The 144179-nt window shown below is 35.8% G+C and overlaps 3 protein-coding genes and 1 long non-coding RNA gene across 5 annotated transcripts; 2 read left to right on the forward strand and 2 right to left on the reverse strand.

Moving 5' to 3' along the window:
• The first annotated feature begins 56071 nt into the window (after window positions 1–56071).
• On the forward strand, window positions 56072–62368 carry LOC126702489 (uncharacterized). Its single transcript, XM_050401191.1, has 2 exons — window positions 56072–61533; window positions 62019–62368. Exon 1 carries the CDS (start codon window positions 56087–56089, stop codon window positions 61316–61318), a length of 5232 nt encoding a protein of 1743 aa, XP_050257148.1. The 5' UTR covers window positions 56072–56086; the 3' UTR covers window positions 61319–61533; window positions 62019–62368.
• Window positions 62369–62599: 231 nt separating this feature from the next.
• On the reverse strand, window positions 62600–63935 carry LOC126702490 (uncharacterized). Its single transcript, XM_050401192.1, has 3 exons — window positions 63729–63935; window positions 63252–63652; window positions 62600–63169 (listed from the first exon to the last, which is right to left on the reverse strand). The coding sequence occupies exons 2-3, from the start codon at window positions 63648–63650 to the stop codon at window positions 62600–62602; spliced, it is 969 nt and encodes a 322-aa protein (XP_050257149.1). The 5' UTR covers window positions 63651–63652; window positions 63729–63935.
• A 1982-nt stretch (window positions 63936–65917) lies between these two features.
• On the reverse strand, window positions 65918–108084 carry LOC126702491 (uncharacterized). Of its 2 annotated transcripts, none has more exons than XR_007647763.1 (2): window positions 108071–108084; window positions 65918–66221 (listed from the first exon to the last, which is right to left on the reverse strand). It is a non-coding gene; the product is annotated as an uncharacterized LOC126702491 (long non-coding RNA). The 2 variants fall into 2 exon arrangements; XR_007647762.1 differs by lacking the exon at window positions 108071–108084 and adding an exon at window positions 72212–72300.
• An 11916-nt stretch (window positions 108085–120000) lies between these two features.
• On the forward strand, window positions 120001–120462 carry LOC126703790 (uncharacterized). Its single transcript, XM_050402860.1, has one exon. The coding sequence runs from the start codon at window positions 120001–120003 to the stop codon at window positions 120460–120462; it is 462 nt and encodes a 153-aa protein (XP_050258817.1).
• Window positions 120463–144179: the final 23717 nt, after the last annotated feature.

Consider the following 144179-nt stretch of genomic DNA (forward strand, 5'->3'; position numbering starts at 1 on the left):
CAAGCTTTTATACTTTATAATAAGCTCAAGCTTGAACATTATTTGTAGGCTCGTATCAAGCTCAAGCCAAGATTGAACATTCTGCTTTTGCTATCGAGCCGAGCTTGAACATTCACTACTCAACAAAGCTCGGCTCGTTTACAGCCCTAGCTTTCGTATTGACTAGGGCGATCTAAACGTGTCATGCAGACTGAAAGAATCAAGGCCACGTTTTATTGCCTAAGTGGAGATACATGGATTTTCAGGTTTGAATGCGTCTACACGACCATATATTAAGTGCTTATCTTCAAGACAAATATGAAGTTCTCATGTCAAAGTTACGTCTTTGCTTGGAAAATGCTAAAGCAAATGGTAGTGCAACAGCAGCACCTACAGCAAAGGCCACTGAGGCTTGAAGATGTTTGTGGATAAGGCCTCCGGTGCATGAGATTCTTGTTTATGTACATTAATGACGATAATTTTCGAGAGTGAATTTTTACAAAATGATTATTTAGTAGTAATGTAATAGTGGAATGTAAGAATAGCTCCAAAACACACATATTGAATTTTAATTTGTACCTTTTGAGTAAATTAGATATTAAAAAGTGTGTGCCTTCCCATCCACCCACCCCCTTCATTTCCTTGGGGGATGTGAAGGAGGTTTGATTTTGTTACATTGGGTGACCACATATGGATGCCTACTAACGCATATCTAATGTTTTTGATCTATTTTATAGTATGAGATTAATACCCTAAAACTCCTGTGTGTTGGAATTTATTTTTTTAGAATGATCAGTTTTCTTTTTTCCTCCCAGAGCTTTAAACTTTAAAATGTGGGATGGCGTGGTTATATCGTTACAGTTAGCTCAACCATTGACATTTAATGTCATGAACTAAAAAATCTAAAATTTGAATCTAGTCTATATTAAAATCCTAAGATGGTACTCGAGTTTATAGAACTCCAGTATAGTGTAGTAAAATAATATGATACCCGATCCAAACTTGAGTATGGTGGAGTAAAATAACATGGTACCAAACTTGAGTTTACTAACCTCAGGTACTATGTATGTAAAATAATACAGTACTCAAGTCTTCGAAACACGAGTTTGGTCAATAAAGAACTCAAGCTTAGTGACATTGAGTTCTAGGTGTCATTTTTAATGTGCAAAATTCCAACTCAGCCACTGCCACGTTGGTAAACTCAGGAGGAACTCGAGTTTGTAGAACTCGAGTACTGTTAAAAACTCGATTTCAGTAAGTTCGAGTACTGAAAAAGTGGGAAATTGCTAAATATTATCGAAACAGTGGTAGATTGTAATATAATTTGCAAAAAGGTGCCATTTGGCCACTTTCACCCCTATCCATTGCTTCAAATTTATTTTCAAATTTCTCATTAGATTTACAGGAAAAATGACATAAAGTACCCATGATTTAATTGTACACCATGAAGACCATTTTTCCATCGTTGCTCACTATCAAATGTGATATACTTGGCACAAAGGAAAAAATGATGCTTAGTTACAAGCGACGACTATGTAAATATATATTGCCAATGTTCACCGTACATATCGCTATAATAGACATTCACATATACCATATATGTTGAATTTGTTATTACTAATTTTAAGGCATTCAAGTTTTGTGTATAAAACCAGAAAACATCATATATTTGTATAATTGTTGTCCTAAAATGCGGTGACAAATACTTGTTTCTGTTTTTTTTTTTTTTTTTTTTTTTTTTTTTTTTTTTTTTTGAGAAAGTTGTTTCTGTTAATTTTGTTATCATACTTATAAAGCATGATTCATATCAACAAAAAAATAAAAAATAAAAAATCACATCCTAAGTAACACGAACAAAATAAACTAAATAAAATAATATTGGTAAAAAAAGAAAAAAAAAACACTTTGGGACTTATTATAAAAAATAAAATGGTACAAAATGGTTAATTCCATCACAATATTTTTCAAATTCTTTTTCGATATATATAATATTCTTATTCGCTGAAACAAAGGACATACAATTGAAATAAAAACTAATAGTTTTCCTTCTTCCCTTTGTGACCACAAGTATTGATATCGCCTTCCATTTTATCTGCATTTTGCGATATAAAAAATAATGATAAAAACCTTTAATGCATGTGTGAAAACCTTGAACTGTCCATATTTCATGAATAATTTGCATAAAATAAAAACTATTAACAATATTTGATTATACCAAGCCAAAGGATTAAGTATGCCTGAAATGGACCTAGTTCATATGTAAGGGGTAGTGTAGAACGCCTACAAAAATAATGTTCATCTGTTAGATTAATCGAAGAAGAGATGTAAAGAAATATTATTTTGCGATTCACGTTTTAGATTTTATGATTTTATTCTTTTGATAAAAGTGTTTTATTTTTATTTTTTCAAAAATGTATTTGTTTTGATATTTGGACATTATGTGTTGTAGTCCATAAAATGCATTGTTCGTGATTTAGGAATGAGAATGAAATTTACATATAGAAGATCTAAATTACAAAGCCATCATATAAACTCATAAATTTTAGTTTGTAGTTTGTGATGAGATTGAGCATCCCACCTTATTGGAACATAACATAGAAATTATGATGATCTGTCTCTTAACCATGAAAATAAAATTTTCTAATTGATATTTTGGTGTATTTGCAATAAACTAAACCGAACTGTCGTGAGATATTGTTCTACTAACTACTGTCATTTGAACAAATACTCTCACAATTGCTATGTACATCAACTCTTAATCTTGAGAGGATTATGAATTCAAACATGAGTTATTTATTGTTTTGGTGTATGCTAGAGTAAAATCTTGTATTGTCAATATTTCAATATATTAGGTAATTGCATGTCGTGTTGTAGGAATTAATACTATTTTTCAAAATGAAATTCATAATTTTTTTTTCTTTAAATATGGAACATCCCCTTGACATAAGTTTGATGGAATTGATTATTCAAGGTGTCAGACCACTTTAGGAAAGAATAAATTACTTAAGTTTATATTTCATGAAATTAGATTTTATAAATATAAGAATAATCAAGAGATTAAATAAAGGATTCAAGGACTTAAAATGTAGTGATTCATAAAGTGACAGTAACTTATGATTTTTTTTTGTTCTTTATTGGGATTGAAATCAAGGAGAAGTTAAATGCTACTCCTATTTAATAGAGCATTGTGAAAACTCAATTAAATAAACAAAAATCTAGAGCATAGTAATATTTTTATAATGGCCCAAGGCCTATTAGAGCTAGTTTCTATTTTCCCTTTAATCCTACCTCAAGCCACATACACATATACTAAATCCCATAATGGGCTAACCAAGTACCCATATACTCTAATTTACTTTATGTTACACGGACAAGTGATCACTACAAGAACAAAGCCTTATTGCGACGAAATTTTTTGTTGCAATAAACTTGAAATTGTTGCAATAAACATCTATTGCTACGAAAAATTTTTGTTTCCCACCATTGCAATAAAGTAATAATTGTTGCAATAAACCTCTATTGCAACGAAAAATTTTGTTGAATAGAGTTTGTGGCATTAGATTATTACAACAAAAATTTTGTTGCAATAGAGTTTTGTTGCAAAACATTTGTTGCAATAAAACATTTTTATTATTATTATTAAAAAATACTTTATTGCAACAAAAAAAATATTGCAACAAATAAAAAGCAGGAGGATTAATCTTTTACGACAAAGTTTTTGCAAGATATTGCAAGAAATAAAATATTGATGTAATATAATCGTATTTTTAAGTCCCTATTGCAACAAAAAGTAATATACTTCAATAGTACACTTAATTTAGGCAATCAATCAAACCTGAATTAGTTGTTTTTCAATGAAATTGAAATTTAATACTCATGCTTCTCATAAAAGAGAAGGACAACATTTTCAAACTAAATTCGTTGAATAGGAACATCTGAAAGTACAAAGATAAGTAGTGAGATGTTATATCATTGATATTTTAAACATTCAAAAATGATATGTAATTATGGATGAAGTCACTAGTACCGTCATATAGCTTGTACAAATAAAAATTTCCTCCATTTGCCCATCTGATTCTTCACACCTTACTAACTAATGCTTTAAAAAAATTGTAAGGTGTATTTTGTCCTTCAAGTTCCTATTCATCGACCTCCACGACCTGCTTTTCTCTTTCCAAGAGCACTTGGGGAAAAATTATAGAAAATTCACACACTTATTAATAATAATCCACATAAGCAAACTAGTTTAGAATAACTTCAGGGGGAAAAAAAAGATATTAAAGCTTCAAACCAAAAGGAAGAAATTACGCGGAAATAATTCAAAAAATTCTGAAACATCATATGGATCAACTGAAATCTTGCTCATAATTTTTTATAAAAAAAAAAAAAAAAAAATCCTCCACAAGCTTCTTTACCCGTACTTGTAAGCAAGTATATAACTCTTTATAGTGGTAATACCCTATAATAAAAAAGTATCTAAAATTATCCATTAACAACTTACAATGATGATTGCAAATTACGGGTTGTACAACATCTGTCTCAGCCAATATATGTTATTAGAGATTGGTTTTGCAAGTTTTGAATGGCTCGAACCTAGAAAGAGGGAAAAAAAAATTAACAATGACAACAAGAAATTATAATAAAAACTAGTCACTAACAGATGCAATGCATGGGAAAGTTAAGGAAAAAAAAAAGTATGTATGATATATGTTTAATTAATAGGTATCAATAAATAGAAGTGAAATTAGAGAATTCGTAAGAGCATGTATCACTACAAGAAAAAAAAACCTTATTGCAACGAAATTATTTGTTGTAATAAACTTGAAATTGTTGCAATAAACATCTATTGAAACAAAAAATTTTTGTTGCCCACCATTGCAATAAAGAAATAATTTTGCAATAAACCTCTATTGCAACGAAAAAATTCCGTTGCCCACCGTTGTAATAAAATTTTTGGCAATAGAATATTACCACAAAAATTTTGTTGCAATAGAATTTTATTGCAAAACATTTGTTGCAATAAAATATTTTTATTATTGTTAAAAATACTTTATTTGAATAAAAAAATATTGCAACAAATTAAAAGCAGGAGGGATTAATCTTTTGCGACAAAGGTTTTGCAAGATATTGTAACAAATAAAATATTGTTGTAATATAATAGTATTTTTAAGTACCTATTGCAACAAAAAAGTAATATAGACATATATATATATATATATATAAATTTCTTGCAACAATATAATGTCTTTTTGTTGCAATAATTTTGTTGCAAAATAGGTTTTTTTTTTTTTTTTTTTTTTTTTGGTAGTAGTGTGAAGAGAAACCATAAACTCTAGAGGCGCATAGCTAGGAGAATAGAGTTGTCTCCCTCCCTCCTTGTGAGACATTGCTGTAATAGAGAAAAAGAAAAGCACCTTTCTCCTCCTTATGTGGCGTACAACTAGGGTTTTGTCCTCTACAAGAAGATCCCACACTCTCGGCCAAGTTCATGGTCATTGAGGTGAAGATCAAGATGATTTCAAGAACAAGACTTGCTAGAATTGTCTATTTAACCACTTTCTTACAAAATTGCTACAATAAACCAAGTGTCTGAAGCTCATGAGTCAAAGAAGTCCAATGTGTGCCCATTCTATATAAGTACCAACGAGGTTTATGTTCAAGAACCAACTTATCTCTTGTGTGCCAAGGTGTCACTCATCTTTTCTAGACCGGGTCAAAAGAAAGAGTACAAAGATGGAATGGTATATTTGGCATCCATCCATGTTTAATCCAAAGATAAAGCTCATTGGTGTTCATAGGCCATGCCCAATACAGAAATAAACTAATATCCAAAACTTACCCAATTCAGACCAAAACGACATCAATCACAAGTAATCCTAACGTTGTATAGAGTAATCCTAGTAAAAGGAAAAGCGTACCTTACAAAATAACTAATTTTTTCAATTCAGGCCTAAGTATTTTTTCCAGAATAATATCTCCAGGTCTTTTCAACAATTCTTCCGCTATGCATGAATCATAACCTATCTTAAAATCATTGAATGTAGATTTTGGATCACTTGCTTTAACTTTCCTGTTGCACTTCCTCCTACATGACTTTTTTATTGCTTGTGCCAATGCTACTACAGGGTCTCTATTATTATCCCAAGGTCAATTCTTCCGAAACCTTGCATCATTTTGTGCAAACAGGGATGGAAGTACTGGAGGAGGAATTGCAAAGGTGGTATGAGGTGGGGAATGAAGAGAAGAAAGACTAGAAAATGAAGGATTGTTGATGGCTAGAACCACAACTTGAACAATGATTATTGACACAATCATCGTCACATTAAGTACTTTCATAACCATTTTATTGATAACCCAACTCATTCTTTTGTTAATAATTGGAACCATAGTATGAACCCATAATATATAGCATCTAAACTTGAATTATCCAAGAGTTGTAAGAAATTTCTAAGTTATAGAAATTTCAATTTAATTTTAAAAATACCCTTTGGCTAATCCTTAAAGAGGTTAGGTTGAGAGATACTGAAATTTTAGTATATTTTAATAATTTCTGGGTTAGGAAAAGCTCATGCGTATTTGGAAGTGAATTATGTCCACTTCAATGGATTAATTAGGAATTAAAGGATTTTTCGTTTAGTTATAAGTGGGTCTTCTGGAAAAATTAATGAATAGGTGAAATTAAATAAATTATTACCTCCACTTGGTTTATATACGTACACACCCCAGTGAAAGGTTAGGCAAAAAGTTCTACACTCATTCAAGAAAAAGTGATAAAAAAAAAAAAATAAATAAAAACATTGAATTAATTGAATTGCAAGATACAATTATTGGTAAAATCAAGTAAGATTAAAACGAAATAATTGAAACACTTGCATTATAGGATTTCAAACTATAGGTAACTAACTTAAATTTCGATTAAGTCGACATAGGTAAATAATTAAGTTATAATTTTTCCTAAAATTATACATGTGAATGGAGCCACTTTGTTACACGCCATTTCAAAGAGCCAAATAAGAGTTATAATTATTTTTCGTAAAGTGTGGTAGTACTTGTAAATATGTAATTATATATTGCAAACCACGGTAGAACGTACTATTATACAAAAGTTATACCATTAACTATATATATAAACCAAATGGAGAAGAATAGTTGTGGTTTTTTATTTATTTATTTACATGGCTAATTTCAAAGTATAGGACACTGTGCTTAACTACTTAATTTTTTCCAAAAGATTTAGGTTTCAATTTTAAAAATGTTTATAAATTGATGATGAAGTTATAGTAAAATCTGTAACATATATGTGCTTTTCACCCTCTAATGATTCCACAACAAAGATAATGGTGAACTCATGTTATTCATTGGATGAATATGATATAAACTAGCTAATTTGGTTACTATTAAATGGGAAGGTCATCGCTTATTAGTATGATGATAACAAGAGTCAAATTGAATCCTGATCGTGATTATTCAATTATCTTGATAGTAAATTTTATGGTGGAGATACTACTATGGATTTATCTCCTGTGTTGATGAAAAAAAAAAGCATATAATTTTTTAATTATAGGATAAAATATAGAAAAAATTCTGACCTTATGATATAGCTACAAATTAATGTGATAAAACTGCCAAAAAATTTTTTCCAAAAAAACTATTAAAAAAATATCATAAAAAATTACAAAGAAAAACCACGTACACTACGTCTCCATTTTAGGTTCAAAGGGTAAGAAATATGGTGGAATTAATAGTATTTTGCATCCACCCTAATTTATACGAACAAATTGGGTAATTTAACGAGATCCATTTTAGGTTCAATGACTAGCTAGATATTGTTTGAGGTTTAACGAGATAAATTTAAGTAGAATATTTTATATTTATCAGTTTAATAATTTATTTAATATCAAACAAGGCAAGGTAAATTTGATGAGTTAAACATATAACTTGATGATTTAATACAAAGCCAGCTAGTGAACTTTGGCCCATTATAACCATACTTCTAGTAAGCTTTCAATTGACTGTACGAGCCTGTTCCAACTTCAATGAACTAGTGCCCAGAGCCTCCAGAACTAGGTCCGGATGATAGTCGTTGCAGCCAAGATGCCATAGTATACTTTGCCTTCTCATAAACCGATGAGTATGGCTCAAGATGATTAGCACTGGAAAAATCCTCACACAGCACCCTGGTTGCCTCGACACGGGTTTGGCTCAAGATAGCCATTGAAATGACAAAAAATAGCAAAAAGGTGAGGAATTTCATCTCTAAAAAGTGCCCCAAGTTGCACAAGAGAATTGGAGCTTATTGAGTTTCTAAAAGGAGCTTTTTGGTGTTTGGTGGATGTGTATGAGAAAGTATAGAGTGAAGCTTTAAATAGTGATAGAGTTGTGTCAGTTTTCTTGGAGTCATGATGTTTTGTGGGCTTTTAGGGTTTACGTATTGACTAGGGTGTTCAAAAATAGTCATGCAGGATGAAAGCAAGAAAAAAAAGAGGAGTATGATTTTGGGTTAAAGGGACTAGATAGACTTCCAATTTTGTATATTTCTACAGCCATAGAGTTTGAAAAATAAAATGCGTATCTTCAGGAGATATGCATGGACTTGCTTAGGTGAAATCTTTGGATACTCTTGTCAAGAGTCAATAGAGTAACTCAATTTGGAATTTGAGTTTCATGTTATGTATGTCCAAGTGATTGAAAATTTTGCATTGACTGACTTGCCTTGTTACAAGTTCGCGGACATGACTGAGAGTTCTTTTTTTTTTTCTTTTTTCTTTTTTTTTTGGTGGTGTTGGTTTAAAAATTAAAATGGATAATCCCCATCCCTCCAAAAAAAAAAAAAAAAAAAAAAAAAAAAAAACACAAATATATGCATTATTCAAATAAAACAAAAAGAAAAGAATAATAATGAAACGTATAACTATATCAACCATGTGAGGGCTCATGTTTAAATAATTCTGGCAATAATAACAGGACGTGGATTTGATTAATTAGTAGTACTTAGCAATATGAACACACTGTTTAATAAAAAGTTGCATTCAAATCCACATTAGAGAGTTTTTCGATCAAATGTATATCCACTTTAACAGAAAAGTTTAATTAAGACATTTGCTTTTTAGTGAAATTATCATGAACATGAATCTCTTACTATTTCTTTTACTACTTTTTTGTGAAAGTTTACCCTCAAATGTAAACGCCAACAAATTAAACGTGACAAGAATTATGATTGCCAAAATAAACATTAAAACAATAACTTAATATTAATATATGATCACATACTTCTCTATTCATTACGAAAAAAAGGAAAAAAGAAAAAACTTAATACAATATTCACTTTCAAAGAGAACTAGAAATGTAATTTTTATTTTTTTGGTGGGTGAGAAAGTGTAATTAATAAGTTTGTGTGCGTATTTAACCGTTAGTTTGTTTTTCCAATATATATATATATATATATATATATAATTGAGTTTTGAGACTGACTTAATTATCAATTTGGTTAAATTTAGGGTAAAGATTATATATATATATATATATATAAATGATTTTTAACTTTTAAATTTATTGCAAAGTGGTCAAGCTGCACGCAAAGACCATGTCATTGTCTCTCCAACGTTAATTTATATACTAATATATATATATATATATATATATATATTTGTGGCTGAAACCTAGTACAAGATCCCAAATTTGATGAACTAATGGCCAGGTCATTAGGACTTGGTTTTCATGGCAACCGTTGGGAGTCAAAAATGGCTGAGTAATAAAAATTCTCTGTTCGACTTTTTATGTTTTGCTTTATACTCTAACAATCGCTCTTTGAGCATATTCAAAAGAGATTATCACTATCAAAATCATTTTTTAATGTTCTTGGTTGCCTACACCCCAGTATAGCAAAAAATGGTCATTAAGATGACAGATAATCAAAATGCGTGGCTAGACTTTGGTAACCCATCTTTGAAAATAGCCCCTAAGTAGCTGTAATTTTTTGAACTTTAATTTTTCTTCCAAGAAAAAAGTAATGAAGGTTGTGTGTTCTTTGAAAAGAGCTAGGTTTCTTGGGTAAGTGTACGAGAAAATGTGAACCAGTGAGGTATATATCAGTGATGGAGTTTACATCAGTCTTCTTTGACACGTTGGTTTTGGTGGGCCTTTAGGGAACATATACTTATTGACCCAAGGACTTTTAAATTAGTCAATGGTAAATTTAATTAGATCTTATATTCTTATGTATGAAATAAAAGAACATAAAGTGTTAGATACGGTATACCAACTAGCACAACCTCTTTTTTTTTTTTTTTTTTTTTTTTTTTTTTTGCATAGGGAACTAGAACAACTTATTTGAATTGAACAAAAATTCTATGAACCCATAAAAAATGTTACAACTTATGCTACAATTGTTCACAAGACAGACTGTGAATGATGGATAAAAAGTGTGAATCCGTATAAAAGTAATAAATATCAAATCACAGTTTGCTATATAGAATATTTATAACAAAAGTTATGACTTTTTTTTTTTTTTTTTTGGTGTGTGTGTGATCCTATAATTTGTCTCTCTTAATGCAAGAGAGAATAAATTTTTAGAAATGAAAAATATTTACTCATCTCTAATGTCATTGGACCCCCCACAATGGAACAAGTGAACAACAAAGACTACCTCAATTTGCTTGTAACGCACACCATTGGGAAAATATAAGTCAACGAAAACATCGGGAAAATTTACCTTTCTTATTTGAAGAGAAATTAAACATTGCACAATGGACGTAGGTTTTTGTTTTATTATTGGCGATTCCCTCGTTTCTTGGCATAAGAAGAAACATATTGTAGTTGTTCGCGTCCGTGGTAGAATATTGCACCCTCGTAGACACCACAGCCGAACTTCTTGGGCTATACATTGGCTTTTACGGGGTCTCATAGTTGATTTTTCTATTGTAGTTCAATTCATTGAGAGCACAAGTATCATGCTAAATGCTAAATTTTAATATTTAACATAACAAATATAAAAAATTATTTTCATGAGATGTGTCAAATACCAAATAAATTTAGTATTTGCAACAGTATACCGGTCTAATAATAAGATGGTATGGATATATGTGCTAAACATTTTTGGGAATTTTTTTATTCAATTTTCTCTCTCCCACATCACATCCTCAGGCTCTCTCTCTCTCTCTCTTATTTTTTTTTAATTCAATTTTCTCTCCTGCATCACATTCCCCCACACACACTTTCTCTCTCTCTACCTCTCTCTTTGTCAGATCCCCACACATGATAAACATTTTCTTTTTTGTTAATTTTTATAATATAGATGAGGTTTGTTTTAAATTATTTTAAAATGTTGTAATTTTAAAAAAGGAAATGTGATGTAGGATGTATTGTAAAATTGTTTATTAAAATAAATAAAGTAACTTTTAAATTATATAAATATCTTTATTTTTTTTTTTTTTTTAGAACTGTCTTATGCTAATTCTCTAACAAGCAACGTGACATTCAAGTCATACATTAAAGTTTTGGGAATATGACTCATGCAAGTGTGAAACTAAAGAGTTTCTAGTATGTTTGGGTGGTTTTTTTTTTTTTTTTTAAATGGTTTATTATACATTTATTCTTTGTAATTGAACACATTCTGAACTAGATTGATGGAAAATTATTAGATACTTTCGGAATACTATAAATGTATACTTTTCACTCTCATATAAATGATGAGTTTCATCATAAATTCAATTAATAGAATCTACTATTCATATAAAAGGAAAAATACACATTTATAATACTTCGAAAATACATAATAATTTTCGTTGATTTAAACCGCCGTATATAAGCACTAAATTTAGACGCATTCAAACCTATAGATCCATGTATCCCCACTTGGGCAAATAAACGTGGCCTTGATTCTTTCAGTCTGCATGACTCGTTTAGAACGCCCTAGTCAATACGAAAGCCCAAAAAGCCCACAAAACATCATGAGTCCAAGAAGACTGCTACCACAGTTTATCACTATAAAAAGCCTTCCCTCCATACTTTCTCATGCACATTCACAGAGAACCAAAAACTCCCCTTTTAGGCATTCATAAACTTGGGCCACTTTTGGTACTTTTAGAGATGAAGTTCAACACCCTTTTGATAATCTTTGTCATCTCTATTGCTATATTGAGCCACACTACTGCTGTGGAGGCAAGAAGGCTGTACATGTTGTGTGAGGGTTTTGGAAATGTTAATAACCTGGAGAGATCCTCGTCGGTCTACGAGATGGCGAAGAACTCCATAGCATCCTTGCTGGAACGATTGCCATCAGGACCTAGCCCAGGCGGCATCGGCCATTAGGGTCTTATATATACAGCCAAATACAAGCTTAATCTAGTAAAAGAACATGGATTATGCATGTACTCTCTTTTAAATAAAGAAAATTATAGGCTCACACAGGTGTGTATTCTTATACTGATATACAGAATCACAAATAGAGGGTTATACAAATTTGTTGTAACCAAATTCAATAAATTTATTTGATTACTTCCAAAGTGACAAGTCATTAATGTTTCTAATATTTCGCTTGCGCACTTGGCTTGTTTATTTACTTATTTTACGTTATTCTTTGCGACATTCTTGCATGGACTTGTGTGTTTATTGCCTTGAATCCTGTGCACTGTAGCAAATGTTTGAATCATATTGATCTCAATTGATCATATCTGAGTTCAATTTTACTCATATGCGTGTAGATATAATCAATCAAAGGAAATTATTGTGTACTCCTAGAGTACCATAAATGTATATTTTTTTCTCTAATATGAATGGTGAGTCCTATTAATTAAATTCATAGTGGGACCTATCATTTATGTGAGAGGAGGAGTACATATTTATAATATTTCGAGAGTACCTAATAATTTTCCATATATAAGTACTTATCTTCATGATAAATGAAGTTCTCATGTCAAAGGTAAATTTTGACTTGGAAAATTCTAAAGCATTCTACAAATTTTATAATATAAATTTTGCAGACCAATCTAATAATAAATATGATTGGTAGATTTCAAAAACAAAATTAGTTAATGTTGAATTTTCTAATTTATTTTTTGTCATTAGTTTATTTATTTATTTTTAGTGACATATCATTTTGTAAAGGTTATATTGTAAAATTTGCATAATTCTTAACATCGCTTATCTTAATTTTTGGTTTCACCTGTGTCTAGAGAGTAAATAGTGTAAAACTCAACATTGATTTTGTATTACCTTTCGTGGTCACTATCTATGGGTTGAAACTTTTCGCATTGACTGAACTGATTATGTTATAAATTCTTGTGTTTTTTTTTTTTTTTTTTTAAATTTTTTTATTATTATTATTATTTTAGAAAAATGATATATTGCATCCCTGCCAGTGAATTTCACTCAACCCTGTAACTGTTTTCGGATTTGGTGCAGTAGCACAACAATATGGACATTGGAGATCTTCCCACGTCAAACTTTGGTATACATATGTCGAATACCCACCTGAATAAATAAGTTCAAGACACTAGAGATTCTTGGCCAATAAACAATGCATGTACCCAGTGGCGGAGCTAGAATTTGAGTTGAGGGGGGGCAAAACTTGTATAAGATATATGCATTTCATGCACATATATCTTATGTATTTAAAAAGAAAGAAAATAGAAACAACAAATATGTTAAGTAGCTAAGGTGATTTTGTTCCATTAATGATTAGGAAAACAAGTATAAAATATATATACATATATTTCATTTTTCACAACTTCATCAGCAACCAAAACGAGTCAATTAAAAAAAAAAAAAAAAAAAAAAAAACCAACAACTGTTCTCACCTTCAAAACTGAAAATAAAAATGATAGTATCAAAAAAAAAAAAAAAAAAAAAAAAAATTTTGGGTGGGCTAGGGGGGGCAGTGGCCCCCCCTCGACCCCCCCTGGCTCCGCCTCTGCATGTACCTCTTAATTACTATTTCTTTCTCAACTTGAGTTGTGAGTTTACACTCAAACGTGAGAACGCCAACAAGAATAAATAAGTAAACCGACAGCAAACAATTTTTTTTTTTTAATGAATTAGAACTTTTATACCAATGCAAATTCAAAAAATTCAACCGTCAATACAAGCAGCTCAAGCTGCTGATGGTAAAAACAAAGAATCAAAGAATAAATTTAACGTTTCCTTTACATTTGTGTCCTATAAGTTACTGTATATAGTATACTACGTACTATATGCTTGTAGTTGTATAAGCATTTCATAAATTCAATGAATTAATGACCAGGGCCACTAGGACTCTAGGTCCTGATGGCAATTTTTGAAGCCAATACTCCATGGTGTACTTTGCCTTCTCGTAAATTTTTGAGTATGTGTGATGATGATTATCACTAGCAAAATCCTCATTTAAAGTGCCAGTTGCCTCAACCCCAGAATGGCACGAAATTACCACGAAGATTACAAAGATCATCATCAAAATAGCGCAAGTTTTTCTAAAATCATAAGTAATAAATTTATTGCATCTTGTTGCCTTGGAATAAATGTGAGTGTGACATCGAATCATATTTCTTTCCCTCGAAAACAAAAACAAATATATGATATATCCATTCAAATAAAACAAAAAGAAAAGAACAATAATTATGTAACGTATAACTATGTCAACCATATGTGAGGGCTCATGTTTCATCAATTCTAGAAATATTAACAGGACATAGATGGTTAGTAGCACTTGGCAGTTGGCAATTTGAACCCATTGTTTGATAAAAAGTTGCATCCAAATGCACATTAGTGTATTTTCCGATCAAATGGATACCCGCTTTAAAAGAAAAGTTTAATTAGGACATTAGATTCTTAGTGATATTATCGTGAACGTGAATTTCTTATTATCTCTTTTACTACTTTGTTGTGAAAGTTTACCCTCAAATGTAAACTCCAACTCCAAAATAAGTAAGAAAACATTAATGAAATAACTTTTTATATATATATATGATCACATTATAAAAATAAAAAATAAAAAAACTTAATACAGTAGTCACTTTTTCAAAGTGAATTAGAAATGTAATGAGACTGAATTAATTATTCACTTTCAAAGAGAATTAAAAATGTAATCGAGACTGAGTTAATTATCAATTTGGTTAAATTTAAGGTCAAGGATTAAATTTATTGCAAAGTGGTCATGCTGCACAAGCTGTAGACAAAGACCATGTCATTGTCTCTCCTACGTTAATTTATATACCCTTTTTTTTTTTTTTGGTGTGTGTGTGTATGGCTGTAACCTAGTACAAGAACTTCCCAAATTCGATGAACTAATGACCAGGTCATTAGCTAGGACTAGGTTTCGATGGCAACCGTTGGGGACAATGCCATGGTGACCTTTGCACTGAATATATAATAAAAATTCTTTATTCGATTTTCTATGTTTCATTTTACTTTTTGAGTATATCTTGAGGTGGTTACCACTAACAAAATTATTTTTAATATTCTGGTTGCCTTGACCCCCAGTATAGCACAAAATGGTCACTAAGATAACGATAATCAAAATGGTGCTAAACTTTGCTAACCCATCTTTGAAAATTACCCCTGACTAGCTGTGATTTTTGAACTTTAATTTTTCTTCCAAGAAAAAAGTAATGAAGGTTGTGTGTTCATTGAAAAGAGCTAGGTTTTTTAGGTAAGTGTATGAGAAAATATGAACCAGTGAGGTATATATAAGTGATGGAGTTAACATCAGTCTTCTTTGACACGTTGGTTTTAGCGGGCTTTTAGGGAACATATATATACTTGTTGACCAAGGATTTTTGAATTAGTCAATGGTAATTTTAATTAGATCTTATATTCTTTTGTATGAAATAAAAGAACATAAAGTGTTAGATACGGTATGCCAACTAGCACAACTTATTTGAACGAAATTCTACCGTACAAAAATTCTAGTAACAAAAAAAAAAAGAAAAAAGGGCTAAAATGTAAACCAACCTTCTAAGCTTCTTCAAAATTCATTTCAGTCCTCTAAGGGTCTATTTGGAATCCGCTTATCTTGCTGAAACTGAAATTTTTTTACTGAAAGTACTATAAATAAAGGTAAAAGTTAGCTAAAATAGTATAATGAGACTCATAAATAGTAACAAAAAGTGCAATGGGGCCATGAATAATAGCAAAAATAAACTAAATAATAAAATAAACTGGTTTTTTAATTTGGAGCCAAACACACACTAATTTTGTTTTTATTCATTTCAGTCTTCTAAGTTTTAGATTTATTTAATTAAGGTGTTTCTGTCAATTTTTGTTAAAATTTTTTGAAAAAAAAAAACTGAAAAACATTTTTCAATCATTAATTGAATTTTTTGTGTCAATTAAGGTGGATTTTGCATTTTTGTGTAAAAAATATTATAACTCTTGCTACAACTGTTTACGTGGTAGAATGTGAATAATGAAAAAAAAATTGTAAGTTTATGTGAAAGTGACAAATAATCAGTTATAATTTTCCAAGTGTGATAATTGTCGCAAATGTGTTTTATTTATTTATTTGCATTAGTAGAGTTACTTTTTTCCTTACTCCAAGAGAAAAGTGTTATGGCTCGTTTGGTACATCATTTTAAACACATATTTTCAGTTTTTAAATAACATTACACGTATTTCTACATATTTTTTCACTCATATATATTTTTAAAAAAACTAAAAACTGTTATTTAAATACACGTACGAAACCGCGTTAGAAATGAAAAACATGTACTCTTCCGTGTTGAAGTCATTGGGCCCCACAATGGAACAACAAACAAATCCGACTCTACCTCAATTTGCTTGCACCGCACACCATTGGGAAAATAAAAGTCAACCAAAAACATTGCGAAAATTTACCTACCTTATTTGAAGATAAATTAAACATTGGATGAGAGCACCGACAATGATGGCACAATTACTAAAAAGCAGGCTATAGTGACGGTGGTATATCTAAATTTTTTTTGCAAATGGTGAACATTGAACTCCAGTGAATATCTTTACAAATTTACTGTAACGAAAGAAAAAAAAAAAAACTATTGTTTATTTGGTGGTTGTGGATGGTAAAAAGACAAAAATGAAGAAAAATAAAAAGACAAATAATAAAGTAAGAATAAGAAAAGGAATAAAGAAAATATTTAAATGAAATGGTAAAAAAAAAAAAAACTAATGTTGAGTATATTGTAAAGTGTAATGTTAAAATATATAAACTAACTTTTTTAAGTTACTGAAAGCTAAATTTTTTAGAACTACCAATGTAGATATTCTAATAGACGTAAGTTTTTGTTTCATTTTTGGCGATTCCCTCATTTCTTGGCATAGGAAGAAACAGATTGGCGTGGTAAAATATTGCACCCTAATAGAGACTCCATAGCCAAACTTCCTCGGCTATACATAATTGGCTTCTATAGGATACCTGAGTTGATTGCTCTATTGTTATTCATGTTCTAATCCATTAAGAGTAATAGTATCAAGCGTGCTAAACGCTAATTTTGTAGCATTTAGCCCACCAAAACACACACAGGAAAAAAAAAAAAAAAAATCACATTTATGAGATATTTCAAATGCTAAATAAATTTGACATTTATTATTCTAAGAGCATTAACATTTTTTTTTTTTTTTGAGAAAACTAAGAGCATTAACATTGAAGAATATTAATGTCATATCTAAGGTCTTTTTGGCATTTCATAGCTAAAAAACATTTGCATCAAAAAATGGTATACCTCACTATTGCAAAATTTTTTGCAATAGTGCTACAATACAAAAATTGTGATGATGATGTGAAAGAAATAATAAAGAAAGATTAAAAAAAATAATATTTTAATAAAAAAGTAAAATAATAGAGTTTTTAAATGTAGGGTATATTATAAAATGGTATGATATAATTAATAAAGTAGTTTTTTGGGATGGTAAAATAGGATAGAATAACTTCCTTCTGATGCTCTAATGTACTAATAATAAACCGGTACTGTTATAAGTTCTAAACATATTTTGGTATTTTTTTATTCAATTTTCTCTCTCATATCACATTCTCATGCCATGTCATGTTATGTCTTCTCTCTCTCACCCTTTTGCTTTGTCTCTCTCTTTGTCAGATCCCTACAAATGATAAATATATTTGTTTTGTTAAATTTTAAATATAGATGAGGTTTGTTTTAAATTAATTTAATGTGTTTTAATTTTAAAATAAAATATTTGATGTAGAATATATTATAAAATTGTGTATTAAAATAAATAAAATAACTGTTTGATATATCAAAATAATTTTTTTTTAAGAATATCTGATGTTACTGTTCTAATAATTAACGTGACATTCAAGTCACACACGTAAAAGGCTTGGGAATCTGACACATGTTAGTGTAAAACAAAAGAGTTTGTGCTATGTTGGGAATTAATATATATATATATATATATATATAAACTTAAAAGTAAGAACATTTCATGGTTTATTTATACATTTATTCTTGATAACTGAACAGATTCTGTGCTAGATTGAATCTGTGACCCTCTCCTACATTCCTTTTACATTCCTTTCATGTTTTAACGTATAAATATTTTATGTATATCAGCAAAAAAAAAAAAAAAAAAAAACGTATAAATATTTATGTCAACATGCATATGAGTAAAATTGGACTCAGATATGATCAGTTGAGATCAATGTGATTCAAACATCTGCGCAGTGCACAGGATTCAGGGCATCACAATTTCCTCTCTAAGCCAATAAACACACAAGTCTATGCAAGAATGCCAACAAAGAATAACGTAAAATAAGTAAATAAATAAGCCAAGTGCACAAGCGATATATTAGAAACAGTAATGACTTGTCACTTTGAATGTAATCAAATAAATTTATTTAATTTGGTTACAATAAATTTGTATAACCCTCTATTTGTGATTCTGTGTATCAGTATATGAATATACTCCTGTGTGAGCCTATAATTTTCTTTATTTAAAAGAAAGTACATGCATAATCCATGTTCTTCTTTTACTAGTTTAAGCTTGTATTTGGCTGCATATATTAGACCCTAATGGCCGATTCCACCTGGGCTAGGTCCTGATGGCAATCGTTCCAGCAAGCATGCCATGGAGTTCTTCGCCTTCTCGTAGACCGACGAGGATCTCTCCAGGTTATTAACATTGCCAAAACCCTCACACAACATGTACAGCCTACTTGCCTCCACAGCAGTAGTGTGGCTCAATATAGCAACAGAGATGACAAAGATTATCAAAAGGGTGTTGATCTTCATCTCTAAAAGTACCAAAAGTGGCCCAAGAGAGTTGGAGTTTATGAATGCTTAAAAAAAAGGGTGTTTTTGGTTCTCTGTGAATGTGCATGAGAATGTATGGAATGGAAGCTTTTTATAGTGATAAATTGGTGCTAGCAGTCTTCTCGGACTCATGATGTTTTGTGGGCTTTTTTGGCATTCGCATTGACGAGTCATGCAGACTGAAAGAATCAAGGCCGCGTTTTATTGCCTAAGTGGGGATGCATGGATTTTCAGGTTTGAATGCGTCTACACGACCATTTATTAAGTGCTTATCTTCAAGACAAATGAAGTTCTCATGTCAAAGTTACGTCTTTGCTTGGAAAATGCTAAAGCAATCTGCCAACGAATGTAAGAATACGGTGGATTTGAAAAACAAAATTAGTTAATCTGTAAAGTTATGTTGTAAAATTTGCAATATTCTTAACATTACTTATCTTAGTTTTTGGTTTCAACTGTGTCAAGGGTCAATAGAGAGTAAATAGTGTACAACTCTACATAGATTTTGGGATACATTTCGTGGTAAACTATCTGCTGGGTTGAAATTTTTTGCATTGACTGACTGATCATGTTCTTATTTCTTTTTTCTTTTTTTTTTAAATCACATATATTTTTTTCATAGAAAAAAGAAATATTGCATTCCTGCCAGTGAATTTTACTCAACCTGTAACTCTTTTCGGATTTGGTTCGGTAGCACAAATATATGGACATGAGATATCTTCCCAAGTCAAGCTCGGTATACATATGTCGAATACAAGACACTAGAGATTCTTGTCCAATTAACCATGCAAGTACATCAACCTCATACTATTTCTTTCTCAGCTTGAGTTGTGAGTTTACACTCAAACGTGAACACGCCAAGAAGAATTAATAAGTAAACAGACAGCAAACATTTGTGTTTTTTGAATGAATTAGAACTTTTATACCAATGCAAATTCAAAAAATTCAACCGTCAATACCAGCAGCTCAAGCTGCTGATGGTAAAAACAAATAATCAAAGAATAAATTTAACGTTTCATTTATATTTGTGACCTATAAGTTACTGTATATAGTATACTACGTACTATATGCTTGTAGTTGTATAAGCATTTCATAAATTCAATGAATTAATGACCAGGGCCACTAGGGCTAGGTCCTGATGGCAATTTTTGAAGCCACTACTTCATGGTGTACTTTGTCTTCTCGTAAATTTTTGAGTATGTGTGATGATGATTATCACTAGCAAAATCCTCCTTTAAAGTCCCGGTTGCCTCAACCCCAGAATGGCACGAAATGACCACGAAGATTACAAAGATCATCATCAAAATAGTGCAAGTCTTTCTAAAACCATAAGTAATAAATTTATTGCATCTTGTTGCCTTGGAACAAATGTGACATCGAATCATACTTCTTTCCCTCGAAAACAAAAACAAATATAAGATATATCCATTCAAATAAAACAAAAATAAAAGAACAATAATGTAACGTATATCTATATCAACCATATGTGAGGGCTCATGTTTCATCAATTCTAGAAATATTAACAGGACGTAGATGGTTAGTAGCACTTGGCAGCTGTTGGCAAATTGAACACACTGTTTAGTAAAAAGTTGCATCCAAATGCACATTAGAGTGTTTTCCGATCAAATGGATACCCGCTTTAACAGAAAAGTTTAATTAGGACATTAAATTCTTAGTGAAATTATCATGAACGTGAATCTCTTACTATCTCTTTTACTACTTTGTTGTGAAAGTTTACCCTCAAATGTAAACTCCAACAAATTAAACATGACAAGAATTATGGTTTCCAAAATAAGTAAGAAAACATTAAAAAAATAACTTTATATATATATATATATATATATATAATTATGATCACATTAGAAAAAAAAAAAAAAAAAAAAAAAAAAAAAAAAAAAAAAAAAAAAAAAACCTTAATACAGTAGTCACTTTCAAAGAGAATTAGAAATGTAATGAGACTGAGTTAATTATTCACTTTAAAGGAAAATTAAAAATGTAATCGAGACTGAGTTAATTATCAAATTGGTTAAATTTAAGGTCAAGGATTAAATTTATTGCAAAGTGGTCATGCTGCACAAGCTAGCTGCAGACAAAGACCATGTCATTGTCTCTCCTACGTTAATTTATATACTTTTTTTTTTTGGTGTGTGTGTGTGGGGCTGTAACCTAGTACAAGAACTTCCCAAATTTGATGAATTAACGACCAGGTCATTAGCTAGGACTAGTTTTCGATGGCAACCGTTGGGGACAATGCCATGGTGACCTTTGCATTGAATATATAATAAAAAAATTTTATTCGACTTTCTATGTTTCATTTTATGCTCTAATAATTACTTTTTGAGTATATCTTGAGGTGGTTATCACTAGCTAACAAAATTAATTTTTAATGTTCTGGTTGCATTGACCCCCAGTATAGCACAAAATGGTCACTAAGATAACGATAATCAAAATGGTGCTAAACTTTGCTAACCCATCTTTGAAAATTACCCCTGACTAGCTGTGATTTTTGAACTTTAATTTTTCTTCCAAGAAAAAAGTAATGAAGGTTGTGTGTTCATTGAAAAGAGCTAGGTTTTTTGGGTAAGAGTATGAGAAAATATGAACCAGTGAGGTATATATAAGTGATGGAGTTAACATCAGTCTTCTTTGACACGTTGGTTTTAGTGGGCTTTTATGGAACATATACTTGTTGGCCAAGGACTTTTGAAGTAGTCAATGGTAATTTTAATTAATTAGATCTTATATTCTTTTGCATGAAATAAAAGAACATAAAGTGTTAGATACGGTATGCCAACTGGCACAGCTCATTTGAACGAAATTCTACTGTACAAAAATTCTAGTAACACACACACACAAAAAAAGAAAAAAAAAAAAAGAAAAAAGGGAAGCCTAAAATGTAAACCCACCTTCTAAGCTTTTACAAGATTCATTTTGGTCCTCTAAGGGTCTATTTGGAATTTTCTTATTTTGTTGAAACTGAAAACTTTTTTGTTGTAAGTACTGTAGATAAAGGTAAAAATTAGCTAAAATAGTACAATGAGACTCATGAATAATAACAAAAAATGTAGTGGGGCCTATGAATAGTAGAAAAAATAAACTAAATAGTAAAATAAGCTGGCTTTTTAATTTGGAGCTAAACACACATTAGTTTTTCTTTTATTCATTTTAGTTCTCTAAGTTTTAGATTTATTTATTTAAGGTCTTTCAGTCAAAATAAATAAATAAATAAAAACTGAAAAGTATTTTTCAATCATTAATTGAATTTTTTTAAGTTAAAAAATTTGTAGAAAAATTTTAAAAATTGGAAAATTAATCAAAACATGTAACAAACATTAATGGAAAAATCTTAATTAAGTAAATTTGAAAGTTAGAGGACTGAAATAAATTTTGGTGAAACAAAAAAGGTGGATTTTGCATTTTTGCTTAAAAAAATATTATGACTCTTGCTATAACTATCAATGTGGTAGACTGTTTATATGAAAGTGACAAATAATCAATTATAATTTTCTAAGTATGATAATTGTCGCAAATGTGTTTTATTTAGTTGAGTTAAGGGTTATCAAACAGCCCATGACCCATAGGTTGGCCCAGTAGCCCGCTAGCCCACCAGGCTAATGGGCAGCCCAGTCTGGTAATATTGAAGCCTGTGGGCAGCCCAGTAGCCCAATGGGACAGGTTATGAGTCGGTTTCTTTACCCATGGGCGCCCTGTGGGCCGGCCCGTTAGCCCAGCCCAGTAGCCCAACCCGTTAACCTGACTCATTACCCAAAATTTATAACAAAATAATTTAGGGGTTGGGTGTGTGAGGGATTGAACTTTAGACATTATAAAAACTTTAAGACCACACACCTAACCACTAAATACTTGGAATGATTGTGATACAATATGCATAATAAATATATATTTGGTATTAGTCTAGTAGCTTTGATTTTTAAAAACAAAGTTACTAAGATGACTGTTGCCCTACCTCTATGCCTCTGGAAATAAAGTCATTCTTTCCTTTGATAAATTCCAATTCTTTCCTTACAAGTTACAATTATAGAAGAAATTCCTTTAAAAAAAGAAAAAAAACTTACCGTTGGTTGGAAGAAATTCTTTCCTTAATGAGTTGATATTTGATTCTTCATATATTTCCTTTAAGAATTGATATTTTATTCTTCAAATATTTCCTTTAAGAGTTGATATTTAATTCAATGTACTTATTTATTTTTATCAATAAAAATTAATTAATATTATTTTAGTACCTTTTTGAGAGGTATGTCTTAGTATTTTTTTTAATAGAATCTTTTTAGTAGATTTAATTGTTCAATTTGATAGTTTGTAATAATATATAATTATAATTTTTTTGGTTAAATTTTTATAACCTCATTGAAGACCTATTAAAAATGCCCATGGGTACCCCATTAAACCCACCTCACTAGCCTAGCCCGCTAAAGCCCAAATGGGCATTGCCCATGGGTAGGGCCATGGGCTAGAGTTTTTCCATCCAGCCCGGCCCAATCCAACCCATTGACTAGTCAACAGCCCGTTAAGCCCAGTCCATTAGACCCATGGGCCAAGTAAAAACGGGTCGGACCGGCCCGGCCCGGCCCATTGACGAGGCCTAAGTTGAGTTACTCTTTTCCTTACTACAAGAGAGAAGGGTTAGAAATGAAAAACATGTACTCTTCCGTTTTGAAGTCATTGGTCCCCACAATGGAACAACAAACAAATCCGTATATACCTCGATTTGCTTGCACCGCACACCGTTGGGAAAATTTACCTACCTTATTTGAAGATAAATTAAACATTGGATCGGATGAGAGCACCGACAATGATGGCACAATTACTAAAAAGCAGGCTATAGTGACGGTGGTATATCTTCTTTTTCTTTTCTTTTTTTTCTTTTTCTTTTTTCAAATGGTGAACAGTGAACTCCAGTGAACTGCTATCTTTACAAATTTACTGTAACCGCAAAGGGGAAAAAATAAAAATAAAAATAAAAAACTATTGTTTATTTGGTAGTTGTGGACGGTAAAGAGACTAAAACGAAGAGAGATAAGAAGACAAATAATAAAGTAAGAATAAAAAAAAGAATAAAGAAAATATTTAAATGAAGTTGTAAAAAAATAGAATTATTGATGTTGAATATATTGTAAAGTATAATGTTAAAATAGTTAAAGTAATTTTTTTGAGTTGTTAAAAATTAAATATTTTAAGACTATTTATGTAAATGCCCTAATGGACGCAAGTTTTTGTTTTATTTTTGGCGATTCCCTCATTTCTTGGCATAGGAAGAAACAGATTGGCGTGGTAAAATATTGCACCCTTGTAGAGACTCCAGAGCGGAACTTCCTCAGCTATACATTGGCTTCTATAGGATACCTGAGTTTATTTCTTTATTGTAATTCATGTTCTAATCCATTAAGAGTAATAGAATCAGGTGTGCTAAATGCTAATTTTTTAGCATTTAGCACAACAAAACACACCTAAAAAAAAGAAAATTCACATTTATGAGATATTTCAAATGCTAAATAAATTTGACATTTGTTATAGTAATGTACTAATAATAAACCAGTACTTTTATATATGTGTTAAACATATTTTGGTATTTTTTTTTGGTATTTTGGTATTTTTTTATTCAATTTTCTCTCATATCACATTCTCACGCCATGTCATGTTATGTCATCTCTCTCTCTCTCTCTCTCTCTCTCTCTCATTTTTTATTCTATTTCTATCCCACATCACATCCCCACATCCTCTCTCTCTCCCTTTCTCTTTGTCTCTCTCTTCGTCAGATCCCTACAAATGATAAATATATATATTTGTTTTGTTAATTTTTAAATATAGATGAGTTTTGTTTTAAATTAATTTAATGTGTTGTAATCTTAAAATAAAAGATTTGATGTAAAATATATTGTAAAATGATGTGTTAAAATAAATAAAATAACTTTTTGATATGTCAAAATAATTTTTTTTTAAAGAATATCTAACGTTAATGCTCTAATAATCAACGTGACATTCAAGTCACACACGTAAAAGGTTTGGGAATCTGACTCATGTAAGTGTAAAACAAAAGAGTTTGTGGTATGTTGTGAATTTATATATATATATATATATATATATATTAACTTAAAAGTAAGAACATTTCATGGTTTATTTATACATTTATTCTTGATAACTGAACAGATTCTGTGCTAGATTGAATCCGTGACCCTCTCCTACATTCCTTTCATGTTTTAACGTACAAATATTTTATGTATCTCAGCAAAATATATATATATATATATATATAAATATATTTATGTCAACATGCATATGAGTAAAATTGGACTCAGATATGATCAATTGAGATCAATATGATCATGATTCAAACATCTGCGCAATGCACAGGATTCAGGGCATCACAATTTCCTCTCTAAGCCAATAAACACACAAGTCTATGCAAGAATGCCGACAAAGAATAATGTAAAATAAGTAAATAAATAAGCCAAGTGCGCAAGCGATATATTAGAAACAGTAATGACTTGTCACTTTGAATGTAATCAAATAAATTTATTTAATTTGGTTACAATAAATTTGTATAGCCCTCTATTTGTGATTCTGTGTATGAGTATATGAATACACACCTGTGTGAGCCTATAATTTTTTTTTTTATTTAAAAGAAAGTACATACATCATCCATGTTCTTCTTTTACTAGATTAAGCTTGTATTTGGCTGTATATATAAGACCCTAATGGCCGATGCCGCCTGGGCTAGGTCCTGATGGCAATCGTTCCAGCAAGCATGCCATGGAGTTCTTCGCCTTCTCGTAGACCGACGAGGATCTCTCCAGGTTATTAACATTGCCAAAACCCTCACACAACATATGCAGCCTACTTGCCTTCACAGCAGTAGTGTGGCTCAATATAGCAACAGAGATGACAAAGATTATCAAAAGGGTGTTGATCTTCATCTCTAAAAGTACCAAAAGTGGCCCAAGAGAGTTGGAGTTTATGAATGCTTAAAAAAAAGGGTGTTTTTGGTTCTCTGTGAATGTGCATGAGAATGTATGGAGTGGAAGCTATTTATAGTGATAAATTGGTGCTAGCAGTCTTCTCGGACTCATGATGTTTTGTGGGCTTTTTGGGCATTCGTATTGACTAGGGCGATCTAAACGAGTCATGCAGACTGAAAGAATCAAGGCCACGTTTTATTGCCTAAGTGGGGATACATGGATTTTCGGGTTTGAATGCGTCTACATGGCCATATATTAAGTGCTTATCTTCAGGACAAATGAAATTCTCATGTCAAAGTTACGTCTTTGCTTGGAAAATGCTAAAACAATCTGCAAACGAATGTAATAATAAATACGGTGGATTTCAAAAACAAAATTACTTGATCTGTAAAGTTATGTGGTAAAATTTGCAATATTCTTAAAATTGCTTATCTTAGTTTTTGGTTTCAACTGTGTCAAGAGTCAATAGAGACTAAATAGTGTACAACTTAACATAGATTTTGGGATACATTTCGCGGTAAACTATCTACTGGGTTGAAATTTTTTACATTGACTGACAGATCATGTTCTTAATTCTTTTTTCTTTTTCTTTTTTTGTATTATACATATATATATATATATATATATATTCATAGAAAAAAGAAATATTGCATTCCTGCCAGTGAATTTTACTCAACCTGTAACTCTTTTCGGATTTGGTTCAGTAGCACAAATATATGGACCTTAGAGATCTTCCCAAGTCAAACTTTTGTTATACATATGTCGAATACCCACCTGAATAAATAAATTCAAGACACTTGAGATTCTTGTCCAATTAACCATGCAAGTACATCAACCTCATACTATTTTTCTTTCTCAGCCTGAGTTGAGTTTACACTCAAACGTGAAAACGCCAACATAGGTAAACAGACAGCAAACAATTTTTTATTTTATTTTATTTTTTTTTTGGGAATGAATTAGAACTTTTATACCAATGCAAATTCAAAAAATTCAACCGTCAATACAAGCAGCTCAAGCTGCTGTTGATAAAAATAAAGAATCAAAGAATATAAATTTAACGTTTTCATTTACATTTGTATCCTATAAGTCACTGTATATACTATACTATATGCTTGTAGTTGTATAAGCATTTCATAAATTCAATGAATTAATGACCAGGGCCACTAGGACTAGGTCCTGATGGCAATTTTTGAAGCCAATAATACTTCATGGTGTACGTTGCCTTCTCGTAAATTGTTGAGTATGTGTGATGTTGATAATTACCGCTAGCAAAATCCTCCTTTAAAGTCCTGGTTGCCTCAACCCCGGAATGGCACGAAATGACCACGAAGATTACAAAGACCATCATCAAAATTGTACTGCAAGTCTTTCCCAAACCCATCTTTGAAAATAAGTTGCTGTGACTTTTAAACTATTTGTCTTCAAAGAAATAAGCAGAGAAAATTGTGCGTTTTATTTGAAAGAAAAGTAGTTTGATTTTGTTTTGATTATGAGAAAAATATGAACGTGTGAGGTATGCTATATATAAGTGGAGTTTGCGTGTCTTCTTGGACTTGATGTTCTTGGTGGAGGCTTAATTAAGGGGTATACATGTTGACCAAGAATTAGTCGTGGAGTTTGAAATACTAGCAAAAAGTCCAACACCGGATTTGTCAAAGTCGATGAAGTTCAATCGTTCAAATTTAAATTTACTTTTTTTTTTTTTTAAAGAAAGAATCGTTCAAATTTTTACATAGTTGCCCTTACTCACGTGAATAAAGAAAGTGTACAAGTATATCTTATAAATAAAACTACTTTATAACATGATTTATCATAAAATTGTTTCTCATTCATATATATATATATATATATATATATGTAATAAAAACAATTACACCAAGTTACTTTTTAAATACCTCCTGTGGGGCCGGGGAATTCGTGATCCCGGTCCACTTTACATTAGGGCCCAAGACTCAAGCCGAGGAAACCTATTGCCGAGGACGCATAATGAGAGCCCCAAAAGGGCCCAAGGATGTGGCCGAGGACGATCTCACGCCCAGCATCCCATAAGACACCTAAAGAAAAAGGACGAGCTTAATGCAGGGACAGGACAAGTGAAAAAGCTGCCAATACTGTAATAATGAACTCTGCATCTGACAGGCTCATACTCTTCACCATGCTATTCAACTTTTACATCTACTCCCAACCACTTTAGGTATGGGCTGATAGGACAAGTCTCCATCCCAGAAAGTGAAACCTACACGTGGACATTGAAAGGAAAGTAACTACTAGTATAAAAGGGAAGAAGAACCAAGGGGGAAGGGGAGCCCTCAGAGGGAGAAGTCCTAAAAAAGGGAGAATGAGAAGAACATTAAGCTCCTCGGACGGGGTCCGAGGACAAAAACCCCATAGGTCGCACTGAAGAAAGGTTTTGTCACTCACGCCAGGTCCACCCTCATATGAGCTTCCATAAAAAGCACGACTAGATCGCTGTCTAGTGACCAAGGTCCAGCCTTTCAAGCCCACACTCTACAAATTATATTGTTTGGGCCCTTTACATACGAGCCCAATGTCATTCTTGGGTCGTGAATAATCGTGTCCCTACAATTGGCGCCGTCTGTGGGAAAGGCTTGCGCGTTGGCACAGGTGGTGGCGGAGTCAAGCCTCTGTCAAACAAGGGTTTGCGAAAACTCCTCCATTTCCAGCAACACCTTGTTGTTGTCCCAACATAAATTTCCGCTAGGGGCTACGCCTCGCAGTGTCAATGGCACGGGCAGCTCTAAGGGCTTTCAACATCAAGCCAATGCCTCCCACCTTGGTCGAGGGGCTAATCTTCGAAAATAAAAAATAAAAACGATATAAAAGAAAAATTACAAGTTTTGGACAAAACCAAGGCCTTGTATGGTCCTCGGACTCAAGCCTATGGGGAAACCAACTATTTAGAAGAAAAACTACAAGTTTTGGACAAAACTAAGGCCTTGTATGGTCCTCGGACTCAAGCCTATGGGGAAACCAACTATTTAAAAGAAAAACTACAAGTTTTGGACAGAACCAAGGCCTTGTATGGTCCTCGGACTCAAGCCTATAGGGAAACCAACTACTTAAAAGAAAACTACAAGGTTTGGACAGAACCAAGGCCTTGTATGGTCCTCAGACTCAAGCCTATGGGGAAACCAACTACTTAAAAGAAAACTACAAGTTTTGGACAGAACCAAGGCCTTGTATGGTCCTCGGACTCAAGCCTATGAAGAAACCAATTACTTAAAAGAAAAAATATAAGTTTTGGACAGAACCAAGACCTTGTATGGTCCTCGGACTCAAGCCTATGAGGAAACCAACTACTTAAAAAAAAAAAAATACAAGTTTTGGACGAAACCAAGGCCTTGTATGATCCTCGGATCAAGCCTATGGGGAAACCAACTACTTAAAAGAAAAATTACAAGTTTTGGACAGAACCAAGGCCTTGTATGGTCCTCGAATCAGAGACCAGGTGTTATAAAAAATATGGCCAAAGTTCCCCACTACTCGGCAACCCTCTCGGATGGTTTATTTTGGGTTTCTCATTCTCGGACGACTACCTCACGCACATTGCGGAGTACTCAACTGTTACCTCGGTTAGTTTAATAAGCTTAATCTACTGTGGGTTGGTATTATTATATTTAATAGTCTCAATAGGTTCAAATTAATAGCTTTTTGTTACAAGGTTTCCTGCCCCAAATGTCGTTAAATAAAAATACACATGAAATTCATCCATTCACAAAGTAATTACTGTAGAAAAGAAAAATATTTAGAAGGAAACATAATTATCTTTTATTAAGACAAAGAAATGGTACAACGTACAACGTACAATGAAGGAGCTCAAGTAAGCCTATACTAAAGGCTAACCACATAAACAAAAAGAAAAGATACAAAGGAGAAAGGAAGAAGTAGAAGAAGAGGTGCAGAGAAGAGAGATGCAGCAGTTCCAAAATGTTGTCTAAGGAAACCATTTCTCAATACTTTTACATACCCATAACTCAGGCAGCAAAAGAACTTGACGTGGGATTAACACCTTTGAAGAAAAGGTGCAGGGAGCGGGGTATTCGTAGATGGCCACACCGGAAGTTGATGAGCCTCCATATTAGCAGCGCTCGCGATGGAGCGGATAGTGCTGATGACGGGAAATCCCACTGCTGTCGCACCAAAAATCTAACACGACCAGTACCTGCTTCGGATTTTGATTGAAAGAGGCGGAGGAATCGCTCCCACCTTGTGAAAACGGGGAACTGTCTTGAGTCTTTGTCTTCCTTGCCTTGACCGTGCCATCCTAAGACTAGGAGAGACCCAGTGCCTCTGGAGCAGGTGTGGTTCCTTCATCCCCACTCGTGCCTCAAACATATTACTCTAAGGGTTGATTGCACTGGAGATGAAGACTGAGAGTACAGCTGAAGGATTGAGAATTTGCAGGGGCCAAAGGATTTGGTACGTGAAGGGAGTAACCTCCTATCCTGCTTCTTATATAGAAGGCAAGTTTGAGACATTTAATCTATGCAGGTTCCCAAGAAATGCTACAGACGAGACGGTTTTTGCTCAACTCCCAACGCCGTCTGCAACGATAAAGTTTGGATAGCCGCGTGAAGAGGACATATTAATGGCGCACCTCGAGCATTGAAACATCGAGGACGCCGCGTGAGTAAATCTAGGGGGATGTCTCATAATCTGGCGCGCCTCCTATGCAAATGGAGAAATCCCGACATTAATGAAGTGCAGAGCTGGGCAAGCCATGGTTTGGGCCTAACATCACCAAAACCCTCCTCCCCAACCACGAGGTCGGGCAGTAAGATTTTGAGGGGCTATTGTGGGGCCGGGGAATTTGTGGTCCCGGCCCACTTTACATTAGGGCCCAAGACCCAAGCCGAGGAGACCTATTGCCGAGGACGCATAATGAGAGCCCCAAAAGGGCCCAAGGATGTGGCCGAGGATGATCTCACGCCCAACATCCCATAAGACACCTAAAGAAAAAGGACGAGCTTAATGCAGGGACTAAACAAGTGAAAAAGCTGCCAATACTGTAATAAAGAACTCTGCGTCTGACAGGCCCATGCTCTTCACCATGCTATTCAACTTTTACGTCTACTCCTAACCACTTTAGGTATGGGCTGATAGGACAAGTCTCCATCCCAAAAAGTGAAACCTACACGTGGACAGTGAAAGGAAAGTAACTACTAGTATAAAAGGGAAGAAGAACCAAGGGGGAAGGGGAGCCCCCAGAGGGAGAAGTCCTAAAAAAGGGAGAATGAGAAGAACATTAAGCTCCTCGGACAGGGTCCGAGGACAAAAACCCCATAGGTCGCACTGAAGAAAGGTTTTGTCACTCACGCCAGGTCCACCCTCATATGAGCTTCCATAAAAACCACGACTAGATCGCTGTCCAGTGATCAAGGTCCAGCCTTTCAAGCCCACACTCTACAAATTATATTGTTCGGGCCCTTTACATACGAGCCCAATGTCATTCTTAGGTCGTGAATAATCATGTCCCTACACCTCCATTTAAGTTTTTTTTTTTTTTTTTTTTTTTTTTTTTTTTTTTGTAAAATGTGAACTATCTTTTAAATCTTATTATTCATAATTAATATTCTTTAAATATTTTAGATTAAGATATTTTTGTTAGATAATTTAAAGATTGTAAAACTAGAGTATACTAATAATCTTAGAAATTACGAACTGTTTAAAAAAATGAAAATGAATTTTAATAATTTAAATAACAAGTGTCTTTTTTTTTTTTTTTTTTTTTTTTTCTAACTAATAAAAATTGTATATTTACATGCTTAAATATATAGAAGTCAATATAAGAATAAAAATATACAATTATATAGAATAAATATAGCCTTGTTTTTAAAAGAGGAAAAATTCAATGGGGGATCTAACTTTTAGCGATACAATCTGTAATTTTCCATTCTTTTAAAAATTAAAAAAAAAAAAAGAAAAAAGAAAAAAAATAGTATTCATATCTCTAATTCTACAATGAGAAATACAAAATCAAGAAGAATTTTATTAAAATTTCTTAATCTCTATTTTAGGAACATATAACTTGAATATGCTTTGAGTTAATTAATTGCATATGGTAAAAGTGTAATAAGAGGAAAAAATGATAATTAATTATTTATATGAACTGATATATTTTTAGTAAAATATACCTTGAATGGACTTGATTTAATGAATTACATATGGTATGACAATGATCCGCGAATCATTTATATCAATATAGTTTAATATTTGAAAAAACAAATCTAAGAGAGGCCATTAGTTAAAGTTTACATATAGATTTTTAATTTTTATACCATTTATGTTTTTCAAGATCTTTGTAGCTTTGATTCTTTTAAAAAAAAAAATTCTTTGTAGCTTTAGTTATTGAATTAAATTTACAAGAAGCTTGTAACATTTGTTTTAGATTTAGGCCAAAATACATGGTCGACCACTAAAATTTACCTATTCAATAGTTTTAGTCCATAAAGTTTTTATTCTATAAAAAATGTTCCTAAAGTTTCAAAAATAAGAGCTAGTAGTTCCTTTATTAATTTTCTTTTTTTTTTTCTTTACCTATATTTCTAATGAAGAAATAAGGTGGTATTTTTTAAATGATATGACACCTTATTTTTTGTAATAATAAAAATTTACACATAGGTGTATTTTAAACCGTTTTAATTGGTTTTTTCACAAGATAGGCAAGGAAATTAACAAAAGTTTATAGAAAGACTAATGATGTGTAAACTTTAAATAGGTGAATATTAACAAAAGTTTAAGTTTAGATAGGCAAGGAAATTAACAAAAGTTTAGGAACTAAAATTGCTAAATAGGTGAATATTATAGACCAATAGTGTATTTTAACCTAATATTTAAATGTAAAAGAGTCTTGTAACTTTAAAGTACAAAAAAATAGTCTTGAAATATTTTAGATAAAGTCTTTTATATCAAAAAGTTTTTTTTTTTTTTTTTGTGTCTTCTAAAAAAATTTATTTTTTAAGTGTGCTTTTAAATGAAAATTAGAGGTATTAATATAAGGCAGAATGTTTAATTTATAAGCTTGAAATATATAAAAACATGTGCTTTTTGTGGATAATTACTTACAGTGTTAATCCTAACTAAAAATATTACAAATATCTTAATTTAAATAATCTACCGACATAGAAAATAAGGGAAAAAACTAAGTCAAAAGCATTAAGTTATTGATTTCAAGTCTCACTAAGAGATTTTTTTTTTTTTTTTTTTTCTTTTGGTAAAGCGGGAGGTTTTATTTAAAAGCAAACTGAGTTTATATAACACCAACAACTGTGCTGGGGGTACATAGCCGAGTTTCCCCCAGGCCAGACAAGTCCCTCACATATGATACATAAACAAAAGTGGGACATTAGTTATACGTAGTCGTTAGATTCCGGTGGTGGGTCCCCCGCTTTGCTAGATTATCGATGCAACCATTTACCTCACGGTACACATGTTGCACGTGAACTTCCCATTCCTGATCCAAGAGGTTCCTACAATCACAAATCAAAGGCAGAATATTAGTGGGATAATTCATATTTGTATTTGTTAGCCAGTTTAGGACCACTTTAGAATCTAGCTCCAGCTGAAGGAGCTTCACGCCCATATTCCACGCCATTGCCAGACCCTGTCTGACCGCCGCCAACTTAGCCAAGTTATTTGTTGCTAGGCCCACATGCGCTGAGAATCCTGAAATCCAATGGCCCTGGTGATCTCGAAGAACACCCCCTGCTCCGGCCAATCCAGGGTTATCAAGGGCACTCCCATCAGTGTTGAGTTTCAAAAAGGGGTAGGGGGGCTTGCCATCTGATAATTTGAGGAATCCGGTCCGAGAGTCGATTGGTGGTGCCGACAAGGAAATGAAATTCTATCGCCGCTTGTACAGAGGAGTAGATAAGGCTATGTTGGGAGCGGGATTGGTTTTTGAAAATTCTTTCATTCCAAGCTAGCCAAAGTTTCCAACAGGTGAAAGGGAAATAAACCTGCCATGGGGGGTGGTGGGGTAAGGAGGCCCTTGCCACTGAAGCATTATTTCTCAACCAGTCTTGAAGTGGCAATTGGAAGAAGGACATAGGCAGGATACCTGGGGATTGGTGCCAGATCTCTTTAGCCTAAGGACAGTCACAAAGAATGTGAATAGTCGTTTCCGGTGACTGGCATCTTGGACATTGGGTATCCACAGATGGACGCCCAAAGGCTAGGTATGTTTTGGTGGGGAGACGGTCCCACATAGCCTTCCACAGAAAAATTTGGATCTTTTTGGGGCAAGGAGAAACCCAGATCCAGTTCCAAAGGGCTTTGTTCCAAGGGGCCTGTTGGCGTTGATATAGGAATTTTGACACAGATTTGATGGAACACGTGCCCTTATTGTGGGGCCATAGAAAAGAGTCAATAAGGCTAGTTAAGCGGGCCACAGGAATTCCTTGAAGAAGATCTTGGAGCTGGGTGAAGAGGGGGAGGTTAAGAGAGTCGAAAGACCAAGCTTGGTTTGCCCAAAGTGGTTTGACCCGACGGTCATCCTCCTGGGGGAGGAGAGGACCCTCAATATAATTCCGCAGGGAGTCGTTAGGTAGCCAATGATCTTTCCAAACTCTAATAGTCCTTCCATCTCCTACAATCCACCGCATGCCTTCAAGAAGTAACTCGGCCCCTAACGAGATAGCGGTCCAAATATGTGATCCTTTTGATGTTCGAGGGCTAGTGAAGACAGTAGTTTGTGGAAAGTATTTTACTTTTAGGACCCTGGCCCAGAGCGAAGTGGGATTGGAATAGAGTTGCCATGCCTGGTTCATGAGGATAGCTTTGTTTTTGTGCCGGGTAGAGGATATGCCCAAACCTCCAGCCTCTTTGGGGAGCGTGACAGTCTCCCAGTTGATTGTATGGCAACTCCTGTGATGATCGGTGTCCCCACAGAGGAATTGACAGCTCAATTTATCTATGTGGTGGCAAATCTTCCATGGGAGAAGCGTGCTTTGCATGGCATAAATCGGGACAGAGGTGACCGAGGCTTTTATGAGGGTGGCTCGGCCAGCCATCGACAGGTACCTAGCTTGCCATCCTTTTATACGTTTACGGATATTATCCACCAGATATTGATAGGAGCTAGCTATTCGACGGGTGGTAAAAATGGGCGTTCCAAGATAGGTCCCAATACGATCCGTGGTGGGCAGGCCAATGATACCTGCCACTTGATCTTTTATACGCCTAGGGGTGTTGGGGGAGAACCAAGTTTTAGATTTGGTGGCATTCATAAGCTGGTCGGATGACTCACAGAAATCAATTAAGAGTCTGCTAAGATTTTTACAATCCCTGGTAGTGGCTCTCGTAAACAAGAAGATGTCATCAGCAAAAAATAGGTGTGAGAGGTGGACCCCGGTTCTGAAATTTATTCGGTGGATAAGTTTATCTCGGACAGCCTCATTCAACTTGATGGACAATCTCTCCAAGCAAAGGATAAACAGGTATAGGGAGAGGGGGTCACCCTGATAGATGCCCCGGCTGGGCACCACTTCTGGGAGAGGGGATCCATTCCAAAGAATATGGAAACGAGTAGAGGAGATCATATTCATGATGAGGGTAATGAGATTAGTAGGCACTTGAAAGAATTCAAGGGTTTCCTGGATAAAGGACCACTCAAGACGATCATACGCTTTTTCGAGATCCAACTTAAGAGCCATGTATCCCATCCGACCCCGTCGTGATATAAGAGTCCTAATGACCTCCTGAACTATGATGATATTATCGCTTGTACAACGGCCCGGCACAAATCCCGCTTGACAAGGATTGATGGCTTCCGCCATGAAGGGTTTGAGTCGATGCACAATAATTTGAGAAAGTAATTTGTAAAGGGTATTGCAAATACTGATAGGACGAAATTGCGTGATCAACTAGGGGTGGGCAACTTTTGGAATAAGGACCAAGTTTGTGATTCCCCAGTTAGGAGGGATAGTGAGATGCTCAAAAATTTCTTGAATAACTTGAATAATGCTCGGCCCCAAACTAGACCAGTGTGTTTGGAAAAAGAGAGCATGATATCCATTCGATTCGGGGGCCTTTAAAGGGGGGAGGGCCTAGAGGATCTGAAGAATTTCATCCGGCTGCGGAATTCTAGTTAGAAGCTGAGCTTGGGTACGGAAGGGACTATTGGGACAGTAGAGCCTCTCATTGCTAGAGGTGATGTGGCGGTATGAAGATGAGGCCTGGAACAAAGTTTTGAAGGTTGTATGAATGTGATGGCTTAAAGGCTCTCCAGTGAGCCATAGTCCCGTGCCATCCTTTAAAGTTATCACTCGTAAGTGGCTATGACGTTGGATGGTTTTGATGTGAAAATATTTAGTATTGGCATTCCCAAAGTTTAACCACATGATTCGAGATTTGAGACGCCAATATAAATATTCTTGGTGGAGAACCCTATTATACTCCTGAGTGAGCTGGTTCTCAAGCGAGTACAAATAGGCCTAGGGTTTCCTGGCTAAGGCCACTTGGATACCTCTAAGTCTGGCTATCAGGTGGTTGTTACGATGAAAAATATTTCCAAAATGAGTTTTATTCCAGGAGTGGATGTTTTCCGTCAACGCATCTAGGCGCCGAGGGAATCTTGATAAGGACGAGGAGGTAGATGGGATAAGTTCCGAGGCTTGCCAGTTGTCCTCCACAAGAGACGGGAAAGTGGGGTCGGTCAACCACATTTGCTCAAAACGAAAGGGTTTAGGGGGTTTCAGCATCGATGGGTCAGTGTTCAGCATAATAGGACAATGATCATACTTGACTCTAGGGAGATGGTGGATTTCAGCTGTAGGAAAGAGCAAAGTCCAGTCGGCATTGCCCAGTCCTCTATCTAACCTCTCCTTTATGGTGGATTGCCAAACCGGGCTGTTATTGGTCCACGTGAATCGGGGAACCATGAAAACCAAGATCAATTAGCCCACATTTATCCAAGCAGTTTCTAAATGCTGCAGTGAGGGTTCTATTAACTGGAAGACCTCCTAGTTTTTCATCCTCAGCCAACATATCATTAAAATCTCCTAGTAGGATCCACAGAAGAGAGATATGCATAGCTAGATTTTCTAAATAATCCCAAACGGTTTCCACTTATTAAAATGGGGAGGGGTGTACACAGCGGTAAGTAAAAAGGAAACGGAAGGAGAAGGTACCTTTACAAGAGCGTGAATACTGTGGTCGCTGTAGGTGATAATTTCGACACTAAAGGAGGGGCTTTCATTCCAAAGCAACCAGATTCCTCCAGAGAAGCCAGCTGGGTCCACACGTTGTGAATGAGTGTACGAGAGTGTGTCTATCACCCCTTGAGCCCTAACGTCAGTAATACGAGGCTCGATAATAATCAGGATATCGGGGCGGTGCCTACGGTGGAGCTCATAGGCATGCACACGAAACATCTCATTTCTGGCGCCTTGACAGTTCCAGGCGATCATCTTCATGGATGTGGAAAAGGGGGAGAGGGACTCATTCGGGGCTTCCCATGTCGAGGGATTCCCCGCTGTCGGCAGAGGAAGGCACTGATGCCTCGCTGTGGTGGTCATGATGTGATACAGTGCTTCCACATCGCCGAGCTTGGCCCAGTGCATGCCGGACACGACAAATGGTAGGCTGCGGTTTGAGAACATGACAATGTAAAGGTTGGGTTCATCTTCCCGCATGGCAATGTTTAGTTCACTGCGATCCAAGAAGCGGAAAATGGCTGCGGGCAGTATATCCGGGGTGTCTGCACTGGAGGAGCTCACCGAAATGCTCCGCTGCCTGACCGGTGAAGCTTGTGTTCGCCTTGCTTGGGTGTGATAGGGGTGGCTGGACCTGTGGACTCGGACATGGGATCGGTGGCTGCGGTAGGGGTTGGAATGGGGAGGTGGGTCGAGCCTCAAAGGTAGGCTCGGAGTTTGAGTCACTTGGTTCCAGTTCATGGCTGTCCGCGGATGAACCAAAATGCGGACATAACTCACTGTCCCATCGAGAGTTTGTTCCAGAGATAGTCCGCTCCAAAGTTTTTTTAGGTTCTCCATCTCCTGTTCGTAGGCTTGGTGAGGGGGGGGGGGGGGTTGGTTGTTCAAGTGTGGTATGGTTGAGCAGTGCGGGTTGCCTTGAAGAGTTGGTGTGAGACACAGGTCGGGATCCGTTGGAGTGGGTGAGGAGGATGCTTGATCTGAGGAGGGAGCCATTTGTTTGTTATGTATCATAAGGTATAGGATTGGCTAAATTAGCAAGAGTTTTATCTTGCACTTGTTGCATGGTTTGAACGTGAGGATATTGAAGTTCCTCATGCCATCTGGCCATGCATGGATTGTGTTTGTTATGTCCAGCCACGTCATTCAATTGATGAGAACTTCTTGAACAACTGGCAACTCCAGCGTCTTGCATGTTTTGCTCTTCTTCCTTACGTGGCTTCAATAAATTAAACTTATTACCTCCGGATGCCACCTCGCCACAGTAAATCCCAGTTGGCTGTTTCGCACTCTCGCGATTATGTCCCATCACCGATTCAGTATTTTGAGTGCGTTGCCTCTATGTAGGCGAAGCTGGAGCTTGACCACGTGGGTGATTCAACGTGTATGGGTCGGTTAAGATGTATTTACCGCTTGGAGTTGTCTCATGTTGGCGTCCACGTGTCCTGGTGTGGTGTGTTTGGACTGTTTTCTAGGGGGTTGACATGTGATTGGGGTCTATCGGTGATACGGTTGGGGTGGCAGGTTCGTTCTCATGAGGTACTGTAGTAGCTGGGGATGACAATCCTTTTGTGCACTGCGGTTCCCGGTGGCCAAGTCTACCACATCTGTAGCAAAGCATAGGGAGGTTTTTATAAACAATATCTTGCCAAAAGGAGCCTATTTTCACACGTTTGGGCAGCGGGTTGGTCATGTTTATTTGTACGCACACTCTAGCGTATCTCCCACGAATGGCAGCGCTAGTTATGGCATCAACCTTCAAAAGTTTCCCTAGTTTTTTGCCCATGTGTTTGAGGAATTCTGGGTGATAATATTCAATGGGCAATTGTTCTAGGCGGATCCACACTGCCGTGGTTGATATTTTGGCGGTTTGCGAATGAAAATCCGCTTCCTAGGCCTGCACATGCAAGTAATTTTCTCCCACAAACCATGGTCCGTCCATTAGAGCATGGTGATAATCTTTAAGTTCATCAAAACGCATAATGAAAAATCCGTAACCAAGGTTGATTAAGTGAGTCTTACCTGTGGGGCGCCAAATACCGGCTAACCTGGTTTGGAGTGTCCGATATCCTAGTGGCCGTCCCATAAGCTAGAGGATAACGCTCGTTTTGCATGGTCCTGCTAGTTGGTTCTTCAATTCCGGGGTGAGTCGGATTTCCCAAGCTTCTTCTGGTCATTCTTCCTTAGTTTCAGGTTGGGTTTCAGCACTTAGTGTTTGCTGTGCAACGTTCTCTTCCTGGTTGGTTATTGCTTCATAGTCTTCCGCTTCCTGGATCGCGGCGAAATAAACATCGCCATGGGGGAAGATGAACCCAACCTTTACATTGTCATGTTCTCAAACTGCAGCCTACCATTCGTCGCGTCCGGCACGCACTGGGCCAGGCTCGGCGATGTGGAAGCACTGTATCGCATCATGACCACCACAGTGAGGCATCAGTGCCTTCGTCTGCCGACAGCGGGGAATCCCTTGACATGGGAAGCCCTGAATGAGTCCCTCTCCCCCTTTTCCACATCCATGAAGATGATCGCTTGGAACTGTCAAGGCGCCGAAAATGAGATGTTTCATGCGCATGCCTATGAGCTCCACCGTAGGTACCGCCCTGATATCCTGATTATTATCGAGCCCCGTATTGCTGACGTTAGGGCTCAAGGGGTGATAGACACACTCCCGGACACTCATTCATAACGTGTGGACCCAGCTGGCTTCTCTGGAGGAATCTGGTTGCTTTGGAATGAAGGCCCCTCCTTCAGTGTCGAACTTATCACCTGCACGACCACAGTATTCACACTCTTGTAAAGGTACCTTCACCTTCCATTTCCTTTTTACTTACCGCTATGTACGCCCCTTCCCATTTTAATAAGCGGAAACCGTTTTGGGATTATTTAGAAAATCTAGCTATGCATATCTCTCTTCCGTGAATCCTACTAGGAGATTTTAATGATGTTGGCTGAGGATGAAAAACTAGGAGGTCTTCCAGTCAATAGAACCCGCATTGCGGCATTTAGAAACTGCTTAGATAAAAGTGGGCTAATTGATCTTGGTTTTCATGGTCCCCGATTCACGTGGACCAACAAAAGCCCGGTTTGGCAGTCCACCATAAAGGAGAGGTTAGATAGAGGACTGGGCAATGCCGACTGGACTTTGCTCTTTCCTATAGCTGAAATCCCATCTCCCTAGGGTCAAGTCTGATCATTGTCCTATTATGCTGAACACTGACCCATCGATGCTGAAACACCCTAAACCCTTTCGTTTTAAGCAAATGTGGTTGACCGACCCCACTTTCCCGTCCCTTGTGGAGGACAGCTGGCAAGCCTCGGAACTTATCCCATCTACCTCCTCGTCCTTATCAAGATTCCCTCGGCGCCTGGATGTGTTGACGGAAAACATCCGCTCCTAGAATAAAACTCATTTTGGAAATATTTTTCATCGTAAAAACCGCCTGATAGCCAGACTTAGAGGTATCCAAGTGGCCTTAGCCAGGAAGCCCTCGGCCTATTTGTACTCGCTTGAGAACCAGCTCACTCAGGAGTATAATAGGGTTCTCAACCAAGAATATTTATATTGGCGTCTCAAATCTCGAATCATGTGGTTAAACTTTGGGGATGCCAATACTAAATATTTTCACATCAAAACCATCCAACATCGCAGCCACTTACGAGTGATAACTTTAAAGGATGGCACGGGATTATGGCTCACTAGAGAGCCTCTAAGCCATCACATTCATACAGCCTTCAAAAATTTGTTCCAGGCCTCATCTTCATACCGCCACATCACCCTTAGCAATGAGAGGCTCTACTGTCCCAATAGTCCCTTCCGTACCCAAGCTCAGCTTCTAACTAGAATTCCACAGCCAGATGAAATTCTTCAGACCCTCCAGGCCCTCCCCCCTTTAAATGCCCCCGGACTAGATGGATATCATGCTCTCTTTTTTCAAACACACTGGTCTAGTTTGGGGCCGAGCATTATTCAAGTTATTCAAGAAATTTTTGAGCGTCTCACTATCCCTCCTAACTGGGGAATCACAAACTTGGTCCTTATTCCGAAAGTTGCCCACCCCGAGTTGATCACGCAATTTCGTCCTATTAGTATTTGCAATACCCTTTACAAATTACTTTCTCGAATTATTGTGCATCGACTCAAACCCTTCATGGCGGAAGCCATCAATCCTTGTCAAGCAGGATTTGTGCCAGGCCGTCGTACGAGCGATAATATCATCATAGTTCAGGAGGTCATTAGGACTCTTATATCACGACGGGGTCGGACGGGATACATGGCTCTTAAGCTGGATCTTGAAAAAGCATATGATCGTCTTGAGTGGTCCTTTATCCAGGAAACCCTTGAAGTCTTTCAGGTGCCTACTAATCTCATTACCCTCATCATGAATATGATCTCCTCTACTCGTTTTCATATTCTTTGGAATGGATCCCCTCTCCCGGAAGTGGTGCCCAGCCGGGGCATCCGTCAGGGTGACCCCCTCTCCCTATACCTGTTTATCCTTTGCTTGGAGAGATTGTCCATCAAGTTGAATGAGGCTGTCCGAGATAAACTTATCCACCCAATAAATTTCAGAACTGGGGTCCGCCTCTCACACCTATTTTTTGCTGATGACATCTTCTTGTTTATGAGAGCCATTGCCAGGGATTGTAAAAATTTAGCAGACTCTTAATTGATTTCTATGAGTCATCCGGCCAGCTTATGAGTGCCACCAAATCTAAAACTTGGTTCTCCCCCAGCACCCCTAGGCGTATAAAAGATCAAGTGGCAGGTATCATTGTCCTTCCCACCACGGATCGCATTGGGACCAATCTTGGAACGCCCATTTTTACTATCCGTCGAACAGCTAGCTCCTATCAATATCTGGTGGATAATATCCGTAAACGTATAGAAGGATAGCAAGCTAGGTACCTATCGATGGCTGGCCGAGCCACCCTCATAAAAGCCTCGGTCACCTCTGTCCCGATTAATCCTATAATATAAAGAAAGAAGGCATCGTTAAATTAAACTTTAGCTGGGCCTATAAACTAAAAACCAAATCCCAACTCCAATTGAATGAGTCTATAAGAATATGCTTAGCCTAGCTAGAAGCTAGATCTATGGGCTAAAGCTCTCTCAAAACTGTTGAATTTAGGTTCAGTTGACAAGTGAGGTAGGCTGCTGGGCCCATTAGAAACCATACTCGATCATTGCCTAGTCTTGTTTATTAAGCATTTCTTTTTCTGTTTTTTATTTTATTATTTTTTTTTATAGTTTTTTAAGGCTTTGGCTAAAAAAGAGTAATTCAGCAGTTGAAAGATAAGAGAAGTTGATAGTTAAAAGATTGGGAAAAGTGACTCATGTAAGCGTGAAGCAGAAGAAATAACTTTGCATCAGCATGATTTATTTATAAATTCATACTTGATAAGTAAACACATAAAGTAGGAGGTTGAATCCATAACTCTATAATGTTCCATTGTTTCATGTTTTGACGGACAAAATGATTATGTAGTCCAAATGCATTCGAATTCACGGACTTGTATATATCGAGATTCTAAAACTTAATTGGCAATTTCAGGTATTAATAACTGAAATGTTTAAGGTTTAATTTTTCAATTTAATTATTAATTTTTTGAAAAAAAATAAAGAAAAGGAAAAGGTACTTGTATATGATCAACTTTATGACATGGTTAATCAAATAATATTAAGATAATTGCATGCCAAAAAAATAAAGTGCAGTATCAGGTTTGTTTTCTTTCTTTTTTTGCCTCTCTACATTCTTTTCAATCTCTTCTTCTTGTTCATATATGACAGCAGCCTTCAAGGGTGCACAGGATTCAATGCCAATTTCTCCCCTGAGATAATAAACGCACATGTCCAAGCAATCATATATACATACATACATATATATATATATATATATAAAGAATAACATATAAGCGGAATAAATCAGCAAAAATGCACAAGAGAGTTGCAATTTACAAACTGTGATCACTTATCACTTTGAAGTAATCTAAGGTACTTATTCTCAGTTACAGTATATTTGTATAATTCTTTGTCTGTATATTGAAAATTTACATACCATTGCAAGAGAGTATAACTCTTTTATTTAACAGCATATATATGCTTGTGGTTGCATGTATAACCCATTTTACAACTTCAATGAACTAGTGGCCACTGCCACCTTGGCTTGGTCCAGATGGTAATCGTTCCAGCCAAGATGCCATAGAGTTCTTTGCCTTCTCGTAGACCGACGAGTATCTCTCGAGGTGATTAGCACTAACAAAATCCTCACACAACAACCTTCTTGCATTGACACCAGTGTGGCTCAAGATAGCCATTGAAATGACAAAAATGATCAATAGGGGGCAGAAATTCATCTTTAAAATTGCCCCAAAAGTTGGAGGAATATTATGAATTCTTAAAGAGTAGGTTTTTGGTGCTTTGTGTATATGTTTATGAGAAAGTATGGAGTGAAGCTTTTATTGTGATAAAATTGTGCCAAGTCTTCTTGCTCTCATCATGCTATGTGGGCTTTTTGGGATTTCGTATTGACTACGGCGTTCTAATGGAGTCATGCAGACTGAAGGATTATTTTCATGGCCACGTTTTGCTGCCTAGCTAAGGGAAAATGGGGTATAAATATGGATTTCTAAACTTTTGAATGTGTCAACAGGTAAATCTTGGTATTAATAAATTAAGTTCTCTTCTTCATGGCACACGAATCTGCTTATGTCAATAGCTAAATCTTGGTTTTCATGCCGACTTTGTCGTGAGTCATCAACTGAGTAAATAGTGTAAACATCAAAATATATTTTGGGTTTCCGTGCTGACATATCTATGGGTTGAAAATGTTGCATTTGACTGACAGTGTCCGATAGTTTTTTGCTTTATTTATTTATTTATAAGGATATATATATATATATATATATGCATCCAATAAGACTTTAACCCATGATCTCACACTTGTAAGATAAGAGAAAGCAACAATAATTTAGTTATATCTCATTAGCAGTTTTTGTATTATATTATGTACACAATGTTCTTTTAGTGTTTTTGTTGGGAAAAAAAAATATCACATCCCAAGTTTGGTGAATTGTGATTTTAAATGGCAGAAGAGTGGACAACATATAGGTAAACCTGTTAAAAGTTTTGGTTCACTAGCACATTAAAACAAGGAATAAACATTACAACCTTGTATGTCAGGGCTTATTTATCATCAACTATGGGATATTAATTAACAGGAAATGGATTTGTTCAATAGCACATATATATATGGACACTGGTAGAGTTCTCCACTCTCCAGTCAAACTTTTCGTTCACATTTTTTACATACCAACCCGAATTACCCATGCATGTACATCAATCTCCTACCATTTCTTTTAAAACTTGATTTTTGTGTTTTCATTCAAACGAGAACACCAATAAAGATGCAACAGTTATGGTCGGCAGAATAAGAAAAAAAGACAAAGCAAACATAAATAAATGAAAGTCTATAAAAGAAAGAACTTTTCTTTGATGCATGAATTATAACATTTATTCAATGAAAACTGCAAGAAATACAGCCGTCAATAAAAGCAGCTTAAGCTGCTGACAGAAATAATAAGAATATATCAAAGAATTTTTCTTTTCATTTACATTTGTCTCTCCTATAAGTCAGTGTATGTACTATATGCTTGTAGTTGTATAAGCATTTCATAAATTCAATGAACTAATGACCAGGGCCACTAGGACTAGGTCCCGAGGACAATTTTTGAAGCCAAAACTCCATGGTGTACTTTGCCTTCTCGTAAATTGCTGAGTATGTCTGATGTTGATTACCACTAGCAAAATCCTCCTTTAAAATCCTGGTTGCCTCAACCCCAGAATGGCACGAAATGGCCACCAAGATTACAACAATCATCATCAAAATAGCGCTAGTCTTTCCAAAACCCATCTTTGAAAGTAGCTTCTAATTAAGTTGCTGTGATTTTGAACTGTTTTTCTTCAAAGAAAATAGCAGAGAAAATTATTTGTTCTTTGAAAGATTGTGTTTCTGAATGAGGAAATATGGAGGTGTGAGGTATGCTATATATATATAAAATAAGTGATGAAGTTTACATGTGTTTTCTTGGACTCGTTTTATTGTTGGTGGGCGTTTAGGGGACTTACGTGTTGACCAAGAAGTATGAATTAGTCGTGGAGTTTGAAATTTATTACCAAATATCCTAGACCGAATGTGTCAAATCTATAAACTACAAAGTATATTGTATAGAGTTCAACATTCAAATTTACTAAGTTGCCCTTACTCAAAACATTAAGTGAGTCGATATAGTTTGAGGGTAATATTGGTAACTTGTGTGAATAAAGAAAATGTATAATAAGCCGTGGCATAGACAAATTTTTCTTAGGGGCCCAGCAAAATATATAGAGAATGACGTATTTTGTGTGTGTATATGTATATATTGAAAATGTTTATAACAGAATTTAGCATACGATGTTTTCTCATGTATAATAAAAAAAAAAAATTACGCTAAAATTATTCTTTAAATAATCAAAACAATTTTTTTATTTATTTGGTTTGTAAAGTGTTTGAACTATCTTTGAAATTTTTTTGATAAAAAATGATGTTCTTTTAAATATTTTAAAATAAGATTTTTTTGTTAAATAATTTAGAGAATACACAATTATAGTATTCTAATATATATATATATATATATATTTTTTTTTTTTTGAGGAAAAGTATTCTAATAATTTTAATCATTATGAAACTAGTAAAAACTTAATTAATTTCAAATATTATTTTACATACTAAACATATAGAAGTCAATATAAGTAAAAAAAAAAATACAATAATAAAAACTATAGAAAACCTTAATTTTTACAGGTACAAATGTAATAATTAAGGCTCTCTAATTCCTAATGATGAAATTTATAAATTTCCTTTTCTTCTAAAAAAAATGAAAGCATTGCGACACCTATATTTCTAATATTCTTCAAATGAATATAAATATATATATATATATATATATCTCTCTTTTAAAAATAAAAAGAATTTTATTGGGCCAAGCAGCCTTCCTAAAGTTCAGTTTGACCAGTGAAGCATACTGCTTAGCTAAAAGATGGGAGAAGTTGACAGTTAAAGGATTGAGACTTTCCATGGTTTTTATATACTCCTTCCGTCCCACTTTGTTTGTCCTGTTTGAAAAATCAAATTTTTTAAGGAAATATCATTTATTATCTTATCTACCTTTTAAAAATATACAAGTTTCCAAAAATACCCTTAAATAAATTTATCAAAAAATTGAATTAGTAAATTAATAGGGGTATAATAGAAACATTAGTAAATTCATTTTTAGAAAAAAGACAATATTTTGAGACATTTCAAAATGGAATAGAGGACAAATAAAGTGGGACGAAGGGAGTAAATTAATAAAAAAGGACATAACGTACGAGGTTGAATCCATCACTTTATCCCATTCCACCATTTCATGTTTTTACGTTTAAAAGATGAGTAATGTTTATATAAACTATTTTACAAATACATCTAAAATTCAAGGTTTTCAAACCCGGACCGTTTATTGAACCGTAAAAGGGAGAGGTTCAAGGTTTTTGAGGTCGAACCGGGGTCGAACCACGATGATGTCATAATTAATTAAAGCCTAAATATAGATATTAAATTTATAAAACTAGCAAAATTGACAATAAATCTATATATGTGAGGGAAATTTAATGATTTTCAAGCATATATTTAATAATTAAATAAGAAAGTTAATAAAATAAAATAATAACCATGAAAACATTAAAATTTATGATTGATTTTTGAAGTTGAATATTTTTGAAGGATTTTAATTATACTTTTTTTTATTCCTTATAAGAGATGGATAATTTAATTAAGTAGAATAAAATTATGTTAAGTTTTTTTTTTTTTTTTTTTTTTTTTTTTTTTTTTTTTTTAAATTGCTAAGTTGGACCGCACGGTTCTCACCAGTTCATGCGGTCCAACCTCAATTTTAGGGGTTAACAGAATTAACAAAAAATCCGGTTTTTTAGGCTTAAAAAACTGGTTTTCATCCCGGTTCCTGGTTTTCACGATCCGACCTCCCAGTTCGGTCTGATTCTGAAAACTATGCTAAAATTAACAGGAATCGTGATTTTGAACTTTTTTTTTTTTTTTTTTTTTAAGAAGAAAAGGAAATTTTGAACTTTGAAGCTACGATTTTCAAGGCTTTTGGGGTGCATGTAAAATAATGCGTGTGCAAAAAATTTAACTCTAAATAATTATGCAAAATGCATTCGAGTTTAATTCGACTTTTACGTCATGAACTTTATGACACGGTTATTTAATTATAGGGATAAAACCCTTTTTTGTCCCTATATTTTCACACGATTCTCAGTTTAGTCCCTAACTTTTTTTTCACTGCTTTTAGTCTCTATCCTGAAAAACGTGTCTCGTTTTAGTCCCTGACGTTACATCAGAGACGAAAATTGCACAGCTGGCAAATGGAAAAAATTAAAAATATTAAAATAATACACCCTGTGTCCACGTGGCTTTCCACGTCAGCCTCTAAATTAAAAAATTAATTTATTAATTCTAACTAAATAAAAAAATTAAAAACTCTCATAAAAAAAAATCAAAAACAAATTTAAAATTAAACCCAGCAAGAACAACAAGAACAACAAAACCCAGCAAGAACTAAACCAAGAAATAAAAACTAAACCTAGCAAAAAGCAATCTAGCATGGACAGAAAATTAGAAGCAAATGAAGGAGGGTAGAAATTCTCCCAGTTCCAAACCGACGAAGCTTGAGACTGCGAAGGCGTACTCAAATATGTCGAGCTCACTTGGTACGCCGTCGGTCCATAATTACCAAAATGCCCAAAGCTCTCACTCCTCGGCGTCGAGGAAGCCAAGCTCGATTTCGATAATATGTGAGGCAGCTTTAGCTGCCGTCGTTTCACGACTTTCGGCACCGTTTTGACGCGGCGCTGAGTTGATGAGACGGAGAGTATGTGAGGGAGCTTGGAGGTTTGGATGGTAGGAGACGGCGAAGGAGAGAAACGAGGTTGACGTTGCTGCTGCGGCTGCGGTTGCGGTGGAGGAGGATGGCGGGGGTTTGGTGAGAGACAGAGAGGTGTTCGCCCTGGGCAAAGGTGAAGAGAGAGGAGCCGATGAGGCGAAGGGACCTGATGTAATCTAGATTTGATTTTTGTGTTTGATGTTTTCGTGGTGTGGGGGTTTGAATTTAATTTTTTGGGTTTTAAATTTGCTGGGTTTGTGTTTTGTTGATCTTGTTTTTGCTGGGTTTAGTTTTTATTTCTGGGTTTAGTTATTGCTGGGTTTTGTTGTTCTTGTTTTCTTGCTGGGTTTAGTTTTAAATTTGTTTTCGATTTTTTTTTTTATGAGAGTTTTTAATTTTTTTTTTATTTAGTTAGAATTAATAAATTAATTTTTTAATTTAGAGGCTGAAGTGGAAAGCCACGTGGACACAGGGTGTATTATTTTAATATTTTTAATTTTTTCCGTTTGCCAGCTGTGCAATTTCTGTCTTTGATGTAACGTCAGGGACTAAACGAGACGCGTTTTTCAGGATAGGGACTAAAAGCGGTGAAAAAAAAAGTTAGAGACTAAAGTGAGAATCATGTGAAAATGTAGGGACGAAAAAGGTTTTTATCCCATAAATATAAAGATCATTGCATGCCAAAAAAAAGTGCACATAATATAAGGTTGGTTTGTTTCTTTATTTATTTTTTTCAATCTCTTCTTCGTATTCATATATGACAGCAGTGAGGGTGCACAAAGCTAAAAGCATGCCGATTTCCACCTAGAGATAATAACGTACAAAATTCTTTTAACACCTCAACTTTTATTACAATTCTAACATGGCAAATGTTAAGTAGTTATCTACCACTTTCATATGGATTTACCACTCTTTTTGAGTCCAAATCTTCTATATCATTTTCTTTGTGCGACTTTTTGCTCCACAAATAGAAATCTATCATGTGTCCCCCAATTTAATTAACTCTTTATTTTATGTTTTTTTATTATTTCACTTACCTAAAATAGTAAAAATAAAAATCCTCACACATCTCAGCACCACCACCAAACTTTGCTACCACTACAAACATCATCACCACCCCCACAAAAAAAAAAAAAAAATAGATATATATATATATATATATATATGTAAGGTTGAATTTTATCAACCATCTTGTTGGCTTTATTCTGTGCCAAATTTGCTTGTAGTTTAGCAATTAGTAACTCTGTATTTAGGTGAGAATCATGTAAGGGTAATGTGTGAGAAATTGTAAAGAAATGCTCAAGATTGTGCAAAGAAGCAGGGACTTGCGACTGGATCTCGCGGGTGACTCGCAGTTTGCAAGCTGCCAGAAGTTGCACACGTGACAAGCATGCCAAAAGCTGTAGAGTCACGCCAGTTGTTGCACTACAGGACAAAAGTCCCAGGCTGGCCAGGCCATTAGCTTGCGGCTTGAACTCGCGACTCAACCTAGTCGCGAGGCCAAGTCACCAGAACACCCTATTTGGAAAAATATGATTTTTCACATTCCTTCTCACCCTACTAAATATATATATATATATATATATATCCTTATACCCACGATATTCAGAGAGCCTCTAGAGAAAATTTTTGAGAGAGAAACCCTAGAGAAAAACAAGATTAATTCATCCACAATCTTCACATAGAGACTCTTCAAATTCCTCTACTCTCTTCCTCTCCATTGTCAAATCCTTGAGAGATACATTACCAAAACCTTTTCTCACCATATCCATGTCTCTGAGAAGGCCATTTGGTGTTTGGGAAGCAGTTAAGAAGAGACCAATTTCATATTGGTTGATGCTATGGTCAAGTAGTAGAATCCAGTAAGCTAAAGAAGAAATAGGTTCGGCGTAACCTCGTTGGAGTAGAAGTTTGGAGGGCTTAGGTACATTGGATAAATTAGGCTTGGAGGGTCTTTTGCTGTTCATGTATTCCAACTACATTCTTTAGTGGATTGTTTACCGCTTGGAGGGCAGCAGAGAGGTTTTACGCCGAGGGCTTCGATTTCCTCTTCGATAATACATCGAGTGTTGTCCTTGTATTTGCATCTCTCTTCCCTTAATCTTTTCCATTTAATTTCTACTGTGGATGTGATTTTATTTGGTTTTGATTGTTTATCAATTTTGTATTTAGCTTATGTTCATTTTCCGCACATTAATTGTTTGATATTAAGCTTGAATTGGTAATTTATAAATTGGGGGTCTAAACGTTTAAGGTGTTTCATACACTTATTGAACTTTAAATATATATATATATATATATATATCTTTTTTTTTTAGCTCTAACCAAACAACATTTAGATTTGTTCTCACCCTCGGTTTCTCTCATTAACTCCTCTCAGATATATTTTGGTTGGATTTTTGCTGACTATAGTTGTTGTTATTGTTGCTTGGTGGTTGAGAGAGAGAGAGCACTAGTAATGTCTTGTGGTTGGTTGGATTTATGGGTTTTTTTTTATGGAGTTATGGTGGTTGGTGGGATTGAGAGGGGCAGTGAGAGTGGCTTGGGTTTTATGCGGTGTGTAGATCAGGAGAAAGTGGTGGCTATGACTGCTGAAGTGGTGGCCGGTGGTAGCTAGTGGGTGAAGCTGGTGGTTGACTGTTGATGACATCAACGAAGGTGGGTGGCAGCAATGGCAGTAGTGGTGGTGGCTAATGGGTATGGTTTAATTTTTTATTTATTTTATGAAACTGAAATAATAATAAAAATGCTGAAAATTAGATTTGAATTAAATGGTTGTAGTATAAAGTGAAGCAAGAAAAATGAGACAAAAAGTTTGAATTTTTTTTTTCTTCATAATTTACAGTCAGGCACGTCAGAGCTGTGGCACAAAAATTGTGTCTACAAATATTATCTTACACAAGCAAATATATATAGAAGCGTAAAAAGTATAAAATGTAAGAGAAATGAATCAGAAAAATGCACAACAGTGTTACAATTTGCAAATTGTTATCACTTATCACCTTTGAAGTATATAATCAAAGACGTTTATTTTCAGTTACATTAGATTTTTATAATTCTTATTCTGTATATTGAAAATTACACACCATTGTAAATTTCTTTTATTTAACAGTATATGCTTGTTCTTTGTTTTATCGGTGAAAGTGTATAACCCTGTTTACAACTTCCATGAACTAGTGCCCGGGCCTCTAGGGCTAGGTCCAGATGGCAATCGTTCCAGCAAACACGCCATGGAGTTCTTTGCCTTCTCATAGAACGATGAGTATGTCTCAAGGTGATTAGCAACAGCCTGGTTGCCTTGACACCGCTGTGGCTCAAGAGAGCCATTGAAATGACAAAAATGATGACAATGGTGCTGAAGTTCATAGCTATAATTTGCAGAAAAGTTGGAAGAATATGAATTCCGAAAAAAGTAAGTTTTTGGTGTTTTGTGTATGTGTATGAGAAAGTATGGAGTGAAGCTTTATAGTGATAAAATCAGGGACCATCCTGACCTGAATTTTTTTTTTAATACATAATAATTTAAAAAAATTTATTTGTCTATCCTTCAAAAAAATTTGAGAACACCTTCAGTATTTTTTTTTATGTCAATAAAATTAAATTTTGCTCCATAATTTGTTCTACATTTAGTGGATGAATGTTTGCTTGGTTGTGTACATTAAAAGAGAAGTAGTTTATAGCATTGATAATAAGACTATCATGTAACGATTTCAAAATATGAAAACTTATAGAAGACAATTGTAAACTTTATGTATATACATGTTTTTTATTATTGTTGTTGTCAATATATATATTTCTCTTTTTATTAGATTGTATAATTTATGCTTTTTAAGAAATATTCGGAGGAAAATTCATGGAGCCCCTACAAGATAAAATTGCGCCAAGTCTGCTTGGACTCGTGATGTTATTTGGCTTTTAGGGTTTGCGTATTGACTAGAGCGTTGTAAAGTAGTTACGCAGACTGAAAAACTAATCAAGTCCACGTTTTGCTGCCTAAGGGGGTACATGTTTTTCAAGGTTTTGAATGTGTCCACGGCCATTAAGTTTGAATTAATTAACAAGTGTCCTTCATGTGGCACATGAAGTTGCCTATGTCAAAGGTAAACTTGGTTTTTCAAGTTTTGTGTCAAGTGTCAGCGTAGTAAATAGTGTAAACCTCAAAACATATTTTGGTATTTCATGCTAAACTATCTATAGGTTGAAAATTTTGCATTGACTGAGTAGTGTTGTTACAAGATCTGGCAATATAAGTTGATACTGTATTCTTTTGAGAGAAAAAGAAAAAGAAATTATTGAGAAGGTTACACCCATATCCAATAAGTATTGAACTATGATTTTACCCTCCATTTAACACTTGTATGAAGAGAAGATAACAATTAATTTAGATCAGTTCATTGGTAGTTTTTTTTTTTTTTTTTTTTTTTTTTTTGCTTTTAATAATGTACAAATGGCTTTTTAATGTGTTTTTGTGGGAAAAAAAAACGTTGATTTCCAAGTATAGTGAATAGTAATTTTAAATGGCACAAGATTAGATAACATATGGGTAGGGATGGCAATTTTTTCCTGCCTTGCTTGAACCATCTCTCTCCACTTCACCTAACACGGGTTTTCCACCCCGTAGAGGTGGTGGGATGAGATGGGATGGGGTGGGGATGGGTTTAAACTTTTTAGACCCATCTCGCCCCGCTTTGCCCCATCCCCACCCTATTCCGTTAATAAAGGTTATAATTATAAATTTTTCATCCCCTAAAACTTTACTATTCAAACAAACATATTAATTTAGCTTATTTCATTCTATCAAACATAGCTCTCTATTTTGTTATCTATTATACCATGAGTTTTTTTTTTTTTTTTTTTTTTTTTTTTTGTGATATTATCTTTTTAAACACATGCATAATATTATTTAGTTTATGCTAAAAATAAGTTTGATTTAATGAGATAAATTTAGTTGTAATTTCAAGTATATTTTCACTAATGAAATAGGTTTTATATTTTTTAAAAATTATAATAATTGTGAAGCAAATTAACAAGTAGAGTTTTATAGGGTGGGCAGGACTACGCACAGCCCCAAGGATTAGGGATGGGGCAAGAAAAAACTACGCGCGCAGGGGCAAAAATCTCATCCTTCAGCCTTGCCCCACCCCATTACTATTCTTACATATATATGGGTAACAATAAGTCTAGAGATATGAAAAAATTCCACAATTATTAAGGTGGTAATTGTTGTTATTGGTAGATAAAAAATAATATCAGTCAGTAGCGATTCTAAATGAGAAACAAAAACAGTTTTACCAACTTAACCATTGTGAAAAAATTGTGAAAATATATGTATCTATAACATTTCTCTATCGGTAAACCTTTTAAAAGTTGTGGTTCAATGGCCAAAATGGCCAAATACCATCTATTTTTGAAATTTTTAGTAACAGAACACTATTTCGGAAATTATTGGGGAACTACCACTTTTTCTGGTACTCGAGCACCTGGTGCTCGAGTACTGGTTGAACAGTACCCGAGTCCTACATACTCGAGTACCATCTGTTCATTTGTGCACCACTTACTGACAGGTGTAGTACATGCACGACAAGTTTTGCATTTACCAAAATCCTGACAGGTGTAGTGCATGTACTACACTAGGTTGTGTAGTACTACATCAGGTTTAAGAGAAGCCCATGCGAACTGACATTATGTTGCAGGTATAAAAAACAAACAAACAACAAGACAAACAAACAACCTTTCAATCTAATCAATTCTTTTTTTCAAACAATTATGTTTTATTTTTATTTTCCTCTTCATTTTTTTTTTTTTTAAGAAAAGGTATTACAAGAGAGAATATGGGATCCACGAATGTAAAATATTTATTTTGTAATAAGATTTTTTTAAAATTAAATTTAGGGCGAAGATGAAAAAAAAATGGTAGAATAGAAAATAATGAGAAAAATAAAAAAGTGAAAAAATAGAAAATGTTTTAGTTTTCTTTGTGTGTATTTAGTTGATGGTAGAAAAATAGAGAGATTAAAAAATCTTTTTTTAGTAAACTATAATATTTATCAAAACACACAAAAATAATAATATTTGTGTTTTAAACCAGATTTATAATAGTGACTTAGTAGACATCAATAAAAAAAAGTTTAAAAAAAAAAGTATTAAACTTTTTTTAATCACCACGAATACCTTTGAAAAGTCCACGTATTTCTCAAAGTTTAATATCAATCCATATCAATTTTATTTGTGTTTTGGTGCATATGTAATTTCCACTTTCAGCTTTCAGGTTTCTTGTGATTGCGTAGTGTTTTGGTACATATGGTTGTGCAATAAATGTTTTGCATGTATAATATCAGGTTTTGCTACACAAGTGGGTGTGCAATAAATGAACTACACCTATCAGTAAGTGGTAAATGCAAAACCTGATGCAAAACCAGGTGTAACCTGATGTAGTACTACACAACCTGGTGTAGTACATGCACTACACCTGTCAGTAAGGGGTGTGCAATAAATGAACAAATGGTACTCGAGTATGTAGGACTTGAGTACTGTTCAACCAGTACTCGAGCTTCAGGTGCTCGAATACCAAGCAGAATATTTTATTTCCAGCTTTCCATGTCATTGTGCCATAGTGGATTAAGAAATATGGTACTCGAGCTCACCAAGCTCGAGTACTAGAAAAAGTGGTACATCCCCAATAATTTCCGAAACAGTATTCTGTTGCTAAAAATTTCAAAAATAGATGGTATTTGGCCATTTTGGCCGTGGTTCAATAGCACATTAACAGTACGTAAAACCATTACAAGTTACAACCATGCATGACAGGGCTCATTTATGGTTAACTCTGGGATATTAACAAGATGTGGATTCTGTAAAATAGCACACATATTTATGGACATTTTAATCATGCGTGAACGTCAATATTTTACCATTTCTTTTACAATTTGATTTCTGAGCTTACATTCAAACTAGAACGCCAAGAAAGACAACACCAATTATGGTTTCCAGAATAAGATATTGACGTAGCAAACAATATATTTTTTAAAACCAAGATGATCATATATCTTAATTCATTAATATTCAAATGATACCCACAGTCAAAGAACTGCTTTTAGATAATTAGAACTTTTATTTAGTGCAATTGCAAAAAAATACAACCGTCAATACAAGTAACTTAATTAAGATGCTGACAAAAATAATTAGAATCAAAGAATTATTCCTGAAGACGGTTAGAAGTACGGTATACCTGGCGGGCCCATCTGATGGGCCCGACGGACCCACCTGAACGGGCCTGACGGCCCTGCTTGACGGGCCCATCTGAACGGGCATGACGGGTTGCTACTGTTGGGCCTGTGCAAGGGCTATCCCACGTGCTTTGAAGCCCCATCGCTGACAGGCCTAGTAAGGGCCCATGATCCGAAAACGGAAATCTTGACTCACTACACTCAAGGGAATTTGTATGAGAATCCCACATTGAAAAGGTTTGGAAAACAAGGAGAAAAGTCAACCCTTTATCACTATAAAAGGCCTGCCACCCTCGGGGATCGAGGTACGCTTTAATTGACCCTCTCTAACGCTCTAAGTAAAAAGAACAATTCTAATTGGACCGTCGGAGAACCTTTGGCCGGCACCACACCGGTGCTCTCTGAAGGACTTCCGTCGATTGTTCTTGTCGTGCAGGTGCGATTCGAGTCGCGAGTACGGTGTGACCCATTGGTGACAAATTTCGACGTCATCAGTTGGCGCCGTCTGTGGGAACAAATCGAATTTTCCTAGACAAAAGAGTTACATGGTACTCACACGCTCGATGGCAACCACAAATGACGTCCAAGAAGAAGCCCCTACGACTGCCCTTGAGAGACGGGTCAAGACGCTCGCCGCAGCCGTGGAACGCCTCACCAAACAAAACCACGACCTGACAGAGCAGCTGAATCAAAAGAGTGCAGCGGTGAATAGCCAAGGAGAAGATCAAGAAGGGAACAGTGAGGAAAGGAGAAATAATGACGGACCACAGGAGAGTAACGCCCCGAGCAAACAAGTGCGACGGGACGCCAGCATCCCTTCAGTGACGGATACAGCTCCACAACCCATCATCGCGGAGATGCAGGCGATGAAGGAACAGATGGAAGTCCTGATGAACGCTCTCAAGGGGCGAGTGTCCAGCGATCTTGACGACCTTGTCAACCGGACTGACTCGCCATTTACGACGTCCGTCAACTCCTTCCCCCTGCCGAGTAAGTTCCGCATGCCAAGCATGGACAGTTATGACGGAATCAAGGACCCCCTCGATCACCTAGAGACCTTCAAGACCCTGATGCACCTTCAGGGAGTGGCGGACGCAATTATGTGTAGGGCATTCCCTACAACCCTGAAGGGCGCGGCAAGGATTTGGTTCAGCCGGCTAACACCAAACTCCATCGGCACCTTCAGGGAGCTGAGCGCTCAGTTCACTACGCACTTCATCGGAGGACATCGGTATAAGAAGTCCACAGCTTGTTTAATGAATATCAAGCAGAGAGAGGAGGAGACGTTACGGGCGTACATATCACGCTTCAATAAAGAAGCGCTCTCGATCGACGAAGCCGACGACAAGATATTGGTGGCAGCGTTCACGAACGGGCTGAAGGGGGGGAAGTTTTTGTTCTCCCTATACAAAAACGACCCAAAGACCATGTCAGAGGTGCTTTACAGGGCCACCAAGTACATGAACGCTGAAGACGCATTGTTAGCCCGAGAAGACAGACCCAAGAAAAGGGACAGACAGGAGGACCCCCGACAGGACCAGGGGCGGAAGAGAGGACGGATGGGAGATCGGAGAGAGGAGAGACGCCCAAAACCAATGGGCGGAAGGTTCACAAGTTTCACTCCGCTGACCGCCCCGATAGACCAAGTCCTAATGCAGATTAAGGACGAAGGATCCCTGACATTTCCGGGAAAGCTGAAGAGTGATCCCAACAAAAGGTCCAGAGACAAATATTGCCGCTTCCACCGTGACCATGGTCACGACACGGCCGACTGCTATGATTTGAAGCAACAAATCGAAACCCTTATCCGACAAGGGAAATTGAAGAAGTTCGTCAGTAAGGAGAGAACGGATCAACCCCCACAAGAACAACACCCCCGTCGAGAGAACGAGCGACCAAGGCCCCCATTGGGGGACATAAGGATGATAATTGGAGGAACAGGTGCGGCCGGATCGTCAAAGAAGGCTCGCAAAACATATCTTCGGATGGTACAGAATGTCCAGTTGGCGGGTACAATGCCAAAGATGGCAAGAAGGGGAGGCCCCATTATTGGGTTCTCGGAAGAGGATGCAAGGCGCCTACACCACCCACACGACGATGCCCTCGTCGTCACCTTGCGGGCAGGCGACTACAACATCCACCGAGTGTTGGTCGACAACGGTAGTTCGGCCGACATCTTGTATTATCCGGCGTTCCAACAAATGAGGATTGATAGGGAGCTGCTGATACCAACAAACGCCCCGCTCGTTGGTTTCGGAGGGAGTAGAATATTCCCTTTGGGCGCAGTCACGTTATCGGTGACGGTAGGAGATTACCCACAACAAATCACCAAGGACGTAACATTCTTGGTGGTCGATTGCTCGTCAGCCTACAATGCTATTATTGGGCGACCCACGCTCAACTCGTGGAAGGCGGCAACATCAACTTACCACCTGATGATCAAGTTCCCAACAGAGTATGGGGTAGGAGAGCTACGCGGAAGTCAAATTGCCGCACGAGAATGCTACGTAGCTATGATGGAGGTGGAAGACCAGATCCAGGCCTTGAACATAGAAGAACACCGAACGACGGCAGAACCTACAGAGAAGCTAGAGGAGATATCTCTCGACAGTTCCAATCCAGACCGAACCACCAGGATCGGAACGCTTGCCAAACCCGCAATCCGTCAAGAGCTCGTGGCTTTCTTGAGAAGCAATAAGGATGTGTTCGCTTGGAGCCATGACGATATGCCAGGAATCGATCCCTCGGTCATGGTACATAAGTTGAATGTGTTGCCCTCGTTTCCACCCGTCCGACAAAAGAAGAGAGTATTCGCCCCGGAACGAGACCAAGCAATAGCGGAAGAGGTCCGCAAACTCCAAGAGGCAAGCTTCATCAGGGAAGTTTACTACCCCGATTGGCTGGCGAATGTGGTAATGGTGAAGAAAACGAGTGGCAAATGGCGGATGTGCGTGGACTTCACCGATCTTAACAAAGCATGCCCCAAAGATAGCTATCCCCTTCCAAGGGTCGACATCCTAGTGGACTCGACGGCTCAACACCAATTGCTAAGCTTCATGGATGCTTTCTCGGGTTATAACCAGATCCGCATGCACGAGGACGACCAGGAGAAGACTTCGTTTGTAACCAGTCAAGGTCTCTTCTGTTACAAAGTAATGCCATTCGGTCTGAAGAATGCAGGGGCAACATATCAGAGACTAATGAACAAGATGTTCGCACAGCAAATCGGGAGGAATGTTCAAGTTTATGTCGACGACATGTTGGTGAAGAGCCGGAAGGAGGAAGACCACTTGGAAGATCTCAAGGAAACATTCGGCACACTTCAATCCTACAACATGAAACTCAATCCAGGAAAGTGCGCGTTCAGTGTAACGGCAGGCAAATTCCTAGGATTCATGGTATCTCAAAGGGGGATTGAAACTAACCCGGACAAAATCCGAGCCATAATGGAGATGGCCCCCCCGAGAAACGTGAAGGAAGTACAGAGCCTTAACGGCAAGGTAGCGGCATTGAATAGATTCGTGTCGAGAGCGACGGACAAATGTTTACCTTTCTTCCGAACATTGAAAAAGTCATTCGAGTGGACGGACGATTGTCAACGAGCATTCGAGGAGTTAGAAACCTATCTATCTTCACCACCTCTACTGAGCCCCTCGCAACCAGGTGAAGAGCTCTTCCTCTATTTGGCCGTCTCCACTGTGGCCGTCAGCGCGGCCTTAGTCAGAGAGGAGGACAGGGCACAGAAGCCCGTGTACTACGCCAGCCGGGCGCTCCGCGGTGCCGAGGTAAGATACCAACCTATGGAGAAACTCGCTTTTGCGTTGGTCACGGCGGCTCGAAAGCTCAAGCCCTACTTTCAAGCCCATACCGTGAACGTAATGACCGACAAGCCCTTGCGAAGGGCACTAAGTAATCCTGAGGCCGCAGGTCGACTGACGCTGTGGGCAATAGAATTGAGTGAGTTTGACATCAAGTACCGTCCACGTGTGGCCATTAAAGGACAAGCTGTAGCCGACTTCATAGCAGAGTTTACGCATGACGCGGACAAGGGGGCAGAAGAACCCCCCCAGTGGAACATCTACACCGACGGATCATCCAATAGGCGAGTTGGAGGAGCCGGCATAGTATTGCTGTCACCTGAAGGAGACGAGATTGAATGTATGGTCCGTCTCGACTTCCCCATTACCAACAATGAAGCAGAATACGAAGCGGTAGCAGCAGGACTCGACCTAGCCAAAGCCGCCGGAGCTGAAAGTGTGGTCGTGCATTGCGACTCTCAAGTCGTGACCAATCAAGTAAACGGAGGTTATGAATGCAAAGGGGAAAGGTTGAAGAGATATCTTGATCAAGTGAGGGCTAGAGTCGACGGGCTAAAAGCAATATTCGTCCAGATCCCCAGGGGAGACAATGAGCCCGCCGATCGGCTAGCCAAAGCCGCTTCAGCAGAACATATGATAACACCGGGTAATGTACTTTCCTTTGCTCAAATCTTTCCGCTAATAGACCCCGACAACATGCAGGAGATACGCTCCGAAAGAAACTGGTCTACGCAGATAACTTCATACCTAAAGAACGGGATATTGCCTGAAGAGAAGGAGGCAGCGAGAAAGCTAAAAGTCCGAGCGGCAAGGTTCGTCTTGATAAAAGACGTTCTTTACAAGAGAGGTTTCTCCCGTCCTTACCTAAGATGTCTCGGGGTTGAAGAGGCAGACTACGTGATGAGGGAAGTACACGAAGGAATATGCGGGAATCATTCTGGATCGCGGTCGTTGGTACACAAGCTGTTACGAGCTGGGTATTACTGGCCGACCATGCAAAAGGATGCTGAGTCCTACGTTAAAAGATGCGACAAATGCCAGAGGTTCAGCAATTTTATCGGACAGCCAGCAGAAGAGCTAACCCCCATAACGGCTCCATGGCCGTTCTCTCAGTGGGGACTGGACATCATGGGACCTTTCCCAACGGCGATAAGGCAGCTAAAGTTCTTGGTAGTGGGTATTGACTACTTCACAAAATGGGTAGAAGCGGAAGCCTTGGCCACCATTACAGAAAAGAACATTAGGAGTTTTGTCTGGCGGAGCATAGTATGTAGGTTTGGTATTCCTAGAGTCCTTGTCTCAGATAACGGGAGGCAGTTCGATAACGGCCCCTTCCGTGACTTCTGTACACAGCTAGGAATAAAAAACCACTACTCATCGCCTGCCCATCCTCAGGCTAACGGTCAGGTTGAGGTCACGAACCGATCCCTGCTAAAGATTATCAAGACTCGGCTCGAGGGGGCAAAGGGCATATGGCCGGAAGAATTGCCAAGCATATTGTGGGCGTATAGGACAACGGCGAGGACTCCGACAGGAGAGACACCGTTTCGACTGGCATACGGGAGCGAGGCAGTCATCCCAGCAGAAATTGGGCTCACAAGCTACAGGGTTCACAACCACGACAAGGGAAGGAATGACGAGTCCATGAGGCTACAGCTGGACCTTATAGATGAGGTCAGGTCGACAGCAGAACAGAGGATCGCTAGATACCAGGATCGCATGTCCAGACATTTCAACTCCCGGGTCCGACAAAGAAGCTTCCAAGTAGGAGACCTCGTACTCAGGAGGGTCATGGGTACAACTAGAGACCCTACACAGGGAAAACTCGGCCCCAACTGGGAAGGACCCTACAGAGTTATGTCGTGGAAAAGGAAAGGAACATACCACCTGGAAACGATAGACGGAGAAAAGCTACCGCACCCGTGGAATGCCGAGCACTTGAGGAAATACTACCAGTAATAGCGACACGACGACCAGTTTCTCTTTTACAGTTTCTCTTTTAAGACTTTTTGGCATTATTAACTTCTTTTTGGCACTGTTTAACTATTTTTGCTACAATATTGTCGTGCCTTTTTTAAGCCCAAGGGGGCAGGCACTTTTCCTTTACGCATTTCTATAATCAGATGCAATTTTGATCTTCTACTTGAATGTATGTCATTGCAATGGTCCACAAAGTTAACGGAAACAATACAAGTCCACAAGGTGGACGGAGCATCCTGCAGGGATGATAACCTTAAAGTCCACAAGATGGATGGATACAATATGAAGTCCACAAGATGGACGGATACAATATGAAGTCCACAAGATGGACGGATCGTCCTACAGGGATGTTAACCTTAAAGTCCACAATATGGACGGATACAATATGAAGTCCACAAGATGGACGGATCGTCCTACAGGGACGATCAACCTAAGTCCACAAGATGGACGGAGCATCCTACAGGGATGATAACCTTAAAGTCCACAAGATGGACGGATACAATATGAAGTCCACAATATGGACGGATCATCCTACATGGACGATCACCCTAAGTCCACAAGGTGGACGGATCATCCTACAGGGATGACAACCTTAAGTCCACAAGGTGGACGGATCATCCTACACGGATGATAACCTTAAGTCCACAAGATGGACGGATGAAAAATATAAGCCCACTAGATGGACGGACACAACAGAAATCCACAAGATGGACGGATCGTCCTACAAGGACGATCACCCTAAGTCTACAAGGTGGACGGATCATCCTACAGGGATGACAACCTTAAGTCCACAAGGTGGACGGATCATCCTACATGGATGATAACCTTAAGTCCACAAGATGGACGGATCATCCTACATGGACGATCACCATAAGGTGGACGGGCTATACTAAATGGGGATAACTTAGTCCACAAAATGACCACTTAAAGTTCACAGGTTGGACGGATCGTCCACAACGTGGACGGAATTAAGATGAAGCAAAGTAGACGGACTAATCATCTTAGATAACAAAGTAGTATCAAAAATATGGACGGAGCATTCCACAGGTCTTGCAAAGAATAAGTTTTTAAGATCAAAAACATACTTATACGCAAGCGGATGTAAACAAGTTAAGCAACGACAAAATTCAAAGCATATAAAATGAAATGCACGGATTCATTTAACAAAATAGGCCATTAAACGGCAATGTTTACACATCATCAACAACGGATGAGAATTGTTCCAAAAAGAAAAATAATAAAATAAAAATAAAAATCCTTCTACTGAGCCTTGTCCGCATTATCGACGGGCTGTGGAACTGCCTCCGTGTCAGCCTCAGCTTGGTCATCTTTTGCTGGTGCAGGCGCCCCGTCAACAACGGCGTCGTCGACATCAAAGAGGTCGTCTGTATCCTCGGAAGCAACAGGCACGACGGATGACTGGACCGGGTCTTCAACTTTGAACTTGGAAGGGTCCACGTCTGGATAAGCTTGCCTGACTTGACGGAGGGCATCCATGAAGCCCTGATGGAAAGAATCGCCCAGCTCAGTGATTAGGGCGTCGGAGTCACGGTATTCACGGACCGCCGCGTCCTTAGCCTGACGGACTTCTTTTTTCAGCTCGGCTATCTCTTTGTCCTTGCTTTCTAGAGCCTTCTTTGCCTCCTCCGTCGTCTGTTCAAGGCTCTTCCTTGCCTTCTCCGACAGCTCAAGCTTTTTCTCTATTTTAGGTCTCCAGTTTCGCAGTTGGAGGAGTTCTTCCTCCGTCTTCTCCGCCTTGGCCCGTACACGATCCAAGGCCGTCTCTTGGCTGAGGCACCGTCCCATCAGCCCCTTCATCATAACCATTGCCTGAAAAATAACAACACAGTTATAAAACAAACTTTTGACAGATGATTCAAGTTGCATTTGAGTAGTAGACGGACTATCTTACCTGTGTGATGGCAAACAGGCCCGTCTCCCCCATGGCCTCCGTCGAGTGGTTGCCTAAGTCTTCATAATCCTCCGCCGAGATGATGGAGGAAATCTGTTCTAAGGCATGCTTAGAATCCTCTCGAAGAAGGACGGGAGGCTTCTCGTCAACCTTCGACGGGCCTTTCATCAAGCCCTTGCCAACCCCGTGCTTGGTTGGAGTGACCGTCTTCGGAGGCTCCGCCATGAGTCCCACGACGGGATCTAAAGACACTTTGGCCTTCTTGGCCTGACGGTCCGCTTTGGGCTGAGTCTTCCGCTTAGCAGACGGATTGCTTGGGCCCGTCGCAGGAGGAGTGTCGTCGGCAGTCTTCTTTGCAGCCTTTGACCGAATCAAGGCTCTTCTCTTGGCATCGTCCATCTCTGAAACGTGGAAGGGGGAGTTAATTAACAAAAAATAAGATGCACAATTTCTTTAACTAAAGGGTGACGAACTTACGTCTCCTTATCTGTGTTTCGTACTTGACGGCAGCCGCTGTAGGTTCCGGTCCGTCGCAATACCAGTGAATGGTATTTAGTGTTACCAGCTTCGCCCAAGTCCTTTCCTCCGGCTTGGTCTTTTTAAGGATTTTCTCAATGAAAGCAAACTCCTCAAGGTCAATTTGGGGCCGTCGTCTAACTGCAAAAGAAGAAAGAGGACGGTTAGATTATATTCAAAAAAAAAAAAAAAAAAAAAAAAAAAAAAAAACTTAGTGATGTTAGAGTTTGGAGGATAGTCCATACTAGACGGATCCAATATGCCCCAAGTAGTGTCGACGGGCATGAAATCTGTCTCCCCAGGACGACCCATCCAACCGTCGCCTTCTAGGAAGAAGAACCGACTCTTCCAGTCCCTATTTGAGTCCGGCGTATCATAGATGACTTTCAGCAACGGACTCCTAGGGACGAAGCTATATATCCCCCTGGATTTGTCAATCTCGTCCGGACGGTAGTAGTGGAAAAACTCCCTAACCGTCAGCCTCCTTTCTCCTTTGGACATGGCACCGTACAGTACCTCCATCGCTATAAAAACTCTCCAAGCGTTAGGGGAAATCTGGTTCACAGATAACCCCAGCTGACGGAGGAGCAAACGGTGAAGCGAACTCAATGGAAATCTAAGTCCGGCCTTCAACATTTGCTCATACACCCCGACTCCCTTTACCCCGTCATAGTAACACCTCTCTGATTTGTAAGGTAGACGGATCGTAACATTCTCTGGAAGTTGGTAATTATCTCTAAATGTCTTAAAGTGCTTTTCCTTGATAACGGACGTGAAGAAATTAACCGTCCACTCTGGTAGCATGACGAACTTCCTAAGCCCATCAGCACCAATGACGGATCTGACAACTTGATCCTCACCAACACCATGTCCCTCGTCTGGATCAACCACCTCCAAATCCTCATATGTTGAGGACGAGGAGGATGTGGACGGACTACTATCATCTGGACTACCTTGTTCTCGTTGACTGGACGGATATACTTCCTCGTAATCCACCCCGTCACGAATAACTGACTGATTACTCGACGCACTAGACATTTCCTACACGAAACGACAAGAGCCTAAGACTCTGACGGTCTATGTGTCTATAACGGATGTGGATTGTAAGGAAAATTAAAACAAGTATAAGCTTTAAGAAGAGCACTTACCAGTTTTGCCAACGAAGTGACGAAGGATGGCGTTGACGTCTAAGGTAAATGAACGGATCAGCAAGTTATGACGGATGCGCTCTGACAAGGGTGACGGGTGAGCTCTAACAGCTTGATTTCTACTGAAACTGAAGAAATGAGAGGAATCACTCCATTATTTATAAGAGAGATGCACGGAAGTCGAAGCGTCGCTTCGATCCGAGACAAGGTCCAATCAGCTTGCAACACGTGTCATCGGCATTAATTACCTTCGTACAGCCTCTGTAATTGATGTGATCGACGGACTCCTCATTTGAACCGTCATCCTGTCTTGCGTTGATCCGTCAAACCCGTTATGACAACTTTAAATTCTCCGTCACATGAGTCTTCTTCCGTCGTAAAAGTACCCGTCATACCCTCACATTCGATTCGTCACCCCATTGATCCTTTATCCTAAAAACTGACGGACCATTGGGGTGAAGGGGGCAACTGAAGACGGTTAGAAGTACGGTATACCTGGCGGGCCCATCTGATGGGCCCGACGGACCCACCTGAACGGGCCTGACGGCCCTGCTTGACGGGCCCATCTGAACGGGCATGACGGGTTGCTACTGTTGGGCCTGTGCAAGGGCTATCCCACGTGCTTTGAAGCCCCATCGCTGACAGGCCTAGTAAGGGCCCATGATCCGAAAACGGAAATCTTGACTCACTACACTCAAGGGAATTTGTATGAGAATCCCACATTGAAAAGGTTTGGAAAACAAGGAGAAAAGTCAACCCTTTAAAGGCCTGCCACCCTCGGGGATCGAGGTACGCTTTAATTGACCCTCTCTAACGCTCTAAGTAAAAAGAACAATTCTAATTGGACCGTCGGAGAACCTTTGGCCGGCACCACACCGGTGCTCTCTGAAGGACTTCCGTCGATTGTTCTTGTCGTGCAGGTGCGATTCGAGTCGCGAGTACGGTGTGACCCATTGGTGACAAATTTCGACGTCATCAGTTCCTTTCATTTACATTTGTCTCCTATAAATCAGTGTATATATTATATGCTTGTAGTTGTATAATTGGGCATGTCATGAATTCAATGAATTAATGACCAGGGCCACTAGGACTAGGACCTGATGGCAACTTTTGAAGCCAAAACTCCATGGTGAACTTTGCCTTCTCGTAAATTGCTGAGTATGTCTGATGTTGATTACCACTAGCAAAATCCTCATTTAACAGCCTGGTTGCCTCAACCCCAGAATGGTACGAAATGGCCACCAAGATTACAACGATCATCATCAAAATAGTGCTAGACTTTCCAAAACCCATCTTTGAAAATAGCCTAAAATTAAGTTGTTGGGATTGTTGAACTTTCTTTCTTCAAAGAAAAATGCAGAGAAAATTTTGTGTTCTTTGAAAGAAGTAGAATTTTTTGAGAAGAAGTAGATTGATTGTGTTTGTGAATGAGAAAATATGGAGGTGTGAGAATGCTATATATAATAAGTGATGGAGTTCAGATGTGTATTCAACTATTTATGGACTCGATGTTGTTGGTGAGCGTTTAGCTAGCTGGGTTACGTTACGTGTTGAACAATACGTTGTGATTTATTAGTCGTCAATTTTGAAATTTATTATCTAAAAATCCAAGCACGAATGTGTCAAAGTCTAGGAAGTTCAAATTTTCAAATTTACTATAGTGCCCTTGCTCAGGTTACACCAAGTCAATATAGTGGGAGGGTGATCTTGGTCACTCACGTGTATAAAGAAAATGTTCAATAACCCGTGGTATTGACAAAATGTTTGTTTACGGTCCCAATAAATATATATATATATATATATATATTAGGTTTTGCTCAATCTCACTTCGGAGAGAGACACTTACCATCCTTATTTTATAAGCATTTGGCCTTAAGAATGGTGTATCATATAGTATGTGTGATCACATACACTATGGTACACCCTTCCTTAGGCCAAATGCTTATTGGGGTTCAAGACTAAGTTTCCTCTCACATATACACATATAAAGAATGACATATTTTGTGTGTGTGTATATATATATATAGATATACACGTACGTATGACTTATAAATAAAACATGTTTATAACATAATTTAGCTTCCCATATACAATAAAAATAATATTTACACTAAATTAGTCTTATAATTATTCAAAATATGATTTTAATCATAACTAGTAGTATTTTTTTGAATATTTTAAAATAATATTTTTTGTTGAATAATTTAAAGACTGCAGAATTAGATTATACTAATAATTTTTAACATTAAGAAACATTTAAATATTTATTTATTTTTATATAATTTAAATAATAAATATTAATTTATATGCTTAATCACATAGAAGTCATTATGCATAAGAAAAAAATATACAATAATAAAAATTAAATAAAACCTTATTTTTCACAAGTGACAAAAGATAAGAGAAGTTGACAGTTAAAATTGGGATGAGTGACTGGTGGAACTTTTCATGGTATATATAAAAATTTATCCTCGATAAGTATACTCATTATGTAGGTGGTTTGAATCCGTAACTCTATTCTATTCCATTGTTTCATGTTTTGATGTATAAATGATTGTCCAAATGCATTCGAGTATATGATCAACTATTGGACGTGGGTTTTCAAATATCAAGATAACTGCATGCAGGGCCGGCTCAAGGCCTAGGCAAGTTAGGCCTAGGCCTAAGGCCCCACCAAAAAAACAAAAATTTTCTTGAAAAAAAAGGTTCTATTTTTCATAGTTAAAGGTCCAAATTTTTATAAAATTAGGAGTATATATTTTCTAAAGGCTGTACATTTTTTTTATTAATGATGTACAAATTTTACTATTGGTTTACAAATTGTCATGTTATTAATCACAAAAAAACGTGATATAAACATTCATTAGTTAAATTGATGAAGTTCACCAATAAGAGATAATATCACATTATATTTTGAACATTTTATAGTACTTTTGATTAGCGCATTTTTCTTTTTCATTTTTATTAAGACTCTCAAAATACGAGACCAATAGAACCTTAACTCAATTGAAACCCTAAAATATTTCAAAAAAATGTTGCAAATGTGTTAAATCATCAATTATAGATTAATCTCCCCTAATAGTTTAAGACTTTGATTTTTGTAAACTAATATCCTACAAAACTATACACCAAATAATATCTCTCTCTCTCTCTCTCTCTTAAAATCAAAATATAAAATTAAAAATTAGATTACAACTTTATTTAACTAGCATCATCTTATATCCAAAATAAAGTATCTTTTTCAATCGCAATATATTTTTATTTCTTTTTATTAATATTTATAATTCAACTATGATATTTAATTCTCTATATGAAATTAACATTAGTCTAGTTGGTATTATTTATGTATTTAATGTATCAAATTAACCTTAATTTGATCATTATTAAATAATTTTATTTAATTAATATTTACATATTAAAGGTCCCGCATAAATTTTTCGCCTTAGGTCCCAAATTATGTTGGGCCGCCCCTGACTGCATGCCAAAAAAATAAAGAAATGTAGTAAAAGGTTCGGTTTTTTTTTTTTTTTTTTTTTTTTTTTTTCTTTTCTACATCCTTTTTCTTTGTGTTCAAATATGACAGCTGCTAGGATGCACAGGATTCAAAGCATGTCAATTTCTGCACTAACATAGTAACACAGTTTTTTAAGACCACAATTTTTGTTTTAAATCTTACGTGACAAATTATAAACACTTATTTATTTGCTTTCAAATAAAATCATTTTTTTCAACTATTCACTGTCACGTGTCCATGCAACTATATGTGCATAAAAAGAATAATATATAAGAAAAATAAATCAGAAAGATGCACAAGAGAGTAACAATTTGTAAACTTCATCGCTTAATAGATTTCTATAAATCTGTATCTGTATATGACAATTTACACACCATTGTGTGAGCGTATAATTCTTTTATTTGCTTAAGCGTATAACACCATTTCAAATTCAAAAGAGCTAGTGCCCTGAGCCTCTAGGGCTAGGTCCTGATGGCAATCGTTCCGGCAAATATGCCATGGAGTTCTTTGCCTTCTCGTAGACCGATGAGTATCTCTGAAGGTGATTAGCAACACCAAAATCCTCACACAACAGCCTGGTTGCCTTAACACTGCAGGTGTGGCTCAAGATAGCCATTGAAATTTAAAATAAATAAAAAATAAAAAGATCAAAAGGGTGCTGAAGTTCATTTCAAAGAAACTGCCCTAAGTTGCCAAAAAGATGGAGAATTATGGAGTCTTAAAAAAGTAGGTTTTTGGTGCTTTGTGTATGTGTTTGAGAAAGTATGAAATGAAGCTTTTCATAGTGATAAAATTGTGCCAAGTCTTCTTGGACTCATCATGCTATGTGGGCTTTTAGGGCCTTCGTACTGACTAGGGCGTTCTAAACGAGTCATGTAGCTGACTAAGAATCACGGCCATATAGTTTGAATTAATTACTTGCATTTCGTGTCATGTTCAAGATTCAACAGAATAAATAGTGTAAACCTCAAAATAGATTTTGGTTTTTCATTCTTAACTATCAATATATTGAAAATTTTGCATTTGGCTGACCAGTAGTTGCTGATTTGTTTTTTCCTTTTTTTACATAGTTACATTAATATGTCCGCTAATCTTGAAACTCAAGTAATTTCCCTTGCTAGACCCCAAGCACAAATTTCATTAATCCCTTCTAATTTTTACTGTTATTAGTTATTACACCCACATCTACTTTAGTTTGGACTAAGATATTCACTTGATACAGGGCAATTTCAAGTAGGTATATCCTAATCCTCTTATAACTAATTAATTAGTTAGTTAGATGATTCCTTAAGTATTAGTCGATAGGATTTAGACACTTGTCAACCATCTAGAGGCTGCTAATTCCAAACAACTAGTATAAGTAGTAGAATGTAAGCTCTTTGTAAATCAGTTTTGGTAGTTGAATGAATTTTTAGCCTTTATGTGCTATTTAGAACTAAGTGTTTTTGTAGAAGTACTTCTTCACTTATCAATGTGTTCTAAGTAACACAACCCTTTCATTGATTGAGAAAGGTAGTTATGAGAATATGGAGTCACAACAGATTTTGAACAAGCAAGAATTGAAGCATCAACATAAATTGTCTTGCTTAAATAAAGGAGACAAAATTAGATTTTCAAGAGGTTGTTATTCCATTCTTTGTGATGACGTAGACATGCAATCATGTAATTACGATAGGCAAGCCATCTTGGGAGGAAGGTGCAGCACACGAGGTTTGCAGAAGATAGTGCTTCACTACTCATTACAAATAAAGAAGGAAAACGCAAGTCCTAAACCAATGGTCAAGATGAAGAAGGCTTTAAAATTGGAGGGTCAAACAAGGCAACTGCTAGAAATTCATTATACAAGGCAACGGTTAGAAATTCATACAAATCTTGGGGCAACCAAGAGCACTTGAGGTTAAGTGCTTCTTAAGAGGGAGAAACTTGATACAGGGCAATTTCAAGTAGTTATATCCTAATCCTCTTATAACTAATTAGAGAGTTAATTAGATGATTTCTTAAGCATTAGCCGATAAGATTTAGACACTTGTCAACTATCTAGAGGCTGTCAATACCAAACAACTAGTATAAGTAGTAGAATTTAAGCTATTTGTAAATCGGTTTTGGTAATTGAATGAATTGTTAACCTTTGTGTGCTATTTGGAACTAACTGTTCTTGTAGAGGTACTTATACACCTATCAATGAATTGTTAGCCAATGCAAAATATATTTAAAGCATTTTTTTGGAGATTTTTTTAAATCTTTTTTCGGCCATTTAGAGGTTGTTGTAAATAGTTTACATTTTATGTGAGTGAGTATTTTTTTCTAAACTAGAGGATATGTGAGTGTAAACAGAAAATCTTAGAAGAGGTTAGTAAAAAAAAAAAATCAGTGATGTTAACAGTGCCAATAATAATAGATTCAAATAAAAACCAATTACAGTTTGTCAACTCAACTGTTATAAAAACAAACTGTGAATAATATTGTGTTTATGGCATTGCTCTATAGGTAAATCTGTTAAATGTTCTAGGTCAATGGCATGTTAATTAACAGGTAGGTAAATTTACAAGTTACAAGTTACAAGTTACAACCATGCATGTCAGAGCAAGGTTATCGTTTCCGTACCGGTACGGTCGGAATATACCGTACCGGCCAGCAATCCGGTACGCTCGACCCCCCTATTTCGTATCGGAAAAAATACTGGCCGTACCGGCCAATTTCAGGCAATACCGGCCGGTACAGAAAAAAGTTTTTTTTTTTTTTTTTTTTAATTTTGTAATTTTTGAATTTTTGTTAGGACAGAATGATAACTAATTTGCATTAACTTATTAGTATTATTTGTTTTCTTAGTATGCAATGGTAATTTTTATGCTTTCTATTTTTTTTATTTATTTATTTTCCCTTTTAATTGATATTAAAGTCTAAAATCATAAATAATTAGTTCTGAATTGAGGAAATGTTTTATGGTAAACTTTTATATTTATTATAATATATATATACACAGACACATACATACATATATATATATATATTTATTTATTTATAAATATAAAAAATAGCGGTAAACCCGAAACGGTACACCGGTATTGATCGGTATCCGAAATATATCGTACCGGTGGCCAAACCGGTACGGCCTCCGGTATGGTATTGACATTCTTGTGTTAGAGACCATTATATGATTAACTCAGGCATATATATATTAACAAACGTGGATTTGGTTCAATAGCACATATAATATGGGCACTTGTAGAGTTCCTCAATTAAACTTTTGACATACATTTTTTGGATACCAAGCCAAGATGGTCATATATCTTGATTCATTAAAATTCAAATGATACTGACTTATCAATTTGATTAAATTAAAGAATTAACTGATATTTGATGAATTAGAACTTTAACTCAAATGCAAATTGAAAGATATACAACCGTCAATACAAGCAGCTTAAGCTGCCGATAAGAACAAAGAATCAAAGAATTTTTCTTTTCATTTACATTTGTCTCTCCTATTAGTCACTGTATATACTATATGCATGTAGCTGTATAAGCATTTCATAAATTCAATGAACTAATGACCAGGGCCACTAGGACTAGGTCCCGAGGGCAACTTTTGAAGCCAAAACTCCATGGTGTACTTTGCCTTCTCGTAAATTGCTGAGGACGTCTGATGTTGATTAACACTAGCAAAATCCCCCTTTAATGCCCTTGCTGCCTCGACCCCAGTTTGACACGAAAGGACCATCAAGATTACAAATATCATCATCAAGATAGTGCTAGTCTTTCCAAAACCCATCTTTGAAAATAACCCAAAATTAAGTTGCTGGGATTTTTGAACTTTCTTTGTTCAAAGAAAAAGGCAAAGAAAATTTTGTGCTCTTTGAAAGAAGTAGGTTGATTGTGTTTGTGAATGAGAAAATATGGACCTGTGAGGCATGCAATATATAAGTGATGGAGTTCACGTGTCTTCTCGGACTAGTAGTTTTTGGTGGGACTCTTAAGGGGGCTTACGTGTTGACCAATACGTTTGTGAATTAGTCTCACGTGGGGTTTGAAATATTATAGCAAATTAGTCTTAGGTGTTAAATTCTAGGAAGTTCATTCAGGCAAATTTACTATCCTACCAGTGCTCAAGTCTTTTAGATAAAGTCTTTTATATTAAAAAAGTTTTTTTTGTGTCTTCTAAAAAAAGTGTATTTTTTAAGTGTGCTTTTAAATGAAAATTAGTGGTATTAATATAAGGCAGAATGTTTAATTTAAAATTTTTTTTTTTTAACAATATAGAAATCCTACTCTAATCTAAGGTTCTTTCGACTTTAATTTATAAGCTTGAAATACATAAAACATGTGCTTTTTGTGGATTATTACTTACGGTGTTAATCTGACTAAAAATATTACAAATATCTTAAGTTAAATAATCTACCGACATAGAAAATAAAGACAAAAACTAAGTCAAAAACATTAAGTTATTGATTTCAAGTCCCAATGAGAGAACTTTTAAATTCTTTTTTTTTTTTTTTTAAATCCTGTAATATAAAGAAAGAAGGCATCGTCTAATTAAACTTTAGCTGGGCCTATAAACTAAAAACCAAATCCCAACTGCAATTAAATGAGTCAATAAAAACTATTGAATTTATGGGCTAAACTGTTTCGTTTTAGATCCCTATAAACTAGATTATTTAACCTAATTAATTAATCAAGTGAATACATGAGTTTATTATTCAAATCCAAGTTAAAACAAAACAATCATATCATGCAAAACAGTGAAAAAATAAATAACACAACGATATGATGACCCAGGAAAACCAAATCGGTAAAAAACCTAAGGAAGATTTAACCTAACTATCCTCAGGGTAAAAAACAAATCCACTAGAAAAACTTAAAGTTTATAATAAGACTTAGACCACTAACATCCTATTGCTACCATGTGTAGAACTTATTGACACGACCACGAGCAAGCTCTGAATCCACAAACTCCTCTCTTTGGACTTTGCACCAACACAAGCTCACCTGCTTGTGACTTTGATACTCCACTCAAAAGTTTTGGATCTCCTTAGACGTGCAGCAACTTCTACAACACCGAATCTTGAGATTCTTCAAGGAATAATATCAGTAGAAGACTTTAGAGAGCTTTCCGGTACAAAACCCTAAATCTACAAAAAAAAAAAAAAAAAAAAAAGGCACAAGATGCACCATAATCTCTCTAAAAAACTTTGAAAACTCTCTCGAGGATTAGCTTATAATGTCCTTTAAATATTAGAAAAAACGGCTTGCGATTTGGGCTTCAAACTGTCAAGTTATAGGCTTTTTACGTTTTGCTGATTTTTTGTTGATATGCAACTTTCGATCGATCGAGTACCAATCAAACGAAATAGATCGTAACTCAGTTTTTTCCATCCTGAACTTGAGTTTTTTGTCTTGGACTTGAAAGTACATTATTCTAAACCAATGAAACTTACTTTTTATCATGGTTTGCCAACATTATAAACTCAAAACCTAACAATCTCCCATTTTGGCAATCCGTGACAAGACACACATACAGCATAATGCCCATATACAATAAAAAGCCCAAATACAACACAAATCCTAATCTAAGACTTCTAACCTAGAAGTTGCAAGAAGAGACAGAAGATCTTGATCAGAATACCTGTCTTTCCTGAAACACTCTGTCTAAGGAATTAGGAACTAATGTATTAAAACTTCATATTGTAATGTTAGCAAATCATGATCAAAATGTTTTAGCCTTGTTTAGACTTGCTCAATGTATGTGGTTGTATGTAAAGTTGGAATCGAGTAGCTGCAGGATTTACTGTGTAAATCTGCCTGGCTCGATCAATCGAGAATTAGACTCGATTGATCGAAAGTCATGCAGATTGTTTTTTCTGCAGAATTTCCAACTTAGCCCAAGCCCATTTGACATGTAGGGGTTTATTTTTTGTCTTAAGTATAAAAGGGAAAACCCTAGCCACATTTTAGGTTGCTCCTTATGCTGTGTGTGTGAATATTTTGTGAGATCAAGAGATGGTTGCATTCACACATACTTAGGGTTATCAAGAACTAGATTATGTCAAGAACTTGATGATCAATTAAGTTGCTACATTAAGAGCTTAAAGATAAACAAGCGGGTGTGCTTGTACTTACTGAAAATCCAAGAAAGAAGTAGTCCGTGGACTCGGAGCTGTCACGTGGTCATGGTAGTAAGTTTTCTACTCGAGTTAACAATAGGATGTTAGTGGTCTAAGTCGCTATCATGTAAACTTCAATTCTTTCATAGTGGATTTAGTTTTACCTTGAAGATAGCTAGGTTAAATCTTCCCCAAGTTTTTTAACCGTTTGGTTTTCTTAGGTTATCATATTGTTGTATTCTTTATTTTCCGTACTGTACAATAATATGATGTTTGTGATAACCTAAACTTGATAATTTGATTAAGTAATCACTTGGCTTATTAACTAGGTTAATCTGGTTGTGTTTTAAGGGGTCTAAAAACAAGCACACTCAAAAGAACACATCAACGCATGTGTGGAAAGAAAGACATATAAACAATATGAAACACAAATATAAAAACAAAAGTAAACTAACTCTCCCCCTAAGTTAGATACATTAAAAAAAAAAAAAAACTTTTTATATTCTCTCCCTTACAAAACAATTTCATCTCCCCATAAACAAAACAATTTTTTTTTCTTATTTTCTCCCCCTTTCAAAAATAATTTCAACTCCCTCTAAACAAAACAAACAGGATTCCCACATTTCATCTATATCTCCCCCTTTTTGTCACGTATTAACAAAGACAACTCAAACAAAGAGTAAATAGAAAGCATACACAACAAAAGTCAAGAGAAAATAGAGAATCAAGAAAACAAATGAATCAAACTCTATAGAGAATAGAGGCAACTCCCCCTATGAAGAGCAACAACTCCCTCTAAGAACAACAAAGGTTAAAAAAAACTTTTCTCCCCCTATAAAAATAGGAAAAACAAAACATGTTTTGGGAAAAACAATTTGGGGAAAATTTAGGAGGTGGGGAAAAATTGGAAGAAACATAAGTTGAGGATACACTTAAAAAAAGATATTCTCTCTTTCAATAAAAGCAAACTTGACACTATGTGACCCATAAACAGATGGTGTTTGAACTCAAATCAAGTAGAGAAAATATTTGCACATTGTTATCCATCATATCTCAAAAAAAATATTTTTCTCAATTCACACATAAAAAATAGCATATACTAAAATGTACAGAATTCAAAAATTAATCAATCAATTTTAAAATCAAGTTCAGTACCCAAATTAGCAAAGTGTATGCATGTTATGTGTGAAAACAATGAGAGATATGACTGTAAAACTTCAAGATGAATACAAAAAATAATACAATGCATGTGAATCCTAAACACAAATGATCTAAAAAAAAATTGGTCAAAAATCTTAAAATTGAAAATTTTCCAATTTCGATCTATCAAGCATCAATCAAATATCAATTGAAGCAACTCGAGAGCAAACTTTTAAAACATGGAAAATTTCAATTGATCGAAAAACACATTCAATCGATCGAGACTCTAAAAAACAAATTTTTTTGAAAAAACTAGAAATTTTTCTGCAGAATCATTTTTCAAAAGATTTTTCATGACATAAAATGCATGTAAATGATTCCAAAAGTTTTTCAAAACACATAATCTTCAGCTTAAGTTTTCAAAAACAAAGTTCTAGATTTTTTCTTCTCAAAATTTAAACCAACCCTCAAAGAATTTTGCATCAAACATTACAAAGTGTATAATCTTGGATGGCCACACTAGTTTACACAATCTCATGTACAAAGTTTAGCAAAGAATTACTTGTGATGTGTGTGCATCTAGTAAGAGCATGAGATACATATAAAGTGATATGTAGATAGTAATCAATCAAAAGTTCTACATTATTATTCACATAAATTTGAAAGTGACTATCACTTAAAAAGTTATATTATATAACTCTCACATCTCAGAGAAAACAAGCTTGCAATCATGCAGAATTTTTTTTTTTTTTTTTTTATTTTATTTTATGGCTACACCTTATTTTCTTTTTATGCATATGCTACACTTTTTTGAGCACAAAATCTTATGATATGTACTAAGGCGCTCATGATTAGCTAATAAACAGTGATTAGATGATTATTTATGCATTTTTCTTAGAATTTTTTAGTCCTTATAATCAAAAGCATGTGACTACAAAATCAAGAGCATATGATCAAAAACTGTAAACACTCACACAAACATCCACTACATAGCTAAAACTAGTGAAGTGCAGAAAAATAAGCTTATCTAAGCTAAACAAGGTACACAGGTATGCTATGCAAAGATAATAGGCCAACCTCAATTACATATTCATGATGTGTAACACAAAAGAAATAAAAATATTTTTGGTTTAAAAAAAATTTTATGACCAAAAACAAAAGGCACACAAATAAGAAATATCAATTTCTTAATTAACCCATGAGTACATGTACAAACTAGTACATACTCATAAGAAATCATATTTATCTCAAAATAATCATGCACTTAGTTTAGCAATACATACTATTCAAGTTTCTCCACAATGTCAAGCATGTTCTAAATCAAGAGAAAGATATTATAACTCATGTAATCCTCAAAACAAATAAAACAAGACAAAATAAAATATTTTTGCCTTTTTGAAATATTTCAATGTTTTTTGGATTTTTTTTTTTTTTTTTTTTAACAAAACAACCTAAGATAATAAAACAACCAAAAACTAAAAGTAAACATGTCCACAAATAATTGAAAAAATTAAAGTAGGGACAAGTCAGCAACACTCACCTTAGAGAATCTTTTCTCACCCATATAGCACGAGTCTTCGGTTTTGTAGGTGAAAATCCATGTGAAGCAAAGTGTATTTAAGGGAAGATTGGGGGTTACACCAATCTTCTGAGAAAGACTAAAATCCTGTAAATTCCTTTCACAAGCCTCAAAAAGATCAACTTAAACAATAGTGTCCTTTTTATTCAAAACATCACAATTAAAAACAATAATACACTTAAAATTATCCACGATAACAGGGATCAAGGATCGACTCTAAGTCAAGAAACCTAAAAACAAAAGCTAACCTGCTCTGATACCACTTGTTAGGTTTTTAGATCTTCTTTGAAGGTTTTTTGTCGGACTGTGAGCTATGTCATTCCACTTCAAAACTAATTGGTGATGAGGAAGACACACTTAAATCTTTTATGACATTCGACGTCACACCATGTGGATCTGTTTTTAAAGTGATTGTAGGGAGTCAAATTGTGATCCTCCCAACAATCCCTCCCTCACAATGACACTCCCGTAATTTGAACCCATGACTTTGGCTTACTACAAAAAAACTGTACTATTGCGACGGGCCAAAACTACCGCAAAAGCCCAATAAACCGCCACTAAAGGTCAATTTGGGCTATTGCGACGGTGACAAAAAACGTTGCAATAGATCGGCCATTTAGCAGTGCTTTTGGCTTATTGCGGTGGGCATAAAATCACCGCCATATGAGGTTACCATTCAAGTCAAGTGACCTTTTAGCGGCGGGATAGGCCCGCTACTATAGGTAACAACCTTTAGCTGCGGGCATTAAGCGCCGCTATATGTATAAGGCTTTAGCGGCGGGCTATAAACATTGCTATAGGTCTCCAATTATTTCATAATTTTAGTCTTTTAGTGGCGGTTTTTGCTCGCCACTATAGGGTTTTTTTTTCTCTCTCTACTGGGTTCTAAAACCACATTTCTATTACAAATAACCTGTAATAATTTTAGTTCCACTAAAACAATACCACAAATGTAACTAAATAACACCACAAATGTTTCCAAACTAAAATTATATTAACATAGAAATATATTATCAAATACATAATATTGTCTATAACCATCATCATAAAATTAACAAAAGAAAGATGTGATCCTTTGTACACAAAAAGTCCTTCAACACTTAAATTAAGCTAATACCATAATCAAAGTTTCAAAGTGTTTCAAAATATTTTTCAACACTAGCAAAAAATGTGTTTGTTCAAATGTGATTCTTTGTACACAAAATGTCCTCAAACACCAACATAAAATTTATAAGATGCTTCGTTGATGGGATGCAGCTAATGATTTTTGGAGAGCTGGGGATTGTAGGATCGGAGGAGCATCCTATATACAAAAGAAAAGAAAAAAAAAAAAGAAAAAAAAAAAAGGCAGTAATTAGGACACAACAATATCAAATATTGGAATCCAAAATTGCTTTGCAACATCTAAAATTGCTTTGGCTATCATGTCAGCATGTACAGGTATGAAAGATCAATCAAAACAATGCAACTAATATCAACATGGCATCTATTGAAAAACAAAGACATGGGGTATTCTCAGCAACTTATTCTAAGCTTTATATGACCATATCTCAAGAGAGTGGATTGGAATTCTAAATTTATTTGGAAAATTGTAATACTAAAATCTACAAGAAAACTCTGAGGTATGTTGCTTAAGAAGGAGTGAAACAAACAGTACTCAAGAGATCACGGAATCAAAATGTGAAAATACTACAAGTTAAGTCAATGGCAATGGCTGATTACATGATGCACAATAAGATAAGAAGAACAAAATGTGATATACATTCGACTCCAATGGTAGAAACATTTATAAACAAACATACTCACCTGTAAACCAACCAGGAAGGGCAACCACAAATAGTTAATAACACAAAAAAGTTATTAGTTAGTTGCTAAGACTTCAGCCATTTAACCTAGCCATTCAAATTCCACTAATTATGGCTAAATTGCAAGAGCAAATAACTGAATAAACGAGTTTAATTGACTACCACTACTAACAACCAATTAGCAATTGCAATTTGAGTATTATTAGAAATCAAAACAACAGCCAAAAGCGTTGTAGCTCAACTAGCACTTCCTATTGGCTAAATTGCAAAAGGTGAATAACTGAATAAATAACCTCACTGCCTTCAATACTTAAACGAGTTTCATTGACTACCACTACTGGCAACCAATTAGTAATTGCAATTTGAGTACCATCAAAACCAAAACAACATATCCATCAAAGCAAATTATCAGCAAGGAACTCAGCAAACAAACATTAATGTCATCACAACAAATTAGAAGACAAACCCATCAAGGAAACAACATGATCAAAGGAATTAACCAAACATCAATACCAACCTAAAGTTATTTGTTGCATTTGTTGAAGCATGCCAGCCATTCTTTGCTCCATCTCTTCGAATTGGCTAAATCTTTCCTTCATTTAAGGCAACGCCTATTGGCATGACTATCAAGATGAGAATCGTAAAAGATTTCCAAACTTTATATATATATATATATATATCACTAAAATAGATGGCCCATTATATGTCCTAGAAGCTTGCCAACCCTCCATGATCTATATTAGTAGCTAGCAAATTCAACAGAGAGGAAACTGGACTCCCTGAAGTTCTAGCACTCACATAGGCTAAGAATTGGAGGCAAGTTGGCTAGCTTAGCATAACTAATCCTCCAAGGGATTGCCAAGCTAGCAATGGGGATCCCAACAATAAGGTCAGCTTTCAAGAACTCTAAAGTCTAACAATGATTCTAAACTCACATTTTGCATATAGGCAGTTCATCATTCCCTTCTCCAAGTCCAGCTACACAACAATGAAAGAAATTGCATACGTTAGGATTATAATGCAAAGTTACTGAGTCAAAATGCATTAAAGTTATTATTTTTATCCATGCTTCCAGAACATATCCTTCAATGCATTAATGGGAATAGAACAAGCTCTAGAATTGAATAAGGATTTCTATCTCATTCTTAGATTTTGTTTTTTCCCTTCTCAATTGGTAATTACACAAATTCAGTAAGTCATGAACAATAAAAATTTCTCTCAAACTATGCATTTTTATGAACCAAACCCATTTAAAATAAAATGGAATAAAACTACTAATCACTCACTTTATTCTGGATAGAGAAATTGATGAAATTGGTATCTACCAAAACCCGATATGGTGGTCCCAACGAGGTGTTGTAATTGAAGAAAAGTGCCGATGAAACCTTTGGCCTATATCACATAAAATTAAACACATTACAACACAATATAAACCTTTACAAATCCCAAAGCTCCTATACCCAAAATTTAACACCAAAAATCTCTCTCTCTCTATATATATAGGCTTTTATAAATACCTCCTGAATCTGCACATCAGTATTTTACTAAAAAATAAAGTAGTCTTATTTTTATTAATCATCTGCCCCGAAGCCACTTCATAATAAGAGAGAAGTTCCTGGATCTTCTCACATTTAGCCAAGGTAGACCTGTAAAACAACAAGCAATCGTCTGAGAAAAAAAGGTGAGTAATCTTAGGTCCTTGTTTACACAACGAAAAACCTCGAATTTTCCCTTTCAAAGCTGCACCCCTAATGATGGCATTCAACCCCTCCGCACAAAATAGAAACAGATAAGGTGAGAGGGGATCTTCCTGTCTGTCTCAAACCCCTAGAAGGCTTAATCAAACCTTTAGGCTCACCATTCACCAAAATGGAATAAGACACGGTCGTGATACACTCCATGATCAAAGCCACCCAAGACTCTTGCAATCCCATTTGTAAGAGAATTTTTTCAAGAAACAACCATTCCACCCTATCATAAGCCTTACTCCTATCCAATTTCAAAGCCATGAAACCTGTTTTTCCCATACAAGTATTTTTCATATGATGGAGAGACTCAAAGGCTATAAGAATATTATTAGTAATCAGTTTATTAGCAATGAAAGCACTTTGAGCTTCTGAAATAATAGAATTCAGAAAAGGTTTCAGACAATTTGCAATAACCTTATTAACAATTTTATAGATCACATTACACAAGCTAATAGGCCTGAAATTAGTCACACGTTCTGGATTTTGAACTTCAGGAATAAGGGTGATAAAAGTATGATTAATAGATTTCAACAATGAACCCACATTTAAACTAGATAATATTGCCTAAGAAATATCCATACCAACCTCAATCCAATATGTTTGATAGAACAACAGGGGCATTGAATCTGGTCCTTAAGCTTTTAAATGGGCCATTTCTTTAATTGCAAACTCAACTTCCTCCATCAAATAAGGCTTAGCCAAGTCAGCCCTCATATCATCCGTTACCACACTTTGGACACCATCCAATACACGATCTAAATCATGGGGGTTAGAGGAGGTAAATAATTCAGCAAAATAGGCAGTAAACATACTTGAAATATGGTCCTCGTCTTCATGCCAAGTACCCCTTGCATCCTTCAAACCCTTAATAAAGTTCCTTCACTTTCTCTAAGTCACTGAACCATGAAAAGAAATTTATATTTTGGTCTACACATTGCAACCACTGTAGTCGAGACCTCTGAAGCCACATTTTTTCTTCTTTTGCATACAATTCGGCCAACTCTTGTTTCAACCTCCTCACCTCTCCATCATTTCTTGATCTCACTGCCTCCTCTTCTGCCCTCCACAACAGCTCCTTAATCTCTTTAATTTTCTATAAAACATTCCCAAACCAGTCCCTATTCCAAGCCTTAAGCATCTTCTTACACTTAGCCACTTTCTTGGTAGCCACTACCATTGGTGAACCTTCAACATTACAAGCCCATACCGTGGAAATAACCCCACTGCATTCTGGATCAGTCAACCACATTGCCTCAAACCGGAATGGCTTCCTTTTCCACCTTTGGTTCTCACCATTTGAATCTAGAGAAAGAAGAATTAGGCGATGATCCGAGGTGTAACAGTGCAGATGCCAAACCCTACCTGTAGGAAACCGAGAGAGTCAATCATAGTTAATCACCCCCCGATCCAACCTCTCCCAAATCAACTCCCCTCGATGACGACCATGCCATGTGAAATCTGACCCGAGTACCCTAAGTCCACAAAGCCACACTGATCTAAAACATTCCTGAAAGTCTGCATGAGACTATGCGCCCTTGGTGGTCCACCTCTCTTTTCCTGCACATGAAGTAATTCATTAAAATCACCAATACAAACACCACGGCAAGTGTGGTTTCGAACTAAGCATCCTTAGCATATTCCACCCTTCATCCCTACTGCTTGTATCTGGCTCACCATAAAACCCTATAAGCCACCATGCATCTACTGTCCCACCATTAACAAAAACGTCAATATGGTAAGTAGAAAAGCTATCAACCCATACCTTAACACTATCTTTCCATAACATTGCCAAACCACCCCCCTTATTCTCACTAGAAACAGTAAACAAGCCATCAAACCTAAACTTATTACAAATGCCTACCATCTGTGTTTTTGTTGAACAAGTCTCTGATAAAAAAAACTATCCCGGGATCTTTTGCTTGGATTAGTTCACCAAGCTCCTCAATTGCAAGGCGGTTCCCAAGCCCCTGGCAGTTCCAAGCTAAGAGATTCATTGTTCCCAGCGAGGCTGGAACCCAGCCTCCATCGATAATTTTGAAATTTCTGCATTCTTACTCTTCTTACACCCCACCTCTGTACCAACCTCAGAGTCAATCTCTTTGTGGCTTCTTTTACTAAAGACAGATCGCTTGCTTCCCTTGGTCATACCACTATCCTCATTAATTAAACGTTTCAGCCTTTTTGAGACTCTAGCTCTCCCTATACCTCTAATACTTGAATCTTGTTGCTGACTAAACTCGTCACTAACCTTGACAAAGTTCACTTCCGATGAGTTCAAAACAGCCCCATTGTGCACATCAACATGATGCTCCTGCCCAATCCCACAATCCACGCCTACACCCTTGCTAGTATCAAACTTAGTCAACTCTGTGTCAATGGCATCCGATTGCACCTGAAAATCTTATTCAAGTATCCTCCTATGCATACCAATTCCCTCCATTGTAGGCAATTCTAAATCCATTAAAATCGGGGTTATCAATTTTGGATCATTTGGAATGAGGTCCAACATAGGAGATGCATGGACAGCCTCCCCCCTTATGCCTAAACCTTCCAAAAATCCTAACCGTGTACCTACACTATCCCCCTATTCATGAGCCTCTGAGCTAGTCACTAAGTGCCTTCCATTCTCCCTTTCTAGCAGCCTTTCCTCATCATCAGAATCAGAGGCATGACTCTGATCACCAACGATAGGGTCTTCATCCTCCAAACCCGCCACCTTCACCACTGTTTTCCTAGCCAGATTTAGGGTTGAAGCTCTCAACCACAAGCCATATTGATGATCCTTCTCTGTCAAAGCACCCTTCCCTTTAAGCCAAATAAGGCATTCTCTATCCATATGTGTCAATTTACCATACCAATAGCAGAGATTAGGTAACCTTTCATAGCGAAAACTCACCTAACTTTCAATACCACCACTCAAAGCAATCTTGCATCCCCTGCATAACAATTTTGTCACATCCACAGCCACCCTTACTCTCATAAAGTTTCCTCCAAACTTCTCATCCTCAAGAGCACTTTTATCCACCCTTCCCACCACAGAAACAATATTTGCTACTGCCTTCCAAGTAAGACCAATAGGTACATCATGTAGTTGCACCCATATATTAGTATAATCAAACACCAAATTCTTAATATCCATATACTTCTCCACCTGTTTCAAAGCTACAAGTTATTTATCAAACGTCCAAGGTTCTCCCCTAATAACTTGATCCACGTCTCGCTTGTCCAAGAAAACAAATAAGACTCGGTGATTCCCCATGTCACGCACTTCAAATCCCTTCCTCGTCCTCCACAACAACTTAAAAGTACGCGCAATGGCATCCATACTTAGGGCTCGACCTGTGAAGAAACGTGCTCCAATAAAAAACTCTCCCACCTTCACACACTCCTCCACAACATATTTGCTTCCTTTAGATTCTGAGAGATAAAACTTCTCCCACAAAACAGAGAGTCAGTCCATACCAGTCAACAAACAAAGATGTCCTTTGTATTCTGACGCAAAAACCAAAGAAAACTAAGCCTTCCTCAACAAGTAGGCATCAAAATTCTATTGACAGCTAGGGTTTAGAAAGTAACCGCCCTAGGCCAGAGAAACAGGAATATTCGGACTCTTTAATCCATTGACTTTATCGATAATTCCAACATGATGCGACTCATTAGTAGGATATTGCATAATAAAATATATCATATATCATATGTCAATCTGTATTTGTTTTTAGGTTTTTTCTTCTTTTTTTTCTTTTATATGATCATTAATTATAATGATTTTGCTCTAAGTTAATGAAGAAAAAAAATCAATTATGATTAAATCAAATTAATCTAGGCTTTCATTAACTAATATTATTTCTAGAAAAGTTAAATTTTTATTATTTATCAAAAAAAAAAAAACTCAGAAATCCATAAAAAGCAAACCTTTGATGAATTATCAAAACATATTTCCATTAAAACTCAAAGACCCATAAATCAATATATCAGATAATATCTCATAGTACAAAATCATAAAAACTCAGAGACCCATAAAAACCCAACCACATTCATCCCAAAATACTTATACCATTCCATAATAAGGAAAACACTAAAATCCCAACTAACATAAGAGACCAAAACTACAGTTTCAGAAACTCAAACCAAAGGTTTTCATCTATAGTAGATACTTCACAGATCTGCAACAATAATATTAACATTAAAACATATTATATATATATATATATATATAATAGTAGATTCAAAGAAAAAAAAAACCTAAATCTAATAACCGAAGAATCAGATGAAGGAAAATCAGATAGATATAGATCAAACCTTAAGAGAGAGAATGAGATAGTTGTGAAAATTGAAAATTCCTCCTCCACCAGATCCGAACCTGAACGGGAATCCTTCGAGAATTGCCACTTGTAGGTTCGACTTTGGTATCGGAGTGGGACCAGGAAGAAAGCAGAGCTCTGAAGGCAAAAAACCGAAAAAATCATCATCATCTTCATCCTCGGGTTTAGCTTGTATAGCGAGAGGATAATGCGGCGGAGTGATCGGAATAGATGAATCTAGAAACAAGCAAAGAGAGAGAGAAGATGAGGTTTGCTTGTGAGAAATGAGAAAAGAAAATGAAAAGTATTAGGGGAAATGGGAAGGGTGGCTGAATGAGAAACATGTAGGGTTTTATGTTGTGTTTTAAATAAAATCAAAATGACGTAATTTTGATAATGGTAACTTAAAAATTTTAAAAAAAGGGCTGTTGTGGAGGTTAGAACCTTGGACGAGACCTTGAAAACCTACATGGCACATGTGTTAACCACTAAGGTAACTTACATTTATGAACATATTTTACCTATATTAATATATATCTGTACATTTCACTAAATATTCATAAATAAAATATTTTATACACAAATATTTTATAAATAGTAATATTTTATATTTTATACATAAATATTTTATAAATAGTAATATTTAATAATTATTTTTAATATAAATAGTAATATTTTATAGTAATATTAGTCAGATTTTGACTTTGGGGGGGGGGGGGGGGGAAGTTATAAGTGAAACATGTTAAGAGGGAAACAAATTTTTGGGAAATTTTGGGTGGGAAAAATAAAAGAAGACAGGTTTATTTTGAGGAAAAAATAAAAATAAAAGAAGACAATTTTTAATTAATTACCATTTTTGACTAGCAATTACCATTTTGTTATGCATTTTGTAATTGTATATTAATCAAACACATCTATATATATAAAAGTGAGTAAATGAGTGCAAAATATTAAGAATCTAATATTAATGAGCTATGAAATAAAATTTAAAAACAAAAAACAATCACATATACTCAATAAAATTCACCACACAACTTTCTCCAAAAAAAAAAAACACACACACACACATACAACAAAAATTATCACACGTTCTATCTTATTAAAAATTCAAAAAAAATGATCATAGTTATTATTAAATTTATGTAAAAATTTTAATATGTGACTAACTACGTTTACTTTTTATTAAAAAAAATAATATGACTAATTAGATGGTCAAATTGAGAGAACATAACTATACAAGTACACAGCACATGTCCATCACGCACCATTCTTAGATTTGAAATCTAACCGTTGGATTTGAAGAGTATAATGAAAGGTTAATTTTGGTAAATTATTGTTACAATCAAGCGGTTAGATTTAGAGAAAGACATGGTCAAAGTTTAGTCAAAGTTGGTCAAATCTAGTCAAACTCAATAGATGGTCCCGAGACCACTGGACTTGGTGAAATTCATATTTAAATTTTGATCAACAGTATTGAAGAGTATGGTGACATACTAGTGTTTGTGAAATTTGAGACCAGTTGGATAGTCATATTGAGTAAATATAATCATACAAGTAAACAGCACATGTCCATCACATGCCATACTTAAATTTGAAATCTAACTGTTGGATTTGAAGAGTGTCATAAAAGGTTCATTCTGGTCAATTATGGTCACAATTAAATGATTCGATTTAGAGAAAGGCGCGGTCAAAATTTAATCAAAGTTGGTCAAATCCGATCAAACTTAATAGATGGTCTCAATATCACTGGACTTGGTGAAATTCATATTCAAATCTTGATCATTAAGAATGAAGAGTATGGTAACATATTGGTGTTGGTAAAATTTGAAACCAATTGGATGGTTAGATTGAGAGAATATATATAGCCATATAGGTACATAACACATGTTCATCACGTGCCATTCTTAGATTTCAAATCTAACCGTTGGATTTAAAGAGTGTAATGAAAGGTTCATTCTAGTAAATTATGGTCACAATCAAATCCAACGGCTGGATTTAAAGAAAGGCGCAATCAAAGTTAGTAAAACCCGATCAAATTTAATAGATAGTTCCGATACTACCGGACTTGGTGAAATTCATATTCAAATCTTGATCATTAGGATTAATGAAAAGTATGGTGACATATTGGTGTTGGTAAAATTTGAGACCAATTGGATGGTCAAATTGAGAGAACATAGTCATATAAGTACACAACACATGTCCATCACGCACCATACTTAGATTTTAAATCTAACCTTTAGATTTGAAGAGTGTAATGAAAGGATAATTCTGGTAAATTATGGTCACAATTAAACGATTGGATTTAGAGAAAAGCGCGTTTAAAATTTAGTCAAAATTTGTCAAACTCGGTCAAACTTAATAGATAGTCCTGAGACCACTGGACTTGGTGAAAATCATATTCAAATCTTGATCATTGGAATTGAAGATTATGGTGACATATTAGTATTGGTTAAATTTGATACCAATTGGATGGTCAGATTGAGAAAAAAAACCATACAGGTACACAACACATGTCTATCACGCGCCAAACTTAGATTTGAAATCTAATCGTTGGATTTGAAGATTGTAATGAAAAGTTAATTTTGGCAAATTATGGTCACAATCAAACTGTCAAATTTAGAGAAAGGTGAGGTCAAAGTTTAGTTTTAGTTGGTCAAACTTAATAGATAGTCCCGATACCACTAGACTTGGTGAAATTAATATTTAAATATTGATCACTGGGGGCTTCAATTGGCTAGCGGCGGCAGTGAGTGCTAATAGAGAGAGGCCCAATTTAGGGTTTGAGAGTGAGAATGCATGGTGGTGGTGGGAAGATCGATCTTTGGGTATTGAGATCAACAATGTGAGATTTTAATTTAAGAGTGAGAGAGAGAGAAAGTGTGTGTGTGTGTGTGTGTGTGTTTTAGAGGGATACAATTGAATGAGAAATGAAAAGGTTAGGGTCTAAATTGATTGATTTAGGTGGGGGAGAAAAAAGAGGGAAAAAATTGGACTAATTATGGGTAATTCAAAGGTCTATTGCGGCGGTCACAAAACCGCCGCTATAGACTGAAACAAACGCCGGTAAATCTTAGCTATAGCGGCGGGTTTATGGGGCGCCACTATGGCTAGGTATAACGCCGCTAAAACTTACATATTGTGGCAGATTTCGATACTGCCGCTATAGTATCCCCGCAAATGCTATATTTATTGCGGCAAGTTTTTGGAGTGTCGCTATATATATGTAAATGCTACTAAAACACACATGTTGCGGCGGTTCTATGTACCGCCACTATAGTGCGCCGCAAAAGATTAGAACTACTACGGTGGTCTGAAAAAACACCGTAATAGATCCAATGTACAATGGTGGTCCAAAAACACGCCGCAATATGCTACATATAGCGTAGTTTTGCACCCGCTGCAATAATACAGATTTCTTGTAGTGGCTCTGATACCATTTGTCAGACTGTGAGCTATGCCATTTCACCTTAAAACCAATTGGTGATGAGAAAGACACACTCAGATATTTTATTATCACACCATGCGGATCTATTTTTAGACTGATTGTAGGGAGTCAAATTTTGATCCCCTAACATAAACCTCTCTCAAAACTGTTGAATTTATGTTCAGTTGACAAGTGAGGCAGGCTACTGGGCCTAGTAGAAACCATACTCGTGGCCTAGTCTTGTTTATTAAGCATTTCTTTTTTTTTTTTCTTTTTCTTTTTTTTAATTTATATTTTTTAAAGGTTTTGGCTAAAAAAGAGTAATTCAGCAGTTGAAAGATAAGAGAAGTTGACAGTTAAAAAATTGGGAAAAGTGACTCATGTACGCGTGAAGCAGAAGAAATAACTTTGCATCAGCATGATTTATTTATAAATTCATACTTGATAAGTAAACACATAAAGTAGGAGGTTGAATCCATCACTCTATCATGTTCCATTGTCTCATGTTTTGATGTACAAAATGATTTGTAGCCCAAATGCATTCGAATTCATGGACTCATATGTATCGAGATTCTGAAACTTAACTGGCAACTTCAAGTATTTCTAACTGAAATGTTTATGATTTAAAATTTTCAATCTAATTATTAAATTTTTGAAAAAAAAATAAAGAAAAAGAAAAAGAAAAGGTACTTGTATCTGATCAACTTTATGACATGGTTATTCAAATATTAAGATAATTGCATGCCAAAAAAATAAAGTGCAGTATCAGGTTTGTTTTCTCTTTTTTATTTTATTTTATTTTATTTTTATTTTATTATTATTTTTTTTTCTACATTCTTTTCAATCTCTTCTTCTTGTTCTTATATGACAGAAGCCTTCAAGGGTGCACAGGATTCAGTGCCAATTTCTCCCCTGAGATAATAAACGCACATGTCCTTGCAATAATATATATATATATATATATATATATTTATATTTATATTTATATATGCATAAAAAGAATAACATATAAGCAGAATAAATCAGCAAAAATGCACAAGAGAGTTGCAATTTACAAAGTGTGATCACTTATCACTTTGAAGTAATCTAAGGCACTTATTTTCAGTTACAGTATATTTGTATAATTCTTTGTCGGTATATTGAAAATTTACACACCATTGTAAGAGAGTATAACTCTTTTATTTAACAGCATATATATGCTTGTGGTTGCATGTATAACCCACTTTACAACTGTTAGGTTCTAAAATTTTAGGAACTAAATGTATTAGAACTTCATTTTGTATATGTTGGCAAACCATGATCAAAACAATAAGTTTAGGTTTAGGCTTGCTCAAAGTTTGTTTAAGTGTAAGTTTGAATTGAGTGTTTGCAGGAATTTACTATGTAAAACTGCATGGCTCAATTGATTGAAAATAAGGCTCGATTGATCGAGAATCGCATATCATAAAATTCTGCAGAAATTTCAAACGTAGCCCTAACCCATATAACGTGTAGGGTTAAGTGTTTCACTCCTAGTATAAAAAGAAAAACTCTAGCTACATTTTAGAGGTCTTTGTTGAGTTGTGTGTTGAGTCTTTTGTGAAATCTGAGAGGTTTTTACATTCAAACACACACATAGAGCTATCAAGATCAAGATTCACATCAAGAACTTGATGGTTGTTTCAGTTGCTGCATAAAGAACATTCAAGGAACAACAAAACCTTTGATTGGAGTCTTAAAGTCACAAGTAGGAGAACTTGTGATTGCTGTAGATCCAAGAAAGAAGTAGATTGTGGATTCGGAGTTAACGCGTGGTCGTGATAGTAAGTTTCTACATGTGGTAGTATTAGAATGTTAGTGGTTTAAATCCTTCTGTAAAAATTCAATTTTTTCATAGTGGATCTGTTTTTACCATGAGGATAGTTAGGTCAAATCTTCTCCAGGTTTTTTTTATCAATTTGGTTTTCCTGGGTCATCAGTTCTTTGTGTTCTTTACATTTTCTGCTTTATGTTTATTTGTCTTTAACCTATTCTTGAATAACAATCTTGTTAATCAATTTAGTTTAATATTAGGTTAAACATATTTTGACAAGGGTTCTAAAAACCTAACAAGTGGTATCAAAGCAGGTTAGCTCTTGTTTTAGATTTCTTGATCTAAGAGTTGATACTTAACCCCTGTTGTCATGGAACACAGTAACTCTCTTTTGATCCCTCCGCACTTTGATGGAAATAACTATGCCTATTGGAAGATTAGGATGAAAATCTTCTTGAAATCTATAGATGAGAGAGTGTGGAACTCTGTTGAATATGGATAGGAGAAACTGGCTACTCCTATTCATGAGTGGTCAACGGCCCAAAAAGATGTGGCTGCTTTTAATAACAAAGCTATGAATGCTATTGTTAAAGTTGTTTCTGTGGAGGAGTTTCGAAGAATCTCAAATGTTGAGGTTGCTAATACTGCTTGGAAAATTCTCCAAACTGTGCATGAAGGCACCAAGACAGTCAAAATAAACAAGTTGCAGCAGTTGACTACTAGGTTTGAAAGCATTAGAATGTCTGAGGATGAAAGTTTTGATGAATTCCATGCTAAATTAAATGATATTGTTAATTTTGCATATAATTTGGATGAAATTTATGATCAACCTAAAATAGTTCGGAAGATTCTTAGATTCTTAACTAAGGACTTTAGACCTAAAGTAATTGTCATTACTGAAAGTAAGGATGTGGACTCCATCCCTGTTAATGAACTTGTAGGATCTCTACAATCCTATGAGTTAGACCTACCCAAAACTAACAAATCCAAATCAATGGCTCTTAAGTCAGTTGATAATGTTGATGATAATGGATTTGGTGATGAACTCTCTTCTACAAAGATTGCTTATCTTGTCAAGAATTTTAGAAACTTTCTCAGGAATAATAATAGAAGGGCAAGAAGTAAAAACAATGCTAAACTTAAGAACTCTAAGAAAAATGAACCAACTAAAATCAATAATACTGAAAAATCAAAAGAAAAAGTTGGTCAATCTTCTAGTAATTCTCTAGGTCAACAATGTTTTGGTTGTCAAGGGTATGGTCATGTGAAATCAGAATGTCCAACATTCTTGAGAACAAAGGGTAAAGCTATGGCTGTAACCCTTAGTGATGGTGAAGTTTCTGATCACGAGTCTGGAAGTGATAAAAATGAAAACTTATTTGCTTTCACAGCTACTGCTGTAGTTAATGAAAGTGATTTTGTTGAAGTGAACCTTTTTGATGGGGAACTCTTTGAGAGTGCTAAATTGCAAGAAACTTATAACAAGCCATGCAAGGTTGCTGCAAAGGATGCAATGAGTGTGGATTTAGGGCTAAAGAAGATAGCCATTCTTGAACAAGAAAAGAAAAACTTGTTGCTGAATTTGTTTGATGCTAATGAACTAGTAAATAAGGTGAAGGCTGAAAATATTAAGTTGGTTGAAAAATTAAGAACCTAGAACTAGAATTGTCTGTTGCTAGAGAACAGTCAAATAGATTTGCAAGTTCTAAACTTGATCACATGTTGAGTGTTTTGAAGTCTCCCTTAGACAAATTAGGTTTAGGTTTTGTTGATAGCATCTTTGAGTCTGAAATTCATTTCACAAACTCTGTTCCTTCTTTTGAACCATCTAAGATAGAATTTGTAAAGCCAAAAGAAGAAGTTCCTGCTCCTAGGAAGATTAGGGTAGATATTAAATAGTCTAAGCCTAAGAGTCCTAACTTACCTAAGCGTAAGAAGCATGATAGACCTTTGTGGATTTGTCATTTTTGTGGAAAAACTGAGCATACTCGCCCAAACTATTTCAAGTTACAAGCTTATAAGCAAGCAACTAAGAAAAAAGTACCTGTGCCTCAAGCACAAGATCCTATGGCATTTATTGGTGAATTGGTAAAAGCTTTAAACCTTTATACCAATGCTGGAGTTGCTCATCATTCTAATCTGCATAATAACTCCAAAACCAAAGTTGCATCTAAGAAGTTATGGATGTAAAAGGCTCAATCTAATTGAGTCTTTCTGACATGGCCCTTGCGCTTCATCTCAAAATCCTTTATGACCATTTTTTTTTTTTTTGCTTTCTTGTTTTCTTTTGTTTCTAGGATTTGCATTACAGTACATTCATGCATTTCATATTATGTTGTTTTTGGTTTCCTTCAAAAAAAAAAAAAAAAAAAAGGAGGAAAGAGGAAAGTGGAAGGATGTGTTTTGTATTACACATCATGATATGTAATTGAGGTTGGCCTATTATCTTTGCATAACATGCTTGTGTATCTTGTTTAACTTAGATGAACTTATTTTTCTGCACTTTGCTAATTTTAGCTATGTAGTGCATGTTTGTGTGAGTGTTTATAGTTTTTGATCATATGTTCTTGATTTTGAAGTCACATGGTTTTGATTGTAAGGACTAAAAATTTTTAAGAGAAAGCAATAAATAACCATCTTACCACTTTTTTACTAGAGAATCATGACCACCTTAGTGCATATTATAAGATTTTGTGCTCAAGAAAGTGTAACGCATGCACAAAAAGAAAATAAGATGTAGCCTTAAAAGGGGGAAAAAAATCTGCATTCAATAAGGCAAAAAAAAAAAATATATATGCATGATTGCAAGCTTGTTTTCTAGGAGATGTGGGAGTTATATGATGTAACTCATTAGACGATAGTTACTTTCAAATTTATGTGATAAATAATGTAGATATTGTAATTGATTACTATCTACATATTACCCCACATGTATCTAATGATGTTACTAGTTGCATACACTTCACAAGTTATTCTTTACTAAACTTAGTACATGATATTGTGTGTGAATTTGGTTTGGCCATCCAAGATTATGTATTCTATGATTTTGATACAAAATATGTTCAAGGGTTGAAAATTTTGGGGTAAGAGTTTGAAAATCTTGTTTTGAAGTTCTAGGTTGAAAACTCATGTTTTTGAAAAACATTTAAACTCATTCTCATGCATTTCATTCATGAAATTACTTGGGTTGAGTTGTTTCTGCATAATCTTCTGCAGTTTTTCAAAAATTCAAATTTCCAAAATTTTGATCGATTGAATGTGTTTTTCGACCGATCGAAAATTCCTTGATTTTTAATCATTGCTCTCGGGTTGGCTCGATTGGTTTTCAATCAAACGAATACAATTTATTCATATTTCGATCAATCGAAGCTAATTTTCAACCGATCAAAAACTTAAAGGAAATTTTATGGAGCTCTCTTCCTTGCTAAATCGGTACCCGATTGGTACCTGATCAATCAAAATTCGAAAAGAAAGAAAAATAAAAAAGAATTCCTCAACACATGTTCTTCATTTTTTCAAAAACTTTTTCTTATATTTTCCTTCCTTTTCTCAATCGATCCACACAATCCAACTTTTGTCATTTTCTTGGTCAAAATCTTCAAGGCTTTTCCTCCTGCATTTTCATGGATTTTTTTCTCAACATTTTGAACAAAGAAAAATTGGGAGTTTTATTGTTTTGGTTGTTTTTAATCAAGTTTGATCAAGGGGTTTTTGTTCCTAGATGTTGTTATCATGATTCCCATGCATTAAGATGATTAATTTTGTGTTTTGAGAAGACTTGAAAATCTAGGGCTCGAAATTTTTCAAAATTGGGGTTTTTGTTCAGTTGGACTTAATTGGTTAAAATTGACTTGTGATTTTGGTTAATTAGTACATTATTACATGTTTTCTAACTGATATAGTGTTTAATTGACCAATTTGATTGGTTTTTTGAAAAATGGATTTTTCAAATTTTGGGATTTTTGGTTAAAACTCTTTAGTTTGGGTCAAGTGTTGGTGAAATTTGAAAATTGAACAAATTTTATGCATTAGAGCATGCATCATATGTGCATTCATTACATGCATCATATTGTTTGTCAATTTCTTGATATATATTGTGCTCTAACCCTTTCTAATGTAGTCTGCCATTGGCTAGCTCCAAATCCATAGACTATTTTTTTCTTGGATCTGCAGCAACCACAAGTTCTCATACTTGTGACTTTGAGACTCCACTCAAAGGTTTTGTTGTTTCTTGAATGTTCTTTATGTAGCAACTGAAACAACTATCAAGTTCTTGATGTGAATCTTAATCTTTATAGCTCTATGTGTGTGTTTGAAGGTACAAACCTCTCAAATCTCACAAAAGACTTAACACACAACTCAATAAAGACCTCTAAAACGTAGCTAGGGTTTTTCCTTTTATACTAGGAGTGAAATACTTAACCCTAAACGTCATATGGGCTTGGGCTACATTTGAAATTTCTGTAGAATTTTTTGATCTGAGATTCTTGATCGATCAAGCCTTATTTTTGATCGATCGAGCCTTGCAGTTTTACACAGTAAATTCCTGCAAAACACTCAATTCAAACTTACACTTAAACAAACTTTGAGCAAGCCTAAATCTAGACTTGTTTTGATCATGGTTTGTCAACATATACAAAATGAAGTTCTAATACATTTAGTTCCTAAAGTCTTAGAACCTAACAACAACTTCAATAAACTAGTGGCCATTGCCACCATGGCTTGGTCCAGATGGTAATTGTTCCAGCCAAGATGCCATAGAGTTCTTTGCCATCTCGTAGACCGACAAGTATCTCTCGAGGTGATTAGCACTAACAAAATCCTCACACAACAACCTTGTTGCATTGACACTAGTGTGGCTCAAGATAGCCAATGAAATGACAAAAATGATCAATAGGGTGCAGAAATTCATCTTTAAAATTGCCCCAAAAGTTGGAGGAATATTATGAATTCTTAAAAAGTAGGTTTTTGGTGATTTGTGTATATGTTTATGAGAAAGTATGAAGTGAAGCTTTTATAGTGATAAAATTGTGCTAAGTCTTCTTGATCTCATCATGCTATGTGGGCTTTTAGGGATTTGGTATTGACTACGGCGTTCCAATGGAGTCATGCAGACTGAAGGATTATTTTCAAGGCCACGTTTTGCTGCCTAAGGGAAAATGGGGTATACATTTGGATTTCTAAACTTTTGAATGTGTCAATAGGTAAGTCTTGGTATTAATTAATTAAGTTCTCTTCTTCATGGCACACGAATTTGCTTATGTCAATAGCAAAATCTTGGTTTTTCATGCCGACTGTGTCGTGAGTCACCAACTGAGTAAATAGTGTAAACATCAAAATATATTTTGGGTTTCCTTGCTGACGTATCTATGGGTTGAAAATGTTGCATTTGACCGATAGTGTCCGATAGTTTTTTGCTTTATTTATTTATTTATAAGGATATATATATATATATATATATATATATATGCATCCAATAAGACTTTAACCCATGATCTCACACTTTTTTTTTTTTTGATACGCATGATCTCACACTTGCAAGATAAGAGAAAGCAACAATAATTTAGTTATATCTCATCGGCAGTTTTTGTATTATATTATGCACACTGTTCTTTTAAGTCTTTTTGCTGGGAAAAAAAAAAATCACATCCCAAGTTTGGTGAATTGTGATTTTAAATGGCAGAAGATTGGACAACATATAGGTAAACCTGTTAAAAGTTTTGGTTCACTAGCACATTAAAACATGGTATAAACATTACAACCTTGCATGTCGGGGCTTATTTATCATCAACTATGGGATATTAACAGGAAATGGATTTGTTCAATAGCACATATATATGGACACTGGTATAGTTCTCCACTCTCCGGTCAAACTTTTCATTCACATTTTTACAAACCGACCCGAATTACCCATGCATGTACATCAATCTCCTACCATTTCTTTTAAAACTTGATTTTTGTGTTTTCATTCAAACGAGAACACCAACAAAGATGGAACAGTTATGGTCGGCAGAATAAGAAAAAAAAGACAAAGCAAACATAAATAAATTAAAGTCTATAAAAGAAAGAACTTTTCTTTGATGCATGAATTATAACATTTATTCAATGAAAACTGCAAGAAATACAGCCGTCAATAAAAGCAGCTTAAGCTGCTGACAGAAATAATAAGAATCAAAGAATTTTTCTTTTCATTTACATTTGTCTCTCCTATAAGTCAGTGTATGTACTATATGCTTGTAGTTGTATAAGCATTTCATAAATTCAATGAACTAGTGACCAGGACCACTAGGACTAGATCCTGATGGCAACTTTTGAAGCCAAAGATCCATGGTGTACTTTGCCTTCTCGTAAATTGCTGAGTATGTCTGATGTTGATTACCACTAGCAAAATCCTCTTTTAAAACCCTGGTTGCCTCAACCCCAGAATGGCACGAAATGGCCACCAAGATTACAACAATCATCATCAAAATAGCGCTAGTCTTTCCAAAACCCATCTTTGAAAGTAGCTTCTAATTAAGTTGCTGTGATTTTGAACTGTTTTTCTTCAAAGAAAATAGCAGAGAAAATTATTTGTTCTTTGAAAGATTGTGTTTCTGAATGAGAAAATATGGAGGTGTGAGGTATGCTATATATATAAAATAAGTGATGAAGTTTACATGTGTCTTCTTGGACTCGTTTTATTGTTGGTGGGCGTTTAGGGGACTTACGTGTTGACCAAGAAGTGTGAATTAGTCGTAGAGTTTGAAATTTATTACCAAATAACCAAGACCGAATTTTTCAAAGTCTATAAACTACAAAGTATATTGTATATTTGGTTTGTAAAGTGTGTGAACTATCTTTGAAATTTTTTTGATAAAAAATGATATTCTTTTAAATATTTTTAAATAATATTTTTTTATTAAATAATTTTGGAGAATACACAATTATATATAGTATTCTAATAATTTTTTTTTTTTTGAGGAAAAGTATTCTAATAATTTTAAACATTATGAAACTAGTAAAAACTTAATTAATTTCAAATATTATTTTACATACTAAACATATAGAAGTCAATATAAGCAAAAAAAAAAATACAATAATTAAAACTAAAGAAAACCTTAATTTTTATAGGTAGAAATGTAATTATTAAGGCTCTCTAACTCCTGATGATGAAATTTATAAATTTCCTTTTCTTCTAAAAAAAAAAAAAATGAAAGCATTGCGACACCAATATTTCTAATATTCTTCAAATGAAAAAAAAAAAATATATATATATATATATATATATCTTTTAAAAATAAAAAGAATTTTATTGGGCCAAGCAGCCTTCCTCAAGTTCAGTTTGACCAGTGAAGCATACTGCTTAGTTAAAAGATGGGAGAACTGAGAAGTTGATAGTTAAAGGATTGGGACTTTTCATGGTTTTTATATAAATCGATAAAAAGAGACATAACGTACGAGGTTGAATCCGTCACTTTATCCCATTCCACCGTTTCATGTTTATACGTATAAAAGATGAGTAATGTTTATTATATATACAAATTATTTTACAAATACCTCTAAAAATAACCGGAATCGTGATTTTGAACTTTGAAGCTACGATTTTCAAGGCTTTTGGGGTGCGTGTAAAATAATGCGTGTACAACAAATTTAACTCTAAATAATTATGCAAAATGCATTCGAGTTTAATTCGACTTTTACGTGAAGAACTTTAGGACATGGCTATTTAAATATAAAGATCATTGCATGCCCAAAAAAAAAAAAAAAAATGCACGTAGTATAAGGTTGGTTTGTTTGTTTCTTTATTTTATTTTATTTTATATATTTTTTTTCAATCTCTTCTTCGTATTCATATATGACAGCAGTGAGGGTGCACACAGCTAAAAGCATGCCGATTTCCACCCAGAGATAATAACGCACAAAATTCTTTTAACACCTCGACTTTTATTACAACTCTAACATGACAAATGCTAAGCAGTTGTCTATTACTGTCATATAGATCTATCACTCTTTTTTTGAGTCCAAATCATTTGTATCATTTTCTTTGTGCTACTTTATGTTCCACAAATAGAAATCTATCATGTGTCCACCAATTTAATTAACACTTTATTTTATGTTTTTTCTTATTTCACTTATCTAAAATAATAAAAATAAAAATCCTCACACATCTCAGCACCACCACCAAACTCTGCTGCCACTACAAACATCATCACCACCCCCACAATCACCGGTAACTCATCAATATTAAAGAAATTGGAAATTTCAAAAAACAAAAAACGTATATATATATATATATATATATAGATATATATATTTTCCTGAGCTCTAACTAAACAACATTTAGATTTCTTCTCACCCTCGAATTCTCTCATTAACTCCTTCTCTCAGATTTATTTTGGTTGGATTTTGGCTGACTATAGTTGTTATTGTTGTTGCTTGGTGGTTGAACTTTGAGAGAGAGGGAGAGGAGTGATGTCTTGTGGTTGTGGTGGCGCTTCGGATACATGTGGTTGTAATGGCAGCTGTTGTGACTGACCATGATGGGTTTTTTATGGGTTTTTATTATTATTATTATTTTTTTTTTTGTGGTGGAGTTATGGTGGTTGGTGGGATTGAGAGGGGCAGTGGGAGTGGCTTGGGTTTCATGTGGTGTGTAGATCAAGAGAAAGTGGTGGCTATGACTGGTGAAGTGGTGGCCAGTGGTGATAGCTAGTTGCCGAAGCTGGTGGTTGACTATTGATGACATCAGTGAAGGTGGGTGGCAGCAATGGCGGCAATGGTGGTGGCTGATGGGTATGGTTTAGGTTTTTTATTTATTTTATGAAACTAAAATTAAAAAAATATATATTGAAAATTAGATTTAAATTAAATGAGTGTAGTATAAAGTGAAACAGGAAAAATGAAACAGAAAATTTAAATTCTCTTTTTTCATAATTTACAGTCAGGCACATCAGAGTTGTGGCACAAAAATTGTGTCCACAGATATTATCTTACACATGCAAATATATATAGAAGCATCAAAAGTATAAAATGTAAGAGAAATGAATCAAAAAAAATGCGCAACAGTGTTACAATTTGCAAATTGTGATCACTTATCACCTTTGAAGTATATAATCAAAGATGTTTATTTTCAGTTACATTAGATTTGTAGAATTCTTACTCCGTATATTGAAAATCACACACCATTGTAAATCTCTTTTATTTAACAGTATATATATACTTGTTCTTTGTTTTATTGGTATAAGTGTAACCCTGTTTACAACTTCCATGACTAGTGCCCGGAGCCTCTAGGGCTAGGTCCAGATGGCAATCGTTCCAGCAAACACGCCATGGAATTCTTTGCCTTCTCATAGAACGATGAGTATGTCTCAAGGTGATTAGCACTACCAAAATCCTCACCCAACAGCCTGGTTGCCTTGACACCGCTGTGGCTTAAGAGAGCCATTGAAATGACAAAAATGATGACAATGTTGCTGAAGTTCATAGCTATAATTTGCAGAGAAGTTAGAAGAATATGAATTCCGAAAAAAGTAAGTTTTTGGTGTTTTGTGTATGTGAATGAGAAAGTATGGAGTGAAGCTTTATAGTGATAAAATTGTGCCAAGTGCTTGGACTCATGATGTTATTTGGCTTTTAGGGTTTGCGTATTGACTAGGGCGTTGTAAACTAGTTAGGCAGACTGAAAGACTAATCAAGGCCACGTTTTGCTGCCTAAGGGGGATACATATGTTTTCCAAGGTTTTGAATTTGTCCACGGCCATAAAGTTTGAATTAAGTAACAAGTGTCCTTCATGTGGCACATGGAGTTGCCTATGTCAAAGGTAAATCTTGGTTTTTCAAGTTTTGTGTCAAGTGACAGCGTAGTAAATAGTGTAAACCTCAAAACATATTTTGGGTTTTCATGCTAAACTATTTATAGGTTGAAAATTTTGCATTGACTGTGTAATGTGTATTGTTACAAGATCTGACAGTGTAAGTTGATACTGTATTCTTTTAAGAGAAAAAGAAAAAGAAAAAATTATTGAGAAGGTTACGCACATATCCAATAAGTATTGAACTATGATTTTACCCTCCATTTAACACTTATATGGAGAGAAGATAACAATTCAGTTAGAGTTCATTGGCAGTTTTTTTTTTTTTTTTTTTTTTTTTTTTTTTGCCTATAATTATGTACAAAATGGCTTTTTAATGTGTTTTTGTTGGGAAAAAAACGTTGCTTTCCAAGTATGGTGAATTGTAATTTAAATGGCACAAAATTAGAGAACATATGAGTGGGAATGACAATTTTGTCAAACTCCGCTTGATTTGTCTCTTCCTATTTCATCTAGCGCGGGTTTTCCCTATCTCGTAAAAGTGTTGGGATGGGGGGATAAGTTTAGACTTTTTAGACCCATCTCACCCCGCTTTGTCCCATCCCTACCTTATTCCACGTTAATAAATGTTATAATTGTAAATTTTTTATCCCCTAAAACTCTACTATTCTAACAAACATATCAATTTAACTTATTTTATTCTACCAAACATATCTCTCTATCTCTATTTTGTTATCTGTTACACTATGAGTTTTTTTTTTCTTTTGTGATATCATCTTTTTAAACACATGCATAATATTATTTAGATTTTGTTAAAAATAAGTTTGATTTGATGAGATAAATTTAGTTGTAATTTCAAATATATTTATATTAATGAAATAGTCGGTAGTGACTCCAAATGAGAAACAAGAACAGTTTTACCAACTCAACTATTGTGAAAAAATTATAAAATTAAATATATGCATCTATAACATTTCTCTATCGGTAGACCTTTTAAAATTTGTGGTTCAATAGCACATTAACAGTACGTATAACCATTACAAGTTACAACCATGCATGACAGGGCTCATTTATGGTTAACTCTGGGATATTAACAAGATGTGGATTCTGTAAAATAGCACACATGTATGTGGATATTTTCATCATGCGTGAACGTCAATATTTTACTATTTCTTTTACAATTTGATTTCTGAGCTTACATTCAAACTAGAACGCCAAGAAAGACAACACCAATTATGGTTTCCAGAATAAGATATTGACGTAGCAAACAATATATTTTTTAAAACCAAGATGATCATATATCTTAATTCATTAAAATTCAAATGGTACCCACCGTCAAAGAACTGCTTTTGGATAATTAGAACTTTTATTTAGTGCAATTGCAAAAAATACAACCCTCAATACAAGTAGCTTAATTAAGCTGCTGACAAAAATAATTAGAATCAAAGAATTATTCCTTTCATTTACATTTGTCTCCTATAAATCAGTGTATAATATACTATATGCTTGTAGTTGTGTAATTGGGAATGTCATAAATTCAATGAATTAATGACCAGGGCCACTGGGACTAGGACCTGATGGCAACTTTTGAAGCCAAAACTCCATGGTGAACTTTGCCTTCTCGTAAATTGCTGAGTATGTCTGATGTTGATTACCACTAGCAAAATCCTCATTTAACAGCCTGGTTGCCTCAACCCCAGAATGGTACGAAATGGCCACCAAGATTACAACGATCATCATCAAAATAGTGCTAGTCTTTACAAAACCCATCTTTGAAAATAGCCCAAAATTAAGTTGTTGGGATTGTTGAACTTTCTTTCTTCAAAGAAAAAGGCAGAGAAAATTTTGTGTTCTTTGAAAGAAGTAGATTTTTTTTGAGAAGAAGTAGATTGATTGTGTTTGTGAATGAGAAAATATGGAGGTGTGAGGTATGCTATATATAATAAGTGATGGAGTTCAGATGTTGTTGGTGGGCGTTTAGCTAGCTGGGTTACGTGTTGAACAAGACGTTGTGATTTAGTCGTCAAATTTGAAATTTATTATCTAAAAATCCAGGCCGAATGTGTGAAAGAAAATGTTCAGGATACACCAAGTCAATATAGTGGGAGGGTGATCTTGGTCTCTCACGTGTATAAAGAAAATGTCCAATAACCCGTGGCACTGACTAAATTTTTGTTTAGGGTCCCACTACATATATATGAAAGAATATATATATATATATATATATATAGACACGCGTATTCCTTGTAAATAAAACAGGTTTATAACATAATTTGGCTTCCCATATACAATAAAAAATATATATATATTTACATTAAGGTTGCGTTTGGTGTTGGCTTAAAAAATCAGTTTTTTTTATTATTTAGCTTATTTTTGCTACTATTTGTCATTATTCATAGGTCTTACCATACTATTTCAGTTACTTTTTAGATTTATCTACAGTAGTTTTTGTTATCCACTTATTTGCTGAAACTGAAAACTTTTTGCTGAAAGTACTTTAAATAAAGATAAAAAGTTAACTGAAAATAATATAGTGAAACTTATAAATAGTACCAAAAAGTATAGTGAAGCCTATGAATAATACACTTAGATTAGGGTGCACTGGACTTTTAAGCCAATGAATAGTACACTAAGAATCTGTAACTCTATAGTCTATCCTATATATTCCACTGTTTTATGTTTTGATGTATAAATGATTCTGTCCAAATGCATTTAAGTTTAATTGCATGGACGTGTAAATGACCAACTATAGGGCGTGGTTATTCAAATATTAAGATAATTGTACGCTAAAAAAAAAAAAAAAGGTACTAGTACTTACAGGGGGTTTTCTTTTTTTTTTTTTTCAATCTTTTCTTCTTGTTCGCAGATGACAGCTGCTAGGGCCTAGGGTGCACAGGATTCAAAGCATGTCAATTTCAGCACTTAGACACTAACGCAGAGTTCTTTAAGACCACAATTTGTCTCAAATCTCATGTAACGGTCTATGAATGATTATTTAGTACTTTCACATAAATTGATAATTTTTTTAAAGAAATTATTCGTGTCCAGACAATTATATATGCATAAAAAGAATAATATATAAGAAAAATAAATTAGAAAGATGCACAAGAGAGTAACAATTTGCAAACTTTCATCGCTTATCACTTTGAAATAATTGAATTAAGACATTTATTTTCAATTACATTAATAGATTTCTATAAATCTGTATCTGTATATGAAAATTTACGTACCGTTGTGCGAGCATATAATTCTTTTATTTGCTTAAGCGTATAACGCTGTTTCAAGTTCAAACGAGCTAGTGCCCTGGGCCTCTAGGGCTAGGTCCCGATGGCAATCGTTCCAGCAGATATGCCATGGAGTTCATTGCCTTCTCGTAGACCGACAAGTATCTCTAAAGGTGATTAGCACCACCAAAATCCTCACACAACAACCTGGTTGCCTTAACACTGGTGTGGCTCAAGATAGCATTGAAATTAAAAGAAAAATTATCAAAAGGGTGCGGAAGTTCAATTCAAACAAACTGCCCTAAGTTGCTAAAAAGATGGAGAATTATTGAGTCTTAAAAAAAGTAGGTTTTTGGGACTTTGTGTAAGTGCATCTCCAGCAAAATCTCCAAATTTTTGTATTATTTGTAAAATGAACAGTGACTTTTACCTTTTAGCTACTCATTTTTTCAAATACACTTCTAACAGATTCTTTATCCCATTCTCTTCTCATTTAAATATTATTTCTTCATTCTTTATTTATTCTTTTTTTAACAACTACACATCTTCCAACATTTTTTTATTCAACATCTAATTATTATAATAAGAAAAAAGCATTTGAAGAGTGAATAGTAGCTCATCAGACTTGATGAGCAAGCCAAAAAAAAATCTAGGAATAGAGAGTCAATTGGAGAGCTTTTTTTGGGTTTCACTCTCTATTGTAGAGAGTATTTTGGATTTACGTAGGCCATTGGAGATGCTCTAAGTGTTTGAGAAAGTATGAAGTGAAGCTTTTTATAGTGATAAAATTGTGCCAAGTCTTACTAGACTCATCATGCTATGTAGGCTTTTAGGGCCTTCGTATTGACTAGGGCATTCTAAACGAGTCATGCACAGTGGTGGAGCTACATGTATGAGTGGGGGCCATCCCCCCCCCCCCCCCCCCAAAAAAATTAAAAATATTTTAATATTATATATAAATATTTATTTTGGGGGTCAGTTAGCCAAAAGGTACTATTAAAACTGAACGAATTGGGCCTATGACCCAATTCGGGGATATTTAATAGTCCGAGAATGGTCAAATAAGGTTATTATGAGAATGATAAAAGAAGAAGAAATAAGAATTGTATATGATAGTCCAAAATATGACCGAAGAAAAAAGTCATATCGAAAATGGAAATCCGAGGTCAGTAGGAATGTCCTATCATTCTGAATATCCTTCAAGGTTGCATTACGGTTAGAAGTCAGACATTAGATAAGAGAGGAGTAGAGGGAGGCAACAAATATCTACAAAAGCTGCCGCCTCTACATTAAATGCATCCCAGCTAACTCTCTGACCGTATTAATGTGGAGGTGATACTTGAACAGTGGTGAAGCAGCCTTACAGCTGCTAGTTGAAGGTTCTGGGAGGTGTTGGATAGGACAAGAGGGAGTTCCTAGAACCTAACCTATACGTGTGTGGTGGGGATGATACCAAAATTATAGTATATAACATGGAAAGGTGGCCTAAAGAAAAGGGATCGGAAAAAACCAAGAAATCTTTGTAACAATCTTTTGAATTCTTATGACCTTGATCATCAACTTGACATTATAACATAGCTCCTCGGACTATGTCAATGACAGATTTTCTTACCTTATTTGTGTTTGATTCTCTTAAATAAACAATTGTTATTGTCTTTCTTACCGAATAGAACTAGTTTTTTCAACCACACTCTACAAATTCATTGTTTGGGCTCGTTAGACTAAAACCTAATCCTATATTGGGTCCAATCCAATTTTAGTCCTTACATTTATCATTTTAATTATCAGCCTACAAAAATGGGACTCGGTCCCCCCAAATATTTGAGCTAATCCAATGACGTTCTTACAAAAATTGTCCAATTGATATAGAGAATTTTTTTTTCTCACATTTATTATTTATTGTAAAATGTGTTCTTATGTTTGTTAAAGTTTTGGATCATTCATATTTTTGAATACTTCATTAGTTTAATTGAAATTTTTTTACTCACTTTGGTAGACAAGTTGGTAACTTATATTAAAAATAAAAACTTTAAGGATTTACTATGAAAGATACTAAATTATATGTGTGTATAAATGTATGTGTTTGTGTGTGTTTATTAAAGTTTGTATAATTTAATAAATTAGTATCATAAGTTGGCCACCCCAAACAAAAATTTCTAGCTGCGCCCCTGGTCATGCAGCTAACTAAGAATCATAGCCATATAGTTTGAATTAATTACTGCATTTCGTGTCATGTTCAAGATTCAACAGAATAAATAGTGTAAACCTCAAAATAGACTTTGGTTTTTCGTTCTTAACTATCTATATATGGGTTGTTGAAAATTTTGCATTTGGTTAACCAGTGTTGCTGAATTTTTATTATTATTTTTTTTTTTTTTACATAGTTACAACATGTCCACTAATCTCGAAACTCAAGTAATTTCCCTTGCTAGACCCTAAGGACAAATTTTACTAATCCCTTCTAAATTTTTCTGTTATTAGTTATTATACCCACGTCTACTTTAGTTTGGAATAAGATATTCACCTAATGCAGGACAATTTCAAGTAGCTATATCCTAATCCTCTTATAACTAATTAGTTAGTTAGTTAGTCAGATGATTTCTTAAGTATTAGTTGATAGGATTTGGACACTTGTCAACCATCTAGAAGCTGCTAATTACAAACAACTAATATAAGTAGTAGAATGTAAGCTCTTTGTAAATTAGTTTTGGTAATTGAATGAATTTTTAGCCTTTGTGTGCTATTTGGAACTAATTGTTTTTGCAAAAGTATTTCTCCACTTATCATTTTGTTCTAAGTAATTCAACCCTTCTATTGATTAAGACAGGTAGTTATGAGAATATGGAGTCACAAGGGATTTTGAACAAGGAAGAATTGAAGCATCAACATAAATTGTCTTGCTTAAATAAATGAGATGAAATTAGATTTTCAAGAGATTGTTATTCCATTCTTTGTGATGAAGTAGACATACAATCATGTAATTACGATAGGCAAGCCATCTTGGGAGGAAGGTGCAGCACACAAAGTTTGCACAAGATAGTGCTTCACTACTCATTACAAATAAAGAAGGAAAAAGCAAGTCCCAAACCAATGGCCAAGATGAAGAAGGCTTTAAAATTGGAGGGTCAAACAAACTTGAGGACAAGTTTGCTTTCAAGAAAGGGAGTCCTCCTAATGCAAATGAATCTACATTGGAGTTTCAGTTGTGTAGGACTTTGCTATGCAAAATTAGCAACATTTGGTGTACGTATTGCCAACAGCTGCAAACTCATTATACAAGGCAATTGCTAGAAATTCATACAAATCTTGTGGCAACTAAGAGCACTTGAGGTCAAGTGCTTCTTAAGAGGGAGAAACCTAATGCAGGGCAATTTCAAGTAGTTATATCCTAATCCTCATACAACTAATTAGATAGTTAGTTAGATGATTTCTTAAGTATTAGTCGATAGGATTTAGACACTTGTCAACTATCTAGAGGCTACCAATACCCAACAGCTAGTATAAGTAGTAAAATTTAAGCTATTTGTAAATCGGTTTTGGTAATTGAATGAATTGTTAGTTTTTGTATGTGATTTGGAACTAAGTGTTTTTGTAGAGGTACTTATACACCCATCAATGTATTCTAAGTAATTCAGCCCTTTCATTTTTTTCTTAACCATACACAAACAGCCCATCACATTCCTTGCATCATCACCTCCCCAAAAATGCAAAATATTTTTAAAGCATTTTTTCAGAGATTTTTTAAAATCTTTTTTCAGCCATTTAGAGGTTGCTGTAAATAGTTTACATTTTATAAGAGTGAGTATCTTTTTCTGAACTAGAGGATATAAGTGTAAACAGAAAATCTTAGAAGAGGTTAGTAAAAAAAAAAAAAAAAAAAAAACCTAATGATGTTAATAGTGCCAGTAATAATGGATTCAAATAAAAACCAATTACAGTTTGTCAACTCAATTCAACTCTTGTAAAAACAAACTGTGAATAATATTGTGTTTATGGTGTTGCTCTATAAGTAAATCTGTTAAATGTTCTGGGTCAATGGCATGTTAATTAACAGGTAGGTATATTTACAAGTTACAAGTTACAACCATGCATGTCAGAGCCCATTATATGATTAACTCAGGGATATATTAACGAACGTGGATTTGGTTCAATAGCACATATAATATGGGCACTTTTAGTCTTTTAGAGTTCCTCAATTAAACTTTTGACAGACATTTTTTGGATACCAACCCAAGATGGTCATATATCTTGATTCATTACAATTCAAATGATACTGACTTATCAATTTGATTAAATCAAAGAATTAACCGATGTTTGATGAATTAGAACTTCTACTCAAATGCAAATTGAAAGATATACAACCGTCAATACAAGCAGCTTAAGCTGCCGATAAGAACAAAGAATCAAAGAATTTTTCTTTTCATTTACATTTGTCTCTCCTATAAGTCACTGTATATACTATATGCACGTAGCTGTATAAGCATTTCATAAATTCAATGAACTAATGACCAGGGCCACTAGGACTAGGTCCCGAGGACAACTTTTGAAGCCAAAACTCCATGGTGTACTTTGCCTTCTCGTAAATTGCTGAGGATGTCTGATGTTGATTAACACTAGCAAAATCCTCCTTTAATGCCCTTGCTGCCTCGACCCCAGTTTGACACGAAAGGACCATCAAGATTACAAATATCATCATCAAAATAGTGCTAGTCTTTCCAAAACCCATCTTTGAAAATAACCCAAAATTAAGTTGCTGGGATTTCTGAACTTTCTTTGTTCAAAGAAAAAGGCAAAGAAAATTTTGTGTTCTTTGAAAGAAGTAGGTTGATTGTGTTTGCGAATGAGAAAATATGGACCTGTGAGGTAAGCAATATATAAGTGATGGAGTTCACGTGGCTTCTCGGACTCGTAGTTGTTGGTGGACTCTTAAGGGGGCTTACGTGTTGACCAATACGTTTGTGAATTAGTCTTACGTGGGGTTTGAAATATTATAGCAAAAACGTGGGGTTTGAAATATTATAGCAAAAGTCAAAGACCGAATGTGTTAAATTCTATGAAGTACATTCAGGCAAATTTACTATCCTACCCGTGCTCAAATTGTCAAGTCAATATTGTCGGGAGGGTGATCTTGCCATCTTGGTCACTCACCTGCATGTCTAAAGAAATAGATTAAAACGTAAATTTGACTGTGGGTCTCATGTCAATTTGACCGGCGTTTGTTGTTATTTACCATAATTTACAGTATGGTAACGTAAAATAATATTAATTGTTAGGAACACACCTTTCTCTTACTCAAATCTTTGCTCTGTTTATGTGTTAACTTGTTATTAGATTTTAATATTTCACACCATTTTTTATTTTGTGAAACAGTTTAGAGTTTTAATTATGTTGAGTCTCTATTGACCCAATATTTTGGGGGCATTCTTGAATATAGGGAAAAGAATTCACAACCTACTATTTTTTTTTCCCTTTCTATGAAACTAATCTTTATCATGAAACTTTGGAAACTTTCGAAAGAGAAGTCCTTCAATAAGACTTGAGAGAGAGTCTCAAATTTATCAAACTCTAGCAAAAATAAAACAATAGGAGGAGGTTCTTCACATCTTGTAGGGTCAGGATTTTCCATAAACAATCCATCCGTGTTTAGTTTGAGCCAGCCCGGGAATGATTTTCTAACTTGAATAACTGACAGATTCGGAGGGGGGATAACTTTGCAAAATGGCAAAAAATTCGACTGCCCATTTGTTGTTAATAGTTAATACAAATGAATTCATCCAAAAAATAAATCAAAACATTCATTCTCTCGTCATAGATTATTGATAGTGCAAGGATATCTAGAGATTTTAACTAAGAAGCATGAACATTACATTTTGGGTATTGTACCCGTCATGTTATGTTATAATTTTAGAAAATAAATTATTCATTTTGCTTTGTCGTACTTATACTTATACTCATGTTTGTGTTTTTACTTCCTAGAATTTTAAATAGTTTGAAGAGGCAGGTTTTTTTTTTTTTTTTTTTTTTTTAGAAAAGGGGCTGAGAGTTGAGGTTGATAACAATGTAAAAAATGAAAAACATATGGTACAAGAGACCATGTTGCAATTGAAAAGGATTGTTGGATCTCCTGCCATGCGAACCAATGGTGGAGAGGTTTTGTTATATATTTCTTCTCGTCTTTATCATCACGTTTATTAATGACTGAGCGTCAAATGGTGCCGAATCTATAGCATGACATTTTTGAATTCGAATTCATCTCCACACATACATTCAAAAGAAAAGAATAACATAAACATCAAGAAGTATATATAGTTGTTCGCATGGTTTAACATGAAAAACGCTAAGAAGTAATTAAACATTGTTTGGATAAATGATTTTTTTTTATACGTTTATTTCGTGTAATATGGTAAAAATAACAGATAGTCAGGGACTAATATATATATATATATATATATATATATATATATAAGCTTGTGTTTTAGAGTATACTGGCTGTTTTTGGGCTATTCCAGCGAGGATAGCCCCCGTTTTTTTGTAGTGTTGATTTCTTTCCTGTAAGGTATTATTTGTCTATGATTTTTTTTAGACTTGTGAAAGTGGGAGTACACACCAAGTATGACTTTTCAAAGTTGAGAAATGCTACGTCTATAATATTTTTACAATAAATCATAGGTAACAGATTATTATGTGTTGTTATTGGTAGGGGAAAAAGGTAATTTCAAAGTAAAACCAATAATAACTAATTAACTATGATTTATTGTGAAAGTATTGTGAAAATATTATGAGCATAACATTTCTTTTCATAGTTTAAATCACCTAGGCAACTGTTCAAGCATAAAGGCCATGGTGGGCTCCACCTTCTCATAGATGGAGGAGTACGTCCCAAGGTGATTAGCACTACCAAAATCCTCAGGTAACACTCTGGTTACTTCAACCCAAGCTTGGCTTTAGATAGCCACACAAATAAAAGGATGACCAAATACTTATCCTCATCTTCAAAAGTGCATTAAGTTATGTGGAAACCTTTTTTAACAGTTACTTAGGCCCAAGCCCAATATGAAGCAATGAGTCTGTCGAAGACTATGAGATGTTGAATGAGGGAACTGGGTCTGGTTCCATCGCAATCAAACCACATTGTTCTACTAGACCGATTTGCGCACAAACAAACCCAAGACACAAGTGACACAACATCACGCATATACACGTAAGTTTATAGGGAATAAGACAATGTTAGTATATATGAATGCTTCAATGAATTCTTATTAATATATTGCAGAACCCAAGTAAAAATTCTTTGAAAGGAAGGCCACTAAGTCCAAAATGCCCAAACTTTATACACTCAAATAGACTTTAAGGTTCTACAAGACTTGTAAAGCTTGGGTCACTAGATCAATACGGAGCCCCCAAGTACCAATTTGAATGGACTCTCTATAATACTATTTTCTAGGATCTTGACCTAAACTCTTATCTCTAAAATAAAACACTTTTTCTAGGCTTTATGCTTGCTATTCTTTCCTGAGTTTTTCTTCTTGTAATAACAGGCATGGTCTCTCCTCCTTTTATATTAATACTGGAGGACTTAAAATTACTGTTTTATCCTCCTTTTATACTAGTACTGGAGGACTTAAAATTACTTTTTTCTCCTATCTTGATTTTGCCATTTACCCTTGGATTAAAGTTCCGACATATTTCTTTCTTCTTCTTGTTGTTTCGTTTTCTAGAGAACTATTCCTTGAAAGTGTTCCAATTGTTTTTCCTTTCATAAATGCTATTTTTCCCAAGAAATCCATGCATCGGCTGAGGTTAACAAGAATGGGTCCCTTTGCAAGGAATGGGTCCCTTTGATGGTGACTTCACACATTGAGCTTCTTTCCTGAAAGTGGTATAGATTAATAGATGCCTTTCTATGCGGGTGGCCTCCTAAAGTTACTAGGCATTTTTCTTCTCTCATTGCTTCCTTCTGATAGAAATTCCTCAAACCTTTTTCTCATGGATTAGTTGGTTTTCGTGTTTAGATTCCCAAGTCATACGAGATCATTCGTCCCTTTCAAGCTTTCCTACCAGGGGGATCGAGCTGGTCCTTTATGGTTGTTCCCCGGTGAATTTTTTTGTTGGGCTTTCTTATGGGTCTTCCTTTGCAACCTTTGTATTGGTCATTTGCACCTTATTTAAGGTCTTTTCTTTACTTTTATTTTACTATTGGGCTTTTTTCCTTTTTCAGGGTTCCTCAACTTCTTTCATAAGCCTTTTCCCATTGAATTATGGGTCATTGTATTCACATAAGGCCCATAGTTTGGTTTCTTGGGTTGGATTCGTTATTCTAATTTTTTGGGTATTAAAAAGTTGAATGTATGAAATTTGTTATTAAAAAAAAAAATTGTATGCATGAAATTCAAGGACTAACTAAATGGTGGAGGGGTTTTGCTATAATTTGTATTCTATAATAATAACTTTTGCCGGTGCTTTTGGATGTGAGTGACAAAATATGTGACTAGGTGAAGGTATTTATATTTTATAGGGCTAGAGTTTGAACTTTGTTCATCGTTTTGGACTTGAGGTTTTGGTGGGCTTTTATTCTTACGTACGTGTTGACCAAGAATACTTGTCCAAATAAAAAAATGTGACCAAGGAATTTCAGAGAATCATGCATGTTGTCATAGACTTGCAATCTGAAATATGATGGGCTATATATAGTTTTGCTTGGCAAAGGGGATACTATAAATCTGTCAACGGCTATAAAGTTTGAACTTTGGGATTTATTAAAATGGATATGGGCGAGGAGGTTACTATTGGTCATTTTACAGTAAGAGGGTAAGAGTGTATAGATGAAATTTGATCTAATTGACACGTTGATTCAGCCCAAAGTTTGGAAAATTATATTTGAATTGACTGGATGCCTAGTATTGTCATTGGTTTTGATTTTTGAATGGACTGTGCTAGGAAATGAGGAATTGTATTGAGAAAAATCACCCAATGACACGTGATTTTTTTTTTTTTTTTGGCTGAATTATGACACATGATTTTGTCATGATAAGTAGAATTTACACATGATATTAATGGCCTTCGTATCAATTATTAAATGGTATCTCTTCCTGACGAGAAGTTTAATCCATTGGAGACATTAGAGACATGATGCATGGTACAAGAATTAAAAGCTACTAATAATGGGTTATGAAATTGATTGAATAAATGAATTTTTCACTTTTCATTTACATTCTTTTCTATGCTTCTAGCTATTTAGCAAAAGCTACAATACATCTGGACCAAGAAAAAGAATTATAAATAAAAGTATAAAAGAAATAAGAAGATAGTGTATGCTTTCTTCGGTATAGTTGTATAAAACCTTTCACAATTTGAACGAACTAGTGACCCTCACCAGGGGGGCTAGGTCCGGATGGCAACTTTTGGAGCCAAGACGCCATGATTTCTTTGGCCTTCACATAGATAGGGGAATGGGTTTTGAGTTGATTACCATTGCCAAAATCCTCGGATAATACTCTAGTTGCTTCAACTCCAACTTGGCTCAAAATGGCCACACAAATGACAAAGATGATCAAAAGGGTGCTTGTATTTCTGAAATTCATCTTAATTAAGAAAGGCCTTAGGTTGAATGTATGAAATTTTAGCACAACTAAATGGCGGAGAGGTTTTGTTATAATTTGTATTCTTTGATAAGAACTTTTGCCTGTGCTTGTGGATGTGTGTGGATAAATATGTGACTATGTGAAGGTATTTATAAGGCTAGAGTGTGTAGTTGTAGTTTGTACATCATATTGGACTTGAGGTTTTGGTGGGCTTTTAGTCTTACGTGCGTGTTGACCAAGAATACTTGCCCAAATATTTAAAAAAAAAAAAAAAAAATTGTGACCAAGAAATTTCAGGCAGTCATGCATGTTGTCATGGACTGGGATTTGAAAAAAAATTAATATGATGGGGTTATAGTTTTGCTTGGTAAAGGGGATATATACTATAAATCTGTCAACGGCTATGAAGTTTGAATATTTTAAATTTATTAAAATGGCCTTATTCTTGACTTGAAGTTGATATGGTTGAGAAGGGTAATATTGGTCATTTTACAGTAAGAGGGTAAGAGAGGGTAAGAATGTATAGCTGGAATTTGATCTGGGTGTGACTTGTTAATTAATTTAGAAAATTGTGTTTGAATTGACTAGATGACTATAGTTTTCATTGTTCTGGGTTTTGAATGGACTGTGCTAGAAGATGAGAAATTGTTTGGAAAAAATACGCCCATATGACTCGTGATTTTGTAAAGTGATCAGCCCAAGCTGGCCAACCTAACTCATCAACCACACATTTCCAGTCCAGTCTCCAAAAAGAAAGAAAGAAAAGAGTATTGAAATTTGAAACCAGTGACATCACGAGAATAGAAAAACAATATACAAACAAAAGACCTATGGCGTAATTGGAATACGCCACCAAAAAAAAAAAAAAAAAAGAAGGAAATTTGTACCTAATAAAAAAACTTCTCGTTTTTTTTTTTTTTTTTTTTTTTTTTTTTTTTTTTTTTTTTTTATAAATATATTTTCTCTCAAAAATAGCTGTAGAGAACAATATTTAAGAAATACCAAAACTGATTTACCAAAAAACTATAATTTGGAACATGATATCTAATTTCAAATTGGACTTTTCCCATTTCCTTTCTTTATGTACATACCCTTTTAAAATATCTTATTTTGTAAATTCTCCATAAATTTTTGACCTTGTTACTTTCACTTTTGGCTCCTATACTTTTCATTTCATTTGAACTTATAACATATATATATAGTTTATTTTTGTTCTTGATACTTGTATTTTAAATTAGGTGTAAATGAACTTTTGGTCTCTAAATATTGGGGTCATTTCTATTTTGGTCCCTATATTTTTATTTTACCACTTTTAGTTTTTAAAATAAAAAACACATTCTATTTTAGTCCTTACCGTCACTCACTTAATAGAAATATCATATGTAGCAAACAGAGTGCACTGTTGGCATAATAAATGTTAACATGACCCATAAAATAGTAATTAAAAAATTATTTGGCATTTAAAAAATACCACGTCAAATTTTACTTTTTTTTTTTTTTTTTTTTTTTTTTTTTAAGTCATCTCAGATAATGTTTGAACAAAAAGAAAATTAAACTAAAAACAAACATTAAAATATAACTAATATAAAATTTTCATTAGCTTTTCATCATTTTTTTGGGAAGAACACTTATGTACGTTCTTTCTCCCCCAAATCCAGAACATGAAAAGACAAAGGTACCTCTCTCTCATTTAGTCATTTTCAAAGAGAGAGGTTTGAGATCCGAATTGACCGAGGAGATAGAGTGAGATTGGGTCACTACTTTGAATTCGTTTGGGTTTTGGCCTTGAGGGTTCGAACGATTGATCTATTTGGATCAATCATAATGTTTCCCATTTCTTCTTGGTTGCGTTCATTTATGACTGAGTACCATATATATATATATATATATATATATATAAAGTTCCGAATCCGTAACATGCAATTTTGAAATCGAAATTATTTCTGGTGTATACGTAAACTCCTATGTCCATGCATGTAAAAAAGAAGAATATAATTAAAAAAGGAATAAGATTTTTTTATATAAAGTCGAGAATTAATAACTACTAATAATAATGGGTTATGAACTTGATTGAATAAATACTCTTCATTTACATTGTTTCGTATGCTTCAATCTATTTAGCAAAAGCTACAAAGCCTACAATACATCTAGACCTAGAAAATGAACTAAAAAATAAAGTATAAAAGAAACATTGAAACAGTGTATGATTTCTTGGGTATACTTGCATAAGACCTTCACAACTTTAATGGACTAGTGACCTAGTCCAGGGGGGCTAGGTCCTGATGGCAACCTTTGGAACCAATACGCCATTATGTCCTTAGCCTTCACATGGATAGGGGAATGAGTCTCGAGTTGATTAGCATTGCCAGAATCCTTGGGTAACACACTGCCTCTGGTTGCTTGAACTCCAACTTGGTTCAAAATGGCCACATAAATGACAAAGATTATCAAAAGGGTGCTTGTATTTTTGAAATTCATCATCAGAAGGGTCTTTAAGTTGAATGTATGAAATTCTAGCACAACTAAATGGTGGAGAGGTTTTGTTATAATTTGTATTAATTCTTTGGTAAGAATTTATGCTGGTGCTTGTGGATGTGTGTGAATAAATATGTGACTAGGTGAAGGTATTTATAGGGCTACATTTTGTACTTTTGTACATTGTTTTGGACTGAGGTTTTGGTCGGCTTTTAGTCTTACGTGCGTGTTGACCAAGAATACTTGCTCAAATATATATATATATATATATATATATGTGACCATGGATTTTTGGGGAGTCATGCAAGTTGTGACCAAGAATACTTGCAAGGAGCTTTGGTTTTGCTGGGTAAAAGGGATACTATGAATCTGTCAATGGCTATAAAGTTTGAACATTTTAATTTATTAAAATGGCCTTGTTTATGACATGAAGTCGATATGGGTGAGGAGGGTACTAATGGTCATTTTACAGTAAAAGGGTAAGAGTGTATAGCTGAAATTTGATCTGGGTGACTTGTTAATTCAGTTCAAAGTTTAGAGAACTATATTTGAATTGACTAGATGGCTAGTGTTGTTCTTGGTTTTGAATGAACTGTGCTAGAAAATTAACAACTGTTTTGATAAAAATCAGCCCAGTCCAGCCCAAGCTGCCCAACCAAGCTCAACCACACAATGTCCAATCTTCATAAAGAAAGAAATATAGGAACCGTTTGTTACATGAGTTTAAACACATGTTTTGAATTTTTAAACAACATTATATGTATTTTTACACACTTTTTTACTTACGCGTATTTCCAAAAAATACAAACAATATTACTAAAACAAATGAGCCCATAAGTATTGAAAATTTAAAACCACTGACATTACAAGAATAGAAAAACAATAAACAAGCGAAATTGGAATACTATAATAAAAAATAAAAATAAAAATTGTTTATTTTTTCAAGTATTAAAAAAGAAGAAATTTGTACCAAAAAAGAGTATTTTCTCGTTGTTTTTTCTGATTCTCTCAAATATAACTGTAGAGAATAATCTTTAAGAAATGCCAAAACTGATTCTCCAAAAAACCATACGTTGAAACATCTTCAAATTTGAAATTGGACCTTTCATATCTTGTTTTCCCATTTTCTTTCTTTATATACACTAGCATGTAATTAATTCCATTTATATGCACAGATATATTTAAAAAAAAATCACAATTATATATATATGAGTTCAAATTAAACTTAGTATAAGAATTACAACTAACACATTTTTTTAAGCCATGAATTTCTAAATTATGTAATGGTTTCTATTAGGTTAAGATAAATTGACCCCGGTTAATTAATTTAATTATCCAAGTTGATTAATTAGGTCAAATTATATGCAAATCGTGGAGGCACGAACAAATCGCCAAATAACTAATATGCAGCGAAAAATAAATTAACATGGTAATTTGTTGACGAATGGGGAAAACCTCTTGTAAGGCAAAAATCCTACTGGGTGAATTTAAGGTCATTACTCCCAAAAATTCACTAATCAATAATCAAGTAGCTACAAGTATAAAGAATCTTATCACTACCCTAGCTTATTCCAAGATACCAACCTACAATTGAACCTTCGCTCCAATACCCAATTGGACTTGATCTTGTAGTAGTATTCTTTCCTTTATTGCACAAATCTCCAATCCATGACTAACTCCTTTGGATAGATTCCAGTATGTGACTAACTTTAGCAACGTCAATGATTGTTATTGGCTGCAAAGTTCTTCACTTCATAAACGATAAAGATTAAGAAACACTTGGCTACAAAATCCTAAGGTACACAAACGCAGTAACTTCACACAAAATATATGAGTTTTGGTCTCTATATCTGTGTATGACGGATTTTAATATATGCCTTATATATGACTAGGGTTGTGAGAAAAGAAACCCTAATCAAATGAGACAGCAATGGTTGAATTTCAAATTTGGAATTTCTGAAATTGTAATTCATGATAGATTGACCTTGTGTCAAGCTTCTTCATTTAATCTTGATAGCAATATCTCTCGAGCTTCTGTCGAGACTTAATGAATTAGCTTTTCTTCACTTATTTCTTGGATCAATCTTCATGACTTTAAAGATGTCATTTGATATGTTTGAGCAACATACTTCTTGATACATTAAACCCAACTTAGTTCTACTTAATTACAAGTAAAGTGCGTTTTGTCAAAGGATTAGCCAATTACATATAAATTATGAACCTAACAGTTTCTCATTATATATATATATATATATATGATTTAGAATTTAATTGTATCTAGACTTTTTGATTTTTGCACCCAATAATTCACTTGGCAAAAAAATTAGATGGGACACATACGGCACAAAATTGAACTCTAATTAGAATTCAATTTAAAATCTAATTGAATTTAGACTTTTTGATTTTTGTACGTAATAATTCACTTGATACAAAAATTTAAAAATTAGATGAAAAACGTGGTGTAAAATTAGACTCTAATTTAGAATTTAATTGAATTTTCTCTCTGCTTGGGCTATTAATATATATATGTCCTAAAATATTTAACTTTCTCGAATTCTCCCTAAACTTGTAACCTTATTACTTAAAACTTTTTACTTTTGTATATCTATATGTATATGTGCGAGTAATAACTTTTTACTTTTGTATATCTATATGTATATGTGCACATGACCTTGAGATGTTAAATATTTTTTATTCGTTATGTTTTATTTAATGGAAACTTATGACAGTATCACTTTTTTTTTTTTTTGAAACTTGTGTATTTGAATATTTATTGCCCTTTGGGTTATTCTTATATCCAGCTAATAATTGTATATTTATCATGATCTTTCACTACAAGAAAAAATGTTTATTTCAAAAATAAATAAATAATCGTTGCAATGACATTTAGAGTCATTGTAATAGTTAATGAGTGTGTTGCAATAAAATTTAAGGTAATAGATTTGTGCAACAAAAAATTTTATTGTAATAAACTCCAAATATTTTAATGACAACTGTGGGGTCATAGAGTCCAGTGATATACATCCATCTTTTGTACTGGCCCTGAAACCCATGCCGAGACCCATAATCGCATATGAAGAAGACAGTGGTGATCATGGCAACCTAGGAAACCGTGTCGAGGACAACTCTATCCTCGGCTATGGCTAGCCGAGGTAGAAGAAAAGTGATTTACCAACAAAGAAAATCTTCCAAAGCACTCCAAAGAAAAAGATAAGTACAGCAAGTAAGCACACTAGAGCATGGCAGTAGAGCAATTCCAGGAAAAGCTACTGCCTCTACATTAAATACAGCGCAACTAACACTCTGGCCGCATTAATGTGGAAATGATACCTGAGCAGTGGCTTTTCAGACTCACAACTACTACCTAAGAGTTTTGGGAGGAGATTAATGTGACAAAGACCGACAACAGCAGATCTAACCTGCACTTGTACAGTGAAGTTGAAGAAGGAAAGTAGTATATAAGGAAGAAGGAGCTCTGAGAAAAGGAATCGGAGAATTTACTAGAGAAAACACTGTAGCAATCTGAACTAACTTTTTAACCATTGTCATTGTCACTCAAGAAGCAATAAGTTGAAGCTTCTCGGACTAGTGCCAAGGATTGAACTGCTTGCTCAAGTTCGTATTTGTCTTACTTATTCATTCTTTAAATCATCTACAATTGTTGTTACACTCATTAAAGCCCAGTTCTTCTATCCACTCTCTATAAATTTACTGTATTGGGCTTGCTGGGCTTGAATTCACTTATCCCTTAGGAATAATGCTCAAACCTAGTCCCTACAATTGGCACCATCTGTGAGAAGGACTTGTGTGTTAGTAAATGCAACAATTAGACATGGTAGGATCATGTCCACACCAAGAAAACCCACGCCAAGCAGGTCCCCAAAGGACAGAACCCATAGGATCCCAGCGACAGGATAATTTTCCTGGCCCTGAACATGAACAAAATCAAGAGAACAAAAGGAACCGAGAGGGGAGTGTGTATACCATCCAAACGAGCAAAAGCCACTCCCAAGTGGGCAGTCGCATATCCCAGAGACAAAACAACAACCAAGCCATGCAGTAGGAGATAAATGACTTGAAAAGGAAATAGCACCATGCACAGCGAAAGTGGTCTCCTTCTAGTTCTGATATATCCTCTAATGATGAAGAGGACAACAATTATAGGCAGAGATCAAGAACTCCTCCAAGCGAGACTTTCTCTTATAAAGACGAGCACCATTATAGGCGAAAACATAAGGGCCCATCTAGTAAGGGCTTGGGTAATGATGCCATGAGTAAAGCTCTAGATCAGATCTCTAAGTCACCCTTCACACATAAGATAGAAGGGGCCAGGCTACCTTGACGGTTCCATCAGTCTATGTTCACTGTTTATAATAGTCGAACGGACCCCATGGAGCATGTGAGCCAGTTTAATCAAAGAATGACTATTCACTCCCAAAACGAAGCTTTGATGTGCAAGGTTTTCCCATCCAGCCACCTGTAGCGATGAGTGGTTCAACGGCTTGAAGACGAACTCCATAGATTCCTATAAGCAACTCACCCAAGCTTTTGGCTCTTGCTTCATTATGAACAGCAGGGTTCCTCGCCCTATGAGTTTGTTGTTATCATTATCCATGCGTGAGGGAGAAACTCTAAAAGCATACTCAAACAGATATTGGGAAATGTATAATGAGATGGACGACAACTTTGATGACGTCGCCATCAACACTTTTAAAAGCGGCCTCCCAACCGAGCACGGCTTAAGGAAATCCTTGACTGGTAAGCTTGTTATCAGTGTACGTCAACTTATAGACCGGATTGACAAATATAAAATAGTGGAAGAGGACCAGCTGCAAGGGAAAGGAAAGGAGAAGGTTATCTCTCAAAAGAGGAGTGATTTCAAGTCGGACAGATACAACAATAACCGTCTGAGGAGAGATTTTGCAGGGCAATTCGGGTCAACCAACGCGCAGACGGTTAACGCTGTATTCAGAGAACCGGTACATCAGGTTTTGGAGAAAATCAAGAATGAGCCATTCTTCAAGTTGCCGAATAAGATGGCTGGAGACTCCATAAAACGTAATCAGAATCTATAATTTCAGTACCACAAGGACCACGAACATACTACAGAAGACTGCAGGAACCTTTGGAATCACCTGGATTAGCTGGTCCGAGAAGGGAAACTGAGACACCTTTTGCACCCTTCTAGTGGTCATCAAGGCCAGGCAAACCAGGAGCCCCGGAGAGACACATCCTTAAGACCTCCCATAGGCACGATAAATGTCATCCTTGTTGCTCCAGGAAGGACTGGCTCTTGTCCTTCCAGAGTAATGTCTGTGGCTCGGTTCTCCACCGAGGATAACGATCGGGAGTCCAAAAAAGCCAAAAGGGGAGCCTCACCTATGCTAGGATTCTCAGACGAAGATAAGATCGGATCCATCCAACCCCACGATGATGCTCTGGTAGTCACACTCAGGATTGGGGGATTTGATGTGAAGAGAGTACTGGTAGATTAGGGCAGTGCCGTGGAAGTAATGTACCCCGACTTGTACAGGGGGCTGAACTTAAAACCCGAAGACCTAACGGTGTACGATTCCCCTTTGGTAAGTTTCGAGGGGAAAACCGTTACTCCAAAGGGCTAGATCAGATTGCCTATACAGACCGGTTTGGATGTGGTGGAGGTGGGTTTCGTTGTAGTCGACGCTTATTCACCCTACATAGCTATTGTGGCTAGACCTTGACTTCATGCCCTAGGGGCTGTTTCCTTTACATTACACCAGAATGTGAAATACCCGTTAAAGAGCCAGGTCAAAGAGATTGTGGGGAATCAAACCATGGACAAACAGTGCATGTTGGCTGCTATATCACTCCAACCTAGTGCTGAGCCCTCGGCCTCTACTGGAAAAGGCTTATAGTAATCAGCCATCCTAGCATTGCCCAATAATGAGCCAACCGAGGAGGTAAAATGAGAAGATCTAGAAAAGGTAGCCGTTGGCACTGATCCGGAAAAGTTCTTTCAAGTCGGCTCGGAACTACCTCCCCAAGAGAAAGAAGAACTGATTGGGTTTCTTAGAGAAAACGTGGATATGTTTGCGTGGGACACCTACGAGGCCCCAGGGGTTGATCCGAGCTTCATTTGCCATCACCTAAATGTTAACCCATCCATTACTCCCAAGAAGCAACCACCCTGGCGCCCGGTAAAAGAGCATCCCAACGCTGTTAAGGACGAAGTGATGAAGCTCAAAAAATCAAGGGCTATCAAGGAAGTATTCTATCCCGAGTTGTTGGCCAATACTATAGTGGTAAAGAAGAAGAGTGGGAAATGGCGAGTTTGTGTGGACTTTACAGACTTAAACAAGACGTGTCTGAAAGATCTGTTCCCCATGCCTCAGATAGACCAGTTAGTGGATGCAACTGTAGGCCATCCTCGGATGAGCTTCTTAGATGCCTTTCAGGGCTATCATCAAATACCACTAGCCCTAGGTGATCAAGAAAAAACAGCATTCGTGACTCCTATTGGAAATTACCACTACAAAGTGATGCCCTTTGGTTTGAAGAATGCGGGTCTACCTACCAAAGGATGATGACTAGAATGTTTGAGCCACAATTGCGCAAGAGTATTGAAGTCTACATAGATGACATGGTGGTAAAGAGTAAAGTGGTGTTCGAGTATGTGGGAGACCTCGGAGTCATTTTTGACATCTTAAGGAAACACAAATTGCATCTCAATGCCTCTAAGTGCTCATTTGGTGTTGGGTCTGGCAAATTTTTGGGCTATATGGTAACTCATAGGGGAATTGAGGTGAGCTCAGATCAGATCAAAGCAATTCACAATCTGCAACCTCCTCGGAATCCCAAAGAAGTCTAGAAACTCACTGGAATGATCGTGGCCTTGAATCGGTTTATTTCCAGATCTACGGATAGGTGCCGACCATTTTACCTCCTGATGAACAAATGGAAAGGATTTGAGTGGTCCGAGGACTGGGCTTTGGCCTTCCAACAACTTAAGGAATACCTATCTTGGCCACCCATCATGTCCAGCCTTAAGGCCGACTAGGTTTTGTTCGCCTGTATTGCGGTGGCCCCTCATGCTGTAAGCTTGGTGTTGATACGAATTGATGGAGGCATACAATGGCCAGTCTATTATGTGAGTAAATCATCACATGAGGCCGAGGTGCGTTATTTACCATTGGAAAAGGCAATTTTGGCAGTAGTGCATGTCACGCAAAAACTCCTTCATTACTTCCAAGCACACACAGTTGTTGTTCTAACTCAGCTTCCACTTAAGTCTGTACTCTGAAGTGTCGATTACATGGGAAGAATTGCCATGTGGAGCACAGTTCTAGGGGCTTTCGATATCAAATACATGTCTCGGACCTCCGTCAAGGGCTAGGTCCTTGCTGATTTAATAGCTGAATTTGCCAAACCCCCAATAGAAATAGTAGCAGGGGAGCAAAACATGGATGGAAAATCGGTTGGCACAATCTCTATGCAAGGACCCTCACGCTGGAAAGTGTATATTGATGGCGCAGCAAACCAAAGGGGGTCTAGGGTAGGGATAGTTCTAATATCTCCTGAGAAGATTACCATAGAGAAATCATTAAGGCTAAGGTTCTCGGCCATAAACAATGAAGCCAAATATAAGGCTTTATTGTAAGGAATGGCCATGGTACAGAAAATGGGAGGAAAGGTAGTAGAAATGTTCTCGGACTCGAGATTGGTTGTGGGCCAGGTGAAGGGGGAGCTAGAGGCCAGAGATGTGAGAATGCAGGAGTACTTGAGTCAGGTCAGGTGCTTGCAATTGAATCTTGAATCCTTTGACTTGTCACACGTCTCTTAGAGTGGAAACACGCATGCAGATTCATTGGCCACTCTTGCCATCTCCTCAGCGTAGGATTTATCTCAAGTAATCCTTGTTGAGGACTTATGCAGAGCAGATGGAGTCAAGAAGGACATGGTTCGAATCCATTAAATCAGAGTGGGTCTGAGCTTGATGGATCCTATAGTAAGCTTTCTTAAAGATGATACACTACCTAAAGAGAAATCAAAAGCTGAGAAAATACGAAGAAAAGCTCCTCGGTTCTGGCTGTCCAAGGATCACAAGTTGTACAAGCGCTCCTATTCAAGGCCGTATTTGCTATGTATACATCCCAAAGCATCAAAATTACTACTCAAGGAGTTGCATGAAGGAATTTGTGGAAGTCACACAGGAGGAAGATCTCTGTCCCACAGAGCCATCACTTAAGGATATTGGTGGCCAGGTATGCAGAAGGAAGCCCAAGCATATGTCAAGAAGTATGATCAATACCAAAGGTTTGCCCCAAACATCCACCAACTAGGAGGGGTCCTCAATCCACTCTCCATTCCTTGGCCGTTTGCTCAGTGGGGCTTAGATATTGTAGGCCCTTTCTCTAAAGCAGTAGGAAATAAGAGATACCTATTGGTCGGCACAGACTATTCCACCAAATGGGTCGAAGTCGAGCCTTTAGCTAACATCAGGGATGTGGATGCTAAGAAGTTTATCTGGAAGAACATCTTTACTCGATTTGGAGTCCCTCATACCCTCATCTAGGATAATGGCCTTCAATTTGATAGCAAAGCCTTTAGGAGATACTGTTGTGACCTGGGAATTACAAACAGGTATTCCACTCCGGCCTACCCCCAAGGAAATGGACAGGTTGAGACTGTTAATAAGGTCATAATCAATGGGATGAAAAAGAGGTTGGACGATACGAAGGGAAGATGGGTAGAAGAACTGCCACACGTTCTATGGACATATCGGACTATGCCACGTCGGTTAACAGAAGAGACTCCATTTTCCATGACTTATGGGGCCGAGGCTGTCATCCCCCTAGAGACTAGTTTCCCAACACTGAGAACGAGTACCTTCACTCTGAGCAGCAACGATAAACTGCTAGGAAAGAGTTTGGATTTAATTGAAGAGCGAAGAGAGAGGCAATGATCCAACTAGCCTATTACCACCAGAAACTCAAGTAAGGGTATGATGCCAATGTAAAGCTACAGCCACTAGCACCAGGAGACTTGGTGCTGAGAAAAGTTTTAGGTAGTGCCAAGAACCCAGCCTGGGGAAAGCTGAAACCTAACTAGGAAGGACCATATCGCATCACTTCAGTAGTAGGAATAGGTGCATATTATTTAGAAGACTTAGAACGAGTACCTTCACTCTGAGCAGCAACGATAAACTGCTAGGAAAGAGTTTGGATTTAATTGAAGAGCGAAGAGAGAGGCAATGATCCAACTAGCCTATTACCACCAGAAACTCAAGTAAGGGTATGATGCCAATGTAAAGCTACAGCCACTAGCACCAGGAGACTTGGTGCTGAGAAAAGTTTTAGGTAGTGCCAAGAACCCAGCCTGGGGAAAGCTGAAACCTAACTAGGAAGGACCATATCGCATCACTTCAGTAGTAGGAATAGGTGCATATTATTTAGAAGACTTAGAACGAGTACCTTCACTCTGAGCAGCAACGATAAACTGCTAGGAAAGAGTTTGGATTTAATTGAAGAGCGAAGAGAGAGGCAATGATCCAACTAGCCTATTACCACCAGAAACTCAAGTAAGGGTATGATGCCAATGTAAAGCTACAGCCACTAGCACCAGGAGACTTGGTGCTGAGAAAAGTTTTAGGTAGTGCCAAGAACCCAGCCTGGGGAAAGCTGAAACCTAACTAGGAAGGACCATATCGCATCACTTCAGTAGTAGGAATAGGTGCATATTATTTAGAAGACTTAGATGAGAAAGCTATACTCTGCCCATGGAATTTAAATAACCTAAGAAGGTATTATTACTAATGAAAGCAGTTTTGTTTGCACTCTGATTTATTGTAATTATGTGTCATGCAGTTCACTTGTAAGGTTGAATTTAATCAACCATCTTATTGGCTTTATTCCGTACCAAATTTGCTTGTATTTCAGCATTTAGTAACCCTGTATTTAGGTGGGTTTGTTGTAAGGGTAGTGAGTGAGATAGAGTGTTGAATGCTCAAGAGTGTGCAAGAAAACAGAGACTCGTAGCTTGATCTCGCGGGTGACTTGCGGCTGCAAGCCGCCAGATGCAGCACACGTGCCAAGCATGCCAGAAGGTGAACGGTCATGCTAGCTGGAGCACTACAGGACAAAATAGGACAACTGGCCATACGGTTATCTCGCGACTGGATCTCGCGACTCAGTCAAGTTGCGAGGCCAAGCCACGAGCCACCCTTGTTTTGAAAAAAAACCTGACGTTTCACATTCTCTTCTCACCCCAGTATAAATTCCCCTTATACCCATAAATGAAAGAGAGCTTCTAGAGAGAATTTTGAGAGAGAAACCCTAGAGTAAAATAAGATTGATTCATCTACAATCTATACATAAGAGTCTCTTCAAATTCCTCAACTCTCTTCCTCTCCATTGTAAAATCCTTGAGAGGCATTTTACCAAAACCTTGTTCTCACCATTTCCATTACTGTGAGAGGGCTGTTTGGTGTTCTAGGAAACAGTTAGGAAGGAACCAATTTACATTGGTTGATGCTATGGTCAAGTAGCGGAATCCGGGAAGCTAGAAAAGAAAAAGGTTTGGCGCAACCTCGTTGGAGCAAGAAGCTTGGAGGGCTTAGGTGCACTGGGTAGATTAGGCTTGGAGGGTCTATTACTGTCCATGTATCCCAACTACATTTTCTAGTGGATTGTTTACCGCTTGGAGGGCGGCGGAGAGGTTTTACGCCAAGCGCTTCGGTTTCCTCTTCGATAACACATCGCGTGTTGTCTTTGTGTTTGCATCTTCCTTCCCTTTTATCTTTGCCTTTTATTATTTGCTGTGGGTTGTGATTTTAATTTGTCTTAGATAGTTTTCCAATTCTATATTATAGCTTTTGTTCATTTTCCGCACACTAGTTGTTTGACATAAACCTTGAATTGGTTAATTTGTAAATTGGGGGTCTAAACGTTCAAGGGTGTTTTTACACTATTTGAACTTTCAATTGGTATCAGAGCGGATACACTTCTAATGGTTTCATTACCATTGTGTGATCCTTGACTCCCTATTGAGATGGATCGGTCTCAATCCCTAAATGCACCTCCATATTTTGATGGTAGTAATTATGCTTTTTGGAAGGTTTGCATGAGAGCATTTTTGTGTTCCATTGATGAATTTGTTTGGGATGCTATTGAGATTAGTTGGACTAGACCTGAGGCAACCAAATCCACATGGGATAAGGCAGCACTCGCTGCATCTAATGCTAACAGTAAAGCACTCAATTCTATTTTCTGTGGTGTGTCTCCAGATGAATTTCACAGGATCTCTCACATTACCGTTGCCAAAGAAGCATGGGAGATATTGGAGACCACTTACGAAGGCACGAAGAAAGTAAAAGACACCAAGTTGCAGATGCTAACCACTCAGTTTGAGGAGTTAAAAATGAGTGAGGATGAGTCTTTTGACTCTTTCTATAGCAAGCTGAATGAGGTAATTGTAAGCAAGTTTAATTTGGGAGAGAAAACGGAGGATTCTAAAATTGTAAGGAAGATCCTTCGATCATTGCCGGAAAATTTTTGTGCCAAAGTGACAACGATTGAAGAGAGCAAAGACCTTGATGACATCAAAGTCCAGGAGCTGGTTGGTTCTCTTCAGACTTATGAAATGTCGTTGCCCAATCAACGGAAGAGTAAATCTCTTGCTCTTAAGACCATTAATGAGAAGGTGGAAGACCATGACTCATCAGGAGAAGATGTGGTTGACAAAGATGTTGCATACCTTGTAAAAAATTTCCCAAAATTCTTGAAATTCAAGAATAATGGCAAATTTGGTGATAAAGGAAAATTTCAAAGTTCAGGAAGGGAGAAAAGGGAATTCAAAAAGAAAGATGGAAAAGAATCCCAATCTACACAAGGTGTCACTTGTTTCGAATGCAACGAGCATGGACACTTTAAGAAAGAATGTCTGAATTATTTGAAATCGAAAGGCAAATTGTATGCCACGACATTGAGTGACTCGGATTCATCCGACTCAGATTCTAAAGAAAGCTATGATGGAGAGGGGAACTATTCAGCCTTTATGACTATTGCCCATGTTGAGTCTTCAAACGAGTTGAATCTGCTTGTACGAGACCTTGGAGAACATAGTGATGAAGAATCATTGGAAGTTGTTGAAGAATCAGATGCTGAAGAAGATGAAAGTATAGCCAATCTTCAAGAGAATTATAACTCACTCCTGGAGAAGTCGGGGGAGTACACAAAGGTAGTCAAGGCAGCTGTGAGAAAAATGAAGAAGGTAGAGGAGGACTATAAGAGTCTCCTAATCCGATATAGGGAGGCCAAATGTGAGATAGAAACACTGAACGGTGAGCTGTCAGAAACTTACACAAAAGTGAGATTTCTTGAGCAAGAGGTTCTGCAAGCGAATGCTAAAATAGAGAGGGTCACCACCAAGAAACTAGATGATGTTATTTCATCTCAAAAGAGCTTTTCAGACAAATCTGGATTGGGATATACCGGAGGAAGTAGCTCATCTGGAAATGTCACTAAAGAAGTGAAGTTTATAACGGCCAAAGAATCAGCTGATGTTGGTCCTACTGCTGAGAAGCTCAAGATAGAGGAGAAGAGGAATGTGGGGAACGAACGGTTGTTGAATTTACGTAATCAATCTGTGGGCAGGTCTGAATCCTGAGCCAAGTCTCGTCCACGACCATAAAGAGGTCCTAGATCAAATTATGTATGTCATCATTGCGGACTTCAAGGGCACACTCGACCAAATTGTCAAAAGCTGAGAGCAATGAATAGTGCAACTCCTCAAAGGTCACGAGGACCTATAAATGATAGGAGAAATTGGGCTGGTGAACCATCAAGAGATCAAAACGGTGATCCCAGAATGATGAACGTGATGAAGATGATTGGTGCATTCACCAACTGCTTAGAAAGCTTCACACGAAAGTTTGAAAGCCCTAACTCCCGTTCCCAATCCTATAAGGAAATCACCCCAAACGCAAGTGACATGTAGGTGAAAAAGGGTACTCATGCATAAGCATTACAACTTGTCTATGCATTAATTCTTCCTATGCTTTGTGACGGTGTTTGATTGTTTGCTTATTGTTTATGTTGATGGTTGTTTGTTTGTCTATTTGTGCATACTTTTGGTCATTTTTGTTTTTGATCAATCTTTTTCTTCTTATGTGTCAAAAATCCAAAAATCACATAAAAAATAGAAAATCAAAAAGTTTGATTGACATTGTTGAGTTTTGTCTCAAAACTTGTTTTGCCTTGTACCTTTGTGCTAATGGCTTTGTGCATTTTCGAGCATAGCTTGTTTCATTGCACTCTTATCACTGTGAGAGAAATCTTGAAATCTATGTGATTGTTGTAAATAGATCTTCAAACTTGTCATGAATAATTAGTGAATGGTTATGTTGATCTTGAGACATGCATAGACTTGTGACTATATATCTTCCCACTCTTTATTTTTGTTTTTACTAAAAAGAATTCACCAAATGTAAATCTCCAAATGAAAAGAGATATTGAGCTGCAAAAGCCTGTCGCACATACTAGTATTCGACTAGGAAAAAGGGAAAGCGACGAAAGATTAAAGTGAATGTTTATTCAAAAAGCCAAAGGCTATCTCATCATAGTGAAATATCAAACATCACTCTCACAATGAGAGGTGATTGTCTCAAAATGATCAAAAAGATCAAATGGTATGATTGAAAGTGGAGTCAAATGTAAAGCTCCAATTTATGTTATCAAGTCTTGTGGGAGGTCATATATGCATACTTCTATAATTGAGATGAGTTACATGATCTAGTGCTAATTGTGTATGCCTTGGTTGAATTGATCATTTAAGCTTCACATTAGACTAAGGACTATCTCATTGTTGATATCCACACACAACACACAAGTTTATGTTCAATAAATGCCATATTCATTTGTGTGATTGTACTTGATGAAATGTGTTTTCACATGCTCAATATTTGTTGATTCAAGCACAAAAAGATTTTTGAGTGTTTTAGGTGTTTTTGGAAAGTATTTTGTTCTTAAAATCTGAAAATTTCAAAAATCATTTTTGCCCTGTTTTGGCGACTCAGTTGCGGGTAAGTCAAGTCGCAGGCCTCAGTCGCGAGTTCGCGAGTCATTTTTGGTGACTTATTCGCGAGTAAAAGGTCAAGTCGCGAGGGTTACACAGAGATTTTCGCGGCTCAATTCGCGACTCCCTCGCGGGTAGACCTTCCAGTCGCGAAAAACACTTGGAAAATTTTTTCAAAATTTTGTCTTTGAATGTTTTGGCGGCTTGACCTGGCGACTTGTTGGCGACTCACTTCAGTCGCGAAAAACGCGTGTTTGGCAAAAACATGGGCAGTTTTTAAATCTTTTTCAGTTTTCTCTCGAACTTTTTGTGACTATTCATCTTCTCTCTCAACTGTCTCCTTCCCAAACGCTCCGTGTAACCATTTTCAAACTCCATTGTTGCTTGCTTTCAACTCAAAATCTTCAAGTAACAGGTATGGGTTTTCTTTCTCGAACTCTGTTTTACTTGATTTTGTGTTTTTCCCTCTTGAATATTCGCATTTGTGTCTATTTTGAGATGGGTTTTTGTTTCGGCTGTTGCTCTTTGTCCATGCTTAGCTAATGGAAGCTATTGATTTAGTTTGAACTTGATTAAGTTGTTGGTTTTGGTCTTCATCATGTGCTTAGCTAGGGTTTGTTATCTGTTGGTTACTCATCTTGTCTGATCTTATGTTGATGTGTTGATTCAAATTGTTCTTGTTTTGGTTGTGGGGTTTACTGTACTGAATATGTGTCTGTTCATCTATTGTGTGCATTTGTCTTTTGTTCTCTGGGTCATTTCATACTCATCAAAATGTATGTCTCATTGACATATATTTGTCTTTTGGGTGTTTTCAATCTCTGCTGCTTTAATACTCCCCTGCATTATACCAGTTGTTCTTGTGTATCCACTTTTAGGCTTGTTCATCTGTGTGGTTGTTTTAAGTAGCATGAGGTTTAAGTGTTTTAAATTCATCTATGTGGTTGCATTTTTGTCTTTGTTACTAACAAAGTACTGATTTGTTCTGCACATGTATTGTACTATGTTGTTGTGGCATTTTCTGATTGTTCACAAATGGCTCCTTCATCCCCAAATAAGAAAACTCCTGCAAAGAAAGCAGATAAGAGAATGAAAATGGACCCTAACCTGTTCAGGTTTGTTTCCCATTTTGAGAGATACAAGGACTTCTTCTTAAAGGCAGGAATTATTCAAGAAAGGTTTGTGGATTTGGAGGATTTGAGAAACACTTTTATCCCCAGCTGTTTTGAAGGGAGAGGATGGGAAAAGTTTCTGTGTGATCTCCCAGTTGTGTGTGAACCCCTGATTAGGGAGTTTTATTCCAATGATGTGATAAGGGAGGATGAACTAAGCTGCTGGGTTAGAGGTAAAGAGTTCACTTTGGATGCACATGACATTGATGATGTGCTAGGTCTTGAGGGATTAGAAGATCAAGAGTTTGTCAATTACAAAGATAGGATTCTGTCTATTGAAACTGTACAACAGAGGATAGGTGGACAGAGAGAAGGGAAGTGTCTGAATACCACAGCTTTTCCAGCGGACATGAGGTGTTTCACTATAATCATGATGTTCAACCTATATCCCATAAGGAAGTTGACTACAATCAACAGTGCAAGAACGATTTTTTTGATGGACCTCAAGGAAAAGACATTCATTGATATCAGTTCCCACATATTTGACACTATTGTGGATGAGACTAGAACCACTTCCAGGCCTAAACTAATCTTCCCTAGTCTGCTTATAAGGATCTTTAGAAAGAAGGGTGTTCCAATCCCTCGAGACATCAGTCCCATGTCCACACCTTCTGCAATTAACAAGCTAATCTTCAAAAGGATAAGTGTTCGGCTTCCAGGTGAAGAAGATGAAGGTGATGAAGGAGAGGGTGTCCCAATGGAGACTGAGGTAGAGGCAGCAGGGCAGGCGTCAACCTCAACACCTGGGAGGAGTAGCAAAAGGGCTAGAGCATCAACTTCTTCAGATACACCTCTAGATGCATTTCAGATCATTCTGGAATGACTTGATGGAATCAGAGGAGTCCAGATCGAGCACTCTGAGAGGATAGCAGCCATGCAGGACCAGATTGATATTCTGTCTGCAAAACTTGACAGCTTCACCACCCAGCATGGACAGTGACCCTTTGGCCATTCCGGTTAAAAAGGGGGAGACATATAAAGTTTTTGTTTTTGTTTTGTTGAGAAGCAGAGAAGCAACTCTTAAAGGGGAGTAATATGTTGAGGGGGAGCAGTCAAAAACAGACAGTGTCCATCTTGTTATATTGTTATCTTTGTTTATATTTTTGGATATTTTATTGTTGCTTTGGGTTTGATACACTGTGGTTTTAGTGTATGTTTGTTTCTAACTCATAACTTATAAACTTGGTTTACTCTTTATATATATATATATATATATATATTGTTGATGTTATTCAGTATATATTGTGTTTTGTACCCATGTTGCTTATGTAAGCTTTTAGGGTTATGTTTTATGCATATTTGTAGGCTTTATGGTTTGTACCATGCTTTATGCAGCCTTTTATGCTTTGTTTAAATCAATACTTCTATCTAAAAGTCATGCATTTTCTTCTAAGTACTGTCACTCTTGTGCCCTTGTAGGATTGTTCCTAGATGCATATACTTAGTATATTATGCATTGGTTGAGTGTTGAGCATACAAGTAACTTGCATTGTTCTTGTTTGCTTGTACGTTCAAGTGTTCATTCCAAGTGTGAATGAGCACTGTGATCACTACCTTGTAGTGATTACTTGTTTGATCAAGCCATGATTTGGTTCTTAACTTCATCTTTGCTTGATCACTTTAAGCCTGTTTCATATGCATTTCATGCTTTTCTGCATACAATGATCATGGTGTATTGTTGTGTTTCAGGAGTTTCATGTTCTTATGATTGAAGTGCTTCACAGCTTCTAGAGTTAGGTGTGAGTGAGTTTCGCTCAACTGTTCCCAACTCACATGTTAAGTCTAGAGTCTGTTTTAGAGTTTTGTCACGGAATAGCCAAAGGGGGAGATTGTAAGGTTGAATTTAATCAACCATCTTATTGGCTTTATTCCATTGCCAAATTTGATTATATTTCAGCATTTAGTAACCCTGTATTTAGGTGGGTTTGTTGTAAGGGTAATGAGTGAGATAGAGTGTTGAATGCTCAAGAGTGTGCAAGAAAACACAGACTTGCGGCTGTAAGCCACCAGATGCAGCACACATGCCAAGCATGCCAGAAGGTGAACAGTCATGCTAGTTGGAGCATTACAGGACAAAATAGGACAACTGGCCATACGGTTATCTTGCGACTGGATCTCGCGACTCAATCAAGTCGCGAGGCCAAGCCATGAGCCACCCCTGTTTTGAAAAAAAAACCTAACGATTCACATTCTCTTCTCACCCCAGTATAAATACCCCTTATACCCACAAATGAAAGAGAGCTTTCAGAGAGAATTTTGAGAGAGAAACCCTAGAGTAAAACAAGATTGATTCATCTACAATCTATACATAAGAGTCTCTTCAAATTCCTCAACTCTCTTCCTCTTCACTGTCAAATCCTTGAGAGGCATTTTACCAAAACCTTGTTCTCACCATTTCCATTACTGTGAGAGGGCTGCTTGGTGTTCTGGGAAGCAGTTAGGAAGGAACCAATTTACATTGGTTGATGCTATGGTCAAGTAGCGGAATCCGGGAAGCTAGAAAAGAAAAAGGTTCGGCGCAACCTCGTTGGAGCAAGAAGCTTGGAGGGCTTAGGTGCACTGGGTAGATTAGGCTTGGAGGGTCTATTGTTGTCCATGTATGCCAACTACATTTTCTAGTGGATTGTTTACCACTTGGAGGACGGTGGAGAGGTTTTACGTCGAGGGCTTCGGCTTCCTCTTCGATAATACATCGCGTGTTGTCTTTGTGTTTGCATCTTCCTTCCCTTTTATCTTTGCCTTTTATTATCTGTTGTGGGTTGTGATTTTAATTTGGCTTAGATAGTTTTCCAATTCTATATTATAGCTTTTGTTCATTTTCCGTACACTAGTTGTTTGACATAAAGCTTGAATTGGTTAATTTGTAAATTGGGGGTCTAAACATTCAAGGGTGTTTTTACACTATTTGAACTTTCATCACTACTATCTAAGTATTAGACAGAACCAAGGTCTTGCATGGATCCTCGGACCACAAACCTTGGGAAAACTAATAACTTCTAGAAACTATCTAAGTATTAGACAGAGCCAAGGTCTTGAATGGATTCTCGGACCACAAACCTTGGGGAAACTAATAATTTCTAACAACTATCTAAGTATTAGACAGAACCAAGGTCTTGCATGGATCCTCGGACCACAAACCTTGGGGAAACTAATAACTTCTGGCAACTATCTAAGTATTAGACAAAACCAAGGTCTTGCATGGATCCTCGAACAACAAACCTTAGGGAAACTAATAACTTCTGGCAACTATCTAAGTGTTAAACAGAACCAAGGTATTGCATGGATCCTCAGACCACAAGCCTTAAGGAAATTAACTACTTTAGACATTTATCTAAGTGATAAACATGACCCTAACTAAAGCCTGGCTCCTCGAATCACCTGCCCTGTCCTTATTCAACAAAGATGTAAACAAATGTCGGTCCATGAGCATCACTTAAAGCATTTCAAGGTACACTAGGCTTATCTTTCCTTTATAGTCAATACTGTAGTGTCTTCTTGGGGTAAGTAAGTCTATAAAAATGTACCTTTGTACGTCCTACCATAATGTATGAACCTAGTAGTTGGAGGTTTATTTTTATAAGTACTATGAACGTAGCATCTTTAGCCCATTGTGATAACCAATTCAGAAGATATGAGATCTACATTATAAACTTGAATTCTTTTGTGGTCTACCCAATAGAAGGCAAATTGCATTACTGAGATTACTCAATTATCAATTAAAGCCTAAGTTGAAATTTACATTGTAGACTTAGTATTTTTTTGATTGTCTGATTCAATGAAAGATGAGTCACATTACTAAAACTACTCAAATGTTAGTAAAAACATGAATCATATGAGCAAAGGGCCTTGTCATTGAAAGAAGTGCACACCTTTCATTACAAAAAAGGCAGTTTCATTACAAAAATTCAAGTACACTTAAAAAAAAGAAGAGAAGAAAAAACAACAACAGCAACACAAGTAAACAGACACAGCTTATTTCTTCATCTTTATAGTCAACTTGTCCTTGGAAGGCTGCTGAGAGGCTGTGTCAAAGGCTTCAGAATCTTGGCTTGGAGGAGTGACTTTGAGAGGCACAGCAAGGGAGGCCAAGACTAACTCCATTTTCTTAAGGGCCTCCTTCTCGGCAGAAGGAGCTTGAGGGTTAGCTGGAGACTTCGTCACATTCTGGGGTACTCCCTGGTTGATGATTTTCTCTTTTTTTGACACCCTAGGATGCTCAGTCTCCTCGGCAGGCTTGTCAAGAGGAGCAAGAGCGTTGGTGGCATTGTCTTGACCTGCCCCTGTCGCTTCAGGGACAGTATCGGCTCCAGCACTGGTAGGAGCAGACTCTCGGAGAGCAGGGGGGTAATACACGTTCTCTGCTCTCCTGAGTTCAGATGAAGCCTCAACTGCAGCTTGGTTGAGGGCTTCAACTCAAACTTGGGAGCAGTAAAGCCTGCACACCCCTGAAACTTGGGCTTTGAGATTGGTCTCGGTCTCAACCACCCCTATCTCATAAGCTTCTGGCTCAGCCCACTCATTAGTCTCCTCTGCCAGCTCTTTAGCTTTCTCTGCCACCTCTCCAGCTTTCACTGCCTCGTCCCTGGCCATCTCCATAGTGTCCTTGGCTTTCTCTGCACCTACTAATTTTTTCTTCAAGGCCTCAATTTGCCCTTTGGTAGCAGCCAATTGGTCCTCGGCCTTGCGAAGGAGTAGTCTTTGGGCTTGGGCTTGCTTCTGAGCACCCTTTAAAGCCAAATCCGCACTCCTCCTTGCCCTCTCCTCCTCTTGCAGCTTGTTTCTCAGGTCCTGAGTAAACTGGTCGACAATGTTAAAGGCTTCTACAACCGCAACACGCCTAGGCTTCTCATCTTCCAGTTGTCTGCTGCAGCTGTTGGCCATCTCTTCTGCCCTAAACATGGCCTGAACAGCTTAGAAAAGAGAACAAATGCAAGGTAAACAGAGAACAAAGGCTAAAAAAAAAAGGGGCGGGGGGCAAAATAACTAAACTAAGTAATTTGAAAACCTTATCATGCCTAAGTACCTCTTGAGGCTGAGGAAGACCTCCTACCTCCTGAAGAATCGCAACTCGGCCATGTCCGAGGGTAGTAACAGGGCTCTCTCCAAAGCATCGGCCACATGGCGGCTGGTGCCTCCCTAGAAGTCCCTGATGGAAGCATTGTCCATCAAGGGGGCCCTATCAAGCATTGGAGCCGTCACTATAGGGTTAATTCGATTTTGAGAAAATCGAGTTTTAAAAGATGGGAATTTCCCTAATTAATTTGGAAAAGAGGGCAAAATGTTGGATTGTTTTTTTGAAAGGGGCAAAAGCCAATTTTTCCCCTAAAATCATGTCCCTAACAGGTTCAGGAGATTTAAATTATAATCAAGAGTTTAATAGTTTATTACGAAAAGGAGTGATGATCTACAAACGTCATAAAAAAAAGAACTGATCATTGCATTGTTTAACTTGAAAGAGATTGACCTCTTGAGTACAGTCATGGTACGTAGAATTTACACATGATATCAATGGTATTTTAGTCTTTGTACCAATTATCGTATATTTTCCCCATCAAAAGTTTAATCCATTAGAGACATGATGCATGGTACAAAGATTGTTTTAACCTATTACAAAAAGAAGTATATATATAGGACCTAGGTTGTTAAGAAAAAACAAAAATTATTACAGCGCTTGCCAAAGAAAGAGAAAAAAGATAGATAGAACTTAGAAGAAAAGAATAATGTCGTTTCCTTTCCTTTTCATATATAATAATTGCCGTGTAATACTGAATCTGTAGCATGCAATTTCGATATTGAAATTATTTATGTGTATAATTAATAGTATATTCATGCCTGTGGATGCTGGGAAAAAAGTAGAAGAAGAAAGATTGGGTTATAAACTTGATTGAATATATGAATTTTATTTTTCATTTACATTGTTTCGAATTCTTCTAGCTATTTTAGCAGAAGCTACGGTACATCTGGACTAAGAAAAAGAATAAAAAATAAAAGTATAAAAGAAACACAAAAACAATGTATGTTTTTTTTGTTTGGGTAAATCTGTATAAGACCTTTCTATTTCACAACTTGAATGAACTAGTGACCTTCACCACCAGGACTAGGTCCTGATGGCAACTTTTGAAGCCAATACGCCATGATGTCCTTCGCCTTCACATAAATAGGGGAATCTGTCTCGAGGCTATTAGCATTGCTAAAATCCTCAGATAACACCCTTGCTGCTTCAACACCACCATGGTTTAAAATAGCCACACAAATAACAAAAATGATCAAAAGGGTGCTTGTATTTCTGAAATTCATCTTGTTTTTTTTTTTTTTTTGGGTCAAAATAAGCGGTGTGGGGACTAGAAAAAGGTTTTGTATTCTTTAACAGGAGCTTTTAGCTAAATGCTTGTGGATGTGTGTGACAAAGTATGAATTATGTGAAGGTATATATAGGCGCTAGAGTCTGTACCCTGTGGGTTTTGGTGGGCTTTAGAGCTACGTGTTGACGAGGGAATTTAGGGTCATGCACGCTAAGGCTGAAAAATAATAGCTACGGGGGACTTTGGTTTTGCTTGGTAAAGTGGAAACATGTGCTCCTATCCCATGTATGAATTTGTCAACTACTAAAAGTTTGAATATACTATTTTATTTTTAAGTTAACGGTCTTGTTATGGACATGAGCCATGAAGTCAATATTAGTGCAGAGAAATATGGGTCATTCTACTTCATGTAGAGCTGAAATTTGATATGGGTGACTCTTAATTGTTAATTCAGTCCAAGGCTGCTGAGAAAATTTGAATGGACTTCATCGTTAGTCATGTTCTTTAATCCTTGTTTTTGAATTGATATGTATTTAAGAAAACGCCTACTTGCGTGTTGGATTTTTAAGCTTTTTTTTTTTTTTTTGAATTTTTTTTTTTTGAATATAAAAATGGGTCTCCAGTATGGATTCATTGACCTACACCACATGACTACAATGGATAATATGATGTGTACCACCAGGGTCTTGTTGAGGCTATTTCTCGAACCGCTTAATTACTAAGTGAAGTAATTCAAAGATTCCTCCTATCAAGCCACACCCTTGGTGGTTATTTTATTTTGTTTGATATGTACTTTTTCTTATGTCCTCAAATACAATTAAAAAAAAAAATCAAATAACTCATTTCCGAAATGTTTATATATATATATATATATATTGATATATTCGACTTAACTATATAGGCCATTTAAGTAATGGAAGGCCATTTAGGTAATGGAGTGCCATAAGGCTCTTAAATAAAATAAGGTCAACTTGGTTAACTTATATAAATATAATATATTTATTTATCTTACATAGTGGATATTTTAATTAAGGTTACTTCACCTAGAAAAAAATATTAAGAGCCCCTTTATTGGCTAAAAGAATGCATTATCTATTAGAACATGAAGAGAGATGGTATCAAAAACAAAAGTAAAAAAAAAAAAAAAAAAAGCAAAAATAAACATTAAGAGATCTTATTAAAAACACTAAAGCATTTTTTATTAAAATGTGAAAAGGTCTCATTAAATCACTTACGGCTAGAATATTACTAAAAATAGTTGTTACAGTTACATGATCCAAAAGAAATTTTTCTTAAAATCAATAAAATCTTATTTAAAATTCACTATGTCACAAGAAAAATTAAGTGAATTATTCATATTATTAATTCAAAAAGAAATGATCATGTTTTCTGGATCGTAGTCCAGCCTAAATGAATCCATCATGATAAGCAAGACAACAACATTATTTATAGATCAAGTCTCTGAGGCAAATAAGAGTAGGAAATGGAAGTCACTGAAGAAGAGATTCAAAGTACATTATTTTCTCTGAAAAATGATAAAGCCCGAGGTCTAGATGGCTTCACTATGTTACTCTTAAAAGAAGCCAAGCGTATAGTGATGAGTGCTATGTATTGTTGAGGCAATTTCTCCTTCATCAGGTCGGGCAAATTGCTTGAGGATATAAACTCTACTATGAGCACCGATATTGGTTTTGTTATGCCAAATGCTAATATAATACACAAAAACCTACTTTTGTTACATTAATGCAACATTTGACAATACACCCTACATCAAATGTTCTATTTAACATTAAAACACATTAAAATAACATAAACAACCTATAAAAAAATTATTTAATCTCTCTCTCTCTCTCTCTCTCTCTCTCTCTCTCTCTCTCTCTCTCTCTCTCTCTCTCTCTCTCTCTCTCTCTCTCTCTCTCTCTCTCTCTCTCTCTCTCTCTCTCTCTCTCTCTCCCTCCTTTTTGACGCCATAATTCATTCACTATCGCTTCCATGACCACAACCCACATCCACCGTGGCCACAGCCCAAATCCACCTATTACCAGCGACCATTGTGATTTTTGCATATAAGAAATACCGCATTGAAAACACCATAAAAATCAATTCCATCACAAGCTGCAACGCAACCCACCACCCATAGCCTAGCCCATAACCACTACCACCCTCCACCGCGTCAAAGAAAAAGTGAGAAGGGAGAGAGATAGGAACCCACCACTAGATGGGAACCTACTAAATCCACAAACCCACCACCACCAATCACTACCCAAAATCAACCCAACCACCACCAGCCAAAACTACCATAAGTTCACATTTGTATGTAATTGTCATATCCTATGACAAAACGCAATGTACTTGTTTATTATCTGTTATTATTTTCCACATGGTGCGCATAACATGTTTGTTATGTACTTTCATGACAGACAGGTATGGAGCCAATCAAAATAATCAATCCTAGACTGTGCAATGGTTTCTCAGTACTGGTTGTTTTTAGATAGGCTAGTTTATTTGATATGGGTTTATTCATTGTGCTGCGACTTAAATAATGCTCCCAAGTGCAGGATTGTCACAAAGTAATAACTCGGATAGTCTGAGGTTGAATCCACAGGGAAAAGGGAATTGATTAGCAAACCACAAGAGAATAAAACTAAAATAATAAAGTTTAACTAAAGAGATTTTTGATAGTTTAGTAAAGGTAATTTAAATTGAGAGAAAATAGCAATATATTAAGGTGCTAAGGTGCTAAAGTTTAGGGATCCACACACAACACATCTATTGGTAGTCTTAACAATATTTATTTTATAACTCAACTAAAATTCATACGAATGATGATCTTAGTCGATTGATTTAACAAAAAAAACTCAAGAATTAATTGTCTAAGGTAGTTTCATGCAATTGATTGATCTTAGGCAAAACAAAACTAGTGAATTAGTTTGCAGGGAATACTAAGCATTTAACATGCCCAAAGTCTACGATAAATCAAAGGATTATACAGAACTAAACACTTTTCTAGATGAGTAAAACAATCAAAAACATAAAAACATAAACATTAAAACCAATAAATAATTGTTAAGAATATACCAATAAACAGTTGGGTTTCACCCTTTGCCTTAGCAAGACTTCTAGCAAGCCATAACACAAATAAAACTCTAAAAACTATAAAGAAACTTTAAGAAAACCTAAATTATGTTCTACAGAAGCTCTCCCTTTGAATTTTTCCCTAAAGAGCCTTTAAATAGGTCAATAAATCCTATTACAAGTTGAATTCCCATTTAGAGAAAATCCCAGGTTTTTAGGCTTCATTTAACCGACGATTTTGGCCCATTTAACTTCATAATTCAGATTTTGGTAAACTACAAAGTTGTATCCCTTTAAGTTAGCTTTCCATCCCAACTTGAATCATCTCGATTAGACATCTGAGACAAAAGTTATGCTCCAAATACTAGCTAGTGTGCAAGCTGGAATCCTAATCCGAATTGGACTTGGATTAGGTGCAAATTTCCTTAGATTCCTTGCTCCAATTGGACTTGAATTTAATTGGGTTGGCCTTCTTTGACTTCATCTTGGCCCTTGTAAAATTAAAGTCTGTTAGCTTTCTTCTTTGCACAAATCCACTTATTTAATTTCATTATCCTACAAAAGACAAATTCACGTATTAAAATTCAATTAAGCACAAAATTGATTATTTAACATTATTCCAAAATCAACTATAAAATGCATGAATTAACTCAAAATAAGTATGATAATGCTTTCTAATAATGATATAAATATGCAATATTAAGCTACTATCACATTGTATTTAGGTAATTATTGTATTGGGCTTACTCTTGTACTTAAAATTTTGTCATGGATTGACAAATGAGGAGATTGTTAGGGTCATGTGCTTTGGTATTGTTAAACCATGTCAAATTATGAGTTTTTTTATTGAATTTTGATGTGTCTTAAAGTTGTAATTGAAGACCAAGTTGAAGACACAAAGTTTGCTTGAGAAAATGTCAAGAAAAGCACATTTTCAGTACATTTTCAGCATGTACCTTGATAGTATCTCGATAGAAGCTAGAAACTTACTGCCTCCTCGACACAAGCTCAATAGCAACTCGATCAATTGAGCATCGCGGATCAGCAAAAATCAGCAATGCAAAAAAGCCAATAACTTATTCGTTTGAAGCCTGAATTGAGATCTGTTTGAATCGGTATTTAAAGGATATTATAAGCCATCTATTAGAAGGCTTTTTAGACACACTTTGTTTATGCAACTAGGGTTTTGTAACTAAATTTTCTTTATTTCATCAAACCAAAGAGTTTCAAAGTAGATCTACAGATTCCATTGGTGAAGAAGCTGAAGTCATAGCAACCACCACAGACTTGCTACTGTGAGAAAAACCTTCAAGGGGTTCTTGAAGTCAACTGGAGGTTCCAATTGTGATTGTGGGTGGAGTGTTCATATATTGAAGAGTTCAAAGGTTCTAAAGTGGTAGAAGATTTTGCTATAAGTTCATCTACTTGGATTGTGAAGTCTAGGGACAAAGGTTTTTTACTAGATCCAAAACTTCTTTTTATTATAGTGGATTGTTTTTTGGGAAGGTTTCCCCTCAGGTTTTTTACTTTGAAACTAGTTTGTTTCATTGGTTTTCCTGTATCATCATATCTTATCTTATTTACTATTCCACTATGCATGATGACTTGATATTGATGTTTGTTTATTTGAACAAGGTTTACTCATAATAAATCTAATTAACAACTTAGGTTTAAAACTTATTTATTCTATCAAGCGGAGTCCAATTTCCCAACAAGTGTGTACATTTTTAGACCCCTTAAAATACAAGTTGTTTAACTTAGATATTTAGCCAAGTGATTACTTAGGTAAATTATTCAAATCTAGGTTAACACAAATAAATCATATCATGTAAACAATGTGGAAAATAAAGAATATAACAATATGATAACCCAGGAAAACCAAACCGGTAAAAAACCTGGGGAAGATTTAACCTAGCTATCCTCAAGGTAAAATAGATCCATTATGAAAGAATTGAAGTTTTTACAATAGCGACTTAGACTACTAACATCCTATTGCTACCTCGAGTAGAAAACTTACTATCATGACCATGTGACAGCTCCGAGTCCACGAACTATTTCTTTCCTTGATCCACAACAACCACAAGTACTCCCACTTATGTTTTCTTTAAACTATTGAAATAGCAACTGAAGATATCACGAAGTTCTTGACATTAATCTTGATCTTGATAACCTTAAGTATGTATGAAGTAAACACCTCTAAATCTCATAAGAGATTCATACACACAGCATATCAACAACCTCTAAAACGTGGTTAGGGTTTTTCTTTTTATACTTAAGGCAAAATATAAAACCCTACACGTCATATTGGCTTGGGCTGAGTTGGAAAATGCTGCAGAAAAACAATCTGCATGAGTTTCGATCGATCGAGTTTAATTTTCGATCGATCGAGCCTTGCAGAAATTGAATAGTAATTTCCTGCAATTACTCGATTCCAATATTACACATAACCACACTTTGAGCAGCCTAAACCTAGACTAAATGTTTTGATCATGGTTTGACAACATTACACATTGAAATTCTAATTCATTTAGATCCTAAAGTCTTAGAACCTAACAAACTCCCCCTTTGGCAATCTGTGACAAAACACATACCAAAACAAAAATGCTCAAAGTTACAAAATAGCCCATTAAACAACAAACATGCCCAAAAACAATTCAACCTAACTACTATCTATCGGTTGCCAGTGTAGCCAGCAGTACAACTGAATAAACCTGTATATTCTTGAAACACTCAACAAACACATAAACGCATGTGTGGAAAATACAAGTAAAATAAAATAAGTTCTTGATTTCACAAAACAAAACAAAACAAAAAAAATAAAAAATAAATCATGAATAACCTCATAGATATAAATCAATAATCAACTGTACTATATGTGAAACAAGAAACAATAAAAATACTAAACGCAAAGCACAAATGTCTCCCCTAACATATACAACCAATAAAACAAATACATCATGAGCCAAAAAAAAAAAATGAATACATCATGAATCTCCTAAATACAATCTAAATCTCCCCCTATCAACAAAAACACAAAATCTCCCCCTATCAACATGCATAAATACTCCCCCTTTTTGTGACGAATTGCTAAAGGGTAATTAAGACTCATCATTAAAAGGTGGAGGCGGAGTAGAATGCTGAACACTCGCCAAATCCGCACGTAAAGCCTGAAGCTCAGCAAGCACATCCACCAAAATCTGTCCATGCGCCGCTTGAACAATCATGACAATCTCCAACATACTCCGAATGGAAGCATCACTGGATGAAGAAGGCAGAGGATCAACAGAGTCAGTGGGATCAACAAACTCCTCAACAAATGGATCACTAGATGGAGGAGGCCGAGATGCATAACTTGTGGAAGACTCAACTCTTGGGCGTTTAGAGATAGCTTTCATTTGAGCCACTCTTTGCCTAAGAAAGGTGGTACCTATGGGGGTGATGATATGAACAAGCTCGGATGTAGGAAAATCCTCTAAACCTAAATCTAACAAAATCCTATGAATGAAAACCGGAAAGAAAAAACCATGCCCTTTCAGGCTACTCCTATAAACCTCAACTAAAGTGCTAATAAACAGAAAGGGAAAGCAAATAGAAGCATCAATGACAAGAGCATACAAAAAAGCACATCTCTCAATAGGAATAGTGTGTAAATAAGAGATAGGCCAAATGGAATGACATGAAATCCGGAAAAACAAATAATTGAGCTCAGTAAGCTCATAAGAGGTGATACGAGGATTAGTACCCCACTGAATGGAAGTACCAATGATGAGTGATATGATGTCGTTAAGAGAAGGGGTCTCATCATAAGGATAAATAGGCTATAGTACCAAAGGTACACCAAGAGCAGAGGCCACTACTTGAGGAGTAATGACATACTCTTCTCCCCTTATCCAACTCTTCACAAATTGAATGTTGAATGAAGTGGGGTGGACAGAGAGGTTCGAGTAGAACTCTCTTATCAAAATAGCCGGAGAAGGATGATCTACATCTAAAAGTGGCAACCAACCCCTACGATCAAAACTCCTACAAATCTCAGGATCAACCTCATCTAAAATCACTTTCCACTCAGCCCACACCTTCCTATAGACATTCAGTTTCTCAAAAGTTTCTTGATTTTTCGGGCTAAGAAACCTATCACTTTGGAAAATAGGGGTAGAGGGGGTGGAGGTTTTATTATGGGCTCTAGACTTCCTA

The sequence above is a fragment of the Quercus robur genome, chromosome 10 (assembly GCF_932294415.1).
Source record: "Quercus robur chromosome 10, dhQueRobu3.1, whole genome shotgun sequence".
NCBI classification, from domain to species: domain Eukaryota; kingdom Viridiplantae; phylum Streptophyta; class Magnoliopsida; order Fagales; family Fagaceae; genus Quercus; species Quercus robur.

Coding starts and splice junctions, on each gene's coding strand:
- LOC126702489 (XM_050401191.1), top strand. CDS start 56,087: ATGGTACTCACACGCTCGATGGCAACCACAAATGACGTCCAAGAAGAA.
- LOC126702490 (XM_050401192.1), bottom strand. CDS start 63,650: ATGGACGATGCCAAGAGAAGAGCCTTGATTCGGTCAAAGGCTGCAAAG. Junction 63,170..63,251: donor GCCTGTTTGCCATCACACAG/GTAAGATAGTCC, acceptor GTTATTTTTCAG/GCAATGGTTATGATGAAGGG.
- LOC126703790 (XM_050402860.1), top strand. CDS start 120,001: ATGCGTGAGGGAGAAACTCTAAAAGCATACTCAAACAGATATTGGGAA.